Genomic DNA, 144,179 nt, shown 5'->3' with positions numbered 1-144,179 from the left:
ATATGATGTGTGAATCTGCTCGATCTCAGAGGCAATGACGTTATAAGTGTGCTTTCCCTTAACTCGCCTACAAGCAATGGCAGCTTTCTTGCGCTCCAAAGTAGAGGGATGGATCCAGTGGGCTGTCATTCGCATAAAACTCTTATTGTTTGCCGTCCACAGGTCTGCTGTGGTGGAAACATATTCTATGCTCTCAAACGTTGATTTCAGTTCTTTCTCCATATCACGGTAAGCCTTGTCGAGGTAGCTGGCAAAAGTTTTCCTGTCAGTTGTTCCATCCTTGTTCCCAGCCATAGGGATTTTCTTAATGATCTTGTGTAAAGACTTAGATTCTACAGTTGAGATGGGAAGCATCTCCTCCACCACATAACCAGCTACGAGCTTGTTGAGTTCTTTTTTAGTGACAGTAGCGAGAGCTAAATCTATTTTTGGTTGTTTGGGGGCAGAAGGCCCGGCTTCATTGTTGTTTACCTCCGTGTCCTCCTCGTCAACACTCCTCCCACCAGTTTAGTGCTGCCGTGTTTAGCTTCCAAGTGCTTCTTTAAATTAGCCGTAGATATCTTGGAAGCAGACAGGCACTTGTTACCTGGACACAGCTTGCATTTGAGAGTAATGTTTTTGTCTTTTTCTCCGATATAATCAAAATAGTGCCTGTATTTCCATCTCCAAAAGGCCGACACAGGTCTCTCGCTCTCAGCCATTTTGCTTGTCTGTACAGACCGCGCTGCTGCAGAGGGCTCTTCTGCACATGTGCAGGGAGGGAGGCAGACAGACAGGCAGACAGACAGCTACACACACCCCTTTCACACGTGTATTTGTTGACAGAATAAGACAGGAGGAGGAAATGTGACTCGGGGCTTCTTTTTTAATCGTTGGCAACAAAATGAACAGTGAAAATGGAACACTTTTTAAAAAAAATAACGAGATTACTTTTTTGAAAATGTAACTAAGTAACTAATCGTTATATTGTAAAATGTAACTCGTTAGGTTACTCCGTTACCGCCAAACTAACGCTGTTACGTAACGCCGTTAGTTATAACGCCGTTACACCCAACACTGTTAACAAACCAGGCCAAAAACACTTCCTGCCAAAACACTAGTCTTTGTGTTTTCTCTCTCCATCCATCTACTCTTCCTGTCCTGTCCTCCTAACATCGTCCCAGAACTCTGCTACAATGGCGTTGGCAGTGACTATCGGGGGAAGGTTGCCAAGACCGAATCTGGGAGAACCTGCCAGAGCTGGTCGGCCCAGACACCTCACAGACACAGCTGGATACCTGAAAGTTACCCAGACAAGTAAGAAGACAGAGAAAAACATCCATTGATCGATAAGTCTGTCTGTCTATCTGTCTGTCTGTCTGTATGTCTGTCTGTGTACTACCTACCTACTGTACCTACCTTTATATTTTTGTCAGACACCTGGAGGAAAACTACTGCCGTAATCCACGCGGCGGAAATGTGAAGCCATGGTGCTTCACCACTGACTCAGAGAAACAGGCAGAGTACTGCCCAGTCCCCAGATGTGAAGGTAACTCTGACCAAACATTGTTAATATTCATGACAATGATTTTAGTAGAAAAAAATATATATTAAATGTTTATTTTTTTGGACTGTATATGGGCCAGTGGTAACCAATCCGTTTTGCCCTCCCGGCCGTTCACCAATTATTATTTGCTGTCCGTTCGCCTGGCATTTTTTCTCCAACCTGACTGACTTTCACCATGGAATTCCTGTTCATTCACCAGTCTTTTCACCCACCCACCCGGCCGTGCCGTTCGGTGTGTGTGTGTGTGTGTGTGTGTGTGTGTGTGTGTGTGTGTGTGTGTGTGTGTGTGTGTGTGTGTGTGTGTGTGTGTGTGTGTGTGTGTGTGTGTGTGTGTGTGTGTGTGTGTGTGTGTGTGGCGCACAAGAGAGAGAGACTAATAATTATTATTATGGTCATAATAAACCATAGCACTACATCTGTCAGGAAGCTTGTTACAAGTGGGCTGGCCTTAGACCAGTAGTGGAAATAGACCAGTAGTGGAAAAAGTACCTAAAGGGCCAGTTCACCCCTGAGACAAACAAATCTTATTTTAATGTTGTTTGTTTGTGAGACAATAAACACACATATTCGGACGTGAGACATAACGTCCGAATATTAGCGACCTCTACAGGTGTTATGATTTATGGCTAGCACAGTAGCCTATTATTTGATCATGTTGACTCGATTACACTGCAGCTGTTGATTCATTTTCTGTATACAAACGCCGTTGTCTGAAAAAGAATGAAACAACAAGTAACATTAGTTTAATAGATTGGTGGTCACATGTAGACAACTATTTTAGCACGAAACGATTAGGCTAAATGTAAAGACACTACGCTACACCAACCGTGAAATTCAACACAATCTTCTGTTGAGTAGTTTAACCAATTTGCTACGTACGTCTACACAAACATTCAGATTTCAAACATAAATTGCTTGCTGAAGGCTCACGGATGTCACAATATGGTACGCTCCACCAGAATGTCCCGTAATGACCATATTATTTAATAAGGAGCATTTTAATCCGATCGGTCATCATTTCCTTAAAAAAGTTTTAATGTATTGTCTAAGTGCAGTAGGCCTACGCCTCGCAACCGATGGGGTCGCATGGCTGAAAGTATATTGAGAAAAATCTGAAAATGGCCGCTGATCGGATTAAAATGCTTTTTATTAAACAATACGGACAATACGGATAATTCTGCTTGATCGTACCATATTGTGACATCTGTGAGACTTCAGTAAGCACTTTATCTTTGAACTCTGAACGTTTGTGTACGGAGCAAATAGGTTAAACTGCTCAACACCAGGTTGACGTGAATTAGGGCATTGACCGAATATTCGAATACCAAATCACTATTCGAGTACTGTACAATACATCATATTCGAATATTTGCCGAAATAAAATGTATTATTATTATTTATTTTTTATTATTATATGTTTTTTAAGCCGTGAAAATATTTCTACAGCATACATGCAGCTGTGAGCTCTGTTGTTAGTATTTCTCCTAATCCATTCATGTTTGATTGTTGTCAAACTTAAATCCTACCACACTGTAACGGCTAGCCTATGTGATCGATGTGCTGACATATACACACCATAGATGGCACACTCAGTGTAGGAGGGTAGGGGCACTCCAGAACAAGCAATGCTCATTGCTGACAAAAATGTGTAATACTTTAGGCTACTTGACTTTCTATTGCTGCTGAGTTTCGTTCCTCTAGTCTTTACAGTAGCTCTTTCAGACCGCGCTTCACCGCAACTTGCTTTGATGTCATGCTTCATATTCAACTTTATCTTATCTTATCCAATAAAGGTAAAAGCGTCCATCGTTTTATTTATGATAATGGGCTGAGAGTTTCGCGGCACGGATTGGAGTGGAATTGATGATCTTGTAAAGCTTGTGTGTTACTGTATAGCCTACTGTAGCATGTAATCATAACGCATCTTAGCCTTGACTGTTGTATTGGTCGAAACTCAAGTCACACCAGCCTTCATTAACATTGGAATGGGTCTCGGGCTCGGTATCAGTGGTGCTTTGGGATTTTCTTTTCCGGGCGGACGGTCATTTATTGACGTCGCGTGCATGCGCCTCTAGAGGCTATTTAGATAGAAAGGATGTCAGCAGATCTAATGGTGGGAAAACAATAGTTTTCTTGTCTTACATTTGCATTGTTACTTAAGATTTTATGTTCTACTTTCTTTTAATTCATTTAGAAAATACAGCGCTGCAGTAGGCTAGAGAAACAAAGTTTGCCTTGAACGAATCTCAAACACTAAATACCACAGTAATGGAGCCATGTATGAGGTCACACACATCGACACATGCAGTCACAGCTGGAAACCTAGGTGTTAAAGTAGGCTATATCATGAATAGAGGGGGCTTGAGGACGCTCACACATTCACCACTAGAAACCTGTTATGCAAAGTAGTAGTAGCCACTGATTAAAGTATTGCTTGTAGTTATCGCGGATTCGCGGGGTGGGGGGTTGTCGCGGCTCTCGCGGGGGGTATGCACGCGTTTACACGGTTGTGCACCGTTCGGTGCCGTCCGTGTGGGAATTTTTCGACCACACAGCGTCCGGTCACGTCCGGCCTCCAAAGCGCTACTGCTCGGTACATATTAATGGACTGCTAAGTAGCGGAGGTGTTAACGACATGCGTGAAGACATTAACATAACGTGCATCCCATCAAACAATCACTATAATGCCTGGATCCCGAGGCTAAACAATCAACAATACAACACTGCTTGTAACGAACGAAGGATGGACAGTAAATGTGGTTGTTGTTGAACATAGATAGGATAGGCTTGAACAGACATTTTCGGAGTTTTCCTAGTAAAATGAACTTGTTTCTCCTCGCAATCAGAATGCTTATGCTATGTTCAGTCGTAAGACAGTGCAGCATGTCAAAAATAGCAGATCTACAAGCTCACAACACGTCTATCCCCGACGCATTGTGTATTTGTAGGTCTGCTCCGCAGCTTGAGTTCCGCATCCACCATGCAGTGGAAACCTCTCACAGCCAATCGATGACTGTTATTTCACGCACCCTGCATTTTGTCCTGCCTACAAAAGTTAACCTGTTAATTGCTGGTTGTTTTCAAGGCTTGCAAAGGAGCGTTTTAATGAGTTATTACATATAGTCGATTACTTGACTATTCGAATACTTTGAGGACGAATAATTGGAATGTCCTAAAGTGAATCTATTACGGTCACCAGCGACCAGTGTTGGGCAGTAACGAATTACTAATAATATATTACTGTAATATTATTACTTTTTCCAGTAACGAGTAATGTAAGGTATTACTCTAAAAAAATGGTAATATATAACGCTTTACTCCGCAAAAAAAAAGCCTCGCTACTCCGTTACTAGCCATTTTAGCCGATTGCAGAAAAAGAACAGATCTACAAGACATCAACATACATCTACACTTCTACAGAGATGCGATGTAGCTTGTAGATCAGTCATTTGCGCAGTGCGCACAGTTATGACATTGCTTATGTCATGAGACCAGTGCATGGCATGGACCAGTGTCAGCGCTGCGCTGCCTGTCACAGTCACAGAGAGAGCATCAGCGTGCGACGCGCTTACATGGATGGGACATTTACAATCTACAAGCACTCCTCTCGGCCGCAGAGGGGTCCGCGGGGGTTCGCCGCGGAGGGGTCCGTCGCGGGGGTCCGCCGCGGACCGTCCGCAGAGCTCAGCGGGACCACCGTGGACCACTGCGGACTGAGTTGCTGCTGTTAGCCACTAATAGCCAGTTAGCGTAGCCTCCACTGTCTGAGCCCAATAAGCCTCATGTCTGTTGTAAAATGTAAAACTACTCACCGAAATAGACGGTTTTAGGGAGTTGAAAGCCTACTTTCCTTAGTGGGAACACCCAGAGCCCCTGCACCTCACGTCTAAAATAGCCTACACTTTTTAGGCAGAAAAGAAAATAATGTAGCCTATTATTTAAGGATAATATAGGCAGGAGTCTTCAACAGAGCTGAGAGTTTTAAATGTAATAAAAAATAAGCAATGTTTTGTTGGGTTATATATTATATGTCTTAATAATTATTAATTGATAAAATCCATTAAAAAAGTTTCTAACTGTTCCCAGGTCAAATATTGATGTGTGATTAAAATGTGATTAATTGAGATTAATTAATTACAAAGCCTGCAATTATTTCTTTAATCGCATCCCAGAGACTCTTATTGTTCCAATAAATTGGATTCAGTTCTAAAAGGAGCTGGCTAAACAGATTTTGCAGGTTAAAAAAAGAAGGAAAAAAAAGTAATATAACTTAATATAATACATATTACTCTTGATTCCAAGTAATAAGTAATATAATATTATTACTTTTTCCAAGGAGTAATAAGTAATAAGTAACGATTACTCTCCTAAATAATATTGCCCAACACTGCCAGCGACGGACACATTCATGGCTATTGTTTGTTCACAGCAAAGTAGTTTACTTACTCGAGTCGAGGTTCCGACGCCGTCCATCTACCAATTCTTCTGCGCTGGAATTATTCCTGTGTATTGGGGCTGTGTCTCTGACTCTGACAGTCTGACTGAACTATATAACTCGGAAATACTCATGTTCCTCCAGTCGAGTGTGCCCTGCAGCCACCATGATAACAGAGAGAGGCAGGCAGCAGTGGAGTGGGGGTGGTTCAGATAATGTTCTGGGTGGCACGAAATCTTTGGGGACACCCCGTGGGCTGTCTGTGGGATTGGTGACGTTGGTTTTACTGAGAAAACTGTGTAGTTTTCCCGGGAATTAATGATGACACGTTTTTCATCATCCTTCACCGCGTTATGACTAAATTTCTTAAAACACACATTATAGTCCAGTTCCATTTGTAATTTCGTAAAAATGTTCTGGATATTAGGAAAACTATACATTTTTGTAAACTTCAGAGTATAACAAATCAGAAAATCCATGATTCCATTTGCGCTGAAGCCAATAATATGGTGGCCATCTTGGACTTGGGCGACCTTTGAATATTAATTTTTCAATATCTCGACCTCTTGATTATGTAGGATCATGATTCTAGTGGCTAAATCAACATCTTTAGGGTCAGGAAATCCAATGGTGCTAATTAGAAATATTCACAAATGATCAATAGCACAGATTTGGGTCATCATCCTTAATTTCGGGGGCAAAAGGTAACATTTTAATATTAGTTTTTTTTCCACTATTTTGAACTACAGTAAATAGGATCATGATTCCAGTGGTTAATCTCAATTTTTAAGGAAATCAATATATGATCTGAAGAGACAGAGACAGATCATTTCTCTCATTGACACAAAATTGTGTCATTTATTTACACCCAACATTAACTTGTTAACTGCCAGGGGCCACAAGAGGCCGCTAAAGTGCCAGCCATTTCTCCATAGGGCTTCGCAATAACATCCAGGTACCCAGGCAGAAGTGCCTTGGGTTTTCACTGCAAACAGTGTTATGAACGTGAACCGGAGACAGAGAGCTGACCTTTTCGCTGACCTAGGAACACAGTTCAGAGAAAAAGGTCTCTAAAGATGTGTGGATCCAATGAAGATATTATTTAGTCATATGATCTTGTTTTTTTTTTTTTCTCTCTGAATTTTTATCCCACAATTTTTGTAACCCATTTTTTTAACCCGGTGCCAATTGCCTAAGCTGTAATCCTGGGCTCTACTCTCCCTCTGCCAACCTGGGTAGGGCCCCGAACTGAGCTCATGCTTCCTTCAGTGCATGAGGAGTGAGCAGGCCGCTTCTTGTCACCTGACAAGGGGAGCTTCCCCGGTTGGACATAGCGCGTGGAAGGAACACGTTATTCCAACCAGTTCCATTCCCCTCCATCAGGCGCCCTGGCTGGCCAGGGGGAGGCATTATAGAGACCAGGATTACTGCATGTTTTTGTGAGGGTATCTACCCTAGGAGACACAGGGAGAACATGCAAACTCCACACAGAAATATGATCTTGTTAATACTTTTTGTTCTTTCAATATTCATAAAACCCACAGACAAACACTTTCAGTGAGGGGGAAGCAAAGGGACCAGGTGGAGATCGACGTAGTCAAAGGGGCAGCATGGGTCAGAGTTCTGAGTGGGCAGTCCGTGTGGCGCCTGGTTCAAGAGGGGTAAGGCTAGTCATAGTCTGTGGGTCCGGTCCTGATCCAAACACTGGGGATCTGGTTCAGGTTCGGGTTCAGGTTCGGTTTATTAGTCAAATGCGTATCCATACAAGTACAGACAAACAATGAAATGCTTGTGCCAAGAGCACTCTCAGCCTTATTGCACACAAAACAATACGACAACAACAGGTCACCCAGGACAACCCAAAAAACAACAAAACAACCATACAGTGTGACAGTGTACAGTTTAAAAACTGCGTATATTGCACATGACTACCTACGTCTCGCTTCCATCTCTTCGTTAAGCAACCTGATTGCTTGAGCATAAAAACTATTACTGAAACGGGTGGTGTGAGATTTGATGCTCTGGTAACGTTTTTTTGATGGGAGGAGATAGAACAGGGAATGGGCGGGATGACAGCTGTCCTTTAAGATGTTCTCTGTCTTTTTCTTACAGCGTGTGTTATAGATTGTGTGTAGCTGTGGTAATTCTGTGCCAATGATTTTGGCAGCTCTCTTCACAATTCTCTGTAACTGTTTACTGTCTTGAGCAGTCACGTTACCAAACCACACTGTTATGCATCCTGTCAATACACTTTCTATGGTACAGCGATAGAAAAATCTGTCCAAACAGGCTGGAATACAAGGGCGTTAGGCAAGGGTCAAATCCAGATACAGACAGGGGTAAAAAAATTGCATAAATACAGGTTATAGCAAGCTAGAATAGATCAGCACAGCACGCAGAGAATAGCGGCATAAGTGAGGCAATAAATACACTCAGTGGAAACAGTCATGCTTACCTGTAGCAATATAGCAAGAACATGGTTGTCTATACATCATCCTCAATATTATCATTGCTGTCACTAGCCAATTTATCTTGTCAGCCTTCATCGTTTTGGAAGTCAGTACTACACTGACATAATTCCATAGAGGGTAGCTCCACTGATCTGCAAGAACATTTAGGTGACAGTCTGCTTTTTGCAGTGACATCTGACCATCTCAATGATTGCTGAGAGACTCATTTGTTTCAACCGGCCATCCTCATCCTTGTAATAGCCATTGTTGAGTGGGTTAAGGAACTCCTGCTGAGCTGTGTGCCTGATCCACACTCTGGCCTCGATATGGACTCTTAGGACATACTGCTTAAAAGCAAACATTTGTAACTCAAATATTTGCTTCTGGGGGGTCCCTGGAACAACATATTTTGAGATGGTGGTCCACGGCCAAATACATGTAATTTTAGGCATCCTTGAGATTAAAAAGTTTGAGAACCACGGATTAGAAGAAGGATTTAGAAGACATTTATAGAAAAGGGTCAAAAATATTCAAAGACTTGCACAAATGTTCACGATAAAAAAAGCAGATCTACAAGCTCACATAGAGCATAGTTAAAGCATACAATAATGGTTAAAGTGGTTCAAATCTAAAGTGACAGATTTGCGTTCAGGTCTAAATGGATGAAACCCTCATGCAGCTCATACTTGTCCATTATTTATTGTGCATTTGAGACACGGACCACCATTTCATGACATTTAGCCTCCAAACATTACACTAGCAGATAATCGGGCGCGATTATGGATGCATTTATTGGGGTAAAATATAAACCTTGCCATATTGTTAGCCTTATAGTTTGAGAAAAGTAACCAATTAATGGCCCAGTGCTGGCCAGTGCCAAAATAAATAAAAGCCTGTTACCAATAGCCGCCTGGTCTCTTTTAAGCGCCCGGGGTCCGACCCCATTTTGCAAAATAAACGCCCGGGCTACTAATTGGTGATTTACGGTATATCATTATTATCTGCACTATTGGTCAATTTCTTAAATATTTATTTACATTTTCTTTAAGGATTATTTTGCCATCTAACTCTCCCCCTAGGTGGGCAAAGCCTCATGTAGCCTAGAAAAGTGGTTCTCAACCTGTGGGTCGCGACCCCCCAAAAATGGCAGGGGGTCGCCAGATTTCTTGGTAAAAAAAAAAGTACAAAAAAAGAAAACGCCTGGAAAACATTTTTATAGAAACATTTTCATAGCGGAAAAATCGACAAAGTGTGAGTGTGGAATGGATGTGTGTGTGTGACAGTGTGTCCTGACTCCTGGGCCTGGCTATGTGCATTGTGTGCACACGTGATCACCTCCTCCATTAACCCAGAAACTCACTTATCTCAATTTAACTGGACAGCTGCCACGCATGTGAGCGAAACGCACCCAGGTAGAAAATAAATAAATAAAACATTGTTTGACCACGATATAAAAGTCATGGACAAGTGGGTTATCAGAAAACGTCAGCATCCTGAAACAGGCCAAGAACAAGCGTCTCAGAAGGAGCCACCAACAACAGGTGATGATAAAGATGAAGATGAGCCGGCATGTTGTTCTGCAAACATCGCTGCAAAACAAAAACATGTGTCAAAGTCGGCAAATCCCACGTCCACGTCCAAGCGCCGAAAATATCAAGCAGAGTTTTTGCAGTATGGGTTTACGTGCCATGTGAAGGATAACATTGATTACCCACTGTGTGTTCTTTGTAATGAGTTACTTGCTAACGAGAGCTTGAAACCCTTCCAACTTAAAAAGACATTTGCAAACGAGACATGAGGATGATATCAACCAACCATTGGAATATTTTCGTGAAAAGGAGAGTGGCCTGGGCGGACTACAGACAAGAATAACCGAATATGTGTCAATCCCTTCCAAAGCACTGGCAGCTTCTTTTGAAGTGGCACCTATTGTGGCCAAACAAAAAAAAAACATACACAATCGCAGAAGAGCTCATCCGCCCAGCAGCCCAGGCAATGGCAAGGCAAATGCATGGCGACGCAATAGCAAAATCATTTGAGACCATCCCGTTGTCAGATGACACTATGTGCAGGCGTATTGGTGATATGGCAAATGACATTAAATGTCAGGTCACTGAGCGAATGAAGAAAAGTGGGTCGTTTTCACTGCAGATGTACGAATCGACGGACGTTGCCAACTGCACCAAATTTGCTTGTCTTTGCAAGGTACAGCCATGAAGGAAAAATAAATGAAGAGCTGCTGTTTTGCATGCCCCTGGAGGGGACGTGCACTGGACAGGACATCTTTAATGCAGTGTAGAGGTCTTCACGGGTCCAATTTTAACTACCCGAACCCAAAAGGACCCGGGGGAAATGGAGCCGTACCCATATGGCCCCGTCTATCATTTGGAATTTGAGAACCGTTACCCAAGCAGCCCCGAGACATGATGGATCCGATCCAAACGGCCCCGCCTGTTATTAGAAAAATTTGATCCGATACCCGAGCAGAACGAGAGATCCGAGACCCGAACCTGTGGCCCCGAAATGAAAGAATGCCAACGCTATAGTCGGGGATCCACAAGCCCAAAAGCTCAAGGAATAGGGTTGAACCTGTGATTTTCTGCCGCACTTTTTATTTCTGTTTTATCTATTAGTTTGGTCATTAAGGTCCACAGAATGAGAGGCCTGCTCTGCCGGAAACATCGCGAAAAAAAGTTATGGCCATTTGTATATTCACTGTCCCATTGACTCCACTAGAAATATTTAAAAAAGAAAATAAATCTGCTTTAAGTAGCATGTGAGGGGTCAAACTAGGGGTTCTTCATCATTCTGAATCCACTACAAGCATTTGTTTTGCATGAAAAACATTCCTTGTGCAAAATATTGGCCCCCAAACACTGTGAAAACACTGTGAAAACACTGTGAAAAGTGATGAGTCATCACTTTTTTTCCACTTTTCACAGTTTTGGATGGCCAAAATTTTGCCCAAGGAATGTTTTTCATGCAAAACAAATGCTTGCAATGGATTCAGAATGATGAAGAACCCCTAGTTTGACCCCTCACATGCTATTTAAAGCAGATTTATTTTCTTTTTTTAAATATTTCTAGTGGAGTCAATGGGACAGTGAATATACAAATGGCCATAACCTTTTTTTGCGAAGTTTCCGGCAGAGCAGGCCTCTCATTCTCTGTGGACCTTAATGACCAAACTAATAGATAAAACAGAAATAAAAAGTGCGGCAGAACATCACAGGTCCTCTCCCATTATGAGGGACTGGATCCCCGGCTACTATTATATTAACTCATTTAACGCTGAGTTAATACTCGAGTATTTAGAGTGCCGATCCCGAGTATACTCGCTTAAAATACTGTATATAGATTAACGCCGGCACCCTTACCCTACAGTCCTGGCACGATTGGACTCGCCGATTCATCATCATCACGGATCCACGTGCACAAAATAGTAATCCCTTAACATGGAGGCCTATGGTGGATCTCATCTTTAATGTCCATTTTCTCCAAACAACACTTTTAAAGCCAAGGATGGCATTAGATTCTCACTACAATAACGTAATAACAAAGGCAACGATCGGCCATTTTAGCAACGGCATGGGGTGACGATCGCTTCCGTTGAATGACGTCATGACGTCAACCCGGAAGTGTTTACGCAATGGACTTCTGGCCTTCAAAATAAGAGAATGGCTGCGTATGGAGCCTGCGAGAGGCACGCTGGACATTTAACCCGTTCATGTCTGGAGCACTAAATGGGTTGTATGAGACGTCTTTCTTACCTAACGACGTCGCCATGGTTGCAGCTGCTGCTATTGCTGTCAGCGGCGCTGTGCCTCTCGTCAAAAAAATATCTTTTCCCAGACCAGTAAGTCAATGCGGACAGTTTGTAAATACAAATAAATCCATGTTTTCTTTATTCCTTCTTCTTTGGCAAGGCAATGCTAATGCTATCGTTTTCTGTCGCATGTGTTGTTCATTGTATCTTTCTGCTTTAAGTTTTCATTTTGCTTTGCAGAGCATGACAAAACGCAATGACAATTCCATTGTAAACCATTAACCAAAACGTTACGTTAATATCAACAATCTTTGATAATAATAACAATCCAACTGATACAGTGTTGTGACTGTGAGTGAGTTCTAAACAGCTCACAACCAATGCATCAGATTACATGCTGTATCGTTTAGTGCCATCTTGTGGCATGATCTTATTGGTGCAGTTGGTGCGTTCTCTTTCATTCAAGCCGGCTGACTCGGCTCCACTCGGGTAACAGGAACCGACGATTTCACTATCAGATACCCGGGAACCGGGGCAGACGCCCGCGGTAAATGCTCGGAAATGGCCCCGTTAGGGGGCGGCATAGCTCAGGGGTAGAGAAACTGGTATTAGAGCACGAAGGGTATAAATCCCGTAGGGTTCCCAGTTCGAATCCGGGCTCCCCCTGAGTTAATGTCGAAGGGTCCTTGGGCAAGACTCTGAACCCCTAATTGCCTCCGGTGAGTAGGTTGGTGCCTTGCATGGTTTCCTCCGCCACCGGTGTATGAATGTGTGTGTGAATGGGTGAATGTAATGCACAATCTATGTAAAGCGCTTTGGATTAAAAGCGCTATATAAATGCACCATTTCTTTTTTTTTTTTTTTTTACCCGGCTCGGGGCGGTTCGGATCCCGGGTAATTTCGGATCTCTGGCAGGTCCGAAGACCTCTAATGCAGTGGACAGTAAACTGCGCGAAGAGGGACTAAGTTGGAAACATTGCAAATCTGTGTGCACATATGGAGCTGACGCTATGCAGGGATCAAGAAAGGGATTAAAAGCCAAAGTTAGGGAGTTAGAGCCCCATATTAAATTCACACATTGCATGATTCACCGTGAATCACTGGCGAATAAGCCCCTACCACCAGAGCTGCAGGATGTGCTACTAACGGCAATTAAAATAGTAAATTATATCAAATCCCGCCCTCTACAATCCAGATTATTTGCAACACTTTGCCAAGAAATGGGATCTGAGCATGAAACCCTACTTTTCCACCCAGAGGTGAGGTGGCTTTCACGGGGCAGAGTACTGACCAGACTGTTTGAACTGCGTGAGGAGGTGCGGGTGTTTTTAACAGAGCATCATTCTCCCCTTGCTGCCCACTTGAGTGACCCTCGCTGGGTTTGTGCCCTGGCATAATTGGCAGGAATATTTGATAAACTCAACACACTAAACCTGTCGCTCCAAGGCTCAAGAAATAACATTCTCAATATTTCTGATAAGATCGCTGGGTTTCAGAGGAAGCTAGAACACTGGACAACGCGAGTCAATGAGGGTAATATTGACATGTTTCCAGAGCTTGAGGATTTCATGGATAATTATGACATAAATAGAGACATCATAAACGGAGATATCATCTCTCATCTGAGAGGTTTTACTGACTGTTTCCGCAAGTACTTCCCAAAAGATGACGCCCCAGAAAGATATGATTGGATACGTTATCCTTTTACTGAGTCCACGGGCGCACACTTGTCATCAGAACTGCAGGACTCGCTGTTGGACCTTTCAGCCGATAGGACATTACAGATCAAGTTCAAATCATCCACACTGGAGGAATTCTGGCTATCTAAATACGCAATACAAGGAACTGTCAAAAGCACCAATGGATGTTCTTATTAATTTCCTGTCCACTTACCTATGTGAAAAGACGTTTTCTGTGCTCACATATATAAAATCAAAATACAGATCACGACTCACCAGAGTTGAAGATGATCTCTGTGTTGCAGTGAGCAATATTGAGCCTAGATTATTAGCACTTCTCTGTTCAAAGAAACAAGCACAGCCATCCCACTAACCTCAAAAGGTAGGCCTACGCCAAAACAATTCATAAACTGTTCATAAAAAAGTGCTGTCAGATGTTATGCCGGTTACATTTTATTGTGTGAATGGAAACGAAAACCAACAGTGTATAGTTTCACATAGAGATGGTGTAGGCCTATTTGTTTCCCTTTTTGTTTTTCTTTTTTGCTGGACAGTTTAATGTAAAAAATGTTAAGAAGAGCATATGAATGCAGCTTTCATAAGTGCTCAGTGCTGTGGGGGGTGTCCGTAAGGGCCGGGGGATCGCGAGTCAAAATGTGATTATTTTGGGGGTCGCGGCCAGAAAAGGTTGAGGACCCCCTGGCCTAGAATACATGATGTGATTTGTTTACTCTGTTTTAAGTCGAATAAATAAACATTCATGTAATATATGAATCAATAGGCCTATATAGTGCTCATATGAAGAATAACTCTGAGTCTGAGCATACAATACCAGTAAGACTCCCTAATCGGGAGATAAGCGACCGTCAGGTGGCATACACAAACTTTAGAAGGCAATGGTATCCAATCAGGAGGGAATATGGGAAATGGGACAGATCCATGTTGATGACATGACTTTAGAGGTACTGGGGCAAAAATGTGTTTTGCAAGAATCGGCCTCATGGTGGTGCTAGAAGAGGGCCTTGTGAGAAATGGGGGGTTGTGGTTTGGCAACTGTGTGCAAAACGGTGGCGGAGATATGAGTAGGGGAAAAGTGTGACGTGTGACTGACAGCCGGTGGAGGTTTTGATCGTAACTGCGAGCTGACGGTCGCAACTAGTAAGACTCCCTAATCGGGAGATAAGGGACCGTCACATCGCATACAAAAAGTTTAGAAGGCAATCGTAGCCAATCAGGATGGAATATAGAAAATGGCACAGATGACACTGATACTGTATTTTAGGCCACAATCTGTAGAAGCTGTGTCCAAAAATGTGTTTTGCAAAAATCGGCCTGATGGTGCCGCTAGAAGAGAGCCATGTGATAAATATTTTTGGAGGTTGCGATGTGCCATCCAAGGAGTGTGTGCGCAAAGTTTGGCATCAATAGGGCCAACGGTGGCAGAGATAGGAGTAGGGGCAAAAGTGTGACATAACAGATGGACGGACGGACAGACAGCCGGTGGAGCTTTTCATAGTAACTTGTGACCTGACGGTCGCAATAATTACATTAATTATTATTTATGAAAAGAAAAATTTAACATTTAACTAAACTACTAACCACTACCGGCTATCTTTTCAAGTTTTCACAGGATATTTTTATATTTTTAGAACGATCCCCGATTGGTCACAGACACGGACATACTTTCCGTGAGTTGTGGGAGGCAGCAACACGCTGGCCGTTCATGACTCGGCTTCCGAGGACTCAGGGAGTTTGTTTGTGCCGAGTGGGCGAGAGGAGCAAGAGAAGCTAAATAATGTCTCCCCAAACCCCCCGCCCACACCATTATTCAATAAATATTGATTAAATTAAATCATTTTAACAGTTATTCATCAATACAGCTACAGTAGTTTGCTTACAGCTAGTTTGCCCTAGAACCATAGACAGTAAAGAATATGGACAGTGGGAACCGTCACGTGACCCATTGGTTTCTATCAGAGCAAAAATTAAGCTTTTTATTTTGCCCTTGTATGGGTGTCGCCATCATTGTAGAGGCCTTTTCGGGTCCAATTTTAACTATCCAAACCCAAATGGATCCGGGGAAAATTGAGCCGGACCCAAATGGTCCCGTCTATTATTTGGAATTTGAGAACCGTTACCCGACTAGCCCGAGACGTGATGATCCGATCCGGACGGCCCCGTGTGTTATTATAAAAATTAGATCCGATATAGCCGGGCAGAGATGTGGGAACCGGAGTCGAGATCTGAAATGACCGAATGTCAAACGTTATTATGAAGAGGTGTAAATAACAGTTAAAATAATTCGGGCCGCATCGCAGTAAAAAAAAAATACATTTAGAAAGTCCACAGACACCACCATTGTTCATGAGTGAAGGTATCATACTTTACCCTATGTTAAAGGAGTCATCCAGACCAAAACACATATAGGGTTAAATCTGTCTTTTATCATATCCCTTTCTACCTGCTTTAGTCGATTCTTTTCATAGCTGCCCCTGTTGCTAGATTTCGGCTGCCCCTGTTGCTAGATTTTGCGGGCCCTCATAACTAACAGAGTAGATAGACTTTATACTAGTGCGGTTATTTTGTCAGCTTCAAAGTTAATATTTTTTTATTGGATTGTGTTTACACAACGTCCTGAGACCAACCAAACCGCTGTTTTGACCTCACAGGCACCCTTACTTGTCAAACGGCTTCTGCTCTGCACCAGAGCAGGGAGAGGAGAGGCTAGAAAGGGAGGGGAGGGAGGGGTCGGTTATTGCTCTCTGTGCTGAAAAAAAGGAGATTTTAAAAGTATATCCTGTATCATATCGAAAATTGAATTGAATTGTGACCTTAGAATCTAAAGTTGAATTGAATCGTGGATTAAGCATATCGTGACAGCCCTAGTATAGAGCCCTGAGGGACTCTGGTCATCCATATGGGGTTTAAGTGGTTAATGACAGTATATAACTCATTGTAACTCATTGGCTACCGACATTGAACTTCGTCTTTGAGGCTAAACTGCTACGCTATTTTATAATTTCCTTACCTTTTAAAGGTAATATTACAGTAATGTGTTACCTTTATTCAGTGTGACTTATTGTAACATGTAGGATCCTTGTCGGTCAATGGAGACCAGGCAGGAATCAAACCTGTGATCTTTGGAACACAGGACAGTGGATGGAAACATTTTAACACCACCGTTGATTTGATTGATTTCATTTAATAATGTTAACAACAGTTGTGTTTTGACTCACTGTGTTTCAGAGAAAAAGAAGCCCAGCCCATCAGAGAAAAAGAAGCCCAGCCCATCTCCCTCTCCTTCCTCCCAGGAGGAGGGAGGACCAACAGCAGGAGCGGTTGCAGGGATTGGGATTACAGTGATCATCATCTTCGTGGCAACAGTAATACTGGGATATTTCTACTGGAAAAAGCAGACGCAAACTGGTAAGTATTGAACTGGTTTAAGAATTGGTTATCTATATTTTGTGTTATCCTTTTAGCACATCATTTACTGTACTATCTGTATTGTTAAAACTCTTGTTAATAAAGTATTCAATCAATCAAACCATCCCATTCCATTACAGAGCCCTCAGGATACATTGGGATGCAGATTGTAAACACTAATTCACCAAAACCACGAAAATGGAGCCCAGTCAGTAAAAAATGGAGGCCACAATTAGAGAAGCTTGCAAACGCTGATGACTGTAACGTTAGCAGAGTTGGGAGTCTTGTGTTTATTAAAGAGGAGGAATTCCGTATCGCAAATGGATGTGATGGGACCGAGGTCTTCTTGGGGTTAAGAGATGATGGCACCGAAGTCGCAGTGAAGAGAGTGAATAAATTCAACACTGTCATGCTGAGGAAAGAACAAGACTTTCTACTTCTTCCAGGCCTTGATCATCCTTTGATTGTACGATATGTTGACTTTCACGAGGATGAGAACTTTGTTTACCTTGTCCTTCAGTTATGTGAATACACCCTGGAAGAATACATAAAAACTAACAGCCTTACTGAATCCAGAAGAAAAGATCTTGCAAATCAGTTTCTCAAGGGTTTAAGTATTCTTCACTCTCATAATCCTCCAATTCTCCACCGGGATATCAAACCCCAGAATGTCTTGATTGGTAAGTGATGGAAGAAAAAGACAAGGAGCAGATAATATCAGAAATCTAATCAATGCTGAATTATTCTTTGCTCGATCTAAACCCCTTTGGTTATATTGTTATACCCCTTGCAGATATTGAAGGGAAGGCAAGATTGGCAGATTTTGGAATAAGCCGACGTTTACCAGACGGACAATCAACCCTGCTCACAATGGGAGCAGGAACAAGATGCTGGATGGCAAGAGAGACTTTGGTTAACGACGGTGTTATCCCATTTAAAAGAAGTGCTGATATACAGGTTATATTCTTTTTATTATTCTGGATGAGAACAATTTAATTTATGAATAAATGTAGTAACAAAAAAGAATCTTCACTCATGTTCATGCTTACTGTTAAGGTGTCTGGGATGTTGCTATATTACCTTCTTTCTGGAGGCAAGCATCCATTTGGAGAATACCCTAGATGTGAAGGCAACATTGTGGATGGAAAGTACAGTCTGACCCATGTTCATGATGTGGTCGCCAAGGATCTCATTGAGTGGATGATCAATGAAGACCCCACAAAAAGACCAACAGTGAAGGAATGCCTGGATCATCCCTTCTTTTTGCCAAACCAGAGGTAAGAAGAACCATGCAAACAAGGAATTGTTTATTTTGACAATACATTTTGATATCATTTTAGTCATAGTCTTTGTCATATTTTAGTCATCTAAAACCTTTAGGTTTAGTTGACTAAATGTCATAAGATTTTAGTAGTCTAAATCTACAGTCCTACAGATTTTGTTAAATCTAAAATGTTAGGCTATGATGAAAATAGCCGATCTACAAGCTCGCAACGCATCGTGCAAAGACGCGGTGTGAGCTTGTAGATCGGCCATTTTCAGCGTGGAATACCTGAGCGCAACCACAAATAAAACTAGAAATTATTGTTCCTTCGAAACAATTGTGGGCTCACTTCAAGCCAATAAACAATGGCTATAATAGTACAAAATGTCAAGATTCCAGGCAGTGCTTTCTTTGATGTTACTGACGTAAAATGGTAATCGAACTACAATGCAGACAAGCAGTGTTATTACATGAACTTAACGGTATGATTTGAGGCATTTTGTTCCAAAAATGTGTTATGCAAAAGTTGACCCGCTGGTGGCATCTGTTTCTTGACCTAGTGGGAATGTGTGTGCAAAATTGCATGCACATTGCAGGCTGTGTTCATGATTTGAGGCATTTTTGGCCACTTTACCGCTGCTTGCAGCTATATTTATTATTATTATTATTATAAAAAGAATTGTGCACTTCATAGGCATGTTAGATAAAGGTCCTTAGATTGTGTGTAGATTTTTTCCTGCAAATTGCAAAAAAAAATCCCAGGATAAAAACGGGTTTAAAGCCCTTTGCACACAGGGCAGTTGCGTTTCTTTCGTTTGCGGCATGAATAAAACGCATTGGATTTGGTGTGCAAGGCTGTGCGGAATCGGCGCTGCGGATCCAAAAAGGAGTCATAAAAGGAGTGATGAGTTTTTTACCGCATGCGACAAGACGCACGAATCGAACTGGGTTCGATCGAGAAAAAAACGCACGGCGGCAGCCACTCGTCGCACGGCTAATTCGGAGCCGGTGTGCATGAGGTCGTAGAGAGTCATTGTTTTCTTTTCAAAAAATAATATTGTCCGTTTTATCCGTGCGGTTAAACGCGCCTGTGTGCAAAGGGCTTAAGCGTTTCACAAACTGCATGTAGCTTGAGTTTTTATTTTGGTTCATTTAGTTTTCACTCAGTGAAAAACGATAGTTGCCAAACAATTGTTTCATAGTTTTAGTCGACAAATTCAACACTACTAAGGAATGCATGCCCCACCTCGTTATCGTTGACAACCTTTTTTCACTGACTAAAACTAAATACGGACGAAATTAAAATAAAGGCAAAACCTTTATTTTAAAATTATTGGTATACATATTGAGATCATTTATTTCAAATATTATTAATAATATTATTGAATAAATATTTTTTAACAAGCAAAACGATTGTCTTAAAAGCTAAAATAAATAAGGTTGCATTCATTGTCTTCAAGGTGAGAAATTTACCTTGTGTCACAGTAGTCTGACTCTAGTCTATTCCTTCCTTTCAAATATTTAAGGGCAAAATATTACCTCATGACCCTGGCTGTTCCTGTTGTTTTGGGTTGTAAAACCTCTGTAAGGGACTTAAAATGTTACATAATACATTTCTGTTGCTTAATGTACTTTGTGAAACTATCGGAGGATACTATAACGACCTTTAACAGGCTTCACCTGGACATGCATTGATTAATCCAGCGTGTGGACAGACACACATGACAGTGACACCACGCAAAGTGAACTGACTTTTTTTTTTTCCAACAACAGAGAAACGGGAGGTGGTTTTCCTTTGAAACTGGCTAAAATAAAGGGACATTTATAGGATGGCTTTTTCTGTCGCTTGCAACAGCTTTTGCAATGCTGTTGCTTTCTGTTAAATGAAAGTGAAAGTAAACTCATTCTGCATGGACCGTCTGGACTGGAGGCAGGAAAGCCTTGCGATGCTTTTTTTTTTCCTTCTTCTTTGAGACTACATTGACACAGGATTATGGAATATATCCCATTGCAAAGGTAATCAGCATCATCTGTATTCTGTTGTACTGTAGGCTGCCACTAAGTAGACTGGCTGCTATTTGCTAATGTTTAAATTAGTCCAGAGCATGTCAGTGACCGTCCGGTCACCGATGCGGCCGGTTTGATATCATACCGGCCGATTTTTGATTTTTGCATGCCATCATGTTTGGTGGGGCAGACAGGGCATTTAGGGGGGCATTGCCCCCCCTTGCCTATGCCTAGATCCGGCCCCGGACGAAATGAAAACTAAACTGCGCTGCACTTTAGCCGGCTCTGCAGATAGAGATGCAGATCAGCCCAGATGTTTAAAAAAAGAAAAAGTGTGTGTGTGTGTGTGTGTGTGTGTGTGTATATATATATATATATATATATATATATATTCCTTTTTCTTCTTTTTTTGATTGTGTGCCGTCATGCTCGTTTGAGCACGGGAGATTTTGTCTAAAACTCATGTATTCGAATATTGTATTAAAACATATTCAGTAGTCATTTGATCAAGATGAATATGCACAGTCTTTCATAATCCATTCCGATTGGCTGCGAGTGGCTTTCAAAGTTTGCTGGAGGGGCCCATTTTTCACAGTGTCAAAAATCAATGAAGTGCACAATAGAGGGTATGTGCATCATCATCATACCCGGAGCTTATGCGGGAACGCCCACTGAGTGGCAAAAAAACCTACTTTCTGGCCTTGACAGCCCATACATCCAAACAGAAAAGTCCTGACTGATTGCATTACACGTTAAACGATGTTAAACTCACTTTGCTACTCGATTTCCCACTCAATTTGCCATTCACTTTATGAATGGGCTATCTATTAGCATGAAACCTTGTACACACTCTCCCAGTAGGGCCAGGAAGAGCTGTCCCCCAAATGTTTCTAATTGGCCTCATGGTTGCGCTATAACAGGTCACAACATAGCCCTGGGTTGGCAACCTGGCCTGGTGCATTCTCTGATATCTAAATATTATTTCAGATCATCTTCAGACCAGCATGCTGAGCTGGGACACTTCAACACCTGGAAACACAAGGTGAATTTATTACTGTATTACTGATAGTGTGAGGAAACACAAGGTGAATTTATTACTGTATTACTGATAGTGTGAGGAACAACTCATGAGTTAGAGGCAAGCTAGAGGCAGTCTTCCATAGGGAATTAATTGGACGCTGCTCTTCCCCACACCGGGAGCCTTTCGCTGTTACTACGTGTCATCTGTTCGACACCCAACTCTAACCCTTACCCTAAACCTAACCTCCGTGGAGTGAGTCGCTAACCCTCCCGACACTCCTTTGTCGAAATGATGGTCGTTCGAAAGAGCGAGACTATAGGATCATAGAATGCAGAGAGACAGCATAGTGTCTCAGTAAACTATAGGATCATAGAATGCAGAGAGACAGCGTAGTGTCTCAGTAAACTATAGGATCATAGAATGCAGAGAGACAGCGTAGCGTCTCAGTAAACTATAGGATCATAGAATGCAGAGAGACACTGTAGTGTCTCAGTAAACTATAGGATCATAGAATGCAGAGAGACAGCGTAGCGTCTCAGTAAACTATAGGATCATAGAATGCAGAGAGACAGCGTAGCGTCTCAGTAAACTATAGGATCATAGAATGCAGAGAGACAGCGTAGCGTCTCAGTAAACTATAGGATCATAGAATGCAGAGAGACAGTGTAGTGTCTCAGTAAACTATAGGATCATAGAATGCAGAGAGACAGCGTAGTGTCTCAGTAAACTATAGGATCATAGAATGCAGAGAGACAGCGTAGCGTCTCAGTAAACTATAGGATCATAGAATGCAGAGAGACAGCGTAGCGTCTCAGTAAACTATAGGATCATAGAATGCAGAGAGAGTAGCATCTCAATAAACTATAGGATCATAGAATGCAGAGAGACAGCGTAGTGTCTCAGTAAACTATAGGATCATAGAATGCAGAGAGACAGCGTAGCGTCTCAGTAAACTATAGGATCATAGAATGCAGAGAGGCAGCGTAGCGTCTCAGTAAACGATAGGATTCATAGAATGCAGAGAGACAGTGTAGTGTCTCAGTAAACTATAGGATCATAGAATGCAGAGAGACAGCGTAGCGTCTCAGTAAACTATAGGATCATAGAATGCAGAGAGACAGCGTAGTGTCTCGGTAAACTATAGGATCATAGAATGCAGAGAGGCAGCGTAGCGTCTCAGTAAACGATAGGATTCATAGAATGCAGAGAGACAGTGTAGTGTCTCAGTAAACTATAGGATCATAGAATGCAGAGAGACAGCGTAGCGTCTCAGTAAACTATAGGATCATAGAATGCAGAGAGACAGCGTAGTGTCTCGGTAAACTATAGGATCATAGAATGCAGAGAGGCAGCGTAGCGTCTCAGTAAACGATAGGATTCATAGAATGCAGAGAGACAGTGTAGTGTCTCAGTAAACTATAGGATCTTAGAATGCAGAGAGAAAGTGGTGTGTCTCAGTAAACTAGGCCTATGTTGGACACCAGGTAAACAATAAACCTTAGCATCTGTCTAAATAACATTTTAAATAATTACAATTACACTTGCTTTGTCAAGGTAACTAGGGCCTAAGCTCACTTTCATCCCAGTGAGTAATAGTCGTCTATTAGACGCCTGTCTAAAAGTGGTCTAAAATGTGTCTAAAAGTGAGCATCTTTTTGAAGTCTAAGCTTAGACTAGACGTTGATTAGACGTTATTTCAACAGCTATATATAGACGGTCTTCTTTCACTGTTAGACCAATTTTAGACCACTTTAGACTAGCGTTTAGATGCATATTGGATGTCTGATAGCCCGAAAAATTTTAAGTTGTTTGTTTTTCCAGTTCCCACAGGAGTTCCGGAAGATGGATGACGACCCTCAGAGAAACACCAGTCTCAGTCAACCAGTCCAGGAGTCAGCACCCAGTTACTCACTGTGACTTGATAGACTCTTGATCCATGAGTCCGATTAACTTTGACTTAATTGACTTGTAACTGTGAATTGTGATCCATCAGACAACATGAGTCCAATAGACTCATAACTATGAATCAAAGACTCAGATCACCTTAATTATATGAATCTGCGCTGCCTGATTTTTTTTCCCTTATCCAACATGGCAGCCATGTAAACAAACGCACAGTGTAATTTACAGCAATTTACAATAATTTTTATTAAAACATTTGAAGCGATAAAAAGGCGATTCAGTAACCAATAATTGTTTCTATTTTATCAACACTTCGTTGTTTTCCGAGGCGATGTGTTGCACTGGGAACACCTGGCATAAAAGAATGGACTACTTTCATTACAATCCTTTGTTTTGTTAATTCAGTAGTAATTGTAAAAGTATAAATACCGCAATGTAAATATACTCTGTTATTCTGTTAAGTCCAGAATTCAAAATGTACTTGAGTAAAAGTGCGTTGTCCCATTTCAAGTTCTCTAACGTATACAAATCTTTTGAAAATAGCAGATCTACAAGCTCACAAAGTCTCATATAGTATTCCAGGGTGATAAAAAAAGACCCTTCCTCAATTGCATCAGGGTCTAAATAATCACCCTTTATTTCACAATAATCCCCATTGATTATCCCTGTGCATTAATTAATGCTTGTTAATATAGGACAGTTTGTTTCGAGTACACGCATGACACATGGGGCGCAATTTGGAATCGCACATGAGTTCTGGGCGGGAGCGTTTGTCTTCTATTGACCATGACGAAGGTGCGCCGTCTCAGGCGACCTTGAGCCACGTGAGACGCCGCCAAGCGCATCACCGCGTCGAGCGTTGTGAAGGTCGCAAGACCTTAACTGTAATGAATATAAAACTACTCCCCCCCCCCTATATATTGATTGATTGATTGAAGACTATTAGAAGTTTGCATAGGAAAAGGTACAGTTTCATGACGGTACAGTTCACTGGTACAAGGTCTACTAAAAGGAGATCCATGAAAAGACTAAGCTTATTTCCACTGGAAACCATTGAAGTATCTCATATAACATTGAATGACAGACAAATAGAACACAGTACTATGCAGTAGATATGTAAAACAAAAAAGAAGACAGTAAGTCTAAAACAAACGGTATATACAAAGAAGGGCAGGGGAGGGTAGGGTTGGGCTAGGTTCTTTTTTTTTTACCAGTTGCGAACGGCTGCTGCCTGTAAGTGGTTTTTCAGGGCAATTTTAAAGGATGCTAGTGATCCACACTCCTTTATGGCCTTCGGTAAGGCTTTCCACATTTTGGTGGTATAGCAGATATGTATATATCTGCTATACCACCATACCATATATGTATATACATTATGGGCATTTTTTTTAAATTGTCATTATTTTATATTGAGATTATAGAATGTTTTGTATTGAGATTATGTAATGTTTTACCTTGATAATAGGGGATTTTTTGTGTGCATATTATACAGGTAAGAAAAAACGGGGGGAAAAAGCTCTGCTTTAAAGTACAGTGAAACAGGGCCCTGGTTGTAAAGTGCAGTGAAACTGTATTTCCTGATTTTAATAATCTTACTTCTACTCCACCACTGGCTGTGGTTTGCAGTGCAGGAAATGACAGCGGCGCTCAAGGGAGCACTCAGGAAATGGGTCTATATTGTCATGACAGAACCCCTGAACTGAGTTTGTGCCCAATCTAGCTGCTCATGTAATCATAGATGTTTTTTTCTTTTTCACCCACTGTCTTACACCTGTAAAACTGATAAAACAATAAAGATGATTTGATCATGGAAGCAGCCTACAGTGTACTTCTATGTGTGATTTGTTTCCCCCATCAATGGAAATCTGTGATACCATTCATTTTTTTGATCTGGGTTTAATTTCCATTAACCTAGAATTGTAGTGGCTGTATTTAAACTCTGGTGAGAAAATGTCAGTCTTGTAAGTTGTGATAGATGTCTTGTGATAGATACTAGATAGAGCAGTGGTTCTCAAACTTTTCTGGCTGCGACCCCCAAAAGAATCATATTTTAACCACCCCCTACCCTGGCAAGCACTAACAGTTGAGTAGGCTAATTACATTATGTGTAACATGGTTTTATTGTTAAAATAGCAGATCTACATGATCTGCTATTTTCACAATTTCTGCCTCTAGTCCAGAGGTATTAAAAAGTCGCTAAATTATCACTTTAGAAATGTGCACTTACATTTTAATGTCGGTTTGTTTACTGTTGAGTGAGAAAACAATGTTTCACATTCACTTAAAGGTGCACTCCACCACTTTTCAACCTATGTTCATATAATTGGTCCTCACTCAAAAATAGCTTTTCCTTTTTTTTTTTTTTTCAGAGGAGGGCTGTGGGCAGGTCAGAAACCCATAGTCTTGTGACATCATCGATTGCCAATCCAGCTTATAGAAACTGCAGGCTTTCTATTCCTGAAAAGTTGCAATTTTAAAGTGGAAGCCATTGTTCTCACGATAATAAAAATCTAAATATTTTTTTCAAAAATATTGATTAAATTCTTTTTTTGGAAAATGATGATGTCACAAGACGATGGATTCTGAACTTCCCACAGCTCTCCTAGGAGACTTGGACTGAGTAGAAAAAAATTGTGATATTTTATCATGAACATTAGTGAGGACCTATTATATGAAGACAGGTTGAAAAGTGGTGAACTACTCCTTTAACACATCGGGTGCCCGGATGTATGACGTGTGTGTGTTTGCTGGTGCCCATGGCAACGCGTCATTTTACCTACCGGCGAGAGTACTGGCGAGAAAAGTAATCCGAGTAAATGTAATCGGAGTATGTCCTGTTTATTTCACGAAAATCTTCTCTTTCAGTCAGGACCGTTTTTTATCAATTCTGAGCCACATTGTTTGTGTGACGGCCGGTAGAAGAGGCTGCCGTTTTGAGAAAAAATGAAAAAAGGAAGAGAATCCGTAGAAAACAGCACTTTTGTGCAGCCGCTAGACAGGAAGTCAACGAGGCCGACGGCGCGTCCGGGTGACGTAATTGCGCGCTGCATGTTGGGAAATGGAGTTTGTTTCATCACCGCGGTAGCCAAGTACAGTAGCACAGTACAGTATAGTTTACTGTACAACGCGTCAAACGCGTCGTTGGGCACTCGTAAAGATCAAAGAGATTGACGCGTTAACACCTCGTGGGCACCCGGTGTGTTAATCATCTGGGGACCCCCCAAACATAATGTGAGGACCCCCCTGGGGGTCCCGACCCACAGGTTGAGAACCAGTGAGCTAGGTGGATAGAACTAATGATGTAGTTTTCAATTCAATGGATGGTTCCACCGCCAGCCACCAGGTGGAGCAAATGACTAACTTGTGAGTAGGCTACAGCACTGTTTCCCATTATGGACAGCTCTTCTCTGCTGGTTGTCATACAGTATGATGAAGTCTTCGCCAAGAGACACACTCAAACAATCACCTCCCTTGCTCTCCTCTCTGCAATTGTTATGGTGTCGAGCCTGTGCTGAGTAAACACAACAAGAGAGGACATTCCAGATGACGATGATGATGAATAGACCACCAATAGATCACCCAATGCATTACTGAAATTACTTCATCAACACCTGTTTACCAAAACTCGTCTTTAACAAAGAAATGCTCTAAATCAACTGAGAATACTAATAAACCTTCAATAATTACACTTTAGGATTATACTATTATTGGCATACATAGCTATAGTGTGTCTACAAGGGATCCAATAGTTACTTTAAATGGCTGAACTTTCTTTTGAATATTTAATAATAAAAAATAAACTCTCACCCTTGATGCCAGTGATCACCCTTGGGCTAATGTTAGCAACCGTGCCTAAGGGTGCCTACCCCTGCTATAGAGTTTGTTCAGTAACGGTGTTAAATACCGGTAGTTCTATATTGTGACAGTAATCATTGCTATAGCAGTGATGTTACTAGGTTTTCAATGTAATGGGTCCCGGGACCCACAGGTGGTCATTCAAATGGGTCCCAGAAAAGTTTTATGAGTCCTCAATATAAAGTTTACGCGCGCAAAATGGCGTCGGACGTCGGTGGAATCAAAACATTGACGTTTCTATCGCCTGTTTAAGACTTTCTACGTGGATTTTATTTGTGTTAACGTAGGGTAAAGTAGGATGCTTTCACCCATGAACAATGGTGGTGTCTGTGGAATTTCTTTTTTCTTCTTTTACCGCGACGCGGTAAATTATTTTAACATGGACTCCAATGGAGGCGCATCCCCGGGACCCCAGGACCATGACATGAATGAGTCCCTGGGTGACTTGAATGAGTTTTTGATGCGGGATGCGCACGTAATGACATCACTGCTATAGTGTTCAGTAACATTGTTAAATAGCTCTATATTGTGACAGTAATCATTGCTATAGTGTTCAGTAACATTGTTAAATAGCTCTATATTGTGACAGTAATCATTGCTATAGTGTTCAGTAACAGTGTAAATCAAAACGGACTGTTTTCTATGGACCATAAACTTACACACGGTTCATCATGGTTGTATTTTTTCTTCTCTGCGTGAAAGAAAAGATGTTCGTCTCCTCTTGACCGGAACCTCCTGTGTACACAATGGACATCACATGCTGTGTACATAACAGACATCACATGCTGTACATGGAGCCCTCAAAGATCAGGTAAAAACAATACGAAAAAGCCGTGGCAGTAAACTACATTAGTTATGGCAAAATTATGACAGTCGTTAAACAGAAAATAAATCATGTCTAGATACAAAATAATAACCAGTAAGGAGATAAGCGCATACACAAACTTTAGAAGGCAATCATAGCCAATCAGGGGGGAATATGGGAAATGCGACAGATCCATGTTGATGACATGACTGTAGAGATACTGTGTACCGGTTTGCGTGATTTTCGTGCAGGTTGCGACCAAAGTTGACTGACGCCCCCTTAGATTTTCGTGACAGTAAACTTCACTGGCAGTGTCACGGTCAACTAAAAGGATACCTCAAAAAACCTTTGTCAACCAATTTGGGGCCTTTTTTAAACTTGTAACATAGAATGACAGACAAATCACAGTACTAGGCCTAGAATGACAGTACTATGCAGAAAAAGAAGAAAAACACAATGCAAATGTCAAAATAATGGTATTTGGTAAGGATAGGCTTTGTTATGTGTTCATTGATAGCGAAAATTGAGTTTTCATAAAATACCAAAGAAGTGTTTATTTGTATTTATTTATGCGTCGGCCGCTACTACTGCGGTTTGCAGAGATGTGCTTCACACAAGAGGTCTCCCTTTGCCTCCCTTCTGCATCGCGACTCGCAAGCATTAACCTCACCCACCAGGCTTTCTGAGGGAAACTTCCCTAACTTTGGTCGCAACCTGCACGGATTTCACTCCTCGCCATACAGTACATACTGGACATACCCAGCTGATTACAGTATTTGCGTGCTCTGCTTGGACAAGTAATAATAATAATAACTAAAGCCAAGTAACTGTGTGTAGAAAGCATACGAGTCACAGTTCAAGTCCCAGAAGTCAGGAACAAAGGTAGTTTAATTGAAATAAAAGGTAGTTTAATAATTGAAATAAAAGGTAGTTTAATAATTGAAATAAAAGGTAGTTTAATTGAAATAAAAGGTAGTTTAATAATTGAAATAAAAGGCAGTTTAATTGAAATAAAAGGTAGTTTAATTGAAATAAAAAAGGGACAAACAACATAATGAAGGTCATAGGACGACCTCGGCTGGACCAATGACCTTGATGTCCACAGACAAACTAGGGTTGGGAAATCAACCACAAATATATTTATCAAATCATATTTAGAACCAATAACTTAATCTTTCTCATGTAGGTTAATCGAATAACAGTGTTTTCTTTCCCCCCACTTTTTATGTATTTATTAGATACTCAAAATAATAGTTTTTATTTTATTATAATTGACTAAATAGAAATTAGCATGATTATGTCTACTTTTTTCATGATTATTATAATTTTTCTCGCTTAGTCGAGGCAAACGTTCAAAATAAAGGGGATACTGATATCAGGGTTCCCACAAATTTTTACAAATTCATTTCCAAAACTTTTCCAGAATATTTAACCCAATTTCCAGGACTATATAACAATAATTCAGCTCAATAACAAGTCGCTTACTCCTATGCGCAATGCCCAAAGACAGGTAGTGTATGCCAGTGGTTCTCAACCTTTTCAGGCTTTTTAACTGGGGACCCCCCTACCCTGACGAGCACTAAGAGTTGAGGAATTTTGTATAACACGTTTCTATTGTGAAAATAGCAGATCTACATGCTCACAACGCCTCGCAACACGAGGCGCTGTGAGCATGTAGATCGGCTATTTTCACAATTTCTGCCGGCTATTTTCACAATTTCTGCCTCTAATATTTGACAATTTGGCCAATGTTTAATTTGTCATTTAATTTGAGGTATCAACAAAATCAGTAACCAAAGAAATGCATAGCTAATTTTTCCAGGACCTTCCAGGACCCTTGATCAATTCCAAAACTTTTCCAGTACTGGAAAGATTTTTCCAGGAATTTCATGACCGTGGGAACCCTGTGATATAACCCAGCCCTAGCCAGGGCTTAGTGACCCCCCCCCCCCCCCTCCTCCCAAAAAAAGAGAATTACATACATTCTGTTCTGTCTCGTATCAACACAATGTCTCACAATCAAGAGCAAAAACATACAAATACAAAGTAAAAACATAAACAATAGTTCCAGAAGACGGCAGCTTGCGGATCATGATTCTTAGGCTTTCTGATAAATGTGATCTTTAGGACCGACTGTGCACACCGTTATTAAAGGGATAGTTCACCCCCAAAATAACATTTTTTTTTTTATCAATTAATCACCCCACTGAGACTTGAATTAATGGATTTGTTTTTGTTCTTTCTCCCGCCTATGGGATGAACCAGAGGTGAGCTTTTCCACCGAGAAGCGGAGTTGGTTCCGAACCGTAAAAGTTGGTTCGGAACCAGAACCACAAAATCCTTGGTTTTTCCAGTGAACCACCATCTGAACTGGGGGACAAATATGGCTCTGGTTCAGTCTGGTGGAAACGCTAGCCGGTCTGCAAGAACGAACCAAGGTTCCCAAGAAAGTTGAACCGGCACTGGTTCTGGAACCAAGGCTCTTTTGGTGGAAAAGGCCCCAAAGAGTCTACGTTGTTCCCTATGGAGACACAGTTTTGGGGCCTTTTTCACCGGCAAAGAACCGGTTCCAGAACCAGTGCCGGTTCAACTTTCTTGGAACCTTGGTTTGTTCTTGTGAACCGGCTTGCGTTTCCACCAGATTGAACCATGATTGAACCAGAGGAACCAAGGATTTTGTGGTTCCTGTTCAGAACCAACTTTTACGGTTCAGAACCAACTCGGTTCTCGGTAGAAAAGCTCACCTCTGGTTCATCCCATAGGCGGGAGAAAGAACCAGAACCGCTTCTTTGCCGGTGGAAAAGGACCCTTTCTTATTAGTCAAAAAGTCAAAAACAAACAAAAGAATAATAATAATATCCATGAATTCAGGTCTCCATGCAGGTGAGTGATCGACAGGAAAAAGTCATATTGAGGGTGAAATATCCCCTTTTAAGACCGACTGTCCACAGTATAAGTATTGAAAAAGAATTCAAATCAATCCGATTCCAAACTGAATATGTGAACATAGCCTGAGCGTAAAAAAAAAAAACAGCTATAATTAACAGTAGTACTATTATATACAGTGATGTCAGAGCACCAGTTAAATCACAAGTCCATTTATTCACATTAAGCACTGCTACCAGTTTAACGTTCAAATTGTGCTTTCACATCTCCACCACTGTTTTTATAACGACTGGGTGACTTGATCCAGGGCTGCTTGATCCGATTGTTACGTCAAAACGGGTGACCCGGCAAATTCTGTGACTCCCGATTATATACGGTAAAATCCTGAGTCTTTATTTTTAAGTCTTGAGTGTGCAAATGAAACCAAGTGGAAGCATTAAGCATCCCATTTGGTTCCATGTGCATTGTGCACTCACATAGTTATAAATGCATACTAGGATTCCTTAGTCCCCTGCAGTGACACATAATTCAACGAGTCACCACTTTCGGTGCATCCGATTAAAACATTTCAAGACCAATAACTCAGTCATCGGGGCTGCTCGGTCGAAACAGGTGACCTGGTGAATTCTGTGACTCCCATTACACAGTATAATCCTTACTGTTAAATTTAACTCTAGCTGTGTAATTGGAACCAAATGGACCCATAAGGGGCCAAACATTCCTTGGTGCGAATATGGAATTTCCTTCTGTTGTCCGATATTTGTACTTAAATTAGGTCCAAGTTTATCTATTAGAGCAGGGTTAGGTGGCGCTCATAATAAGGCGGTGTTGTTTAAGTGTAGCGAAATTAAAATACCAAAGAAATATCTAACTTAATTTATTCCCGATAATAAATGGCCGATATTTTGTACTTTAGTAGGCAGTGTTGTTTAAGTGTGGACAATTCTTTGATTATTTTAATTTCACAACACCAAAATGAAAGTATTTAGTACAATATCGGAAAACATATAAAAGAATCTAACACATTTTGGCCAGAGCTCGTCAAGCTCCCAAGCTGAGTGGGCGCTGCATCACCATTCTACTCAGACCAGAAGGATATTCCGCACTGGCATCTCTTAAGCCCCTATCAGAGTCGGTACCGCGGTGAAGAGCTATCCACCGCGGTGTAGTCTTTTTGAGTCATACAACTACAACGTTACGCCATTACTCGCTGTTTTTACTTTCAGACAGATAGGCTCTTCACCCTGTTCACTGATTGGTCGATCTAGACCAGTCAGTCACGGTGAATAGGACTTCACCGTGACTGACTATGATGGCCTTCACTTATTTTCTGACTTGAGGTGAAAAGCTTTCCACCTAAAATTTGCAGTGGATAGCTCTTCACCTTGGACTCTGATAGAGGCTTTAGCCTCACATGATTCAACAAGTCACCATTTTCGGCATGTCTGGGTAAAAGCCCAGTGAGCAACATTCGGCTATTAGTCTTAAATCGGTGTAATCAACGTCTAGAAATCAAAGGTTTTTTAGACGTCTAAGCTTAGACTAGATGTTCGTTATTTTAACGGCTATATACGGTAAGTCTATCCCCAGTGATGCATGATTCAACAAGTCACCAATTTCAGCGTGTCCGGGTTAACCCGTTTAGGCCTAGAATTATTTAATGCTTTAACCATTGAAAAATAGCAGATCTACAGTAGATCTGCTATTTTTGAAAAATCTAGATTTTTCTTTTTTGCAAGTCTTTGAATATATATCTTTTTAGAAGCGAACATTTGCAAGTCAAATATTTGCATCTGGATAGTCCCTGGAATAACATTTTGAGATGGGGGTCTGCGGCCAAATAAATGTAATTGTGGGGGTCCTTGACATGACAAAGTTTGAGAACCACTGATTTAGAAGAAGGATTTAGAAGACATTTATAGAATCGGGGTCAGTCAAAAATATTCAAAGACGATGTCTGACGATTTTTCAAAAATAGCAGATATACAAGCTCACAGCGTGGCACTGTGAGCTTGTAGATCTGCTATTTGTCAATAGTTAAAGCATAAAATAATTATAAGCCTAAATGGGACAAAGAAATTAAATACCAAGACCTATAACTCGACCAAGGGGAGCGACCCGACCGAACCAACCCAGCACAGCGCAGCGCGTAGCGCTGGCTAAGACTACCTGGACCTGCGCTCCTTGCGGCTCTTGTCCAGGCCCTTGTCCATGGTCTTCTCGTTGTCGCCGCGGCACTTGGGGCAGAACCACTTTCCCTTGGGCTTGTAGGTGAGCGCCACGCAGGAGAAGTGGAACCACTCGATGGGACACTGCTCGTTGTCGCAGCCGATCATCTCGCCGTAGGACACCTGCTGGCAGAGGCAGTAGGTGGGCTCGTTGGGGTCCACGGCCAGGTCGGCGGGCGGCGAGGCGGCGTCGTCACGCTCCTGCTTGGCAGACTTGCGCTTCTTCTTCTTGGCCGACCGGGATTTCTTCTGCTGCTCGCTGCGGGGCTGCGAGGAGGAGGAGGAGCCACCGGCCGCGGCGACGGAGGAGGAGGACGCTAGGGCTGTTAACGAGATAAAATGTTTAAGTTGATGATTTAATTGTGGGGATGGCGCTCGAAACAAGAGCCTGTTACACACTCGATAACAAATTAGGGGTGGGCGATATGGAAAAATACGATGTCGCGATATTTTCCCAAGCTGTATCACAATACATGATCTTATCGCGATTCTTTTTCATGTTGTTTTTTATGGTTATTTTTCAAGTTACTTAACATTACAACCACCTACAAGGTAACAAAAACTAAAAGAAAAAATTGTAACAGACCATTTAGACCAGTGGTCCTCAATGTGGGGTCCAGTCCAGGGACTCTCTGGGTTCCTTTTGGGAGGTCTAAATTTGACCCTTACAAGTATGTAACTCTGACAGTATACAAATGAAACCAAATGTTTCAATTGTATACTGTCAGGGTTAAGGGGATACCTTGACATTTTAGAGTTTGAAAACCACTGATTTAGACCAAAATGCAGGTTTAAATGAATTCTGCTATGAATCTCTGTATTATCAATGCAACAGGATTTTTTTTATAAGGCTCCCTCATTGTATCACGATACATACGATATCTCTGAAAAGGCATATCGTGGAGACATTGTATCGTCTCAACGATATTTATCACCATATCGTCCACCACTATAACAAATGTATCTTGAGTACCCGGTATCAATAAGCGTTGGGCTTATCAAGCCTATTGAGCACATATAGCGTCCCATGACATCATGTTTAAACAATCAAGAGACGATCGAGAAATTATTACAGAACTACTCCTAATACAAATCCATTTAACACTCATTGCACATTAATGAATGGTTGTTTTCATGATAGGCAAAATATGTTTTACTTTTGTCAATTGTGATCTAAATAGATGGTGGTCAGCCACAAACTCACAGTCACAACAACTGGACAATTAAAAAGATTCTGTTCAGATTTTGTCGTCTCATGTCTTTCCACGAAATATTAGAAAGCGCTCAATAGTGGGCTGGATAAAAGCCTGGCTCAATAAGCAGGATTGATAAGGTGATCATTATCAATAAAAAATAACAAGCTCCTTCCCCATAGTTTAATTGTCATGCTAAATCATTGCGATTAATGATTTATTTGTGTTTTTTACATTTAAAAGCTTTGATTACGGACAATGTTTTATCATTTTATACTAGAATAGCAAAAATGGCAGATCTACAATCTTACAAGTAACTTTAGTCAACAAGAAACTGCCATTTCTGTGGCAGATGGCAGCTCTACAATGGGAGATCTACAAGCTCACAGCGCATCACAAAGTGACCGTAAGCTTGAATATCTGCCATATTCTGCTTTTGAAAATTAAAGATAGAAAATCTATGAAACTAAAACAATTACCCGTAATTGCCGGACTATAAGCCGCGTCTTTTTTCCTATGTTTTGAACCCTGCGGCTTATACAACGGTGCGGCTTATATAAAGACTTTTACAGCTAACAGCCAGGTAGTTAGTTTTACAATGGTCTTTAACAAGGATTTATATATAGATTTATACAGCTAACGGCCACCAGGGGCGCTCTAGCGGGAAGCAGGAGGGACACCTGCGGCTTATAGTCAGGTGCGGCTTATATATGTAAACATTTGTTTTTTGTTCTAAATTTAGCTGGTGCGGCTTATATTCAGGTGCGGCTTATAGTCCAGCAATTACGGTATGCAAAACGAATATTTCAAACGATTGCCATTATTTCAAACAATTGCGCTCAGCAATAAGTGATCTACAAGCTTACAAGCTTGTATATCTGCCATTTCTGCTATTTAAAATGTTTAGCTTTTTCTGCAAAATGTATTTTTGGGGATATTTGTGGTGCTTTTAAGCTTGTAGATCCGCTATTTCTGCAATTCTTTTAATATCTGAAAATCTATGAACATTTTTCAGAGTTGAGGCATTACATTTTGCATAACACGATTCTATTGTGAAAATAGCCGATCTACATGCTCACAACGCTTCACGTTGCTTTTTGAATTTGAATCCTTGCGTTGCGTTGTAAGCATGTAGATCGATCGGCTATTTTCACAATTTCTGTCTCTAATATGTGACAATTTGGCCAATGATTAATTTGTCATTTTAGAGGTATTAAAAAACTTCCTTAAATTGTCACTTTAGAAATGTGCAGATACCCTCTATACACTTAAACTTTATGTTGGTTTGTTTACTGTAGAGTGAGAAAACACTGCACATTAAGTTAATCATCTGGGGACGCCCCAAAATAATTTGGGGACCCTGACCCACGGTTTGAGAAGCACTGCTTTTAATATCTGAAAATCTAGGAACATTTCTCAACATGGAAACGACTGTGACGATCAAGCAAAAAGATAATTGCGATCAGGGCGATTACGTAACCATTTCTGACAGTCTTACCGGACGTGCCCAGCAGGTGGTCCCCTCCGGAGCCTCCGGGGTCGTCGGCCGCCAGCGAGCCGCCGCTGGGCGGAGCCAGGGCGAGGGAAGAGGAGGAGGCGGAGTCTCTGCTGTCGCTGGCGCGCTGCTGGCGCCGCGGACGGCGGGCCGAGGAGCGCTGCGTCTCATTGGACCCCGGGGTCTCCGGGAGCAGGAGGGAGGAGCTGGAGGCGGAGCGGCGATCCGTGGCCGTGGAGGTGGGGCGGTCCGGGGTGTCACCACCCGCCAGGCCGGGCTCCTGGAGGTACAGGGACACAAATCGTTATTATACAACAGCTAACCTCGCCTACCAGGCTTTCTGGGGGAAAGCCTGGTGTTCGTTCACAACAGGCCGTTTGGTTTCCGCCCAACACGGAAACCACTAGAAGAAGCGGCGTCGCTTTGATTTGGTTCCCTCCGTTTGTTTCCCCAATCCCTATTAAAATGCTCCAGTAGCCTAGTGTAGTCTTTCCAGTCGCTACGAGTTGGACTAAAAGATGCATATACCAAACTTTTTTTTTCAAAAGCAAAACTACTACGCATCAAGGAGTTTATTAGGTAGGCCCTAAAAGTATGTCCTTGAGCGCACAGGAATTATTTTGGGTTAAAACTGTTTCCGGTGGATAGTTCCGGCCAAATTGTAGTCTTTGAGGACTACAATATGACGTGTTATGGTTTCCGCTCCAGACCGGTAACTAGCCCAAAAAGTGAAGTGATCCCAGACTATACAACAGCTACACTACACTAGCTCAGTGGTTCTCAACCTTTTCAGCCACCCCCCCAAATAATCATATTTGAACTGGGGACCCCCACACCCTGACGAGCAATAAGAGTTGAGGCATTACATTTTGTATAGCACGTTTATATCGTGAAAATAGCAGATCTACATGCTCACAACGCCTTGCAAATCGGCTATTTTCACAATTTCTGCCTCTAATATTTCACAATTTAACCAATTATTTAAGTTGTCATTTAAGAGGATGTTACATCATGTTAGTCATTTTAGAGGAATCGTTACTTTAGGGTGCATAAACCCTCTAATTCATTTTAACTATCATTTGATAATGGACAGTTTACTTTTTGCATGAACTTTGGGCAAGTGAGCAACTTTGGACAACTTTTATTTTTTTACAACAAGGATTCATATTTTAGATAGTCATTAGAGAAAAGAAAAGATGAGTGTTAAAATGCTTTCATTTACTGCTTTCTATTGTTTTAGCGATTTTAACCATTTTGATTTGCATGCAAGTGGCTAAATATGTCTAAGCCCATTCCCAAGGTGCACCACAATCTTTTATGGGCAGATGTGACTTATGGGGGCTGGTGTAAATAGTAACAAATACATCACCAGCTTGTTGTGTCTAGAAAGACATATTTAGCCAGTTGTACGCATGCCCCCACCCACTGAAATCAAAATACTAAAACGGCTAAAACAATAGAAAGCAGTAAATGAAAATATTTTAACACTCATCTCTTCTTTTCTCTAATTACAATCTAAAATATTCAATTCAATTCAATCTTTATTAGCAGACTCAGGTCCAAAATACAAGAAAGAAACACAACAGACATTAAAAATCAATATAAGAAATGTAAAATTAACCCACAGGCAACACACACAAGCACTTTAGCCAGTGCACCCTTAGTCTGGATGCATATCTTGAACTGCTCATTATGGGGCTGTAGAGCTACACAATGATGCTGTTAGCAGAGGCATCCAGCCATTGCATGAACTTGAACATGCAAAGTGCTTTAAAAGTCCTCACTCGAGCAGTGACAAAAATCAGACCAGCACTGCCCCCTCTGGGTTTTCTAAGGAGTATTCTCATTGCATCATTATATGCAACTTGCAACCTTTGCATACTAGATTTCTTATAAGAAGACCACAGATGAGCAGTATAAAGTGTCTTAAACAATGACACTTTCACATTAGTAGAACAATGACTGAACTTCCGAGCAATAGTGTTAGCCTGAGCATACAACTTTCAACACAGTCTGTAAATATGATTCATCATCAGTCATTTGATCAGTAATTAAGTGACCACCAGGCACCAAGATATTTAATTCTATTCCAGACCTCAAGACTGTTGTCCGATAATCTGAACGTAGGAACATTAAGGTGCAGGGTTAAGCCGACATCATAGTCGCCTGGGCGGTGGAAGGCTTTACACCGCGGTGTAGTCTTTTCGAGTCTTTTTGAGTCATGAAACTACAACGTTACATCATTCCTCGCGGTGGAGAGCTTTCCACCGCGAGTTCCAACGCATCTCTCTGTTTTTACTATCAGTCAGACAGGCTCTACACCTCGTTCACTGATTGGTCAATCTAGACTAGTCAGTCACGGTGAATAGGACTCGACCGTGGCGTACTATGATGTCCTGCACTTATTTTCTGACTTGAGGTGGAGAGCTTTCCACCGGTGGATAGCTCTCCACCGTACACTCTGATACGGGCTTTAGGGTGCAGGGTTAGGTGAGTTACCAGGGCCCCAGGTGGAGGGGGCCTTAATTATTTTACAATTTGAAAGTGTAAAAAAGTGTGAAAATGTGTACAAATGAATCTTTGCGGGCACAAGCCCGCAGCGGCAACGCAGGAGGTCCAATAATCACGTAAAATTCATATCATGAGTATTGTGACAAAAGAAATCGCGATTTACAATATTGTCGTGATAATCAAAATCCAATCATCGTGGAGCGGAACATTTTTGTCAAAAAATAGCAGATCTACAAGGTCACAACGTGTTGCAATGCGACGCGTTGTGACCTTGTAGATCGGCAGTTTTTGGGCAAAGCCATTTGATAGTGTTAAAAAAGACTGTATCAAGTATGTATATTATAAGTAACTTTGGCCAATTATAGAGGGTTTAAGTGGTACCGGATCTGCAGCTCAGCAAATAAAAGCTGAATTGATCCCAGTGCATGACGGAGGACGATATGACGAATAAATTAAATCTCCACGATACAATTATTGTGAGTGTTTTTTGATCACGATAAACGATTATATCGCTTATCGTCCCATCCCTAACCCACACCCTCTCGTGCAATATTGCTTAACGGTGACGACGGGTCTTACCTGGAGGCCCAGTGAGTGGGAGTCCATCTGGCGCGAGCGGTTCTCCACCAGCTCCGTCATGTGCGTCACCACGCCAATCTTCTCGTCTCCCAGCTCCTGGCTGGCGATGAGAGCCCGCTGCAGCTGCAGCTGCAGACGCTTCCTCTGAGACGCATCCTGCTCTGCCTGGTAGCGGACAAACACCTCATCCACCTCCTTCAGGACCTCTGGAAGAGACAGACTGTTCAGTACCACACAAACACCTCATCCACCTCCTTCAGGACCTCTGGAAGAGACACACACACACTGTTTAACCTGGTAGCGGACAAACACCTCATCTACCTCCTTCAGAACCTCTGGAAGAAACACACACACACTGTTCAGCCTGGTACCACAAACACCTCATCTACCTCCTTCAGGACCTCTGGAAGAGACACACACACACACACACACACTGTTTAACCTGGTACCACAAACACCTCATCCACCTCCTTCAGGACCTCTGGAAGAGACACACACACACACTGTTTAACCTGGTACCACAAACACCTCATCTACCTCCTTCAGGACCTCTGGAAGAGACACACACACACACACACACACACACACACTGTTTAACCTGGTACCACAAACACCTCATCCACCTCCTTCAGTACCTCTGGAAGAGACACACACACACACACACACACAGTGTTCAACCTGGTAGCGCACAAACACCTCATCCACCTCCTTCAGAACCTCTAGATCAGGGGTGGGCAACTGTGATGATTGAGAGGGCCACTATATTTCCACTTTCACTCCAGAGGGCCACATTGCATATACTATCGGGCAGTTATCTCGTATTTGAACTTTTTTACTTTCTACATTCATGTTCTACAAAAGTAGCAAAAATAGCCGATCTACAAGTTCAAAACACGTCGCACTGCGACACGTTTTGAGCTTGTAGATCTGCTATTTTTGCAATTTTGAATTAGAATCCTGAAAAACGTTTTGCTATTGGAATTGGAATCTGAAAAAGTTACATTTTCATTTCAAATGCATTTAGTCATACTTATGTTAACTTTATGAACTTAAATATGAATACATTCGACATAAAAAATACTATATTTTAATACTTGTCATTAAGCTACTAATACAGACTGAAGTAATTAAATCGGTCATGTTTGCACGTTTGGAATTGGAACAGCTGAAATCGATAATATATCACTATTCTGATATCAGCCTGTGGGCCGCATTCAGTGAAGGTGGGGGACGCATGTGGCCCCCGGGCCGCCAGTTGCCCATGTATGCTCTAGAACACGACCCCCCAATTATTTGGGGGGGTCCCCAGATGATTAACTTAATGTGAAACATTGTTTTCTCACTCAACTGTAAACAAACCAACATAAGGTTTAAGTAGATATAGAGGGTATCTTCACACTTCTAAAGTGCCAATTTAAGGACTTTTTAATACCCCTAAAATGACAAATTAAACATTGTCCAAATTGTCAAATATATAGAAGCAGAAATTGTGAAAATAGCCGATCTACATGCTCACAACGCCTCGCATGTAGATCTGCTATATTCACAATAGAACAGTTTATTTTTCTTAACTTCGACTTTCGACTAACTCAGATCTACCAAACACAGCTAGAATACTGAGCAAAAGAGAACAAAATGTAAAATGGTTAATGGTGCATTTATATAGCGCTTTCATCCAAGGCGCTTTACATAGATTGCGCATTACATTCACCCATTCACACACACATTCATACACCGGTGGCGGAGGAAACCATGCAAGGCACCAACCTACTCACCGGGAGCAACTAGGGATTCAGAGTCTTGCTCAAGGACTCTTCGACATTACTCAGGGGGAGCCCGGATTCGAACTAGGAACCCTTCGGGAACCCTTTGTGCTCTAATAACGGTTTCTCTACCCCTGAGCTATGCCGCCCCATAAATGTGCCACAGAGGCACATAAATCCAGGTCCAGGTCCTACTATTCTACACATGCATGCATGTGTGCTTTACATTACATAGAATGAATTAACTCTAATGACGTTGTTTACCTTGATATTTAGAGTCAATCTCTCAGCATGGACATATTTCTTTGTAAGGGACAGGATAGCCTAGGCTACTATTCTATCAAGTGCATGTAAATAGAATGAATCAACTCTAATCATGTTGTTTACCTTGGTATTTATATCTCCCTCAGTAGAGACATTTCCTCTGTATGTCCACACACAGAGACACCAAACACAGCTAGGCTACTATTCTACACATGCATGTGTACTTATATTCATTAAATATAATTAATTCACTTGTTTACCTTGGTATTTAGAGTCTATATCTCTCATAAGGGACACATTCTTTGTATGAGACAGGATAGACTACACTAGAGACTAAACCACTAACTACTACAACAGCTAAGCTACTATATTCAACACATGCATGTGGGCTAAATAGAATGAATTAACCCTAATGACATTCGTTGTTTACCTTGGTATTTAGAGTCTCTCTCTCTCAGCAGGGAAACATTTCATGGTGTGTCCACACACAGAGATACCAAACACAGAATACTATTCTACACATGCATATTATACATATTAAACAATATAATGTTTAATATCTTGGTATTTGGAGTCTTATCTCCCTCAGAAGGGACACATGTCTTTGTATGTCCACACACAGAGCTACCAAACACAGCTCGGCTACTATTCTACACTGTACATGCATATTAAACATAACTCTATAATGTTTAATACCGTGGTATTTGGAGTCATTCTCCCTCAGTAGAGACACATTTATTTGTATGTCCAGATACAGAAACTACACTTCACACACACACACACACACACACACACACACACACACACACACACACACACACACACACACACACACACACACACACACACACACACACACACACACACACACACACACACACAGAGAGAGAGAGAGAGATACCAAACACAGCTAGGCTACTATATTCTACACATGCATAGTAAACAAATTAAACTATATATAATGTTTAATACCTTGGTATTTAGAGTCCATCTCCCTCAGTAAAGACACATGTCTCTGTATGTCCAGAGACAGAGACCCACATACACTGACACAGCTACCAAACACAGCTAGGCTACTATTCTACACATGCATATTAAACATATTAAACATATTAGACATGAATACCTTGGTATTTAGAGCCTATCTCCCTCAGAAGGGACACATTTCTCTGTATAGTAGACCGGGTCTACTATATTCTTGTATGCATATTAAACATAGTAAACATATTAAACATGAATACCTTGGTATTTAGAGTCTATCTCCCTCAGAAGGGACACATTTCTCTGTATGTCCAGAGGCAGACTCTCCTACTATTAGACCTATATTCTACACTAGCCCCTCTCAGGACCCCAAAATCACCTCTTTTTATATTTTGACGTCGGAATATAAAATATAAAAATATAAAAAAAGGTAAATACAGGAACGAAAGGAGCTAATTCTACACATGCATAGTAAACATATTAAACTATAATAATGTTGTTTACCTTGGTATTTAGAGTCTATCTCCCTCAGTAAAGACACATTTCTCTGTATGTCCAGAGGCAGACTCTCCTACTATTAGACCTATATTCTACACATGCACATTAAACATATTGAACATGAATACCTTGGTATTTAGAGTCTATCTCCCTCAGAAGGGACACATTTCTCTGTATGTCCAGAGACAGACTACTAACACTACTATATGCTACTAATACATGCATATTAACATAGTAAACATATTAAACAGAAATACCTTGGTATTTAGAGTCTATCTCCCTCAGTAAAGACAAATTTCTCTGTATGTCCAGAGGCAGACTCTCCTACACATGCATATTAAACATATTGAACATGTTAAGACATATTAAACAGTAATACCTTGGTATTTAGAGTCTATCTCCCTCAGTAAAGAGACATTTCTCTGTATGTCCAGAGGCAGGCTCTCCACGCACTCCAGGTAGTCGTGCACGTAGCTCAGCAGCTGCTGCTGCGTCCTGTTGTCATGGTGATGGTGGTGGTGACCCAGCATGGAGAGAGGAGCTTAATTACAGTCTAATTAACAAAGTGTTTTAATTAAAACCCTGCTATAAAGTGGAAGACGCTGAGTTTCTGTGTTTCTGCTGCTCGCTGCTTTGCTTCACTTCAAACAAAAACCTAGGCCCGCGCGCATGCGCGGCGTTGACCCTATATGGCAACGCGTCCGTTTCCTCTTCCCGTTGGGGGCGGGGCGGGCCTGGCGCGTCACGGCGGAACGGGTGACCTGGAGAATTCCGGGACTTGACTTGTGATAAATTACACCGTTATTAATATGCTACGTGTTAATTTGACTCTGGGTGTGCAACGGGACCGAATGGACCAGAAAGGATCAATTTGGTTCCATTTGTACACTCAGGGCTTTACATGGATTATTCGGCCACTGACACATAATTCAATAGGTCAACGGCTTTCAGTGTAGCCTCTGCGCCCGGATTGGTGCAGAAGGCGCTAGCAGAACATAATAAAGGGACACTGCACTGCACTGTGATAAATAAAGAACCGAAGAGGAAATAATAAACACAATAAATTAACACAACTAAAACTAAACTAAACTTGATCCATATAACTAATACAATGTTGTAGACTATATGTGCTATAAAATATTACATTGGATATAATGTGTATCAGTGTGTTTGAGACAATCATGCATATGCATTCATTCATTCATTCATTCATTCAATTCACAGGGCAAAACAATTTTGCCAAAAATAAATATGTAGGCTACAGTTGAAAGGGGTGAAACCGTTTTCATGTAGGCCTATTTACATATCTTTACATATCTACTGCATAGTACTGTGTTCTATTTGTCTGTCATTCAATGTTATATGAGATACTTCAATGGTTTCCAGTGGAAATAAGCTTAGTCTTTTCATGGATCTCCTTTTAGTAGACCTTGTACCAGTGAACTGTACCGTCATGAAACTGTACCTTTTCCTATGCAAACTTCTAATAAAGTCTTCAATCAATCAAACATGCAGACAGTGCAGCAATAGCCTATATTAGGCTATACACAACAATGATTAGTAGTCTTTAAGGTGGTTGTGTTCCATTTGATATCCTTCTCCTTTTCTTTTTTCTTTTGTTGTTTTCATTTTATTTTCTTTATCTACTGCATAGTACTGTGTTCTATTCGTCTGTCATTCAATGTTATATGAGATACTTTAATGGTTTCCTGTGGAAATAAGCTTAGTCTTTTCATGGATCTCCTTTTAGTAGACCTTGTACCAGTGAACTGTACCGTCATGAAACTGTACCTTTTCCTATGCAAACTTCTAATAAAGTCTTCAATCTTCTTCAATCTTATCAATCAATCCTCCTATAACAGCAGCTCACACATCTTGCTGCTGACCATAGCAGATATGGGAGTTTTTTTTATTTTATATTTTAATCATTGGTCATGTTTTCAAACTCGATTGTGGTGGGAAAGTACTAAAGTAGCTAATGTGTCTCTGATGTCTTGGTACAGTGAGTGGACCTCAGTTCAGTTCAGACAACAGGGGGCGCAAGTGAGTCAGATATAGGACACATTATTGTTTATTTCTCACAAACCACAACTATTCTTCTTGTCATTCCACCCTGACCCAGGTCTCGTGACAGCGATGGGGATGTGAGCTTACAGGTTCCTCCACTGGTTACCATCATCACGTCACGTGTGTGTGCGTGCGTGCGTGCGTGCGCGCGCGCGTGTGTGTGTGTGTGTGTGTGTGTGTGTGTGTGTGTGTGTGTGTGTGTGTGTGTGTGTGTTTGTGCGTGTGCGTGTGCGTGTGTTTGTGTGACTGACTGATTGTATATATGCCCTCATATCTCTTCTCTCAACTGTAGCTTGCTCAGATTGTTATAATACCACACTTTAGGCCTATAAATAGGCCTACTAGTTTCAAGTAAAAGGTCCCGTATATAAAATGTAACTTGAGTAAAAGTATCGGTGCATCAAAATAAACTAAGTAGACTACTCATTATATTATGCAGAATGCCCCATTTCCTCTCACAGTCACAGTGTTCACATTGTGTAAGCTCATAGATTTACAAGTATGTTTTGCAAAAGAAAATAAAAATAAACCTAACATTATTTGTAGATTTGTGGAGTAGAAGTGTAAAGTATCAAGAAGTGGAAATACTCCAGTAAACTAAAAGCACCACAAATAATCTGATTATAATAAATCTCGCCCAATCGTTTCCGGACAGAAACACAAATGCATTGCTGTTTTTCATTTGATGATGGGTTCCTGCGGATTGCTTTAAAAGTATGTGACATACCACTGTCTATATACACGACCATTATACAAATGTTTTCTGATTCAGTAATGGTCCTCAAACTGTTTTCATGCCATTTAGGATCCCCGAAAAGGTCAAAATGATATAGATTTGGCCTGCGGGCCCCCACCCAAAATGATTTGTTATAGGGACACAACTACCAGCAACACAAGTTCACAACTGGTACATGCATAGTTGTCCCCAAAATCCCCCCCAAAAATATATAAAATGTGAAAGACATGTGAGAACAGCACATGATGATTGCACATGAAAAGATGGTGACTTGTCATTCAGTTGAATGAAAACGCACGTGAAGAAAATGCACGTGATCAAAAGTGGTGTCTTGTCATCGAGTTGAATGACTCATCATCAAGCATCAAGTTAATATTAAGATGACACCAAGGCAGAGTGACATGGCATTGAGTTTATTAAACACACACACACACGCACGCACGCACGCACGCATGCACACACACACACACACACACACACACACACACACACACACACACACACACACACACATCCAAGGTCCCTTAGTCCGAGTAGGGTTAGGGTTAGGCAGGTTAGCATTCACCAGCCTCGGACTAATGGGAACTCGAACTTATGACACTTCAGAACATAATATTTCTAAAACCAAAGTAGCAAAGATTTGCCGATCTACAAGCACACGACGCGTTGCATCGCGACACGTTGTGAGTTGTGTAGATCGTCTATTTTCCCCACTTTAATTAGTGCGACAGTCAGTGTTGCATAACAAAAACAGAGATTCGAAAGCAGAGATTTAATTTATAAGGTTAGACATCGCACAACCTAACCTTAACCCATTTAGGCCTAACCTATTTTAGGCCTAAATCAGAAATTAGCCTACAAAAACAAATATGTTGCTACATACTGTACATGTACTGTAAGCCCCTCCCATACACTAAAATGTGTTCCCGGCCTAAACCTAACCCTGACCTCAGTAAAACTAATGCTACTGGTGAATGCTAACCGGGTGGAGTGCTAACCTGCCGGTGCTGGTGAATGCTAACCTGGTTTCGGAATGGGGATGTTTTGAAATGTAAACCCGCCATCAATTTGGTTAAAACTAAGAAATAACATAAAAATTTGAAACGTGGAGATACAAGATTTCTGCCCAACCGCAGCTTTATTATGTAGCTTTGAACAAGCCATGTCACGTGATCTTATGATATATGAGTTAAGTCATATAGCGGTAAGCAAGACCGGACATGTTTAGGAACATTATCTGGTTGGGCCTGCTCATGTTGTTCATAAAGGAACAGTAGCAGTGGCTCAGGGGTAGAGTTGCCGTCTTATAGAACACAGAGCATTCCCGAAGGTTCGATCCCGGGCTCCCCCAGAGTTAGTGTGGAAGAGTCCTTGAGCAAGACTCTGAACCCCTAACTGCTCCCGGTGAGCAGGTTGGTGCCTTGCATGCTTTCCTCTGCCATCGGTGAATGGGTGAATGTAATGAATGTGTGTGAATGGGTGAATGTATAACGCCATAAAGTGCCTTGGATAAAGGTGCTATACAAATTTACCATTTAACACAGTTTATGAGTGATTAAGTACAGTTGTTAAGAAGGAATTTTGTAATTTGTAATTATTTGGATACAGAGTGCTCTATGGAGCAGGGGTCCGCGACACTATGGCACATTAGGAGTCCACTATAGTAAAAGAGAGGTTCTCAAGCATTTTATTTGCCAGGACCACCTTAAAGGCCCTTCCATACTTCGACCGAAACCGCCGTTTTCGGTCAAAAGGTCCTTTTCTACCATAAAATTATATCCCTCGGGACTTCTGAAAAGCATTGGACCGAACGAGAGTTCGGAAATTTGCACGTCGGAAAACACAACTCACCGAACATTTCGGTCGAAGTATGGAGAGGCCTTAACTCTGACCTCTGACCAACCAAATGGACCTGTAAGGGTGTGGTTCCATTTGTACACTCTCAGAGTTACAGACCTATGGTCATTCAGGGCTATCTCTTTATGTGTTTCTGGTCATATTATTGTCCAGTCATTTTGTTTGTCTGTGGTAAACACATAACATGGCTTGTTGTGGCCAGTCGAACCAGTTTCAGAGTCCTGAAAGTTTGTCCCATTTTTGTGGAGAATAATGAAATACCTCAACGTTGGTGTGAAGTTTCTGACTGTGCACTCCCTCTCTCCAGATTCTGCACAGATATACCAGGGTGAGCATTACAACAGCTATAGAGCCGGTCCCTCCCAGGCAAGGAAAAGTGTGCATTCTGTTTTAGAAACGTGGAGGATTCACAACTTCAGAATGTTAAACACTTAAACAAGTCTATCGAAAGAAGCATATTTTCACACTTCTAGAGGCGTGACTTGCGTGGTGTCCTAAAGAGCTAGACTTCACAGTTCACACCCGTATGTCTCAGAATAAGCTCACATCCGTTTCCTGCTACTGCTTTCTCTGCGCTTAAATGTTTCATACATTAATAGCTTTTTTAGTGTGTCTTCCCTGTCAGTCAGGGACGTGCAGAGAATGTTAGAGAGGCAGGGGGCTGAAATTACTGAAAAGGCCCTTTGGTAAAAATATTGAAAATAGCCGACCTCCAAGCTCACAACACGTCGCACTGCAATGTGTTGTGAGGACAGCTTGATACTGTACTTGAGCACTTGATACCACACTGAACTAAGCATAATTTGCGTTTCTTCCACCATAGTAAAAATCACACCCGTGTGAACTGAGCGGTGGTTTCCCCCCCCCCCCCCTGTGTGTGTGTGTGTGTGTGTGTGTGTGTGTGTGTGTGTGTGTGTGCGTGTGTGTGTGTGCCTGGTCTGGCCTGGCCTGAACAACAGCGCCCCTCCCTTAACATGTGTGGTCAGAAAAGGTTACTGCAGGCTACAGACAGACTGACAGACACGGACGGAGACAGACATACCCACACACACGGCCACGTATAGGAGCGTTGTGACCACCGCTCAAAAACTGCATTCACAGACTGAAGAGGGCACTTTTTACAGACTGATAAAAGGGCAGGGGCTCAAGCCCCCTCTGATGTAGATAGATACCTTTATTATCCCAAGGGGGAAATTCAGTTGTCCAGTTGTAGCATAGCAGTATACAGTATTTACAAAGTTACAGAGAAGTAAGACAAAAGATAGATAAGAGTAAAAGAAAAAAAAAGAGCAGTACAGTACCAATAAAGAAAGGTGCATCAATAGAGGGGGCGAATAATATATAAGTATATATACATAAAGTAACTTACAAAAAGAGACCGTAACGTGTGTGCTCATGCCTGCTGTCAGTTATCAACCATCACTGAAGACATTTTGCATGCAACTGAACATGCAACGGACGTTTAATCAGAAGGGGAAAACAAAAGCCAGTCTAGTGACGGTGACCTTTGACCAGAGTAATGCTCCTCCTCCATAGAATGTAAAGTCATCAGGGTTCAATTTAACCCACAAATGTGTTCACTCTGGGAGTTACAGACCTGTAAGGGTCCATTTGGTTCCATTTGTACACTCAGAGTTACAGACCTGTATTGATTGATTTTGATTGAAGACTTTATTAGAAGTTTGCATAGGAAAAGGTACAGTTTCATGACGGTACAGTTCACTGGTACAAGGTCTACTAAAAGGAGATCCATGAAAAGACTAAGCTTATTTCCACAGGAAACCATTAAAGTATCTCATATAACATTGAATGACAGACGAATAGAACACAGTACTATGCAGTAGATATGTAAATAAAATAAAATGAGAGAACAAAAAAAAAAGAAAATAGTAAGTCTAAACAAACAGTAAGTATATACAAAGAAGGGGCAGGGGAGGGTAGGGTTGGGCTAGGTTAGTTTTTTTTTTTACCAGTTGCGAACGGCTGCTTCCTGTAAGTGGTCTTTCAGGGCAATTTTAAAGCATGCTAGTGATCCACACTCCTTTATGTAAGGGTCCATTTAGTATATGTGGCGAGGTTAAAAAGTATAAAATGCCCAGTTCCGACAACGCCACCTGGAGGCTATGAGCCCAGGAACTCACTTAAAAACTCAATAATTTACAAAGGCAAACAGGTTCTTTAAAACCAGGGTTGAGCAGAGTTAAAATAACACACCAAGGGTTAAAAAATACAACAGATTTATTACATAAGAAATGCACAAATTTGGAATACAATAATCAGCCCAAACAGTCCCATATCCCATCCATAGTCCCCAGGGTCCTTTAGGGGCACTTCAGTCCATCAGTCCATGTTTCACAGTAAATTCCTCCTTTTCCTCCAAAACGAGGTCCATAGTCTCCTTGGGGCCAGAAACAATAAAATCAATGACACCGCCCACAAAATGGCCAACAGTCTAAAACATGCATAAAAGTCACTGCACACAAAACAAGAACTGAAGTGGTAAATTTAAAATACAAATCATGCACTGCTAATAAGGCCAAATGAGAGCTGGTGGTCAATTAAATCATCTATTGGCTTAACTCAAGGTAGGTGTAAAATGTCAGTTCTCAGAAAGTGGGGCTGTGCATCTAGTCATATAAAAACGAATAAAAGGCTAAAAACATCCAATAAGACACCACACGCATCAGGTGACAAAGAGGGATACTTAGCTCGGAGAGGGGCAAGTCGTGACTTGGCCCCTCTGTTGCATTGAGTGGCTTCCCCTCTTTCACCCTGGTCACGGGGAGACGGCACCACCACTGCCGTCTGTCCAGCGCGGCTGCTGTCTTCCTCCGCACCGCTGTTCGGCTGGACATTTCAGGACGTTTTTCAGTGTTTCAACTTGGTTCTGGCTCTGGTCTCTCCGGTTGCATGGCGTGTGGCGTTCGGTCGTTCTCCTCCTCACTGGCGTCCTGCCTCAGCCCCCCCACGGACGGATCCTGTCATGAGCGGACAGAGCACACCCCCCCAGGGAGCCTAGCAGCCGTTTGCCCTGGGTGTCCCTTCCTTTCGGCCCAGAGCTTCAGTCCCCGCCTGTGGTGGCTCTCCTTCCCCCAGCCAGGTCTTCCTCCTCTGTCTCCCTACTCCATTCTGTCCCCTCTCTGCTCTGCACTGCAGCCTGCCTTTTAAAGGCCACACCCAATTTCCCCAGGTGCAGGCCAATTTCCCCATCAGCTGTTGATTACTGCAAAACCAACCTTGTTACATCTACACTCTGGAGTTACAGACCCGTAAGGGTCCGTTTGGTTCCATGTGTAGGCCTCCGCTCTCAGACCGTAAGTGTCCATTTGCTTACAGAGTTGTACCATTTGGTTTCACTCAGAGTTAAATGAAGAACTGGGGATTTTACAGTGCACTATTTATGAATATTTTATACTAGTTTTATAACTCTAAAGTTTATCCTATAAAGTTTATAGGATCATAACAGTTCAATCGAGGCGTTATGAGCTTGTACATCGGCTTTGGGAAAGACGATTGGTATGGGAAAAAGAGCAGACTTACTAAGTAAAGGGTGAAAGGTCAAGTTATGTATTGACAATTCAAGTATTCTGGGGGTAAGATTTACCAAAAATAACGTGGCACGTTGTGAGCTTGTAGATCTGCTATTTTTGATGAAGAGAGTTGGTCGTAAATGGAAAAAGAACTCATCAAGTACAGTGCAAATCAGGTGTGTTTTACTATAAGCATAGTGTGAAGTGATATTGCTGAATTAAAATGTTATAAATGTATTCTTTGGCACCCCTGGACTGGCATCAAGGCACCCTTGGGTGCCACGGCACCCACTTTGGGAAAACCCTGCGTTAGAGCAGTGGTTCTCAACCTTTTCAGGCTGCGACCCCCAAAATAATCACATTTTAAGAGTTGAGGCATAACATTTTGTATTGCGTTGCGAGGCGTTGTGAGCATGTAGATCTGCTATTTTCACAATTTCTGCCCCTAATATTTGACAATTTGGCCAATGTTTGACCAGAGGTACAAAAAAGGTCTTAAAGGAGTAGTTCAATCCCAAAATGACCTTTTCTATTGATTACTCATGCCTTATTGACTTGATTTGAATAATATTTATTTAGTTTTGTGTCGCAATCCTAAGACAATACTTTGATTTCAATACATTTACCCCCATTGATTCTGGATGGAGACCCAAATACATTTGAGTCCCCATCTGGAATAAATGGGGGTAAATTTACCATTAGCACATTTTTCTCTTAGGAGTTAGGAATGAGACAAATACTAAAAATATTAATGAACTCAAGTCAATATATTGGCATAAGTAATCAATAGAAAAAAAGTCATTTTGGTGGTGAACTATTCCAATTTAAAAGTCCTTAATGTGTAACTTTAGAAATGTGCAGAATACCATGTTGGTCTGTTTACTGTTGAGTGAGAAAACAAGGCTAAACATCATGGGGGACCCCCCCTGGGGGTCCCGACCCACAGGTTGAGAACCAATGTGAGATATAGATGACTGGACATTCATTCTTTGTTCCTCCTCCTCAAACACTTTTTAGTTTCGTTTCCCCTGCACTGATACTTAACTCAGTCTGTGACACAGGTCAGTCTGACTCTGTTGATAAGAGAGAGAGAGAGAGAGAGAGCAGCTCACACTCACACACTGCAGGAGCACGCACTGTACGCACACACACACGGCCTCTCAAACTGATCGATAATAATCATTCATAGTGATCGATCCGGGCACCATGAAGACTGGACTACTGCTGTTCTGTGCTGTCTGCGCGGCGGTGGCAGGTATATGACTTGTTTTATTTTGTGCAACTCGCTTTTATAACCAAGCTGTTTTGACAGGTTTTGCGAGTTCTGGGTTATTTTGCCGTTCGTGGAACAAAATGTTCCGATTTCGGTGCATTTTTTTTACCTTGTTTCTATTAGTGTTTCTCTAATGTTTCGGTGGAGAAAGTTATCGACTGTCATGATTTATGTTGTTGTGTTTTGAATTCTTCGATGATTCTATTGCGTGCATGTGTGCGTGCGTGCGTGCGTTCTTTGGTGCCGAGGGTGATCTGAAACATGACAGTCACGGATGAGGTTGAACCTGGTGTGGAGCAGTTTAGCCAATTAGCAACGTATGGCCAGAAAAAGGGTCAGATTCTAAAACTAACGTGCTTACTGAAGGCTCACGGATGTCACAATATGGTACGCTTAAGCAGAATTACTGTTATCTTTCTTATTGTTTAATAAGAAGCAGTTTAATCCGATCGGTGGCCATTTTCTAAAAAGGTTTGAACGTAGATCAGAGCGCAGTACACCTCACAACCGATGGGGTCGCATCCAAGAAAATGGCCGTCGATCGGATTAAAATGCTTTTTATTAAACAATACGGAAGATAAGGGTAATTCTGCTTAAGCGTACCATATCGTGACATCCGTGAGCCTTCAGTACGCACGTTATTATTGAAATCTTAACGTTTGTGTAAATGTACCTGGCAAATTGGTCAGACTGCGCACCAGCAGGTTGAGGTTGATCCATGACGGTCGTGAGAAACGACCGTCAAGTTTCAAACATGTAGCCTACATTTCATTAATATTGTGTAATAATAGCATAATAGGCCTAATAATAATAACGTTATTAATAATACTAATAATAGGCTAAATGATTTTCATCTTTTATGAAAAGTAGGTTATTCCCATAAACTTTATGAACACTCATATGTTGTGGTGTGGAAGGGGAACAGAAAAAAAAACAGCCACATGAGAGTTGTTTGGGAACTTTTTGAAGTAAAGTTGAAAGAAACACACTTTCCCCCCCTAGGATTGTTTCTATAAGGCTGTGTTGTGAAATATGTATTACATTACATATATAAATGTACCAGGGGTTGTTATTAATATTTATGATTGTTTTTACAGTGTTAAACTTCCTCATGCATGTTTTTAGATGACACAGCTTCCTGGATCTGCAGCCGTGGTCACATGATTGTGCTCTCATAAAGGCTCACTCCGCAAGTTTTCACACGCGGTGGAAAACACTGGTGTAAACTTACAGTGGTTCTCAACCTGTGGGTCGGGACCTCCAGCGGGGTCCCCAGATTATTATTTTTTGCCAGATGATTAACTTATAAACTTAATGTGCAACATTGTTTTCTCCCTCAACAGTAAACAAACCAACATACAGGGTATACTGCAGAATTTTAAGGACTTTTTAATACCTATAAATAATACCACAATAGAACTGTGTTATACAAAATGTAATGCCTCAACTCTTAGTGCTCGTCAGGGTGGGGGGTCCACACTCCCCAGTTAAAATATAATTATTTTGGGGGGTCACGGCCTGAAAAGGTTGAGAACCACTGGTGTAAAGTAACTAAGTACATTTACTTAAATACTGTACATTTTTGAGGTAGTTGCACTTTACTCGAGTATTTCCAATTGCCTTATACTTCTACTCCAATAATATTAATATTATTATAAATATTATAAAACATCCATAAACCAACCAACTCTTGTACTTTTATTCAATTACATTTAGCTGGGATTTTCATGTTTCTCATTGGATGGTGGACTGCCTCTTTCCTCCAGTGTGTTGTGTTCACAGTGTTGTCTGTCTTGTTGGAGGAGTTTCCAAGTTAATATTAACCGGTGGTGGGGAAAGTACTCGGATGTTTTACTTGAGTAAAAGTATCGATATGGCATTATAGAAATACTCGGTTAGGGTGCCATCACACCAAAATACCTAGAGTGGAATCCGCCAATGCATTTCAATGAGAATGGAGCGTTTTTTTGCAGAAATCCACTGGCAAAAAAAAAGCACTCCATTCTCATTGAAATGCATTGGTGAATTCCACTCTAGGTATTTTGGTGTGTGAGTAAAAGTCTGGACTTCTAAATATACTTGAGTATGAAAGTGTTGGCATCAAAATGTACTAAAAGTACAAAAAGTAAAAGGATAACATGTTTGAAAATAGCAGATCTACAAGCTCATGACGCGTTGTGAGCTTGTAGATCGGCTATTTTCAAATAGCCTAGGTATAAAATAGGGCTGAAGTGGTTAATTTGTGTTTTATAACATTATAATTTATATCTACAAAGTAACTCGTAACTAAAGGCTTCAAATAATTGTAGTGGAGTAAAAGTACAACATTTGGATCCAAGATATAGTGGAGACTGGAGTAGAAGAAAAACTATTGGAAATTGGAAATACTAAAGTAAAGTAAAAACAAATACCTCAAAAGTGTTCTGAAGTAAATGCACTAAGTTACTTTGCAGCGCTGGTTAATATTAACGAGGCTATAAACTGTGTGGCCATAACCTCAACCATCATAAACCAGCCTATCCTCACTGTGGGGCAGAAACCTTGTATCTCCAAGTTTCAAACTTGTACATTCTTTTTGTAAAGTAAAGAAAGCCATGCTTCATCATACAAGACTAGGGAAACAAAACTAGGGAAAATAGCAGATCGGCTCGCGATGCGAGGCGTTGTGTGCTTGTAGATCGGCTGTTTTCACCGGTTTAGATCATTTTTAAAATGATAAATAGAAAACGGAACGGTTTTGGACATACATCCACCCGACAACAGCGGTTACACTTTGAACCCTGCTGTCAGCAGTGGGTCTCAACCTGTGGGTGGGGACCCCCAGGGGGGTCCCTGCATGATTTGTTTCATTTATTTATTGGGGATGACAGTGAAGTGACAATTTAATGACTTTTAAGACTTTTAATACCTAAAAGAAAATGGAAGAAAAGAAAAAAAAATACTGCATCAAAATACTGATCAAACAGTGGCCAACTTGTCGAATAATATAAGAAAGAGGCAGAAATTGTGAAAATAACAGAAATTAGCCTTGCAAGGTGTTGTGAGCTTGTAGATCTGCTATTTTCACAATATTTCAACAAACAAGTCAAACAAAATGTAATACCTCAACTCCTTACATTTCCAAGTGCTTGTCAGGGTGGGGGGGGGGGTCTCCCCAGTTCAGATATGATGGCCTGAAAAGGCTGAGACCCACTGAGCTATTCAGACAAAGGCCTCACGTAGGAATATTTAGATCTGCTATTTTCCTAGCTAAAGTATAAAATAACCTAGTTGTAACGGAGCGGACCTTCTCTCTGTGTCTTGTTTTTGTGTTTTGTGTGTGTGTGTGTGTGTGTGTGTGTGTGTGTGGGTGTGTGTGTGTGTGTGTGTGTGTGTGTGTGTGTGTGTGTGTTTGTGTGCGTGTGTGTGTGTAGCTCTGTCTCCCGCTGAAGAGAGGAGGTCAGAGGACAAACCGTCTGCTACTGTGATTCCTGCAGAGGAGTTCAATAAGAAAAATGCCACAACACCTGTTCCTACGACCACCGAGACCCCAGCCACACCAGCCCCAACCACCCCACCCAAAACCACCGCACCCCCAACGACCGCACCTCCAACCACCGCACCACCCAAGCCTACAACCACCGCACCACCCAAGCCTACAACCACCGCACCACCCAAGCCTACAACCACTGCACCACCCAAGCCTACAACCACCGCACCACCCAAGCCTACAACCACCGCACCACCCAAGCCTACAACCACCGCACCACCCAAGCCTACAACCACTGCACCACCCAAGCCTACAACCACCGCACCACCCAAGCCTACAACCACCGCACCACCCAAGCCTACAACCACCGCACCACCAACCACTGCACCACCCAAGCCTACAACCACCGCACCACCCAAGCCCACAACCACAGCACCCCCAACCACCGCACCACCCAAGACCACCGCGCCCCCAACGACCGCACCTCCGACCACCGCGCCACCCAAGCCGACCACCCCGGCCCCCACCCCGCCCGTGCCCACCCCCCGCACCAACCTGACGCTGCAGGGGAACTACAGCGTGAAGGCCTTGGACGGCACCACCTGCATCATGGCTGACATGACGGTGCAGATCCGCCTGCAGGTCGACGGCAAGGTAGCGTAGCGTAACTTAATATAAATATAGGACGATATCAGTCACCAGAAGCAGAGACGTGTGTTTTCAATGAGCCTATCGTGGTTAAAATGTAGTTTTACAATGTGTCATATCTCGATATTTATGTCAGATATTTCAATATCTATACCATATACAATATTACCGTACACATTTCATATTCAGTATTTTAAGTGTTGCAACAGGGAAAACTAAGCATTATTCAAAAAACGGCGTTATAATAAGTCAACGTCACTCTTGACGTTAAGTGCTATTGGGTTCCCACACTTGTTATTGTGATATTTGAAGTGTAGCAAAAGGTAACGATATGGGCAAAGATATAGGCGATATGGGCAACGATATGGATGATATATTGCCCAGGGCGATATATTGCGATATTGTTGCCTTTCGCGATACTGATATTGGTGGTCATAGCTCGATGGCGATATATTGTGCAGCCCTATTTCAGATAAGTCATTGTAAAACATAACACATAATATCAAGTGTGAAATTGAATCAAGCAACTTGAAAACTGTCTGAGGGAGTGTACAGTACAGTGGTGTGTTTTGAGGGCATACTATAATCTACGATCCGTGGAAGGCACGTGCACACATAGACATCAAAGGGGGCTTCAGCCCCTGTCCTTTTATCAGTCTTTAAAAAGTACCCTCTCCAGGCCATGAATGTAGTTTTTACTATGGTGAAAGAAATGCAAATGCCCCCTCTTTCCATGCCATACCTGAAGGCAGCATTCAAGAGAATTACCTTGTCCAAACTCTCCTGAACTTGAATGCAGCATCTTATGTTGAAAGACTTGCCCTCTCTGTGTAGAAATCCATGCCGTTACACCACATCTCCAGTATTGAACTGTCTAGTTCAGTGTGGTATCAAGCACCGAAAATAGCCGACCTACAAGCTCACAACGTGTGAGCTTGGAGGTCTGCTATTTTCGATATTTTCACCAAAAGGCCCTTTTACAAGTTTCAGCCCCTGCCTCTCTAACATTCTCTGCTTGTCCCCGATCCGCGGCCATTCATACGCCAGTGCATAATGGCTAGCAGATACGTTACTTTGAAAGGTTCTCAAGGGCAGAAGCTCTTTCTAATTCTTTTCTTCACAGTATACGGTGTAGGCCCCCGCATCACGTAGAACAGGGGTTTTCAAAGTGGGTGACGGGGCACCCTGGGGTGCCGTGACGGCAGTCCAGGTGTGCAGCGAGATCATTTGATAATATTTGGAATTTATTTGGACACTATTATCATTTTAAACTTGTAGTACAAAGTTATTTTCAGTCTGTTCTAACCAAAATGGGTATTATCTCAACGTTTCCCTCGCAACATAATGACTTAAATATCGTCACTGTCAGGCAGAAACCTCGTATCTCCAAGTTTCAAATGTGTACATCTTTTGGTGAAGCAAAGCCCTGCTTCATCATACAAGACTGTCGCACAAAACTAGTGAAAACAGCCGATCTACAAGCACACAACGCCTCGCGATGCGAGCCGTTGTGTGCTTATAGATCTGCTGTTTTCACTAGTTTAGTACATTTTATAAATGATAAATACAAAACGAATGGTTTTGGACATACAAGGTTTCCACCCGACAACGACGATATGCTATAAATATAAGGTGCTGGGAGTGAAAATTATAATGTAGGGGTGCCTCGGATTAAAAAAATATTCATGGGGTGCCCTGAGACAAAAAGGTTTGGGAACCCCTGACGTAGAACACAGCACTGGGTTTGTAACTGCGCACAAAAACATGAGTAGACGTTGAAATGCATTGAAGTGTTTTTTTTTTTTAAGATAAACATCTCTTTAAGGCATTCCATGCAGTGCAGCCGTTCACCTGACATGCTATCATTGCTATGGATGTGACCCAGTTTGACAACAACACCGGTGGCTTATCCTTATCAGAGCCATTAGCAACAGCACGTCATCATGGGAGTGACTGACACCTGTCATCATGGGAGTGACTGACACCTGTCATCATGGGAGTGACTGACACCTGGACGTTGATCAGTTGACTGATGACTGCCTGTCAGGTCATGTGGTCCGCTGTCCCACTTTGACTGATAGCCAGTGTTGGGGAAGTTACTTTGAAAGGGTAACTTGTACAGTTACAAGTAGTCTCGCGTAGCCAGACAACTATTCCACAATCTCCGAATGCTATATAGAGTCTGGAACGGCAGCTCCCGAACGGCGAGTATCGGAAGTAGCCAGTGCTGTACTGAACTGTAGTCCCATTGGAAACATAACAGAAACACAATAGCTCAGACAAAGTAATTTGAGCGGCCTATTCTTGTTGCGACCGTAGGTCGCATTTACTATCAAACCCTGCACAAAGTGTAAGTCAGTCCGTCAGTCCGTCCGTCCCTCCGTCTGTCTGTCACACCTCACACGTCACACTCTTGCCCTGCTCATATCTCCGCAACCGTTGCCCCGATCCATGCCAAATTTTGCACACACGTTCCTTGCCTGCCAAACTACAACCTCCAAGGACCCCCGGAGCTCCCCCCCAGATGTAAAAAATGACCAAATGTGCTAAACTGACCAAATGACCACCCCAACGGGGCTGCTCACGGGGAATTCCCGGGGACCACCCACTCCTGGTGCTCCAGAACGGATGCAAAAGTGGTGGCGCCCCCAGTGGAGGACCCCCTACACTGCAGCTCACATAAAATGCCGTAACTCCGGCTAGGAGCGACCGGGACAGCCGGGGCCGGTACCTATTCGTCCGCCTTGCCGGCACGGAGACCCCACCCCTCATTTCTCACATGGCCCTCTTCTAGCGCCACCATGAGGCCGATTCTTGCAAAACACATTTTTGGACACTGCCCCTACAATTTTTGCCCTAAAATCACGCAAATCGGTACACAGTATGTCTACACTCATCCCATCAACATGAATCTCTCCCATATAGCGCCACCACCAGGCCGAATTTTAAAAACACATTTTTGGACACTGCTCCTACAGATTTTGCCCTAAAATCACGAAAATCACTGCACAGTATGTCTACACTCATGTCATCAACATGGATCAGGAAGATTTTGGCAAAACACATTTTTGCCTTATTTGTGGAGATAAGTGACCTACGGTCGCTTATCTCCCGATTAGGGAGCCTTACTGGTTATGGGTGTATAGTTTAAGAAAATGTTTGAAAACATCACGGAGGTAACACCAATAACACGACAGAAATAAGAAATAACGCCCCCAGAAATATTGAAAGGAGACATAACGCTTCCAGTAGGACATGTTATTGCTACTGCACCAAGGGAGCGGTTGCGTCACATCCGCTTTATCTCGCACTCATCGTTTCTATTTCCGTGCCCCAGACTGTTGACGGGAGCATTTCCCAAATCGCGGCCATGCGAGACTAAGTTACAAGTAACTCACCATGGTAGTAACTTGATCAAGTTACAGTTATACCCCTGGAGAAATGTAACTTTTAAAGCTTTCAAGTTACATAGAAAAAGTAACTGAGTTACTTCAAGTTACTTTTTTTTCAGCGTTAAATTGAGAATGTACATTTGGTGTACATGAAACAAAATATAATATCCTACAGGATATATATATATAATATCCTTGAGGACATGAGTCATGACATTTCATTTGTCAATCTTCACAAAACGTAAATGTAAAATTATAACTTCGCTGAATGTAACTCAGTTACCAGCAAGTTACAACAAAGTGTAACTCAGTTAGGTAACTCAGTTACATGTAACTTTAACTTCCCGAACACTGCTGATAGCATACTGTACATTTATTACATTACAGTTATTTGTGATGTGTGGAAGCGGGGATTGAACCACGGGGTTTCCACTCGCCACACCAACGCAGAAACCATCACGCCAATAGGGCTGAGCCCGATTGGCAGGGCTGTACTAACTATTGGGGCTACACTTGCTTGTTGTAAGACTTAGTCACTCTGGATAAAGAGTGTCTGCTAAATACTTAAATTGTAAAATGTACATGTGACTAATTGAACAACAACGTGTCTCTTGTCTTTTTGTGTTCCCCAGACCAAGGAGGTGTTTTCAGTTGTTCCCAAAGAGGTGGCAGCGAGTGGCGGGTGTACTGGGGACAAGGCTAACCTCACCCTGGGCTTCAAGCAGGGACACATCACCTTCCTGTTCAATAAGGTAACTTAATGTTCACATCACCTTCCTGTTCAATAAGGTACCTTCATGTTCACATCACCTTCCTGTTCAATAAGGTACCTTAATGTTCACATTACCTTCCTTTTCAATAAGGTAACTTAATGTTCACATCACCTTCCTGTTCAATAAGGTACCTTAATGTTCACATTACCTTCCTGTTCAATAAGGTAACTTAATGTTCACATCACCTTCCTGTTCAATAAGGTACCTTAATGTTCACATCACCTTCCTGTTCAATAAGGTACCTTAATGTTCACATCACCTTCCTGTTCAATAAGGTAACTTAACCTCCACATCACCTTCCTGTTCAATAAGGTAACTTAATGTTCACATCCTATCTAATACACATCACATAACCTTCCTGTTCAACAGGGTACATTCATAACAAATGATGCTTCTTCACTGATTCTTTGGGGTGGTCAAATAGAATGCAATGCACGTGTTTGTCAAATAGAACTACTGCATCATCTATTCCTCGCTTCAAATCGCTTCAAAAGACATTCTTCAGAGCAACGTTTAGTTGTAAATGACGCTGTGTGTTTGTTTACATGGCTGTCGTGTTGGATACGGCTCAAAATCCACACAGCGCAGCCTGAGTGCAGCAGGTGTTCTGATCCTTTCATTAGTATGTTTTCTCATGCCAATAAAGCTCCTTTGAATTGAATTGATTAGGCATCTGTCTGTTATTGAAGCAATAAGCCACAAGAGGCATGTGGTTACCTGGTATATTATAACGGCTGAGAGGTGTGGTGAGACACAAGACGCAGCCGAGTGTCTCCAACCCTCTCAGCCGGTGTAAAATACAGGTAACCACATGCCTCGCATGGCTTATTGCTTTTCTAAAACGGTTACAATATGAAAAATCATAGACATGTACCAATTAAAACTGTTCTATTTCACTAATAATTCACTACAAGGTCTGCCAGAAACTTCCCAGCTACAAGAAAGTAGTTCCCAGTTTTTTTTGCCAACAACACAGGTGCAGATAATTGGTGCACTGTGGAACACTGTGGAAAGAAATAACACACCTGGGTTTGATATAAACTGATTCAAGGTGTGGATTATAGTCTCCTATACCACAGCAATTAAAGGGACACCAGCCAATCAGAATTAAGGAATGGAACTAGCCGTTTTAGAACCACAAGTTTCCTATGTCTCATGAGCCTGCTTTGCGTGAAAGCTGGGGATCACCTAAACTGAAACTAGATTCCCCCACCCATACCATACAGTATACATTATACACAGTACAATCCACAGCGCTAACTCAACTCTCACAGAGTTACATGCATACACTCTCAGAGTTACAAGAACAACAAAAAGAAAAGAAAAAAATCCTATCACACAAAGATTTTGGCGGCCCCCCCTGTAGTAACTCTGAGGACTCCCTATAGGGGTCCCGGACCCCCTGTTGAAGACCCCTGCTTTAAAACGTTTCTGGAGTGCCTGCACGAATCACAGGTGTTCAGATCACAAGCTCATAGTGGAAGTGAGGCAGTGTGTGTGTGTGTGTGTGTGTGTGTGCGTGTGCGTGTGCGTGTGCGTGTGTGTGTGTGTGTGTGTGTGGTTTAGAGTAAAGAGGAAGGTCCTCAGATTCTGGTGACAGGAGGGGAACTCTGCAGAGCGTGATGAGTCAGAGGCCACCGCAACGCCGCTGCTGGAAACTAACTGAAGTAGAGCTTTTATAGAGCAGTGACGTCATTTACCCATCCTACCTGGTTCTAGGGCTGTCACCATTATGAGATTTTACGTGACGATTAATTGTCACTCTCACTCAAATAATTGAGATTTGCTGCGCAACTGAGTGTCTTTATTAAGACATAGAGACACATGCACACACACACACACACGCGCACACACAGTCACTCACTGTCACTCACTTCTCACAAGAAGTTTGTGAAAAGGCTTGGGATGAAATCTTAAAGCTCTAAACCAGCGCTACTCAACCCGCGGCCCGCAGGCCGCATGCGGCCCTTTCCGCATGTCTGTGCGGCCCGTCATGATCATGCCAATAAAAATATGATTTTTCTAAGCCTGTCAAAGTTAACGCGCAACGCAAAATGCGGTGATGTTTGAGCCTCGGTGGACTCCGTAGTCAGGAAGCGAATGCAGTCGAGTCAATGCATTATGCACAGAGCACAGACAGCTGTGCGGAGATGCAGGTGGCTACACTAGATCTATTGTACAACGAGACGGTCAGACAGACAAATCTGCAGAGATTTTGCAGCAGGCTGCAGACAACCACAGTCGGGCTCACTGGAGTGGAGACGCATGACGGTCGTGCGATATGAACGCTCGCGACCCGGACCGTCATGTTTTAGGCTAGTGAAGACGTACTTGTCTCTGCCTCCGTGACTCCGCCAGTCAGCACCGACAGACAGACAGTGCACACATTCCAACAGATCGTAGCAGCCAGGGAACTATGCTTGTACCCCAAATGGGGAAGTTTTCTCATGCCAATAACGCTCCTTTTCATTAATAGGACGGATTTAAAATAAATGGACGTTTATACTTATTATTCAATCACTCAAACGCCAGCATCCCTATTCTTGGGGGACATTCACCAAAAATAGCCGATCTACAAGCTCACCACAGGATGCATTTTGAGCTTGTAGATCGGCTATTTTTGGTTAAGAGTTGTTGTTGTATGGAGAAATAACTCAAGTACAGTTCAACTCAGCCAGTAGTTTGTAAAACAGTTAATGCTTTGAGCTTAAACACAACTAACTGCTCATTGAAGGAGAACTCAAAGCATCAAACTGTTTTACAAGCACAGAAGCCCACAACTGGCTGAGTTGAACAGTACTTGAGTTATTTTTATTTTTAACAACTCTTAACCAAAAATAGCCGATCTACAAGCTCACAATGCATCTTGTGGTGAGCTTGTAGATCGGCTATTTTTGGTCAATGTCCCCCAAGAATAGGGATGCTGGGGTTTGAGTGATTGAATATAAACGTCTATTTATTTTAAATCCATCCTATTAATGAAAAGGAGCGTTATTGGCATGAGAAAACAAACCTTTACATTGCCAAAGTTTGTGAATAAAGCCTAATTTGATAACATTTGATCATTTCTTCATTCCATCCATGACAATCTTTTGGTTCAATGAGGTTTGGCCTGGCTTATATAGATGGAAATGTGGCTGTTTGTTTTCTGGGTGTTTCCTTAATTATTAGACTTGCCATAAGTGTGTTACAAAATCATTGTAAATGTCCAAAATGGGACCGTCATTTTTAGCTTGCGGCCCTTTGGACTTTTGGTATTTTGCTGAGTGGCCCCTGAGCCATCTTAAGTTGAGTAGCCCTGCTCTAAACTAAAGTACTTTTTTTAGTTTTTCACTTTACCAGAGTATTTCAAATTTCCATCATTTTACTTCTACTCCTCCACATCTCAGAGACACATATTGTGCTTTTTTACTGCATTACAATTATTTGAGAACTTTAGTTAAACTAAACTTAAAGTTGTACCATGTAACTTTTTTTATAAAACAAATCTTAAAATTGTCCTAACTGTTAAATCGCTAAAGTTTTAGAACACCCACTCCGTTATTTCAGCTTCTGAAGCCTTCTCTTTATATGTTTTCTATGATCCTGGCCGTGGACCGGATTTCGCGCAAAATTGACGTAATCTGCATCATCTGTATACGTTGTGTATACGTTGCCCAATCACATCGCCGATCATGCACACATGGTACACTACCGGCCAATCACAGCGCATCTTGAAGTGGGGTCGCCATATTTGTAGTCGCCCGTGTGTCTCTTTACTCAAAAGGTAATCTCGCCTACCAGGCAGGGTGAAGTAGTCCGTTTCTCCGGAATGCCTGAACGCACAGGAACCAGGGACCCCTCCAAAGATAGCTCTCGGCGTTGTGGAGGCAGACGCGGGGGTGTGAAGGTACGAAAAACGGGCGAAAGACGCGAACGCGACCGCGGTTTGCTATATGGCTACTGACCACTAGTTGAGAATCTTACACAGTATAGCTTTAACCATACAGTACATTAACCAGCCCTCTCTATACTTTAGCTATTTTCAAAAGATTTGTATACATATTTAGCTTGTGAAATGAGACATTCTGCATATTAATACCGGACCTTTACTTCATTTTAGTACTAATCCAACCACTGCTGATCATGCCGGACATAATGGTTTTTCAGCCTGTGTGTGTGTGTGTGTGTGTGTGCGCGTGTCTGTGCGTGTGTGCCCTCTTTTTTTTAATATTTCTTATGGATGTGTGGGTGTTCTTTTTGTATGTGTTATCAATGTGTGTTTGCTGCGTTCTCAGCAAACACAAACCAAACTGATAAGCGGCTGCAGATCATCAGCGCAGTGTTTTTCGCCCGTTGTCAGCAGCATGAGTTGAGTTTGTACAGAACGGGGCAGAGAGAGCAACCTTCACCCCACTGCATACGGTGGATTCTTTTCTGCTTGTTTTTCCAGGCTGTGAACAAGAGAAAACTAGGTGCTCAAAGGAGGCAGCGGCAAAGTTAAAAGCGTGTAGTGGGTGCTTCTAGGATCAGTGGGATAAAACTTGAACAAAAGAGGAGAGATCCGAGCACTCAAAAGAGTTTAAAAAAGGAGGAGAGCGGACTTTATTTCGTAATAATAAAAGCCTTTTGGCTTTTATTATTACGAAATAAAGTACCCAGTTTTTACGCCCACTCTCCTCCTTTTTTAAACTCTTTTGAGTGCTCGGATCTCTCCTCTTTTGTTCATTTTTTTTCCATGCTATTTATTTATTTATTTTGTTGACTATATGCCTCTGAGGTGGGGTATGAAATTTGGTGTATAGTTTTTTTGGCCTAAAATATTATAAATACAGTCAAGAGTCCACCTGCTGACCACCTTTTCTTTTTATATAGGGTAAAAGTTTGGGTCCCATTCACTTACTATACTATACACTATTTATACATGAACAAATACCCCCCAAAAAATCTGCTTTAAGTAGCATGTGAGGGGTCAAACTAAGGTTTTTTCATGATTCTGAATCCCTTTGCAAGCTTTTGTTTTGCACGGAAAACATTCCTTCGACTAAAAACAGCCCCACAGCCCCACAAAACTATGGTTTAGTGATCAATCAAGGGACTATGCACATCAGTGAAAATGGGCCAGTTAGTCAGAAGCTAGATCATTTGATAATATATATTTGGAATTTATTTGGACACCTATTTAATATCATTTTAAACTTGAAGTACAAAGTTATTTTCAGTCAGTTCTAACCAAAATGGCTGTTCTCTCAACGTTTTCTTCGCAACATAATCAGTAAAATATCATCACTGTCAGGCAGAAACCTTGTATCTCCAAGCCCTGCAAAGCCCTGCTTCATCATACAAGACTGTCGAACATAACTAGTGAAAACAGCCGATCTACAAGCAGATCTGCTGATTTCACTAGTTAAACGGTTTTGGACATACAAGGTTTCCACCCGACAACGACGATATGCTATGAATATAAGGTGCTGGGAGTGAAAATTATAATGTAAGGGTGCCTCAGATTAAAAAAATATATATTTATGGGGTGCCCTGAGACAAAAAAGTTTGGGAACCCCTGATCGATCTACTAATGAATGTGAAACAGCTGAGCACTGCCATCGCTCCCTATGGGGAAGTTTGAAGTGAGAATTAAGAAGCCTCCTCTTGTGACAGCCGGGAAACTCTGATGATAAAACCATGAATCAGTGAAGACCTGACGTGAACCTTCTGTACTCTCCAACGCTCACATGTGTGAAACCACCAAACCTCCAGTCAGCAGCCTGAACGTTACCACAGCTCACATCACAAGGCCTGTCTTCCTGTGACTAACCTGACGTTATGTCATTGTCACTAGTGGCGTTTCCATAAAGCCACTTTTTTGCGCATTGACGGCTTATTCGCAAAATGTTTTTATGGAAACATAACACTTCCCCCTGCCGCTTAAACGTCCATTGTATAGCGTTTATAGCCCACAAAACAAACCGGTTGTTTGTTAGACACAGAGTGACACGGACCTTGAAAATCCTCCCTTTTTCACTCCCGGAGTCAATAAGCCATCCGTGGCTAACCCTTCCTCATCACAGCAGTGTTGCGCTACCAAAAGTGCCCGATCTAGAAGCTCATAGCAGCTCGCATCAGCGTCTCCGCGCCGTGCTGTGAGCTTGCAGATCGGCCACCTTCCAGAGGACGCTGAAACTTGCAGGATGAGCACTCTGTCAACCCATGCGAGCGTCGCTAATTCGAATGACACCCGCAAATGGAAACGGGCTAAATTTGCTTTGTCTTATTACGCAATTCTGATAATTCGCTTCCCTAATTCGAATACGTTTATGGAAACATGGCTACAGAGGTCGTCACCATGCTGGATAGTGGTGGAAATTTTTTGTCAAAAGTCCATTTGTGTCACTGACTTACTTACTGTATGTCACTGTCACAGAGGTACATTTTTGCCACTGGCATGCAAAATGACCAGTTAATAATATTACCAGTAAGACTCCCTAATCGGGAGATAAGCGACTGTCACATCGGATACACAAACTTTAGAAGGCAATGGTAGCCAATCAGGAGGGAATACGGGAAATGGGACAGATGCATGTTGATGATTTTAGAGCAAAATCTGTAGGAGCAGTGTTCAAAAATGTGTTTTGCAAAAATCGGCCTGATGGTGGCGCTAGAAGAGGGCCATGTGAGAAATGATGGCAGTGGTGGCAGAGGTAACAGTAGGGCAAAAGTGTGACGTGATGATGCGTGATGGACAGTCTGACTGACGGACGGACGGACAGCCGGTGGAGCTTTTCACAGTAATTTGTGACCTGACGGTATCAACCAGAAACAGAAAAAGAGCTAGCCCTGAATGACCATAACATCTCTGTAACATCTCTGTAACCGGTCCTTTTGATTCCATTTATACAGAGTTATGGAGGTCCTTGCAAATAAAACATGTGAGAACAACTAGTACTAGTTGGACTCCTAATGTGCCATAGTGTCGTAAATCATTGTCATACATATTCTGAAGAAAACCTGAAGTCTGACATTCAGTAATTATAATGTTTATGTTACCATTTTTTTCTTTTTCTTTTTTTTTGAGCGGTGGTCACACCGTCTCCATAGCGTGGCCGTGTGTGTATCCGTGTATGTATGTATGTATGTGTGTCTGTATGTAGCCTCTGGTGTAGCCTCAGTACCCCTGGGTGACCAGAGAGGTGCTGTTGAGTCTAGCCTGCCCTGAGCATCAACTGCAATAGCAGTGGTGGCACGCACACACACACACACACACACACACACACACACACACACACACACACACACACACACACACACACACACACACACACACACACACACACACCACCGCTCACTTCAAACTTGGGTTTGATTTTTTACAAATACCAGGCCTTCCTCCGAGGCGGAAAGTCTAGTGATGCACGGTTCTTTCAGAGTAAAGTTCATAATGTGTTCCTGTTCTTTCAGAGTAAAGCTGATGTGTTCCTGTTCTTTCGGAATAAAACTGATGATGTGTTCCTGTTCTTTCAGAGTAAAGCTGATGATGTTTTTCCTGTTCTTTCAGAATAAAACTGATGATGTTTTTCCTGTTCTTTCAGAATAAAACTGATAAGGCGGTGTATGTGGACTCCGTGGCGTTCCACCTGGCCTACCCTCTGTCTGACAGTGAGTGACCCACACACTGCTCAACCTGTGGCCCAGTAGCTTAACCCTTTAAAACCTGGGACCACTTTAGCCATTATTTTATGCTTCAACTAGTACAAAATAGCAGATCTACAGCAAATCTTAAAAAAAAAAAAAAAAAAACGTAGAAAAACTATGCATTTTGGCACAGTTATGCCTATAACTCACACAACAGGTCTTACACCTGCATCACACGGCATGAGTGCTAACATTGGCACAAGGATGATCAACAGACCTATTTCTTTATTTTTATCACCAACACAGTTAAATGTTCAGTGTTAAAGTGTATCTATTTATAACTCAGGCACGATCGCTGCTCAAACTGGCAAATATTTACATAAGTTAACGAGCAGCATTCAGGGCCGCTGGTTCAACTTCCTTGTTTGTGTGCCTTTTGTTAAAGACACAATGTATCAGATTACTATCACAGTGGAGGAAAACATATCAATACCACAATGTAGAAATACTCCGTTAGTGCAGTTAGTATTTGGTATCGAAATATCCAAAAGTAGAAAGCAACGCAACGCATTGTGAGCTTGTATATCGTCTATTTTCAAATGGCCGAAATGTATATACGAACGAAATGTATGTAGGGTTGAAGTGATTTGTAAAATCTACAAAGTGACGAGTAACTAAAATGAGCCAGTCTTTTGAACCATGCAGAATGTCCCGTTTGAAGTTTTCAAAAATAATCGTTTGAAAATAGCAGATCTACAAGCTCACAACAACGTACGGAGTGATCTTGTAGACTGGCTGAATAGCTGAAATAGCTGAATTGCTTAATGTATGTTAAGTAACTAGTAATTAAAGTTATTTTTTTGTGATAATAATGAAGTAAAAAGTAAAATAATTTCCTCTGTGATGTTAGTGGAGTAAAGTAAAACTACTGAACATTGGAAATACTTCTCTGAAGCAAAGAATACTTGAGTAAATGTACTTGGTTACTTTACACCACTAATTATAGACACAATAAGGCGTGGTATTACTGTCAGTGTGACAGTGTATCTGCTGGGAACAGGGTTAGGGATGAGTAAAAGTACTTAGTCACTTTAGACACCATTGTGTGGTATTACTGTCAGTGTGTGTGTGTGTGTGTGTGTGTGCGTGCGTGCGTGCGTCCGTGCGTGCGGCTATGCAGCCTGGCTTGTTTGGCTGCTGCTCTGATGTGTGGCAGAAGGGATCAGTTTTTTTTTTTTTTTTTTTCTATTGATAAACATCTGCATTACTTCATTTACAGGAAGTGCACACAATTAAGGGCTTTGCATGCACGAAAAAAACAAAAAAAAAACAGACAATTGAATTTTTTAAGAATACAATGATTCTGTATGACCTCATGCACACCGGTTAATTCTTATTTTGATCAACGTTTAGTGAGTCTGATCATTCTGTTAGCTGTTAAATCAGCTAACCAAGTAGTAGTAACCAAGCTAGAGCAGACCAAGTACAGAGTGAAAGGTCAAGTTTATTATGTATCTATAATTTAAGTGGCTAAATGTTTGAAACACTAATCCAACATAGGCTAGACCAGTGGTTCTCAACCTGTGGGTCGGGACCCCCAAGGGGGTTCCCAAATTATTTTGGGGGGTCCCCAGATGATTAACTTAATGTGCAATATTGTTTTCTCACTCAACTGTAAACAAACCAACATAAAGTTTAAGTGTATGGAGGGTATCTGCACATTTCTAAAGTGACAATTTAAGGACCTCTAAAATGACAAATTAAACCTTGGCGTTGTGAGCATGTAGATCTGCTATTTTCACAATATATACAAAATGTAATGCCTCAACTCTTAGTGCTCTTAGGGTGGGGGGTCCCCAGTTCAACTATGATTATTTTGGGGGTCGCTGCCTGAAAACGTTGAGAACCACTGGGCTAGACTGATGACAGTGCTGTCAAACAATTCGATGAAAACCTGCCTAAAGCATTCATACAACATGTAGAGGGGGTCCCTGCTTCATCTCTCTCAGCATTCATACAACATGTAGAGGGGGTCCCTGCTTCATCTCTCTCAGCTAAGGGGTTCTTGGCCTGAAAACGTGGTAGACCCCTGCTCTAATATGTTTTGACCATACTTGAAGCTAGTTAGCATTGTTTTTTTTTTAGGTTTTTAGAACTTTACTGATTATATTGTGTTTTTTCTAGATAGATATCCATTTGCATTTGTTATATTGCTGTTGATGTACTGACATGTTATCTTGTTTATTATTGTGATGTTTTATCTGCTTATTGTAAGTCGCTTTGGATTAAAAGCGTCTGCTAAATGCCTAAACTGTAAAGCCTCGAACAGAGTCGGGGCGGTGTAGTGCGGTGTAGTCTTTTTGAGCGTTAACGTTGTAGTTTTATGACTCAAAAAGACTACACCGCACTACACCCGACTCTGTTCGAGGCTTAAACTGTAAACTTTTGTTGTGTTTTTCCAGAGAGTGACTTCACGGCGTCCAACAGCTCTGTGCGTCTGTTCAGCGCGGCCATCGGTCACTCCTACTCCTGTAGGAACGTTACGGTGGACATGGGGAACAAGCTGAGTCTGGACATCACTAACAGCCGCATGCAGGCCTTCGACCTCACCAAGACCAAGGGATACGAGTTTGGAACACGTAAGTTCTTCTTTCTTTTGGTTCTGATCCGACTCCTTTTATTTGGAGACGCACGCACACTGCACTCAATTGGTGGAAGCCGCCGTTTCCAATCTGCTCAGGTTAAAGCTTGTTGTAATGCGTGACTTTGAGGACATTATGGTTAAGCGCATAATGACATGCGTTTTCCGGCCTAAAAGTATGGTAATTGTTCGGGCCGAGCCGAGCCGAGGCTTTGGCCCGGCCCAGCAGGGCCCAGTTTGTCCGGGCCTTAATTTTCAGGCCCGTTGAGAACCAATTATACACAAAGTCATGGTAGACTACAAATGGGTGAAGTGTTCCGTTAAGGGTTAAAAGAAAGTTGTATTCAAGGATCCACATGAGTGGAAAAAGCAGCACACCAGAGTGAAAGTACAAGACAGGCTCAGATATTAAGTTCCATTTTATTCTGAACGCTGACGCGTTTCGGCGTGAAGCCTTCTTCAGAGCAAGTTTAAAAAGAAAGTTGTGTTTGTTTATTAGGATGTCAGCCGCCACACAACCTGTCAGACTGGCCTGATTAATAATTCATAATATGCTAATGAGGTCTGGTGAAATCCCTCCCCCTCCATCCTCATTTGTCTGTGGACAAATACATCTTAATTTCATTTAGTGAGTCCTTGACATGAAAATGTTTCGGGGTCACCTGTTTAAACAACATTTAAGAAGGAAGCCCAAATAAGCAACTACACTTTAGCAACACTAGAGTAAACGTTTGAGTACATTTTGATAGCAATACTTTTGTACTTTTACTCAAGTAGATTTTGAATTCCGGACTAGGCCTATTACTTGTAACAAACAGAGTATTTCTACATTGCAGTATTAAAACATTTGAGTACTTTTTCCACCAGTGAGAGACAGACTGTGGTTGAGGTAGCAGAAAGTACACCAGGATTCTCATCTCTCTGTCGACTCCATTTCAGGAAGTCTACTTCTGCTGACTCACTTCCATACATTCCAGCTGCTGCTTCTAAGTGGTGGGGGAAAAAAAAGTACTCAAATGTTTTACTGTGAGTAAAAGTATCAATACAGCAATGTAGAAATACTCTGTAAGGGTGCCCTCACACCAAAATACCTATGAGAGTGGAATCCGCGTTCCGACAATGCATTTCAATGAGAGTCGGGCAGTTTCATGCCAGTAGAGGATTTCTGCAAAAAACGCTAAATTCTCAATGATATTTTGGTGTGTGTGCACCCTTACAAGTAAAATCCAGCATTCAAAATGTACTTGCGTAAAGTATTGCCATCAAAATGTACCAAAAGTAAAAGTATCCTACTCATTATGCAGAATGTCACATTTCAAGTCTTCAAATGTAAATAGCAGATCTACAAGCTCACAATGTGCTGCATTGTGAGCTTGTAGATCGGCTATTTTCAAATGGCCGAAATGTATCCACATTTTCCAACATCCCATTGTGCATTGCGCAGAAGTTGGACGGAGCTTCCGGCGCCGCAGCCGAGTGTGATCTACAAGCTCACAACGGGCTGCATCTGCGACGCGACGTGAGCTTGTATGTCTGCTGTTAACCGGAAGTGTGGTGCAAAAGAATCTCCAGTAAATTACCGCGGAAAAAGGTGGATAGGGTTTAAGTGGTTAATAAACAATCTACAAAGTAACTAGTAATTAAAGTTTTCAAATAAATGTAGTGGAGTAAAAGTAAAATATTTGGGTCCGAGATGTGGTGGAGTAAAAGTAAAAGTAGCCTATTGGAAATACTCAAGTAAAGTACAAATACCTCAAAATTGTACTTACTGTAAGTACAGTACTTAACTAAACCTACTGAATTATTTTCCACCGTTGGTAGCTGTCATCAGCAGTCACATGATGTCAGTCACCTGACAAAGAGGTCTGTCTTGTGATTGGCTGTCCTCACATGACATCAGAGGTGGTACGTGAGGACAGACAGAAGGGAAACTCTTGGTGCGTGCGTTCCATCACCGTCCGCAAAAACCCAACATTTCACATCCTATAATAATGTATGTACTGGAGTCTTTACCATGGAGATGTGAAATACAGAAGCAGTAGTCACTTCTGTCCACTTCAGTCCCTATCGTAAGGTCATCAACCTGTGGGTCTAGTGATGTTTGGGAGGCTTCCCTATAGGTGACAGTGAAGTGACAATTGTAGGACTTTTAACCCATTTAGGCCTAGAATTATTGAATGCTTTAACCAGTGAAAAATAGCAGATATACAAGCTCACAGCGCGGCACCGAGTGCCGCGCTGCGAGCTTGTAGATCTGCTATTTTTGGAAAAAGACGTGAGAATGTGTGCAAATCTTTGAATATATGTATTTTTAAAGCGATGGTTTGTAACTCAAATTTTGCTTCTGGGGGGTCCCGGGAACTAAATATTTTGAGATGGGGGTCCGTGGCCAAATAAATATCATTTTGGGGGTCCTTGACATGAAAAGGTTTGAGAACCACTGACATAGTAGTCTCTCAAGAACAGACTAACTGAGCTCCAGTTAAGTGAAAAGGACCTTTTCTTTGACGATGGCTGGCCAGATTGCTGACATAGAAACATAGTTTTCTCAAAAAACCTTAGAAGGATTCAAAAGACACTTATAGAATCGGGTCCTCAAGTGAGTTTGAGTGGTCCCCAGATGACAATGAAATGTCTTTTTAAGACCTCAAAAAAGGAAAATAAAAAAAGGAAATAAGACCATCAGTGCATCAAAGGTCACCAACAAACTATACTACAAAAACTGGTAAAAAAAACATCGTACAAAGGGGGAAATAAATATATAAACGAATAGCATCAGTTTCGGCTATCGGCTAAATTGTTATTTTAACAATTTTTCGGTCCAAGCCAGAGTTATTCCCGATGTCTTTGTGTGTATCAACAGAAATATTTATTTCAGCGGAGTTGTGCATTTTTATATGTATTTAACATGTATTTAACATGTATTAACATGTATTTAACATGTATTTAACATGTATTAACATGTATTTAACGTGTATTTAAAGTGTATTTAACATGTATTTAACATGTGTTTCAGAGGACCGCTGCCAGGCAGACAAACAGGACTACATGTTAATGTGTATTAACATGTATTTAACATGTATTAACATGTACTAACATGTATTTAACATGTATTTAACGTGTATTTAACATGTATTTAACGTGTATTTAACATGTATTTAACATGTATTTAACGTGTATTTAACATGTATTTAATGTGTATTTCATGTGTATTTAACATGTATTTAACATGTATTTCAGAGGACCGCTGCCAGGCAGACAAACAGGACTACCGGGTGGCCATAGCAGTGGGCGTCACCCTCCTGGTCCTCATCATCATCGTTGTCATCGTCTACCTGATTGGTCGCAGGAGGAGGTCCAGCGGATACCAGTCCCTGTGAGGGCCCAGGGCCCTATGTTTCACCCCCCCAACACACACACACACACACGCACACACACACACACACACACACACACACACACACACACACACACACACACACACACACACACAGTGCCAGTCCCTGTGAGGGGTATCAATACTTTAACCATTATTATATGCTTTAGCTATCTGCAATAGCAGATATACAAGCTCACTGTGTGGCACTCAGTGCCGCGCTGTGAGCTTGTAGATCAGCTATATTTGAAAAATAATTGAACATCTGTGCAAGTTTTTGAATATTTTTGACCCGATTCTACAAATGTCTCCTAAATCCTAAGGTTTTTGAAAAACTATGTATTTTGGCGGCTGTCCCACATCCCAAAATAATGTTCGCTTTAAAAGAATAATATATTCAGAGATTTGCAAAGAATTGCATGATTTTTCAATAAATAAATAAATAAAATAGCAGATATACAAGCTCCGCGAGTGCCGCGCTGCGAGCTTGTAGATCTGCTGTTGTTTTGATAGTTAAAACATAAAATAACGTTTGAAGCAGAACAGATGCGTTATCGATTCCATTACATAGATATTGTGATACGAGACTATATTATGGTCTGGGAGTTCGGATATTGTAATAACGGGAAGTGGCTCAAGTGTCAACTTTTACCACTTAAAGGGATTAGTTCACCCCAAAAATTACTTTTTTCCCCTATTGATTACCCACCCAAAGCAGGCTCTTTGTGTCTCCATAGGGAACCACTGCTGAACTGGTCATCAAAATATTGTCCCTTTAAAAAAAAAACTATCCCTTTAAGCCTTATTTTATACTCAGAGTTAACCAAAATTAGCCGACCTACAAGTTCTGAGGCGTGACGCGACGTTTTAGTGGTGCAAACTTAGGTATATCGGCTATTTTCCCTTTATTATGGACAATCTTTGGGGTTTTATCCTCACAATATCGGGGTATTCGGTCAAAAATATCACTATATTTGGTTTTCACTCATTTAGAAATTGTAAAAAATAAAGAGATTAAGAATTTGTCGCCACAATTGAGTAGAATGTCTTGGTAATAGACATATTGAGGTATTTGGTTAAAGAATATATATATATTTGATTTTAGCTATTTTTGAAAAGGGGAAGAATATCGATATTTGGACAACAATAATGGCCCTACTAGGCTCAGGGGCTAAACTGCACGTCACTGTTTTTATTTCATTTTATTTTATTGCTTTACTGTTTAATGTTTACAATCAATGTCACTTATGTTTAGTTTAGAAACCTTTGGCACAAAAACAAGGACATTAAAGGGAATTTATGAGGGAGTTTTATTGTTTTTACATGATTTACATTGAATGTTACAATCTGTCTGTTTGCTCCCCCTACTGGTGTAGCATGGTAGTATCCCCATGGTAAACCCCCACACACAACTAACTAAAGGGAAAGCATCTGATGATTTTAAATGGTAGAGTTGCATCATAATCACATGTGTATCAGACCAGTGGTTCTCAACCTCTGGGTCAGGACCCCCCCGGGGGGTCCACACATGATTTTGAGGGGTCCCCAGATGACAGTAAATTTAAGTTGTAAAATGTAAGTATTTTTAAGACCTCAAAAAGGAAAAGAAAAGAAAGGGAATAAGACCATCACTGCATCAAAGTTCAACAACAAACTATACTATAAAAACTGGTCAAAACCATTGTCCAAATAGAGTAGTGAAGTGTGACGTAATTTACACAGTTTCCCTATCCTGTCTAAGGCCCAATCATAGCTCCACTCCCATAGTCATTTCCCCCAATCTGAATTCCCACAGACCTTTTTCATATCGCGTCATATAAGAACTGTGTTCCAAATATAAACAAATTATCTCAGTGGTTTGACTCATGGATATGAAGAATCAACTGATGATGAGAAAACGCTAATGTTACTGTCGCCGAATTAGTTACATTTTAGCTAGAAACAGGCTTTATCAAATATGAGTGACTGACTATCATAAACCATACAGAGCCACCTCGCCGACAATATCGCAAAGACTGTTTGTTTATTTTTGGACCGCAATGCTTATATGAGACGATTTTAAGATGACTCAATGTTATTCTCCATAGAGAAATTACTTCATTGGATCCAGGGGATGAGCGAGTCACATCATGATTTTGTTACTCTATTGTCAAATAATATAAGGAAATATCTACATTTGTGGAAAATAGCCAATCTACAAGCTCACAGGTCTGCTATTTTCACAAATGAAATCCAATGCCGTCCTCCCAACTCCTACAAGTGCTTGTCAGGGTGAGGGTGGGGGGTCCCCAGTTCAAATGTGATATTCTTTGGGGGGTAATAAAGTATAATGCATATTGTGCACTGACTAATTGGACTTTTTTCACTGGCATCGTAGGACTAATTCTCAGCCTGAAGGTTATTATGGGATGTTTGTTAAAGGGAAGACAGTGCGGGCGAGGAACTGTAAAGGTTTGCTGAAATGTTATTGTCTCTCTTGGTGTTTTGAAAAGGCAAGACGTGATGATTGTTTGTCTCTTGATGCGTTTTTTAAATGATTATTCGTGCCGTTCGGTTCCGCAGTAGCAGTATATTATTCTGGAGTTTGTTTTGTGAAATTGATATTGAGATAAATTGAGGGATTTTTTAATGTACAGTTCTTATCTGTCACCGTTTTAATAAGAGCAATTCTTTACTGTACAAACTTTTCTTTCTTTTTTTGCTAATAAAGGTTGAGTTTATTAGTAGATCTCTGTCCTTTTATTGATATCATCAATATGTATGTTTTAATCTCACTTTGCCAAGTTTCAAATTTGTATGTTTTTTTTTCCCGTAAAGACCCGCTTCATCTCACAAGACTGTCGCACAAAACTAGTGAAAATAGCCGATCTACAAAAATGGTAAAAAAAATAAAACAAGCACACGCCTCGCTCTGCGAGGCGTTGTGTGCTTGTAGATCGGTTATTTTCACTATTGTAAATAATTAAAAAAAAATACAAAATGAACGGTTTTGATATATTTCTATTTACTAGAAGGAAGAACAACAACAAAACTATTATAGTTTATACCAGGTGTCTTCAACGTTTTCAGGCCAAGGACCCCTTAGTTGAGAGAGATGAAGCAGGGACCCCCACAACTTTTTTCATAGATTCCATATAGTTTCATCGTTTGACAGCACAATCATCAGTGTATTTTGGATTCATGACGATTTGTGTTTTCAGATATTTAACCACTAGAACTGTCAAAACATTAACATTTCACTCTGTACTTGGACTGCTCTTTTTCCCCTATACACCAAACCTCTTTGCCTAAAATAGCTGATCTACAAGCTTGTAGATCTGCTATTTTTGGCTAGGGTTAGGGTTAGGTTCTCTATTTGTTGGAAAGACGACAAATTCTGAACAGAACTGCTATCTTTTTTTATTGGCCAGTTTTGTGACGGTGACTTTGTGGCTGACCACCTGACTATTAATTTACTGAAGGTCTGTCCGACGTCTGTCTGCATGCTGACATCACTGATACTACACAGTGTCGTCGCCATGGTAACAATGCCAGACTGACATCACTGACGGACATCACTACAGTGCCCACATTTGACATCACAGACTGGCCTGGACACGGAACACCATATATGGTCATAAAAAGAGTGCCAGCCAGACAGACGGATACAACGGGTATTGCTGGGCATGGATGGTGACTGTTCTGCCAACATTACTTCTGAGACTCCTACATTCAATCCCACATCGCACACACCTGGGAACAGGACTAGTCATTTAGAATGAAATGAACATGACAAAAGTAAAAAGATATCATTAAAACGATTGATTAATGTGCAATAAGTGTTAAATGGCTTTATATCATGAACGGTACTGTATAATTGCTATAAACTTAGCTCGTCTCCCAGGCCAGCTCGATAACAGGCTCGATAAGCCCAAAGCTTATTGATAACCAAGCTTCACTACATTTCTTATGGAGTTTGTAATTGGCTCAGGTTTCCAGCTAATATCTATAGAATGTATAGATACAAATATTCAATATATTAATCAATGCATGGAACTGAATAAACAGTGAATTATATTTATTGACATCGAATTTATACAAATGTAGACATAGATATAAAAAAAAACACATATCTGATTTCATGTAGCATTAATCCATGACCACACACACACACTCACACACTCACACACACACACACACACACACACACACACACACACACACACACACACACACACAGAGGTGTTTCTGGTTCAGATCTGCAGCTGGTCTGTCCAGTGACTCTGTAGAAGAAAGCATCACAACAGGAGTAAATAACAGAGCTGTAACGGTATCTGAACTGAAGAGATTTTAATTGTCAAGATCTACTATAGAGGGTATGCACTATGCGACTGCGCATGCATAAAGTGAATGGCAAATCAAGTTGCAAAGTGAGTTCAACGTGGTTTAATTTCGTTTATGCAATCAGATATGACTTTTCTGTTTGGATGTATAGGCTGTCAAGGCCAGAAAGTATTTATTTTGCCACTCAGTAGGTGTTCCCGCATAACGTCTGGGTATGACGATGATGTCACGCGCATACCCTCTATATCGATATGCAAACAGCAAATATTGTATTGTTTGACTTTGTATTGTATTGAATCTTTTTTTTTTTTTCATGACGTCTGCCAGAGAATCAGTGTGTTTACTTATTTACAGAATAGCCCAGGGTTCCCACACATCTTTACCAATTAATTTCCAAAACCTTTCCAAAACTTTTCCAGAATATTTAACCCGATTTCCAGGACTATATAACAATAATTCAGCTCATAAATGTAAATGTTTCCCTTAACATCTCACCCCCCCCCCCCCCACACACATTTCACACAGATAAGATTCATTTGCTAATTTTTAAATAATTAAATCGTATCGCCATGAATGAACCAATATTGTCCATGTATCACATTGTCAACCATGTATCGTGATGCGTATCGTATTGCTGTTAAAATGTATCCTTCCACTAAACACATTCTGACCAAAGTTGACTAAAGGTTTGAGTGACAAGTGTCAATTGACATTGACACCATGTTATGTTTCATGACATTGGGACAAAATGTAAACATTAAAGGCTCAGTTCACCTCTGGGACAACCAGATCTTATTTTATTGTTGTTTGGGACAAGATCGACACAATCCTGAATTCTTTTCTTTTAGTTCAATCTGTGTTTTTAGATATTTTAGTATTTCAGCATGGATGATGATGCATTTTGCATCATCACTGCATCATATGATGCAAAATGCATCATCATTCATGCTGAAAAACTAAAATGCAAGAGGCGAAAATTGGGAAAATAGACGATCTACATGCTCACAACGCGGTGTGAGCATGTAGATCTGCTATTTTCACAATATTTATCTGTGGAACCGAGTCACATTAAACATAATACCTACAATTCCAAGTGCTTGTCAGGGTGGGGGGTCCCCAGTTCAAATATGTTTATTTTGGGGGATACGGCCTAAAAAGGTTTGAGAACCCCTGGTATAGAGCATTAACAAATTCATCCACCAGGAGCATTACAACTCATTCTTATGACTTCCTATCTAGCCAAACTTTATAAAATATAGATTTTTTTTAAAGAGAAAACAATAAAGAAAGGCAAGCGAATATTCGACTTCGGTGAACAACGTCGAATAGTGACTTTAATATTCGAATATTCGAATATTTGACCCTAGTACTTGACAATATTCAAATATAGCAGACATACAAAACCATAGCCTGTCAGTTTACCAAGGCACAACAGGGCTGCCCAAATGGTAGATCCTGATCCACCAGTAGATCACAAAGGCTGTGCAGGTAGACCACATGACATGCCATATCATTTAAATATAAAGGAAGACATTTATAAACAAAAATCACAAAACCCCTCTTTATTGCATCTGTCACTTGAATAAAAGTGACTTGATTGATTTACATCAATTAGGGCCTGTCGGCTTCCTTCACTGCTTCTAAAGTAGGCAAACCCCACAAAGCAATGCTTTGTTTTCAAGAGTCAGTAGCATTACAACAAAGAACCCAAAAACCTACCACTAACATACAGATTGGGACTTTCCCCCCCCTCTATTTCCCATTTCAAGTGCGTTTGTCTTTTATGTAACTCCAGTGTTGCTACTATTCCAAAGCTCCCTCACGTAACTTGTTTTTTGGGAGGTGGGGGTAGATCATGTTGAGCTGGTAATTTTAAAGTAGCTCTCAAGTCAAAAGAGTGTGGGCAGCCCTGCACTACACTGTCTCTCTGCATTAGGTGTGGGCGATATGGTGATAATTATCGTGGAGACAATACAATGTCTCCACAATATGCCTTTTCAGAGGTATCGTATTTATCGTGATACAATTGAGGGAGCCTTATAAAAAATCCTGTTTAATCATTAATACAGAGATTCATTGCAGAATTCAATTTAAACCTGCATTGTGGTCTAAATCAGTAGTTCACAAACTTTATAATGTCAAGGTCTCCACTCAACTCTGACAGTATCCAAACGAAACCAAATGGACCCTTACGGGTCCATTTGGTTTCATTTGTACACTGTCAGAGTTACACACTTGTAAAGTTCAATTTAGACCTCCCAAAAGGAACCCAGAGAGTCAGTCTAGTTTTTGTCAAGTAACTTGAAAAATAACCATAAAAACCAACGTGAAAAAGAATCGTGATAAAATCGTGTATCGTGATACAGCTTGGGAAAATATCGAGATATTGTATTTTTCCATATCGCCCACCCCTACTCTGCATTCTATGTGTTCGCCTTGCTAGTTCACTCTGGATAAGCGTCTGCTAAAAGCCTACACTGTAAAAAATGTCTGTACTGACCTGTTGTTGCGAGGCTGTGAGGTCATCCTCCAGGTCGCCGTAGCAACCCTTCTTGTGTCGTACGAGGTTCCCCCAGAGCAGCGGGCGGCGGCAGCTTGGACACGCCCCCTCCACCGGGAGCAGGTGACCCGGCTCCGCCCGCAGGAAGTGGCGGGCCAGGCACGCCATGTGACTGGTCATGTGACAGGAAGTGTGGAAGCAGCTCAGCTGGTCTGCGGGCTGGAGGGGGGAGGATGATGGAAAATGATTGTTTCCTGTTGAAATGTGTTAGCAACTTTTCAACATGAGATTAACGGTGGATTCATGCAAACACGTACGCACACACACTAGGCCTAGGGCATTCACAAATAGTGATTTTTTTTAGTATTCATTCAATTATTCGACCTCAAAGTGTTCGAATAGTTGAATATTTGACAGGATATATATATATATATATATATATATATATATATTATTTTTTTATGAGAAAAAAATAAATAAATAAGTGAATTGTCGACTTCGGTGAACGTCAAATAGTGACTTTGATATTCGAATATTCTGTGAATGCCCTAACACACATATGCACACACACTGACAAACTTTTCAAAAACGCAAAACTGCCTTTCTTTTGGTGAGCAGCGAAGTAGTTTTGTTTATTTTGACTGAAGTGGGGCAGTGGAAGTCCTGGTGCAGTCTGAGTCTGTGGCCAGACAGAGCGTTAGCGAGGTCTCTCTAACGCAGGGACGAACTGGGACTAAAATTCAGCCCTGGCATCTTGGCCAGACCAGCCCCCACAACCAGCGCGCGCGAAGGGCGGCACATATAAATACACAATTGTTTAATACCACAACCTTTACAGACAACAAATGATAACTACACAACTACACAATCCATAAATTGTATAAGTTAGCATACAGTTCTCACCACCAACAAGCGGAGTATGAACATGATTAGTGACAAAATATGTCAGAACTTTGGCTATTTTCTTTCTTCTTTTTTTTTTACACCAGCCCCCCCAGCCCCCTAGCCTACCAGCCCACCGGGCAAATGCCCTGTATGCCAGATGGCCAGCCCGCCCCTGCTCTAACGCTCTGGACCAGAGCTAATATGAGCCTAGTTCTAACAGGTCCCACGTTGTTGATTGATGACCATATTCACACGGTGGCCATCTTGCCATTAAGTTAATGAAATGCCACCCCAGTTGCCACCAGGTTTCAATGCAAATTTCAAACATAGCTGCCTGGTGACTACCTTTTTAAAGATTTAATTCATGGGTTATCGATTATTGTTTGGACCCAATGTTTTATAGGATTGTGACATTAAAGTAAACTACCAGACTGAACTAACCTGGACAGGTTTCCTACAGATGGAGCATAAGGATGTCACTTCCTCTCCCTGGCCAGAGGGTGGCGCTGCAGCCTGCTGCTTCTTGGCGCGGACGCTGCCGAACACGATGGGGATGTGGAGCGGAGGCTGGAGGAGAGGCTCAAAGTCCATCCTGTAGTAAACACCACCATCACGTTTTACTGGGCGTTCACTGAACAATAGGCTCTATATGCCATTGGTGGAAAAAGTACTCGCATTGCTTTAACGCAGGGGGTCTTCAACAGGGGCTCCGGGACCCCTAGGCGGTCCTCAGAGTCACTACAGGGGGTCCTCCAAATATTTGTGTGATATGAACTTTTTTACTTTAACCGAAAGCTTTTTTCCCCCATCCATATTCTGAGAACTTTAACCAAAAATGGCTGATCTACAAGCTCACAACGCCTCACGCTGCGAGGCGTTGTGAGCTTGTAGATCTGCTATTTTCTGCACAGAGGTTTGGTGTAGAGGGGGAAAAGAGCAGACTAAGTACAGAGTGAAAGGTCAAGTTTATTAAGTATTGACGGTTCAAGTGGTTAAATATCTGAAAACACAAATTGACATGAATCCAAAATACACAGATGATTATGTTGTCAAACAATGAATAGATATGGAATCTATGAAAAGGTTGTGGTGGTCCCTGCTTCATCTCTCTCTCAACTAAGGGGTCCTTGGCCTGAAAACATTGAAGACCCCTGCTGTAACGTACAACGTCATGACATTACAATTTACAATTTATGCATTTAGCAGAAGCTTTTAACCCATTTGGAAAACATTTTTCCAAAAACCTTAGAAGGATTCAAAAGACACTTATAGAATCGTGTCAAAATTCTAATTTTCTAGATTTTTCAAAAAATAGCAGATCTACAAGCTTGCGGCGCGGCACTCGGTGCCGCGCTGTGAGCTTGTATATCTGCTATTTTTTAATATTTAAAGCATAAAATATTGCGTAATAATGTGTTCAGGCCTAAATGGGTTAATCCAAACTGCATACATTTATTCAGATAACGGTAACGATTCTGAAGCTTATATAAAACTATTTGCCATTTTCTCCAATAACTACTGTCCTCACCTGTACTCCTGCTTGAGCCAGCGGGTGGTGAGGGGCAGGCGGCTCCACGGCGCCACCCGCAGCATGTTGGAGACAACGCGCCAGTGGAACTGCAGGCTGGACTCCTTCTTGGAGCGCCGCGTCACATGGGCCAGCCGCCGCGAGGAGTGGGGGTGCTGCCACGCCCACTCAAACTACCAACCAATAGAACGACACGAGACATGTCACATGGGCAACTCAAACTACCTGGGATTGCTTCCAATTTCAGGTTTTTGATCCGTTCGGGAGTGGAAACAGCCTACGTCATTTTGTAGTCAAAACGGACTACACTTTTGGCCGGAAACTACCAAACCGAAAACCATTTTAACCCCAAACAATTCCCAGCATAATTTTAGGACCAATACCAGGCTTTCCTCCGATGTGGAAAGACTGGTGACCAATAGAATGATACCAGACATTTGATTTCTAGAAAGGAATGTATTTAATTCAGTGTGACCAGAAGCAGTGTTAGACTGAGCAGAGATGGGATATCAAAAGCAGAGGCTTTGACATTTCTATGCATGTATAATGAGATTCTTCTTATAGTGTATAAACAAGAGCAGAATGACAAAGCCTCCAGAAAACTCACCCTCAAGGCAGCGATGTCTGATGGAAAGCCATGGATGATGAGAACCATTTCCCTGAACAGAACACACACACACATGGAGAGATCATGAGTATTACGGAGGCCTTAGGGTTTGTTCGTGCTAATCAGTCTAAAAGCGCCAGATTTTGCACAGATGTAGCTCAGGGCTTGCTCTAATGATTTAGCTAGGGTGACCGCGAGTTTGTGACCTTCGGGGTCGCCACAGCGGCCAAATCAATTGGGGCTCCCATCGACTTTCTATACAGGAGGAAAATACCCAGAAAAGAATCCTTTTTTTTACAATTTTTCTGATGATATTAGTACTGTGCTCTGTCTGCAATTCAATGTTATATGAGTTAAATATCTATCATAGTACTGTGTTCTATCTGTCTATCATTCAATGTTATACGAGTTAAATATCTATCATAGTACTGTGTTATGTTCTGTCTGTCATTCAATATTATATGAAATTAAAAAAAGGATCTTAATGTAAATAAGCCTATGCTTTCCTGAGTTTTCTTTTAGTTGACCTTGTACCAGTGAACTGTACTGTCATGAAACTGTACCTTTTCCTAAGCAAACTTCTAATAAATACTCAATCAATCAAACCACCACTGTACTTGAGTAAATGTACTCAGTCAGATCCATCACATTACCAGGGTCCCCGCCCACTGGTCCTCTTGGCCCCGCCCCTGTGACGTCCCGCGTTGTGCTGGCCGATGCGCCGCTCGGGGTTGACCGTAAAGCCGATGTAGATGCGCCCCTTGAACTTAGGGTTGGTGCAGAACAGCATGTAGACCCCGAAGAACCCCTCCACCTCCACCACCATGACGGCGTATTAATTAGTATAATTAATTAAAAACAATAGCAGAGCGGGTTCATTTTATACCCTCTTATATACCCGCTATTTTTAACCTGGCCGAATATCGGCTGCGCATTCTCTACCAACAGTACGGTAATGTGTAAACAAACGGTAGAGATGAGCCGTTTAAACACTAAATACATTTAAATGAATAAAAACACATTTTCTCATCGTGTCGCTGTGTTCTTACCCTTCCCAAATACTGATAATGTTATACAAAAACACCAATAAAATCTACATTTAATAAAGAGACCCTCTCTGCTGCGTTTTGATGTGCAGCTGCTGCTAAATGCTAATAAACGTTAGCATAGCTGCTGCTGCTGTTTCAAAAGACCCAATAGGTGTCCGCCGCTTTGCCTGAATAAAACTCTGCAAAAACAAACAGACAGACTCACAGAAACCACGTATGACATGTCAGTTAACCACGGTTACTTTAGTGTGTATAGTTATATGTCCTGGTAAAAGCGTCGGATATATTTGAGTTTGTTTTGATATTATTTTGTGTCAGGCAAAAATATCCGCCTCCACCTCGCAGCGAGGACCCCCAAGAATCGGCTCCTCGCGATGCGATTGGCCACATCGCCGACGCACGTCCCGCCCCCAGGCTCCGATGGAACGAATCCCATTGGTCACGCTGGCCGCCGTCGCGATGCGATTGGACGCTTGATTATTCCCCCACAAGCAACTTACATCCGCGTGTGCGGAGTTTTCCCAATGGGTCTCAGCAGCGTGTATCTATTCTGCACCTAGCTTAAGGCAAGACCCACTTTTAGAGTGACAATTTTTTAACTTCTGGGGGTCCCTGGAACAACATATTTTGAGACGGGGGTCCGCGGCCAAATGCACATCATTTTGGGGGTCCTTGACATGACAAAGTTTGAGAACCACTGATATAGCAACAGCATTCTTTTCAGAAAACTGTAAAGACATGTAGGCCTATAGGCTCTACAGTGGTTCTCAAACTTTGTCATGTCAAGGACTCAAGGACCCCCGAAATGACACGGACCCCCATCTCAAATTATGTTTTCCAGGGACCCCCTGAAGAAGCAGATTTGAGTTAAACATTTTCAGTCTGCCTAAATTTGGGTCTTTCTTGTCTTAAGCTAGATGCACAATAGATAAACGCTGCTGAGACCCGTTGGGAAACGAAAGGTCGCCTTCCATTCATACTCACCCCACCTCACTCAGACCACCACCATCTGACACAAATGTTTCCATGAAATCAACTGATTGTAACACTGTAACAATAGATTCACTGATAGATTGAAGGGTAACATTGTAGCAGTAGGTTTTAAAGTGTAACATCGTTGTTAATTAATAGTCGTCATGGCAGTGACAGCTGATCTCCTCCGTGATAAACTGATCAAGGAACTGCAGGCTGTGCATGTGGTACTGTATTGACTTCACTTATTGATTATATTCATAGAAGCACATGTTGTTTCTGTATTGTACAATACATTATATGCAGGTTGTCATCTAACATGTCATGTCAATGAACCCCAAATGAAATGTATTTGGCCATGGACCCCCTCTCTAAAAATATGTTGTGCCAGGGACCCCCAGATTAGGGAAAAAAAGCACCACTCATCTGGCTGTAGACTTGGGTGAGGTGTTATGGCCAATAACAGATATAAACCCATGTCAATATGATCTCATTCTGTTTAATATGTGTGTCCATTCTGAAACAGGCATTGGCATACACTGTATTTGATAAAGTAATGCCCCTATTCAAGAACAGGGATGCACCGTTGGCCCCATATTATCCCCAACATAAACAACTTGAATGTAGCATTTTTTATTTATTTTTTAAGTGCTTCTCCAGAAAACACAGATAGAATCCGTCAATCCGAGGCCTTCACCATCTTAAAAGGCTTTTTCAGCTTCACATTCAAACATAATTATTGCAACATAAAATATAGGCTACAACCGATGTTTTTTCAAAAAATATTAGCTCGATACCGATAATGCAAGGCCGATCCATCGTCCGATACCAATATGATAAGGACTAATTGTGCGTCAGTGGCCCAGTGCAGCACTTCAGTAAATGTACTTGAGTTATTTTGTTTCCACCACTACCAATGTTACAGTGATAATGGTTCTTATCAACAGTGTTTGTCATGTGTATATACTTCACAGGAAGTCGAAGACACCTCGCCCAACAGATGTGCTGCTAGCTTCAAGGTTCTGATCGTGTCCTCACAGTTTGAGGGGAAACCTCTTTTACAGAGACACAGGTAACAGTGTAACACCTCTTTTACAGAGACACAGGTAACAGTGTAACACCTCTTTTATAGAGACACAGGTAACAGTGTAACACCTCTTTTACAGAGACACAGGTAACAGTGTAACACCTCTTTTACAGAGACACAGGTAACAGTGTAACACCTCTTTTACAGAGACACAGGTAACAGTGTAACACCTCTTTTACAGAGACACAGGTAACAGTGTAACACCTCTTTTACAGAGACACAGGTAACAGTGTAACACCTCTTTTACAGAGACACAGGTAACAGTGTAACACCTCTTTTACAGAGACACAGGTAACAGTGTAACACCTCTTTTACAGAGACACAGGTAACATTGTACCAATGAACACACAGTCACGGAAACAGTCAAACAGTTTGTAAGTCTGAGATTGTACAAATAGAACCACTCTCATTGTTACACAAACATTCACAAGATTTTGCTGTGTACTGTGGATACATGGATACATACGCAAGCTTCAGTACATTTATCCTGTTGTCCGTGTGAATTAGTTCTCGTATTCTAGCATTAATTTGACTGGAAAAAAATCAGAAAAATAATTATACTCACACTTGACATACTCTAAAATGCAGTTACGGTGGTCAGCCTTCGGATGGCAGTACAGCCCATTAAAAAAGACCCATCCCTAGTACCTGTCCTGTAGTCACCTTTTCAGAACATTTCTTATCATCCATATAATTACTGTATATAAAAGAGCAACTGACATTGTTGTAGATATTCTGAAGTTGCCCGTTATCTGTTGCTGTACCTTTAATAATCTGATACTAGGCTCTCCCTCCCTTTCCCCTATATCCATACTGTATGTCCTCACCAGGAATAGCAGATCTACAAGCTTGTATTTGTGTTGTTGCTGTGTTGCTGTGTTGTAGTTTCAGTGTCCTACAGTCTGTAACTCAGAGGATGGTACACAAATGGAAACAAATGTAGCATTAGGTTCCATTTGTACTCTTCTCTTCTCTCAAATGAAATGATTTCAGTTAACACTGAGGATTTTAACAGTACGTGGAGGTGTAATGTGTACCTGATGTTTAACCCTTTATGTGCCAGGCTGGTGAACACGTGTCTAGCAGAAGAACTGAAGGAGATCCACGCCTTTGAACAGAAGACCCTCACCCCCGAGCAATGGGAAAAACAGAAGGCCCAGTGACACACACGCACACGCACACTGAACAGAAGACCCTCACTCCCCAACAATGGGACGAACACGTCACCGTGGCAACAACACAACACTAGGGTTGGGATCCAGGAGGAACCATGTGTACGCTCCCAAAGGTACAGACATTTAAAGGTCCTTTTGGAACCCTCTATCGTTAAAGGGAAGCTTTAAGTAATCAGAACCGTTAAGCGAGATTCGTTAAGGAACCAGAATCATTTAAATCTAATCGATCCCAACCCTACACAACACACCAAACACAACAAACAGGAAAACACACACTCCCTTGCAGTTGAATAGTGTGTATGTATGCCATTAAGGCATGCATAACCACATTAACCCTCATATCAAGATGACTATTCCACATATCTGTATATAAAGCTAAAGCCAGGCCAAATAGATCATTTGCAGTGCTTGGGAGGAGAACCACAGCTGTCTTTATCTGTATATCAGAGACATAAAAGTTAAATGACATGAAAACAATAAACCAAATTAAAGTCATTGTTGTCTGTGTACTGGTGTTTGTAAGCATCTTTTTTACTGCATGGTTTGGCAGCCTTCTCAGGCACATGATCAATATAAACCCTGTGTTTCTCATGTCACATGATCAATATAAACCCTGTGTTTCTCATGTCACATGATCAATATAAACCCTGTGTTTCTCATGTCACATGATCAATATAAACCCTGTGTTTCTCATGTCACATGATCAATATAAACCCTGTGTTTCTCATGTCACATGATCAATATAAACCCTGTGTTTCTCATGTCACATGATCAATATAAACCCTGTGTTTCTCATGTCACATGATCAATATAAACCCTGTGTTTCTCATGTCACATGATCAATATAAACCCTGTGTTTCTCATGTCACATGATCAATATAAACCCTGTGTTTCTCATGTCACATGATCAATATAAACCCTGTGTTTCTCATGTCACATGATCAATATAAACCCTGTGTTTCTCATGTCACATGATCAATATAAACCCTGTGTTTCTCATGTCACATGATCAATATAAACCCTGTGTTTCTCAAGTCACATAATCAATATAAACCCTGTGTTTCTCAAGTCACATGATCAATATAAACCCTGTGTTTCTCATGTCACATGATCAATATAAACCCTGTGTTTCTCATGTCACATGATCAATATAAACCCTGTGTTTCTCATGTCACATGATCAATATAAACCCTGTGTTTCTCATGTCACATGATCAATATAAACCCTGTGTTTCTCATGTCACATGATCAATATAAACCCTGTGTTTCTCAAGTCACATGATCAATATAAACCCTGTGTTTCTCATGTCACATGATCAATATAAACCCTGTGTTTCTCAAGTCACATGATCAATATAAACCCTGTGTTTCTCAAGTCACATGATCAATATAAACCCTGTGTTTCTCATGTCAAGGATCCTCAAATTGATTGATTGAATGCTTTATTAACAGTTACAGAGACAGGCCAGATGGAAAGGAGTAGAAGTAACAGTTTTTATATACCTGTATACAGATATAGTACATCTAAAGAAAAAAGAATATTGTGTAAAAAATAATTGCATGCAGATGCCATAGCAGCCCAAATCATAACTGACCACAGAAACTTCCCACTGGACTTCAAGCTACTCTGACTTCAGAAGGTTGACATTTCTCTGTTATAAATCCTTGTTTTGAGTGGTCTCGTGTGATATTGTAATATTTTTGAAATATGGACTTTTGATATTCATGAGCAACACGCCATACGAATTAAAACTCTTAACAAAAAAAGGTTTGGAATAATTCACTGCATGAATGCTTCAAACAAGATATTAAAGTTTCAAGTAACGTTACTTTTACACAATATTCTATTTGTTTTAGATGGATCTGTATTTACTGTAAACCCACTTGAGCAGAACTTAAACGACTCCTACAGGTACGATTCATTCAAAAAGTTACTCAAGTAAACGTAACGATCACTGCCCACCTGCGTGCACGTGACAGTGGGCGTGCACGTGACAGTGGCGTGCACGTGACAGTGTATCAAGTGTGTGTTCATGTGTGACACACTTTGTATTGAATATACATGAACATGACTAACTCATTATACACATTTCTAAGAACACACACACACACACATGCGTTCACAGAGCGAGCGTGTGTGTGTGTGTGTGTGTGTGTGTGTGTGTGTGTGTGTGTGTGTGTGTGTGTGTGTGTGTCAAATGTCCCCATGTAGAAGAAATATACACATTAGTGAGGACAGTTTTCTTGGTTAATTAAGGGCAGGGGTCATCACCATGCTGGCTTGTGGAGGAAATGTTTTGTATTGTGTACACTGGGAGTTTAACGAATGGAACCAAATGGACGCTTACGGGTCCGAGACTTGACATTCAGTAATTGGGTCTTTTGATCAAAACAAGACCATCATAATGGCGTATAAAACAGAAAATCTATTGCCACAGACAACACATCTTTGCCACATTTGTGAACTGGAGGATTGATTTTGGGGTTTGTATTGTAAAGTACAACGGTGTGATGTCATCACATTGTGATTTGCAATACAAACCCCAAAATCAATCCTCCAGTTCTTGGCAACACAGAAGGTGGGGAACTTTTTTTTTTTTTCCCCACACAACTCCTCTAAGGTATATTAATGACATAGTTCAATATTGAAAATGGGTGGTCTTCCCCTTTAAACTGTGTGTCACTCCCTGGGCTCTATTTTCGTCCATGCCTTACCCATCTTATCCTTAGTATCCTTTGTTGCCTTTCTTTTTTTTACTATTTTGAAAAACATTTCAAAATAGGCCTACTTAAAATACCAATCTACATTGAAATATTGTGAGATCAGCTGTTTGAACTATTTAAAATAAAGGTTTTACAAAATAGTTTAAAAAAATGGCATAAAGGTCTAGGGATCAGACAGGATCAGGCCATGCTTCACTTGACACAACATATAATATAAACCAGGGGTCTTCAACAGGGGGTCCGGGACCCCTAGGGGGTCCTCACAGCTAGTACAGGGGGTCCTCCAAATCTTTGTGTGCTAGAAACTTTTTTATATTAACCACTTGTATCCAGCGTCCATATCCTATGAGAACCTTAGCCAAAAATAGCAGATCTACAAGCTCACAACGCCTTGCAGCGCGAGGCGTTGTGAGCTTGTAGAACGGCTATTTTCGGCAAAGACGTTTGGCGTAGAGAGGAAAAAAGAGCAGACTAAGTACAGAGTGAAAGGTCCAGTTTATTAAGTATTGATGGTTCGAGTGGTTAAATATCTGAAAACACAAATTGACATGAATCCAAAATACACTGATGATTGTGCTGTCAAACAATGAAACTATTGGAATCTATGAAAGGTTGTGGGGGTCCCTGCTTCATCTCTCTCTCAACTAAGGGGTCCTTGGCCTGAAAACGTTGAAGACCCCTGATATAAAGGGTTAGAATTCCCCCTTTCTAGTTTCTACTAGCTTGGAATCCCCTGGTAGACAGTGGCAGCGCGATTTCAGAATCTGCATGCAGGCAGTGAACAACACCAGAGGCAGCGCCACAGATCACTTTCAACCCAGAGTCAAAACCAACAAAGGGTCAAACTCTTTTTTTCTGCTATACCACCAAAATGTGGAAAGCCTTACCGAAGGCCATAAAGGAGTGTGGATCACTAGCATCCTTTAAAATTGCCCTGAAAAACCACTTACAGGCAGCAGCCGTTCGCAACTGGTAAAAAATGAACCTAGCCCAACCCTACCCTCCCCTGCCCCTTCTTTGTATACTTACTGTTTGTTTTAGACTTACTGTCTTCTTTTTTGTTTTTCTTTACATATCTACTGCATAGTACTGTGTTCTATTTGTCTGTCATTCAATGTTATATGAGATACTTCAATGGTTTCCAGTGGAAATAAGCTTAGTCTTTTCATGGTTCTCCTTTTAGTAGACCTTGTACCAGTGAACTGTACCGTCATGAAACTGTACCTTTTCCTATGCAAACTTCTAATAAAGTCTTCAATCAATCAATCAAACACACAGTCCTGAACCCAGCCTGTCTCTCTCTCTCTCTCTCCTGTCTCTGTGGAGAATACAAACACCTTAAAATAATCTGGGGAAGATAAACAAGTTTATCATCCTTCAGTGGATGAGAGAGAGAGAGAGAGGAGCATAGCGTTGAAACCTTGTATATCCATCCAGATATCAACTTTATTAGTTTTTACTAAATGATTGTCCTACTTTGTGGCACACAAGAGTATAGCAAATATAGCAGATGTAGGCCCCTAGTGAGCCATAGTCTGATAGTAGACATCTGTTTAAAACCAGGTTATAACTGGCCTACGTGAATTTTTTTGGCTAGGCTTAACCGGGAGTTAGACTTTGATTAGCAGTTTTTTTTTTAATGAATGAATGGTTTATTTTGGTACAAAGTAAAAAAATAAAAATAAATTGTTTAAATCTAATCTAAGTTTAGCCGTCTAAACATTTTTTCACTTTTAGACACTTTTAATCCAGTAACCGTGTTTTGCCTATAGCCGTTTAGACGTGTTTTCCAATAGCCGGAAAAATTCTCGGTGGGCTGCATCTACATTCTACAAGCTCACCTGTCATGACCTGTTGTCGTAAGCTTATAGATTTGCTATTTTGCATTTGCACTTTTTAAAGTAAAGTTTAAAGTGATTAAGTATGTCTGTAGCTTTTGACATTTGTATCAACACAAGCCTGTGACCATACCAAAAACTCTCAATCGTTTTCTGAAAAGTAACACTTCTGGACATACAAGGTTTCCATTTGACAGCGAGGATATTATGTAAAACACGTCAGTCCAGAATGTTGACTGTGTGTGTGTGTGTGTGTGTGTGTGTGTGTGTGTGTGTGTGTGTGTGTGTGTGTCAGGAGGATTAGTTCCACCACTTTGCCCCCCGTGGTGAGGGTCTTCCATGGCACTAATGGAGGCAGCAGGACAGCCCTCCACTCTGTACCGCGCCTCACCACACACCATGATGAGAGAGAGAGAGAGAGAGAGAGAGAGAGAGAGAGAGAAAGAGAGAGAGAGAGAGAGAGAGAGAAAGAGAGAGAAAGAGAGAGAGAAAGAGAGACCACACACATGATGCAGAGAGCAGGGACGTGCAGAGAATGTTAGAGAGGCAGGGGCTGACATTTCTAAAAGGGTCTTTTGGTGGAAATAACGAAAACCGCAGACCTCCAAGCTCACAACGCGTCGCACTGCGACACATTGTGAGCTTGGAGGTCATCCATTTTCCATGCGTTATACCACACTGAACTAAAGCATAATCAAGTGAATACTGGAGATGTGGCGTAACGGCATGGATTTCTACACAGAGAGGGCAATTCTTTCAACATAAGATGCTGCATATCAAGTTCAGGAGAGTTTGGACAAGGCAATTCTCTTGAATGCTGCCTTCAGGTATGGCATGGGAAGAGGGGCATTTGCATGTCTTTCACCATAGTAAAAACTGCATTCATGGTCTGGAGAGGGCACTTTTTACAGATGGGTAAAGGACAGGACCCTTTGATGTCTATGTGTGCACGTGCCTGGCAGAGAGAGAGAGAGAGAGAGAGAGGGAGAGAGAGGGAGAGAGAGAGGTGGTGGGAAGCATGTTCACCAGCCGTGGTGGAACAAGTTGGAATTAGTTTGAGTTTTTTACCACTTAAACCCTGACCTCCTCGCTCCACCAGGCTTTACCACTGTGGAGGAGGAGGAGGAGGAAAGCCTCTCTAATACAGGTGTGATCTGGTTTAGAGAAAAAGGAAGGAATAAATGTCGTGTTTGGGTAGTTGGTTCCGGTCGGTCGCATTGTTTTTGTTCTCCCACACGATGCAAATCAAGTTCATTCTCGCTAGTCTTGCCACAAGGTAGAATAAACAACCAAACCGTTATTGAACCAAAATAAACTATTGTACATTCACCCATTCACACACCGATGTCAGAGGAAAGCATGCAAGGCACCAACCTGCTCACCAGGAGCAACTAGGGGTTCAGAGTCTTGCTCAAGGACTCTTCCACACTAACTCTGGGGGAGCCCGGGATCGAACTGGGAACCCTTCGGGAACCCTCTGTGTTCTAAGACGGCAACTCTACCCCTGAGCCACTGCAACCACCTGGTATAGCATTATTTGACAATTGGTCAATGTTTGACCAGTTTCTATAGTATAGTTTGTTGATTACATTTGATCTAGTAATGGTCTATTTAGTTGTTCTGTCTAACTTTCTTTTTTGAGGTATTAAAAGGCCTTAAAAGCCCATGAATTGCCATCTAAGGACCCCCCCCCCCACCTGGGGGTCCAGACCCAGAGGTTGAACACCCACTGGAGTAGTAGGGGTCCTCCCCCAGCCAGGGTCCTTTTAACATCACCTATACAGGAGCACAGATGGATGGAGGATTATAGGGATCGCACGCCGTCAATAAATCAATGCTCGCTGTATCAGAGACGCTTCAATTAAGATCTCCACTGGACACAGACACACACACACACACACACACACACACACACACACACCACTTAGGAGAGCGGTGGCTGGGGTCCACCTGCCCACACACACATCACACATGAACACACACGGCGCACACTCTCTCTCCACTTCACCGTGGGTGGAAATAAACCAAGTGCATTTACTCAAGCTTATACTGTGAGCATTAGACTAGGATCAACATTTTGATCGAAAGGCATGACCAATATTAAAGGACCACCTCACCTCTGGGACAACCAGATCTTATTGTATTGTTATTTGGGACACGATCAACACAATCACAAAGTTATTTTGTGTGTTCAATCTGTGTTTTTAGATATCTTAGTATTTCAGCATGCAAAAACATGCAACAACTGGTCATATGATGCAAAATGGATCACGAGTACTTTGTCCTCCACTGACTTGTGTCTTACACTAGGCAAAGGCAGCACAAAGTAATACATCAAACGCATAGCAATACTAATCTAAAAAACTTCGGTAGACCAAAAAAAAAAAAAAAGCTTCCATAGGATGCCAGGTCGAGAATGGCCTGAAATCATCGTCTATATAAAATGCTATCTAATTTTGTCCTTTGCATGAGCCTGTATGGTCATTGAGGGTAGGCGAGTGCTGTGGTAAGTGCTATAGGCTAAAGGTGGTTGCACACTGCACTGCGTGTTTTCGTTGCGTTTTGGAAATCCGAAATCCAGAGGCCAGGGAGAGAGAGAGGAAAGAGAGAGAGAGCAAGGCAGTCCGTGGCGACACTGCGAAAATCGGATAAAATCAACCCTGGTCCGAAAATAAATACGAAACGGGCGGCAGTGTGCAAACGTGATTGACATAACGTGAGGTTGATTTCTTTATTCGCGCGCTCCAAAATGTACTCCGATATTCGGCCCGAAAAACGCAGCAGTGTGCAAAGACCTTAAGTCTGAAGAGGTGAGTCTTCAGGCCACGATGGAAGCTAGGGAGTGAGTCTGTTGTTCTAACTGCAACGGGTAGTTTATTCCACAGTTTGGGCTAAAGGCAGATGCATACAGTACTCCACTTTTAGAATTAATTTTTCGGTTCTGTTTGGGGAGTCACAAAATCTCGGCAGCACCAAACAGCCGAATTAATGCTTCTGGAGGGTCCCTGAAACAACATATTTTGAGATGGGGGTCTGCGATCAAATTCATATAATTTTGGGGGTCCTTGACATGACATTTGCTTTTAGAATCACTGATGATGGAAACATTAGTTTTTCTAAAAAAAGAAAAAAAAGGAAGAAGGATTTAGATGACAGTTATAGAATCGCCTCGAAGATATTCAAAGTCTTGCTCAAATGTTCACAATATTTTTTTTCTTCAAAAATAGCAAATATACAAGTTCGCAACACCACACTGTGAGCTTGTACATCTTCTATTTGTCAAAAGCTGAAGCATAAAATAATGGTTGAAGCGGTTCAAGTCTAACGCCACCACAGATGTGTTCCCGGGCCTTAAAGGGTTTTACAATAGAGATCAGAGGTTTCTGCCAGTGTTTGGACGCTGGGGTATTTCTACTCCTTCACACACATGAAGAGGCAGCAGCAGCAGCAGCATCATAGAGTGCATACAGTGTCCATATCATACAGGCTCCATTAGACTGAGCTCACAGCAGCTGAGATCTTCCTCCTCCTCCTCCACATGGTCTGTTTTTAAACACGGACTCTGCAACCTGCTGTGATGAGCATTGATGCTCTCACATCACCACACACCGCCTGCCACTGCTCACTTTAAGACACACGCACACACATATGCACGCACGCACACTCGCAGTTCCACAAAAGTTTTTTTTTAATTATTTTTACAAAACATGTGTATAATATGTACAATCTATATCATATCACAAACACAGGTCCACCCCAAAGAATTACTGTGAAGTATGTTTAGCTTATTTTTATTTCTATGATAATTTCTCAACTGCAGTCATCTCAGTATAATCAAGATTTACAACTAGTATCAAATACCTGATTTCAACACCTCCTCTCCTTAACACGCGCACACGCGCACGCGCGCGCACACGCACACACACACACACACACACACACACACACACACACACACACACACACACACACACACACACACACACACACACACACACAATCAAGTTGACAAGTGTTACATTGTAAACTGTGCTGTCAGACAGTTTGTTCCAGATTCCAGACTGATATCAGTGATATTAGGTCTGGCCAGGTGAGACTAGAGTTGCAGACGTGTCCATTATTTATCAGGCATTTGAACCAAGGACCACCAATTGATGACATTTAGCCTCTCAGACATAAAACTTAGAATATGTTGTTGTTGTTGGATAAGAGTTTGTCTGTATTGATTACGGAGATTAGGAGAGATAACAAGCAAATGTTGACCAAAATTGCAATTCTTCTACATTCTCTAATTCTATAATGCAGATGTTTAACAATGATTTAACTCTTAAAATGAAACCAAGTGGACCTTTAAGGGTCCATTTGGTTTCATTTTACACTCTCAAGAGTTACCAAGTCTCATTTAGCTGGGAATAACCTAGATCCCCCTCAAGGACCATTGGTGGTCCCGCAGGCCGCTTCTTATCACCTGACAAGGGGAATCTTTCCCGGTTGGATGCAGTGCGCAGAAGGAAAACGTTATTCCAACCAGTTCCTTTCCCCTCCATCAGGCGAGGATAGAGACCAGGATTACTGCATGTTTTTTGTGAGGGTACCTACCCTAGGAGACACGGGTAGAACATGCAAACTCCACACAGAAAGGCCCTTTCACCAACCCCACCTAGGGTATGGGCACTGATGACGCACGTCACCCTCAGCGACCCGGGACCTTCTAGCTGTGAGGCGACAGCGCTACCGACAATAATAGTTGAATTCAGTCAAGCCAAGTGGAGCCATTTCAAAACAGCATCGTCCCTTCAGCCTTTTACCCTCTGGCGCCCCCAAGGCCTTCGATGATGTCACTGCTGCCGATGAGGTCATCGCAGTCGATGACGTCATCGCGGTCGATGATGTCATTCCTGGGCAGGGAGGTGCAGAGAATGTTAGAGAGGCAGGAGCTAAAATGACTAAAACGGGACCTTTTGGTGAAAATATTGAAAATAGCAGACCTCCAAGCTCACAACGTGTTGCGTTGTGAGCTTGGAGGTCTTCTATTTTCGGTACTTCACACTGAACTAAACATAGGTCTACTCAAGTGAATACTGGAGATGTGGCGTACAGCATGGGTTTCTGATGAAATGATTACGGTACTATCCATAATATAAAGCCATTTAACACTTAATGCATACTATTGTTTTAATGATATTCAATGATATGTGTTACTTTTGTCAATTATCATCTTCATAGATGGTGGTCAGCCACAAACTCACAGTCACAACAACTGGCCAATAATAAAAGATTCAGAATTTGTCGTCTCACATCTTTCCACAAAATACCAGTAAGACTCCCTAAATCGGGAGATAAGCGACCGTCATGTCGCATGTAAAGATCGGCCTGATGTTGGCACTAAATGGGACAGATCCATGTTGATGACATGACTGTAGATATACTGTGTACCACTTTGCGTGATTTTAGCCAGGGCAAAATCTGTAGGAGCAGTGTCCAAAAATGTGTTTGGTGCAAGAATCGGCCTCATGGCTAGAAGAGGGCCATGTGAGAAATAAGGGGTCGAAGTAGTGGTTTGGCAGCCAAGGAGTGTGTGTGCAAAGTTTGGCATGGATCGGGGCAACGGTGGCGAAGATATGAGTAGGGCAAAAGTGTGACGTGTGACTGACAGACTGACAGACAGACCGACTGACAGCCAGTGGAGGTTTTTATAGTAACTGCGTCCTGACGGTCGCAATTAGAAAACGCTCAATAGTGGGCTGTATAAAAGCCTGGCTCAATAAACAGGATCAATAAGGTGCTCATTATCAATAACAATGTACGATCTCCGTCCCTAGTGTGTACGTACCTGTTCCTGTGTGGTCTGGGTGCGTACGTCCCTAGTGTGTACGTACCTGTTCCTGTGTGGTCTGGGTGCGTACATCCCTATAGTGTGTACGTACCTGTTCCTGTGTGGTCTCGGTGCGTACATCCCTATAGTGTGTACCTGTTCCTGTGTGGTCTCGGTGCGTACATCCCTATAGTGTGTACCTGTTCCTGTGTGGTCTCGGTGCGTACATCCCTATAGTGTGTACGTACCTGTTCCTGTGTGGTCTCGGTGCGTACGTCCCTAGTGTGTACGTACCTGTTCCTGTGCGGTCTCGGTGCGTACGTCCCTAGTGTGTATGTACCTGTTCCTGTGTGGTCTGGGTGCGTACATCCCTATAGTGTGTACGTACCTGTTCCTGTGCGGTCTCGGTGCGTACGTCCCTAGTGTGTATGTACCTGTTCCTGTGTGGTCTGGGTGCGTACATCCCTAGTGTGTATGTACCTGTTCCTGTGTGGTCTGGGTGCGTACATCCCTAGTGTGTACGTACCTGTTCCTGTGTGGTCTCGGTGCGTACGTCCCTAGTGTGTACGTACCTGTTCCTGTGCGGTCTCGGTGCGTACGTCCCTAGTGTGTACGTACCTGTTCCTGTGTGGTCTGGGTGCGTACATCCCTATAGTGTGTACGTACCTGTTCCTGTGTGGTCTGGGTGCGTACGTCCCTAGTGTGTACCTGTTCCTGTGTGGTCTGGGTGCGTACGTCCCTAGTGTGTACCTGTTCCTGTGTGGTCTGGGTGCGTACATCCCTATAGTGTGTACGTACCTGTTCCTGTGTGGTCTCGGTGCGTACATCCCTATAGTGTGTACGTACCTGTTCCTGTGCGGTCTCGGTGCGTACGTCCCTAGTGTGTACGTACCTGTTCCTGTGTGGTCTCGGTGCGTACATCCCTATAGTGTGTACGTACCTGTTCCTGTGCGGTCTCGGTGCGTACATCCCTATAGTGTGTACGTACCTGTTCCTGTGCGGTCTCGGTGCGTACATCCCTATAGTGTGTACGTACCTGTTCCTGTGCGGTCTCGGTGCGTACGTCCCTAGTGTGTACGTACCTGTTCCTGTGTGGTCTCGGTGCGTACATCCCTATAGTGTGTACGTACCTGTTCCTGTGCGGTCTCGGTGCGTACATCCCTATAGTGTGTACGTACCTGTTCCTGTGCGGTCTCGGTGCGTACATCCCTATAGTGTGTACGTACCTGTTCCTGTGCGGTCTCGGTGCGTACATCCCTATAGTGTGTACGTACCTGTTCCTGTGCGGTCTCGGTGCGTACATCCCTATAGTGTGTACGTACCTGTTCCTGTGCGGTCTCGGTGCGTACATCCCTATAGTGTGTACGTACCTGTTCCTGTGCGGTCTCGGTGCGTACATCCCTATAGTGTGTACGTACCTGTTCCTGTGCGGTCTCGGTGCGTACGTCCCTATAGTGTGTACGTACCTGTTCCTGTGCGGTCTCGGTGCGTACGTCCCTATAGTGTGTACGTATCTGTTCCTGTGTGGTCTCGGTGCGTACGTCCCTATAGTGTGTACGTACCTGTTCCTGTGTGGTCTCGGTGCGTACGTCCCTATAGTGTGTACGTACCTGTTCCTGTGTGGTCTCGGTGCGTACGTCCCTATAGTGTGTACGTACCTGTTCCTGTGTGGTCTCGGTGCGTACGTCCCTATAGTGTGTACGTACCTGTTCCTGTGCGGTCTCGGTGCGTACATCCCTATAGTGTGTACGTACCTGTTCCTGTGCGGTCTCGGTGCGTACATCCCTATAGTGTGTACGTACCTGTTCCTGTGCGGTCTCGGTGCGTACATCCCTATAGTGTGTACGTGCCTGTTCCTGTGTGGTCTCTGTGCGTACATCCCTATAGTGTGTACGTACCTGTTCCTGTGCGGTCTCGGTGCGTACATCCCTATAGTGTGTACGTACCTGTTCCTGTGCGGTCTCTGTGCGTACATCCCTATAGTGTGTACGTACCTGTTCCTGTGCGGTCTCTGTGCGTACATCCCTATAGTGTGTACGTACCTGTTCCTGTGCGGTCTCGGTGCGTACATCCCTATAGTGTGTACGTACCTGTTCCTGTGCGGTCTCGGTGCGTACATCCCTATAGTGTGTACGTACCTGTTCCTGTGTGGTCTCGGTGCGTACATCCCTATAGTGTGTACGTACCTGTTCCTGTGCGGTCTCTGTGCGTACATCCCTATAGTGTGTACGTACCTGTTCCTGTGCGGTCTCTGTGCGTACATCCCTATAGTGTGTACGTACCTGTTCCTGTGTGGTCTCGGTGCGTACATCCCTATAGTGTGTACGTACCTGTTCCTGTGCGGTCTCGGTGCGTACATCCCTATAGTGTGTACGTACCTGTTCCTGTGCGGTCTCGGTGCGTACATCCCTATAGTGTGTACGTACCTGTTCCTGTGCGGTCTCTGTGCGTACATCCCTATAGTGTGTACGTACCTGTTCCTGTGTGGTCTCGGTGCGTACATCCCTATAGTGTGTACGTACCTGTTCCTGTGCGGTCTCGGTGCGTACATCCCTATAGTGTGTACGTACCTGTTCCTGTGCGGTCTCTGTGCGTACATCCCTATAGTGTGTACGTACCTGTTCCTGTGCGGTCTCTGTGCGTACATCCCTATAGTGTGTACGTACCTGTTCCTGTGCGGTCTCGGTGCGTACATCCCTATAGTGTGTACGTACCTGTTCCTGTGCGGTCTCTGTGCGTACATCCCTATAGTGTGTACGTACCTGTTCCTGTGCGGTCTCTGTGCGTACATCCCTATAGTGTGTACGTACCTGTTCCTGTGCGGTCTCTGTGCGTACATCCCTATAGTGTGTACGTACCTGTTCCTGTGTGGTCTCGGTGCGTACATCCCTATAGTGTGTACGTACCTGTTCCTGTGTGGTCTCGGTGCGTACATCCCTATAGTGTGTACGTACCTGTTCCTGTGCGGTCTCGGTGCGTACATCCCTATAGTGTGTACGTACCTGTTCCTGTGCGGTCTCTGTGCGTACATCCCTATAGTGTGTACGTACCTGTTCCTGTGTGGTCTCGGTGCGTACATCCCTATAGTGTGTACGTACCTGTTCCTGTGCGGTCTCGGTGCGTACATCCCTATAGTGTGTACGTACCTGTTCCTGTGCGGTCTCTGTGCGTACATCCCTATAGTGTGTACGTACCTGTTCCTGTGCGGTCTCTGTGCGTACATCCCTATAGTGTGTACGTACCTGTTCCTGTGCGGTCTCGGTGCGTACATCCCTATAGTGTGTACGTACCTGTTCCTGTGTGGTCTCGGTGCGTACATCCCTATAGTGTGTACGTACCTGTTCCTGTGCGGTCTCTGTGCGTACATCCCTATAGTGTGTACGTACCTGTTCCTGTGTGGTCTCGGTGCGTACATCCCTATAGTGTGTACGTACCTGTTCCTGTGCGGTCTCGGTGCGTACATCCCTATAGTGTGTACGTACCTGTTCCTGTGCGGTCTCGGTGCGTACATCCCTATAGTGTGTACGTACCTGTTCCTGTGCGGTCTCTGTGCGTACATCCCTATAGTGTGTACGTACCTGTTCCTGTGCGGTCTCTGTGCGTACATCCCTATAGTGTGTACGTACCTGTTCCTGTGTGGTCTCTGTGCGTACATCCCTATAGTGTGTACGTACCTGTTCCTGTGTGGTCTCGGTGCGTACATCCCTATAGTGTGTACGTACCTGTTCCTGTGTGGTCTCGGTGCGTACGTCCAGCATGGCGTGCAGCTCGCCGGGCTGGTATCCCAGCAGGCCTTGCAGGTTACAGACGAAGCGGTAGACGTAGCGCTTTCCCGCCGTCTTGTGGATGATGTTCTTGTCGTAGTAGTAGCGCAGGCCGCGAGACAGCTTCTCGTAGTTCATCTTGGGCTTGTTCTTCCTGCGGCCCCACAACAGCGCCACCTGCGGGGCAGTGGCGTCAGTTCATCAAGAGCTAAGGCAGTGGTTCTCAACCTTTTCAGGTCGCGACCCCCAAAACAATCATATTTTAACTGGGTACCCCCCACCCTGACGAGCACTAAGATTTGAGGAATTACATTTTGTATAACACGGTTCTATTGTGAAAATAGCAGATCTACATGCTCACATAGATCGGCTATTTTCAGAATTTCTGCCTCTAATATTTGACAATTTGGCCAATGTTTAATTTGTCATTTTAGAGGTACTAAAATCCTTAAATTGTCACTTTAGAAACATGCATATACTCTCTATACACTTATTTTTCTTTTCAGGTTTCTTACAGATTTTTCTGTATTGTTCTGAGTATATCTCTCTGTTTTTATCTATGAATTCAGTACAAAAGAACACCAAAGTAAACAAGCCATATTGTACTTTCTTGGGTTTAAATCCTCTTAGTAGACCAAGTATCTGAAGTGCACTGTCATGTACCTTTTCCTATGCAAACCTTGAATAGGTCAATCAATCTGTCAGCCTACTGCCCTATTGATAAAAGTCATAAGAGCCCCAAAAATATATGTAAACAGTAAGTACTACCAGTGGTACCTCGTCAGGGTTAGAACAGGTAAATATATTTAAACAGTAAGTACTAACAGTCGTACCTCATCAGGGTCGGTCAGTTTGAACTCCCAGCCGTCGCCCGTCCAGCTGATGCATGATTGACAGCTGCGGTCTGTCAGGAGCTCCAATAGGAACTGCCACAGTTGAATGGGACCACTTCCTGTTTGGACACACACAACCAAAGAGCAGTATTGTGAGACGGGGGTCCGCAGGGGGTCCAAATACATATCATTTAGGGGAGCTGACTTCTCACCAGTGTACTCTAAGGTAAGTATAAAGCTTCTCACCAATGTACCCTAAGGTAAGTATAAAGCTTCTCACCAATGTACCCTAAGGTAGGTAAGTAACCTGACTTGGCCAGATGGTGGCAGAATAGCTATTAGCTATGCTCCACATCCATCTGGAATCGCTCCCATCTAACGGCTGCAGGAGGCGTGTCCATATTTTCAAGTTATTTAGCAGGTTATACTGTGATTGGATGGGGCTGCCTGTCTATCACAGGCACAGGCCAGTCTCAGCGCTACAGTGCTGATAGAGCCCGCCTGTAGCTGCCACTGATTGGTCCGGACTGGGACTTAACGGGATATCAGCTCTCTTTAAGCGATTCCAGATGGTACAAGCAGGCATTCGCACTGCTGCCACCATCTGGCGGTGTCTCACCAGTGTACCCAGGAGAGCAGCAGGTAAGTATAAAGGGTCTCACCAGTGTACACTAGTTAAGGTAAGTATAAAGGGTCTCACCAGTGTACACTAGTTAAGGTAAGTATAAAGGGTCTCACCAGTGTACACTAGTTAAGGTAAGTATAAAGGTTCTCACCAGTGTACACTAGTTAAGGTAAGTATAAAGGTTCTCACCAGTGTACACTAGTTAAGGTAAGTATAAAGGTTCTCACCAGTGTACACTAGTTAAGGTAAGTATAAAGGGTCTCACCAGTGTACCCTAAGGTAAGGTAAGGTAAGTATAAAGGGTCTCACCAGTGTACACTAGTTAAGGTAAGTGTTAGGGGCCCCGGAGCACCTGCTCGTGACCCCAAGGGTGTGGCACCCAGGTCCTTCAAGCCATACTACAATGACCGTGACCACCGCGATGCCCGCCGCAAGGGAGACAACCGCCAGGAGAAGCGCAGAGGATCCGTGGGCTCAGATAGACAGCAGTCACCTGGACCCACTGCCACTGCGGATCGCCAGGCCATGCCCCCACCCCCAACACCCCAACAACAACCTCTGCAGCAGATGCAAGCTCCGGTGGCACAGCTCGGGCCTCACATGGCCTTTTTCCCCATGCAAAACCTACAACCACTCTACCCGGCACCAGCTCCAGCGCCGGCTCCAGCTCAGGCACCCACCACCCCTGTGACCTCTGCACACACGGAGAAGCAAGCAGGGAAGAGGAAGGAGAAACGAAACCACGTTTCTCGCCAGTGAGCTGATGAAGAAATAATGTTATGGCCCAATATATTCTCTGTATGTTAATCAATGAAAAGGGACATACATTTTGCATTTAGTGTGCTAGTACTGTAGATGCATATATACTGCATATATAGAAATGCCTCATTTAAACATAGGCTGTTGATTTCTGATATTCTGTATACTGTATTTCTGCTATACTGTATGTGCATGCAAAAGCTATATAAAAGCTATATACGTGTTTTTTCACTGACATGGGTAAAGGTTAAAAACTGAATGTACTCATAGTTCAGAACATGACATAATGCTTACACTAGCCGCTTCATTGCCTGCACCTGCGAGAAACAGCCTTGGTGTCAGGCTGTATCATAGACTCCCGGACATTCCTGGACCGCGCTAACGAACCGTTATCTCCTTACTGCCAACATGAGATACTGCTTCTTGAGGGAGTAAAGGACAACACGGTGACTTCTAACATGTGAACGGGATGACTCCCCAAATTCACGTGGCCTGGCCTTGGACTGTCTGGCCTTGGACCGTCTCCATTGCGAAACATCGTGCATGTTCGTGCATGTTAGTACATGTACGCGTGCCCATGTGTGTGTGCTAAACCAAAGCTCTGTGTGTGTAATCCTATTGAGATGACGCGACGGGACGGACTATAAAAGGTTGTGTCGCCGTGGCTCGCTTCAGTTCCTTTTTGTCTACTTAGAGAGAGTTTGACTCTGTTTAGTTGAGTACTTCTTTGTTAATTTTCATCGCCAATTTCTGTATTGGTGAGCTTATAATTTGTAACTGTTTTTATTTCACTAAAGCTTTTTTATTCACTTTTGCTTGGTGTCTGTCTGAATTCATTTTCAAGAGGTTACAACTCTTAAGGTTTAGACTTTTTAGCTCCCCTTCGGGGGAGTACACCGCGTCCATGGGAGAGAGGTGTTAGCACCTCAGGGCACTCGAACTTCTGGCTGTGTGGAGCTGAGTTAGACTTTTTGGTAAGAATCAACAAGTGTATTTTCTTAATTTAAAAAGTCTTTTCACCTTCTCAGAAGGCTGACACTGCGCGGGCAGGTGTCAGCTGGGTATGCTTGACAGACAATAAAGTACAAATCCCTAACCCTAACCGGACGGACGATATGTCCACAGTGGGCTCTTTGTACTGAATAAGTCAAGCTGCTTTTCTCCAGGCCCCTGGCAGGAAGCTACAAGGTTGATCAGTTTCACACTTTACATGTCTTTGTGGTTTGTATTCTCCATTCAGACCTATGGTCTACATTTCTACAGTTAAGGTGTTTATCTTGGTCTCTAAAATAAAGTCTGCTGTAGGAAGTAATATATTCAACAGGTTAAAGAGGGTCTCAAAGATAGTTAAATCTTTATACAGAGAAAGTTGTATTTGTACAGTAATAGGTGCATATACAGTAATAGTAGGTTTATACAAATGAGAAAGGTTATAACACCTGTTTGTGTTAACTTAAGGTATAGTGTAGTGTTAGTGACAGTGTTTATTAAAAAGAGATCTGGTAACTTTGTGGGCCTAGCAAACCTATGGAGGGTTCCGGGCGGCTTAGAGGAGTGCTTAAAAAGGTGAAAGGGCATTCAGTAGCTCCAAGCTCATTTACATGGCGTCCCTGGGTGGGCATTGATTGATTATTGATTATTGATTAGTAATTGATTAATTAAATTCGTGTCCACTGCCACATAAAGAATAGCCGAGAGACCCTTGGAGTATGGTTATTTACTACAGAAGTAAAGGATAGTTAATATTATCAAGGCTTAAGTGCTTTTATCCACAAAACTCCCCACAGCGTCGGAGATTTTGAACAGAGTGAAGTGGAGGTCGGTCCGTACAGCCGACGGCCAGTAAATCGGTAAAAACATCTCCATCAGGAACTAGATAAAATAGCAGTTGAGAACATCTAATAATATTATAACAACCTTTGCGACCAACCTAAAAAGTTTCAGGCATGGACTCTGCCTATCCCACCGCCACAGATAACGTTTTTTCGGAAGCGGTTGGCGGGGCAAGGTCTGCCTCACCCACTCCCTTGGCTGGCACCATGGCACCCCCATCGGTGGACTCTTGGGAGGGAGATGTCAACAGCGGTGACTACGACAGTAATGGCGTAATGACCTCAGTAGTCCTGCATAACGGAGGAGCCGCAGCCCGCTACGAATCCAGTGCGGGGGACGCATATCCTGATCACCAAGGGTTGCTGAATTGGAACCCTGGAGCAACGCGAGCTGGCCCTACAGCTCCCCTTCCCTGGCTTTCCAGCCCCACAGGGGCCGGAGGCCTAGAATGGGACCCCTTGACAAACGAAGGGAAACGAGCTAAACCTGAGCGAGAGGGGAGGTTTCCTCCACCGCCTCAGATGCTAGATGCTTTCTCCTGGCGGATCCCAGCCAGGACGCACACCATTACCCCCGAGCGAATGTTGAAGCTCAAGGTTTATACCGAGAGGTTCGAAAGACACATGCCCGAGGGAGAGAGACCTTTTGTGGTGAACCTCACAAATAGGGATCTAGACAATACTGCAGGCATGGCTGCAGCTGTAGCACACGGTGCAGGTCAAGGGTATGACACATGGTGCCGACGCACGGTGGAGGCCCGGCCAAACCGGAAACTAGAGAATGGGGAGATATTGGTATGTGCACCATACCAGCTTTCCCAGAGAAAATATCATGGTATTATCACCATGGTTATGCAAAAAATTACTAGAGGCACCAGTGAGGAACGCCAAAAGTCGATCCTGCTGGCATACTATGGCAAGCTATTTGCACAAGCCTATGACATGCAGATATATAACATAGTCATGACCCTGTTTGGAACGGGTACGTGGGACTATGACCAAGCCCTCAGCATCTGGTGCTTCATGGAGGTGTTTCAAGGCTTGCCTGATGATCGGCTAGAAATAACTCTGCTGATCACGATACCCCCATGGGTCCTGTACACCGACGGGAGCCAGCAAAAGCTCGATGGTAACCGAGCCAAATGGGCATTTATCCTTAAACATAAGGACAAGACCGTGAAATCATCTTCGGGATGGATAGACGGTTCAGCCCAAATGGCCGAGGTAACCGCCATATTGGAGGGAATTATCACAGCTAGGGGAAAGCATGTCCACAAGCTGTTGATAGTAACCGATAGAGACTACGGCTTCCAAGGCGGGGCTGAGAATCTGGAGTCCTGGCTAGCTAGGGACTATGAGACGAGCTCAGGCCGTCCCATGGCCCATGGTGAGCTCTGGGCTCTCATAGTGGAGCAATCCAAAAACATGAGGCTCTCATGGAAATGGATTAAGAGCCACACGGGTGGCGAAGGCATTCACTTCACCGGTAACAGGGAAGTGGATGCCATGGCTCAGCGCAGGCAGCTGGCCAATGCCGTGGGGCTAAAACGACTGCGCCTGGTCCTGCCAAAGGCAGGGGGTAAAGGCAAGGTGGTGGAAGTGCCCGGAGATGAGGCCGACCACATAATCCAGACGATTCATGTGGGCCTTGGTCATGTGGGCAGCCAAAGGTTACTCAGGTACCTACAGACACAGGATCTGCTGATCCCGAAGGCCCGGCAAAGAGCCATCGCAGTGCGTAAGGCCTGCGAGCGCTGTGCCCTGATCAGGGGTACAAAGCCGGAACCTGTACCTGCAGGGCAGGTCGCGGTGCCTATAGCAGGCACGCACTTCTCCGCAGAGGTGTTTGGGCCTATGTCCCAGACAACGCAGAGAGGACACAAACACGGGCTAGTTATCGCTGATAGCGGGCCCGGAACCGTAAGGGTGTACCCTATTAAGACACCCACCGCGGCGATCATTTGCCACTGTATATCCCAATTCCTAAGGGAAGAGAACGGGGTACAGTCCCTGCGAATGGACAATGCGACTTATTTTACGCACACTAGCGTTAAGTCTTTGCTGGAGGATGAGGGTATTCGGATGGAATACTCAGTTCCGTACCATGCTAAGACTAACGGAGTTGCGGAAAAGGCTGTTCACTAAGTGAAAGAACAGATATTTGAGGGAGGCGTGGAGAGCTCAGGGGATGGGCTTTCCTCTCTCCTGCATTTGCACCAGGCGACTTGCCCAGGGAAGGAGGGAAAGAGACGGGTATCTCTTGTCCTTTCTCCACCGGTGAAGCCGTCTGGGTGCTGCGAAAACCCCTGCCAGGAAATCCCAGCAAGAAGCGTGAATTCAAAGACACGGTTGTTGGGGTTCTTGGCCCACATAGGATTAGGTTGGAGAACTCGGGAATAGTGCATATAGACCAAGTTCGCAAGACCAGGTGAGCACTGAGAAATGGCCGAAGCTTCGGGTTGTAAACCCCTAGTTAGGAATGGAGAGGTTACGCCAGGCATGGGGCAGGTAACTGTTGGTTCTCGTAAGGAGATGCCCTTTGCCTTGGAGTGTGCCAGACATGAAGTGTTGATCTGTGTAGCGCCAGGACGGTCCCCGCCAATCGGGGACAGTGGAGTTGGAAAGAGTGCCAGCGCCGGTTAGGCGTATCCGATGGTGTGGTGAAGTTGGCCAGGGAAGGCTTCATGCAAGCCTCTCCTTCGCCCTGGTGGCGAGGCCTTCACCTTTGGGCCCAAGGAGGGGCCCAGGGGATGTTGAGCATTGGTTTGCCCGCGGTGCTACGTCCTGTATGGACTGTGCATCGTCCTGGCAGCCTATCCTGTTATGACCACTGAAGCTGTGGTCAGATGTTCTTGCTCATGGTTGGGCATTGCCCTAGCCGAATGCAAATGCCAGAGGGGGTGTTAGGGGTCCTGACTGTGACCCCAAGAATATGGCCCCCTGTCCTTTGAAATCATATGCACTATATGTACTGCATAGAAGGAGAATCATTGCAGGTGTGCTCAAATGGGCTATACCCTGTTTGATGTTACTGGGATGGCTTATCTTGTTCTCAGTACTGTACCGCCTGGGCCTCTTAGGGGGCGTGGGCAGAGCTCTCTAGGACATGCCGAAAATGGATGTGTACAAAGAGAGGAGGAGCTCAGAGGGAGGGGCGTCCCCTCCCATAGAGGAGGAGTTATGGCCTGAGGAGCTGCATTAAAGGAGCCCCTCAGGCTAGCTCTGGACATAACTCCCATTGGCTGTTATATGGACGTTGCTCAGGCACTTGATATTCTTCGTGAAGAATTTAAACCCATCTACGACCTAGCCATGGCCGGCGAGAGACAAGAGCAGATCATCAGCCTGGATGACATGGACGATGACACTCTTCTTGCTATGGATCCTGCGGAGAATGACTTACTTTCCGAGGGCCAACCGGAGGAGGACCGGAGTGGAGCAACCACTCCGGCTCCAATGGATGAACACTCTGAGCCCTCTGGATTCGAAGGAGGGGCAGTCTGGAGAGTAGTAATTCCTCCTCCTGCCGATACCAACTCAGACGACGAGGAGGCTGAGATGCCCAGAATGCAGCTGTATAATACTAAAGGTGCTAAAATCACCGATGACAGCCTGAAAATCCCCCAGGTTTGGGAAGACATCGTGGGCATCCGCAGAGGGCATATGTCCAACAAGGAGCCGTTCCTGACACCCACCTGGGAGACCTACGTGCTGCTGAAAACTGTTTCCATCAAGCGGTCGGTGATCTACAGCCGCTTGGTGGGAAACAACTGGCGCTCCATCGTTCCTGTGTGCATGACCACCTACAGGGTCATGCAAAACAACCTACGCTACCAGTCCGGCAAAGTGTGGGCTACTATCGAGACCCAGGCAGCAGGGCGAAACCGCTTCGGCATCCTGGAAGCCATCTTGGGCCCCAGGATGATCCGGGGAAAGTGGGAGAAGAATTCCCAGGGAATTCGAGATATTACTCGAGACTCCAAAGTGTGGCCATCCGATGATGCTGTGGCTGCACTTGAGAAGAACCATGGTGCCAGAGGGGGTGTTAGGGGCCCCGGAGCACCTGCTCGTGACCCCAAGGGTGTGGCACCCAGGTCCTTCAAGCCATACTACAATGACCGTGACCACCGCGATGCCCGCCGCAAGGGAGACAACCGCCAGGAGAAGCGCAGAGGATCCGTGGGCTCAGATAGACAGCAGTCACCTGGACCCACTGCCACTGCGGATCGCCAGGCCATGCCCCCACCCCCAACACCCCAACAACAACCTCTGCAGCAGATGCAAGCTCCGGTGGCACAGCTCGGGCCTCACATGGCCTTTTTCCCCATGCAAAACCTACAACCACTCTACCCGGCACCAGCTCCAGCGCCGGCTCCAGCTCAGGCACCCACCACCCCTGTGACCTCTGCACACACGGAGAAGCAAGCAGGGAAGAGGAAGGAGAAACGAAACCACGTTTCTCGCCAGTGAGCTGATGAAGAAATAATGTTATGGCCCAATATATTCTCTGTATGTTAATCAATGAAAAGGGTCATACATTTTGCATTTAGTGTGCTAGTACTGTAGATGCATATATACTGCATATATAGAAATGCCTCATTTAAACATAGGCTGTTGATTTCTGATATTCTGTATACTGTATTTCTGCTATACTGTATGTGCATGCAAAAGCTACGTATATACGTGTTTTTTCACTGACATGGGTAAAGGTTAAAAACTGAATGTACTCATAGTTCAGAACATGACATAATGCTTACACTAGCCGCTTCATTGCCTGCACCTGCGAGAAACAGCCTTGGTGTCAGGCTGTATCATAGACTCCCGGACATTCCTGGACCGCGCTAACGAACCGTTATCTCCTTACTGCCAACATGAGATACTGCTTCTTGAGGGAGTAAAGGACAACACGGTGACTTCTAACATGTGAACGGGATGACTCCCCAAATTCACGTGGCCTGGCCTTGGACTGTCTGGCCTTGGACCGTCTCCATTGCGAAACATCGTGCATGTTCGTGCATGTTAGTACATGTACGCGTGCCCATGTGTGTGTGCTAAACCAAAGCTCTGTGTGTGTAATCCTATTGAGATGACGCGACGGGACGGACTATAAAAGGTTGTGTCGCCGTGGCTCGCTTCAGTTCCTTTTTGTCTACTTAGAGAGAGTTTGACTCTGTTTAGTTGAGTACTTCTTTGTTAATTTTCATCGCCAATTTCTGTATTGGTGAGCTTATAATTTGTAACTGTTTTTATTTCACTAAAGCTTTTTTATTCACTTTTGCTTGGTGTCTGTCTGAATTCATTTTCAAGAGGTTACAACTCTTAAGGTTTAGACTTTTTAGCTCCCCTTTGGGGGAGTACACCGCGTCCATGGGAGAGAGGTGTTAGCACCTCAGGGCACTCGAACTTCTGGCTGTGTGGAGCTGAGTTAGACTTTTTGGTAAGAATCAACAAGTGTATTTTCTTAATTTAAAAAGTCTTTTCACCTTCTCAGAAGGCTGACACTGCGCGGGCAGGTGTCAGCTGGGTATGCTTGACAGACAATAAAGTACAAATCCCTAACCCTAACCGGACGGACGATATGTCCACAGTGGGCTCTTTGTACTGAATAAGTCAAGCTGCTTTTCTCCAGGCCCCTGGCAGGAAGCTACAAGGTTGATCAGTTTCACACTTTACATGTCTTTGTGGTTTGCATTCTCCATTCAGACCTATGGTCTACATTTCTACAGTTAAGGTGTTTATCTTGGTCTCTAAAATAAAGTCTGCTGTAGGAAGTAATATATTCAACAGGTTAAAGAGGGTCTCAAAGATAGTTAAATCTTTATACAGAGAAAGTTGTATTTGTACAGTAATAGGTGCATATACAGTAATAGTAGGTTTATACAAATGAGAAAGGTTATAACACCTGTTTGTGTTAACTTAAGGTATAGTGTAGTGTTAGTGACAGTGTTTATTAAAAAGAGATCTGGTAACTTTGTGGGCCTAGCAAACCTATGGAGGGTTCCGGGCGGCTTAGAGGAGTGCTTAAAAAGGTGAAAGGGCATTCAGTAGCTCCAAGCTCATTTACAGTAAGTATAAAGGTTCTCACCAGTGTACACTAGTTAAGGTAAGTATAAAGGGTTCTCACCAGTGTACACTAGTTAAGGTAAGTATAAAGGGTTCTCACCAGTGTACACTAGTTAAGGTAAGTCTAAAGGGTATCACCAGTGTACACTAGTTAAGGTAAGTATAAAGGTTCTCACCAGTGTACACTAGTTAAGGTAAGTATAAAGGTTCTCACCAGTGTACACTAGTTAAGGTAAGTATAAAGGGTCTCACCAGTGTACACTAGTTAAGGTAAGTATAAAGGTTCTCACCAGTGTACACTAGTTAAGGTAAGTATAAAGGGTCTCACCAGTGTACACTAGTTAAGGTAAGTATAAAGGGTCTCACCAGTGTACACTAGTTAAGGTAAGTATAAAGGTTCTCACCAGTGTACACTAGTTAAGGTAAGTATAAAGGGTCTCACCAGTATACACTAGTTAAGGTAAGTATAAAGGGTCTCACCAGTGTACACTAGTTAAGGTAAGTATAAAGGGTCTCACCAGTGTACACTAGTTAAGGTAAGTATAAAGGGTCTCACCAGTGTACACTAGTTAAGGTAAGTATAAAGGGTCTCACCAGTGTACACTAGTTAAGGTAAGTATAAAGGGTCTCACCAGTGTACACTAGTTAAGGTAAGTATAAAGGGGCTCACCAGTGTACACTAGTTAAGGTAAGTATAAGGGTTCTCACCAGTGTACCCTAAGGTAAGGTAAGGTAAGTATAAAGGTTCTCACCAGTGTACACTAGTTAAGGTAAGTATAAAGGGTCTCACCAGTGCACACTAGTTAAGGTAAGTATAAAGGGTTCTCACCAGTGTACACTAGTTAAGGTAAGTATAAAGGGTTCTCACCAGTGTACCCGGCCAGGATGGCAGCAGGTATGACGGCTCTGCTCATGTCCGTCTGGCTGCCCACAAACTCTTTGAAACTGCGGTGCTGCTGATGATGCTGAGGAGGGGGGAAGCGGAACGGACTCTCCTCCCCCAGCGCCGCCGCCCCGCCCGGCTCCGCCTCCTGCAGCGATCCGTTCCAGGATACTGAGTCGTCCTCGTAGTGCAGGGCCTCCTCTGAGTCTGTCTCTGCAGGTCAGAGGTCGACATCACACAAACAGGAAGCGCAACAGTTAACCCATTAAAACCCTGAGAAAGCATAATTTTAGACTGAGCTAAAAAGCACAATTTTTTACCTTACGCTGTAAAAGAATAGCGGATATACAAGCTTGTAGATCTACTATTTTTGAAAAAGAGCTGATCTACAAGCTCACAACGCAGCTCGCAACACAGCGCAAAGTGACACGTTGTGCGCTTGTAGAGCTGCTTATTTTCACTAGTTTGGTAGCCTGGGTAGCAGCCAGCTACGCTACGTTCTGTGGATTTGTTTTGTCTCTCCACATCTCAGTCTGGAAAGCTTCCTATCTCCAAGGGGAGGTGGGACATAGAAAGCGGCTGGAACTCATCCGCGGCTTCCGATTGGTCTGTGGTGCGGGGCGGGACAAATACACCAGTGTGTATTGGCTGGCTGATGACGTAGCTACCCTAACCCTACTCTGATTTGTTGGAACAACAACCAATCAGCAACGACATCGCCTACGTCACAAGTGACGTTCGGAAATACGAGTCAACCAGGGCCATAGTTCCGCCGATTTAAAATGATTCTAATACGGAACTAAAACTTCCTATAGTTGGCCGCTAGTTGCGCTGTTTTCCCCCCCAGCCGGTCGCAAAAAGAATTGTTCTCCATTGGACCCCATTCATTTTCCCCTTTCGTTTTCTAACCTTAATTAACATTTTCATAAATACTTTATGGTTCCTATCGCTAGTTAAAAATTGCCTTTCAATCACCATGATATGCGTTTTGTGAAAATACGGTCCCATTTATGTTAAAATTGATGATAAAGTTGCGGGGGGCGTGGCCAACTAAGCTGATACCAGCCGGCCGTGTTCTTCTTCGTGTGCTGTATTTCGGGAGGCTCTGACCACATTCTCCCATGTATCTCTGCGGTTGCACGTGCATTTCAATCTATGATGGCGACACCCATGCCAAGGACCCAAAATACTTCATTTGCACTGCATAGAAACCAATGGCTTCGCACTGTGCATATATTTTACGGTCTATGGAGTCATGTCCAGACTGAGAAGCGAAGTGACAAAACCAAATCACTGAACATAGCGTAGCAGGCTGGTACCCAGGCTACTAATTTGGGTCCCCGCGGGAAAATCATCTAATCTCTCTTACGGGTCTCGACCTGAAAAGTCTGGGAACCACTGGTGTGTATATGCTATACGAGTCATACCTCCAGCGGCCCCCAGGTGGTGCAGTAGAGTCACAGCGGGGTCTCCCTGCAGTCTGAGCAGATGGTAGTGCTGGTCAGGAGGACGCAGGGCGGACACGGGTTCCAGGCTGTGCAGCTGGACAGCGCCCCCCTCTGGCTGGAGGCTGTAGCTCTGTCTGTCTGGACTGTGCAGGCTGTATGTCTGTCGGTCTGGACAGGCATGGTGCTGCTGGTAGTCTGACTCACTGTCTGCAGGAGAATACACAGATTTTGTCAGTTATGCGGTGGAAGATGTACTCTAGAGTTTAACTCAAAGAGGTGGTGCCATATTTTAGTATGTTTTCTGTTTTGTATGTGTCTATGGAGTTAACATTACTCTAATAGACCCCCAGGTGTGACTATTAATGTGTAAATTTGCCTTCCCTGTGTATTTTTGGTTACTTCCTGAAAGCTGAAAGCCTCTGAGTCAAAAGGCCCAATTGAAAAACACAGATAAATGCGGGTGCAATCGGCCAAAATGGGTTTCCTCAGACGGGTGGCTGGTACCTCCCTTAGAGATAGGGTGAGAAGTTCAGTCACCCGAGAGAGACTTGGAGTAGAACCGCTGCTCCTACACTTGGAAAGGAGTCAGCTTAGGTGGTTGGGGCATCTAGTACGGATGCCCCCCGAGCGCCTTCTAGGAAGGGCCTCGATGCGCGTCCCACTGGGAGGAGACCCCGTGGCAGACCAAAGACCAGATGGAAGGATTATATCTCCAAACTGGCTTGGGAACGCCTCGGTATACTCCCTGAGGGAGTGGAGGAAGTTGCTCGGGATAAGGAAATCTGGAGGTCTCAGTTGGAACTGTTACCCCCGCGACACGATTCCGGATAAGCGGTTGAAGATGGATGGATGGATGGAAACTCATCCCCTCCCCTTTTACCATACAGCCAACAGTGTGGCTAACTTCAGCTGGGTCACCACCCACCTGACAACCAGGCATACTTAATGAATTGGTGGGTATGGCCACATATAAACATCATTTTTACATTTTCTGTACACTTTTTTGGAAAAAGATCTTTCCCCCCTATAAGATAATAGAGTAACGAAGTCATGACGTCACTCGCTCATCCCCCAGTTCACAGAAGTAATTTCTCTATGGAGAATAACATTGAATCATCTTAAAATCGTCTCATATAAGCATTGTGGTCCGAAAATAAACAAACGGTCTCCTCAATATTGTTGGGGAGATGTCTCTGCATGGTTTATGATAGTCAGTCACTCATATTTGATACAGTCTGTTTCTGGTGAAAACGTAACTAATTGGGCGACAGTAACATTAGTGTTTTCTCACCATCAGTTGATTCTTCATATCCATATGAGTCAAACCGCGGAGATCATTTTTTATGTTTGGAACACAGTTCTTATATGACGCGATATGAAAAAGGTCTGTGGGAATTCAGAATGGGGGGAAAAACAGGAACCAGGTAGGATGTTAAATGACCGTCAAATGTTGTTACTCTATACCTGATAATCATATTAAGGGGGAAAAAATCATGGCACCCCATCTTCAGACATTCTCAATCTTATCTTCATAAAATTGGTCCTCTCACATCTTACTGTGTGTTACCTTTGTTTATGTGAGTGTGGTGACAGTAGAATGCTTTACCTTTGTTTATGTGAGTGTGGTGACAGTAGAATGCTTTACCTTTGTTTATGTGAGTGTGGTGACAGTAGAATGTGTTACCTTTGTTTATGTGAGTGTGGTGACAGTACGTCGACAGTGAACACAGGGTCAGCGATGAACCAGTGTCATATTCACACTCTGAAGAAAAACACACACAAAGACAATATGCACGTCATTATTTCGAGTGCCGCACTGCAAACTTGTAGATCGTTTTGTGCAAGTATATATTTTTAAAGCAAACTTTTGTAAATCTTTGCTTCTGGTGGGGGGTCCCTGGAACATAAGATTTTGAGATGGGTGTCTGCGGCCAAATACATACGTATATAATTCTAGGTGTCCTCAACATTAACAACTTTGAGCACCACAGATAAAGAAACATACGTTTTCAGAAAACCATTAGGATTTAGAAGACATTTTTAGGTATTTTCCAATAGGAACCACTTTAGACATGAACGCAAATCTGTGTCACTTGAACAACTTTAACCATAACTACTAAAAAAATAGTTAAAGTAATAAGAATCACTTTAACGCGAGTGCCGCACTGCGAGCTTGTAGATCTGCTATTATTCTTCTAAACCAGTGGTTCTCAAACATTTTCATGTGAAGGTCCCCCAAAATGATGGCCACGGACCCCCAACTCAAAATAATTAGTTCCAGGGACCCCCCAGAAGCAAAATTTGAGTTGCACATGTTGGCTTAAAAAATACATTTTCATTTCATTTTCACAACTTTTAAAACATCTTCAAGCTCACAGCGCGGTGCCGCCCTGTGAGCCCCCCCCCCCCCCCCCCCCCTTGTGACGCCCCTGACCTCTCCTCATGGTGTCCAGGTGCTCCCAGAGGATCTCTCCGGCCGTGCAGTCGGAGGTGAGCTCCAGGAAGGCGGGTCGGTCCAGGGAGCACAGCTCGCTGCCCTGCAGGCCCCGCAGGTCCGGGCCCAGGCTCTGCAGGCCGAACTCCGCCTGGCACCAGTCCAGCCAGTGGCTCACCTCCCACTCTGACCACTGGATAGGGTCTGCAGAACAATAAGAACAAAGTTCTGACCACTGGTTAGGGTCTGCATGCAGGAGAACAACAAGAACAAAGTTCTGACCACTGTATTTATTAGAGGTTTTGCATAGGAAAAGGTACAGTTTCATGACAGTACAGTTCACTGGTACACGGTCAACTCAGTGCGATTTTCCGACCGGCAAAAGAACCGTTTCAGGTTCTTTCTCCCGCCTATAGGATGAACCAGAGGTGAGTTTTTCCACGAGAACCGGTGGAAGAGTATGTCAATTATGATTGACATAATGTGCACTTTATTATTGTTTTATGTGCTCCGAAATTCGCTCCAATATTCAACCGACAAAACGCAGCAGTGTGCTGTGTTTTAAGGTTAGGGCTGGTATTAGTTAGGTACAGTACCTTGCGGGAAGTGCTTTGTGCTTCTCTCCTGGGTTAGGGATTAGGGGTAGGGGTTAGGGATTAGGGGTAGGGGTTAGGGATTAGGGGTAGGGGTTAGGGATTAGGGGTAGGGGTTAGGGATTAGGGGTAGGGGTTAGGGACAATGGCCGGGTTTCCCAAAGCGATTTTAGCCCTTTGTAGGTCACGCATGGTCGTAGAGACCAAACCCTGACCGTCATGTTCCCGTGTTCACATGGGTTCGGGCAGAGCGACTTATTTAGCCCCCTACAACTACACCAACATTCAGATTTCACAAACAAAGTGCTTAATAAAGTCTCACTCCTGTCTAAATACGATACGGGATTCTATAATAATTACCTGTATCTTCTGTGTTCTTTAATATGACGCCTTTTTATTCGATCGTCCGATCGATCCATAGATGGGGGTTGGTGCACATGACGAACACCAGGAAATACAAGGAAACAGAAAACGATCGGATAAAAAGGCTTCTTATTTATGAACACAGAGTATACAGGTAATTATAGAATCCCGTATCGTATTTAGACAGGAGTGAGACTTTATTAAGCACTTTGTTTGTGAAATCTGAATGTTGGTGTAGTTGTAGGGGGCTAAATAAGTCGCTCTGCCCGAACCCATGTAAACACGGGAACATGACGGTCGGGGCTTGGTCTCTACGACCATGCGTGAGCTACGATGGGATAAAATCACTTTGGGAAACCCGGCTAATGTTAGGTACCTTGAGGGAAGTGTTTAGTGCTTATCTCCTGGGGTAGGGGTTAGGGTAGGGTTTAGGGGTTACCTTGAGGGAAGTGCTTGGTGCTTCTCTCCTGGGCGAAGCCTGCAAACGTAGCGCTGACCGCCTGACTCAATACCTCCTTACTGGTGGGGGTCAATGGGGGCACGTCCAGGGGGTCTGGAGACATGTGCACACACGCGCACGCACACACACGCATGAGTACTTTTATATTTGATACATACAATACCTTTGAGTATGCAGATATATGACAATGTAAACGTTATCATGAGGTTAACACCAACATGGTGAATATAAAACAGCTTTGTCCACCCCACATATACCATAACCATGAACTCATTTAAATTAACAATAACAACGTATCTGTGGTCACTTTACATTTCAACCACTTCAATGATTATTTTATACTTTGGCAGTTTAAAACAGCAGATAAGCTCACAGCGCGGCACCGAGTGCTGATCATCAATAAGTCCCGTCTACAATAGCCGATCTACAAGCTCACTAGTTGATCAACAACTGCAGTTTGGGAGCAATTTTAGATCTGCTATTTTGCAAAGAGTTTGACACATTTTGAGGACAATGTGAAACAGGATATTCTTATAATGATCACTTGTACTTTTGGTATTTTAGGTATAATTTGTTGCTGATACCTTTTACTCAAGTAAAAAAAAGAAAAAAAATACATTCTGAAAATCTCTGCAGATCTACAAGCTCATAACACGTTGCAATTGTGAGCTTGTAGATCGGCTGTTCTCAGCATGCAACCAAGTGTAAAATCAGCCATTGCGACGCCATCCAAAAATCGATAGTAGATGTAGATGTAGTCGACTAAAACCGTATGCCGTTTAGTCGACTAAAACTAAAACGTGACTGAAACAAAAAATACATTTATTAAAAGACTACAACTAAATATATACGGTTGTGCTCAAAATTATTCAACCCCCCTCAGCAAATCTGCATGGTTTATTGGCTAAATTCACAAACTGACAACTGAATGAAATAAATAAATCATAAAAGAACAATTAAATAGCTCAACAAAAGTAAAATGTGTTTTGCTAAATGCCACTTTCACTTTCAATTATTCAACTCTTAATTACACCTGAAAACATCTGTAATCAACTGCAATCGACTAATCAAGGGCTTAAATAATCAATCAATGCAATCTGGCCTGACTAGAAGTTTGTTGACTTGTTGACTGTGATTAGAGCAGTTAGAAACATGGCTAAGTTTAAGGAATGGTCAGAAAGGTTCAGAGAAGAGATTATTGCTTTGTACAAAAAAAGAAAACAATATAAAACAATTGAAAGACACTGAATGTTCCAAAAAGTACAGTTTTGAGCATAGTTCACACGTTCTAAGTCAAAGGAACAGTGGCTACACTAATGAACACATTTGTCAGAGGAGGTTGAATCATTTCGATCAAAGATCCGCTGTCAAAATCAACACTGGTGAAAACGAAAGCAGGCTCATTACCGTAGGTGTTCCACTCCATGACGGACGGGCTGTGCAGACGAGAGGGGATCAAAGCGGATAAGAAATGACCCCCACCACGGGGAGGGGAGACCCTTTAGTATGAGGGGAGGGGACAGGACAGTGATTGACAGGTGCCAATCATGTGGTGAAGGGGCTGGGCATGGGGGCATTAAAGAGCATAATTATGCGTGCGTTTTAGGAGAGGGAGGGGGTGCGATGGAGAGTGACACTCTGTCCATTAAGCCCTGGAAAGCACCTGTGTGTCATTTTAGATTTGAGCAAAGTAGCTGCCCTGAGAGCTTGTAGATCTGCTATTTTTGGACAAATCGTGAACATTATTTTGGGCAAATCTTTTAATGCTTTGAGTATTTCACTTTCAAAAGATTTAAAATTTTGTATTGTATTCAAAATAAAATAAAAATATAGCATGTGGGGGGGGCCTCGGGGGTAGAGAAACCGTCATTAGTCGACAAACATTTTTCATCACCAATAATCCTGTTGATTCGCTCCTCTTGAAAGCTGTCACACATTCACGTTTCATGACATAAATATGAAAAGTGAAGGAAAAAAAGTTTCAAAACAAGTTTCTTTAATATTCACATTGTAAATCAAATAAACAATGGAAAACACTTCAATAAATATGTTGAAATAAACCGGGGAATCGTCCAGAGTGAAGTACCGCTAGTCTCGTGTAGCCAGACAACAATTCCGCAATCTCTGAATTCTATATAGAGTCTGGAACTACAGCTCCTGAAATCTGAGTAATGGAAGCTGGCATTTTCCGATCTACAAGCTCACAGCGTGTGAGCTTGTATATCTGCTATTTTTCAATAGTTAAACCCCATTTAGGCCTAGAATTATTGAATGCTTTAACCAGTGAAAAATAGCAGATATACAAGCTCACAGTGCGGCACTCGGTGCCGCGCTGTGAGCTTGTATATCTGCTATTTTTGGAAAAAGTTGTGAAAATGTGTGCAAAGCTTTGAATATATGTATTTTCAAAGCGAACGTTTCTACGTTTGTAACTCAAATTTTGCTTCTGGGTGGTCCCTGGAACGAAATATTTTGAGATGCGGGTCCTTGGCCAAATAAATATAATTTTGGGGGTCCTTCACATGAAAAGGTTTGAGAACCACTGACATAGTAGTCTCTCAAGAACAGACTAACTGAGCTCCAGTTACGGTAAGTGAAAAGGACCTTTTCTTTGACGATGGCTGGCCAGATTGCTGACACAGAAACATAGGTTTCGCGCTGTGAGCTTGTATATCTGTTATTTTTTTATATTTAAAGCATAAAATATTGCGTAATAATAATCAGGCCTAAATGGGTTAAAGCATAAAATTAGGATGTATGCCAGTAGTGAAAAGTAACTGAGTTTTTGACCCCATGAGAACGCACAATGGAACAAATAAACCGTTATGAGTGTATTTGGTATACTGTAGGTCCCGATAATGTGAAATACATCAATGTTTATGATTTTTTAAGCCCACGTGGTTATGCTAAATAAAACAACAAGTGCAACCTGATATTTAACGACTGTTGTCATTTCGAGTTGAATTATATTAAAGAAGGAAATGTACTTTTACACACCATTCACATTGTTCGAGAGGGATCCATGTGTAAAGCCTCCACACTCGCTGCGGTCTCGGGGCATCTCCCATCTCAAGTCTCAACAAAAGGAAATATGTATACTGTATATTTAAATGCAGCAGTGGCTTAGGGGTAGAGTTGCCGTTTTAGAACACAGAGGGTTCCCAGTTCGATCCCTGGGCTCCCCCAGAGTTAGTGTTGAAGAGTCCTTGAGCAAGATCTGAACCCCTAACTGCTCCTGATGAGCAGGTTGGTGCCTTGCATGCTTTCCTCTGCCATCGGTGAATGAATGTGTGTGTGAATGGGTGAATGTAATGAATGTGTGTGTGAATGGGTGAATGTAATGCACAATCTCTGTAAATCGCCTTGGATAAAGGCGCTATATAAATATATAAAATAAAATAGAATACAGTTAATGACCAACTTAGTTTTCTTTTTTTTACAACAAGGGTTTATATTTTAGATTGTAATAAGAGAAAAGATAAGATGAGTGTTTCTATTGTTTTAGCGATTTTAATGACTTAGATTTCAGTGGGTGGGGGCATGCAGGCATGTGGCTAAATATGTCTTTTTAGACACAATAAGCTGGCGATTTCTTCATTACAATTTACAGAAACACTACTAGGCCCCATAAGTCACATGTGACCATGAAAGATTGCAATGCATCTTGGGAATGTTTAAAACCCTGCAAGGCCCAGCGTTGCTTTTTGGCAACATGTTTTAAATCATTTAAAAAAAAATGTTATAATTAGTTTTCCTGTTATTTTTTTACATTAACATCACCATTAAATCCTATTGTTTAGTATTACAATGCCATTGGCCACGATATTTGCATATAAATATAAATACCCCCCACAGAGACTGACATTCACACCTCCATGAGAAGTTGAAATTCCAGCGTCTGGACGAACAACATCTCACTTTTTAACTGAAGCTATTCCTCACTAAAACAGAAATGTCTGTAATAATTTTTTTCGTGATCATTAGAATGTCTAGAACACGTGCATATGTTAATATTGTGAAAAATATCCCCAAAATGCAAATTAGAGCATGATTTATGATTTATGGCTATAAAATCTTACAAAAACATTATTAATTTTTTAAAATGACATTTTCCTGTAATTAGGACTCCTACAACACCATTTGATTTTTTTTTATTTTATTTTGGCCAGTAGAAATTAATTCGGGCCTTGCAGGGTTAAAAAATACATATTTAGCCACTTGTACGCATGCTTGTAAGCTATGGGGCTCAGGGGTAGAGAAACCGTTATTAGAGCACGAAGGGTTACCGAAGGGTTCCCAGTTCGAATCCGGGCTCCCCCTGAGTTAATGTGGAAGAGTCCTTGAGCAAGACTCTGAATCCCTAGTTGCTCCCGGTGAGCAGGTTGGTGCCTTGCATGGTTTCCTCCGCCACCGGTGTATGAATGTGTGCGTGAATGGGTGAATGTAATGCACAATCTATGTAAAGCGCCTTGGATAAAAGCGCTATATAAATGCACAATTTACCATTTACAATAGAAAGCAGTAAATGAAAACATTTTAACACTCATCTTATATTTTCTCTAATTACAATCTAAAATATGAAACCTTGTTGTAAAAAAAGACAAAGTTGTCCTTTAACCCATTTAGGCCTAGAATTATTTCATGCTTTAGCTATTGAAAGAAATCAGATCTACAAGCTCTACAAGATTTCTCACAGCGTGGCACCGAGTGCCGCGCTGTGATGAAATCGTGATTTCTTTTTTGCAAGTCTTTTGAATAGATCTTTTTAAAAGCGAACATTTTGTAACTCAAATATTTGCTACTGGGGGGTCCCTGGAACAACATTTTGTGATGGGGGTCTGCAGCCAAATACATGTCATTTTGGGGGTCCTTGACATGAAAAAGTTTGAGAACCACTGATTTATAAGAAGGATTTAGAAGCCATTTATAGAATCAGGGTCAAAAATAATTCAAAGACTTGCACAAATATTTTAAAAAAATATTAAAAAAAATAGATCTACAAGCTCAAATGTCCAATAATTGTCAAAGCTCAAAAACTAATGTTTTTCAAAGCTCAAAATCAAATGTTCAATAATTTTCAAAGAAAATAGCAGATCTACAAGCTCGCAGCGCGGCACTCGGTGCCGCGCTGCAAGCTTGTATATCTGATAGTATTTTCCAACAGTTAAAGCATAAAATAATTCTAGGCCTAAATTTAAAGTAAAAAAATTAGAAGAATAAAATAATAAAAGTTAATACAAAAGTCAGTGAACGTTGCCGTACTCCCAGCTCTGCCTGGCGTGTGCCCTCTGGTGGAACTTGAGGCCGCCGCAGTTGCGGAAGGTCTTGCCGCACTGCGCGCAGGCATAGGGCTTCTCGCCCGTGTGGATGCGGAAGTGCCTCTTGAGCGCCCCCGAGTGGCGGAAGCGCTTGGTGCAGACGGAGCAGGTGTAGGGCCGCTCCCCGGTGTGGATGCGTAGGTGCGTCTTCAGGTTCTCCATGCGGTTGAAGTCGCGGTTGCACACGGTGCAGCGGAAGGGGCTGCAGCCCGGGGGGTACAGCGCCACCTTGCTGCGCTGCGGGGCCGCTGCAGCCTGCTGCAGGGGCCTGGGGGGGAGGGGGAGGGGGGGGGTGGGGGGCAACACACACAGCTAGGGCTGTCACAATTACTACATAATCGTCTAATCGTGATTCTTTTAAATAATCGTGATTATTTTTCATAATCGTCATAATCGTTTCCATGTTGACAAATGTTCATATAAAAAATGTAAAAAATAGTGGAAATAGCAGATCTACAAGCTCATCGTCTATTTCCACTATCAATGTTATTTTCTAAGTATAAAGTTGTCAAATAGGTCAGTAATTTTTTTTGTATATTTAGGTTATGTGTCATGATTGCCATGTACAACTTCAAAGCCTAAAAGCCAAACAGAAATGTAATTATCAACGTCAAAAACACAATTAAATCGTTAATCGCCAATTATTTGAGTGACGATTAATCGTCATGTAAAATGTCACATTGTGACAGCCCTACACACAGCTCTCTGTCAGCGGTCTGTCTGCTTGGACATGAGCTCCAGAAGTCCTGAACAATGTGATCTCTGCCTTCCTTGGGTCCATTCAGGACAATGGTTTCCAACACTTTTGGTCTAGATCAGGGGTCGGCAATAGGCAGCCCACAGGCCAAAACAGGCCCCTCAATACTGGACTGACAGTCCCACATAAACACTATCGTAGCTATAATGTCCAAATAGAGCTGGGGTTCCCAAACTTGTTTGGCTCAGGGCACCCCTATAAATAGCTTTTCATCCGAGGCATATTCATAATTCCAGCTCCTTAAATTTATAGCATATTTTAGCGATTATGTTGCGAGGAAAACGTTGAGATAATAGACATTTTTGATTAGAACTGACTGAAAATATGTTTGTACTTCTTGTAGTTTAAAATGATACTAAATATTTTTTTAAGTGTCCAAATATTATCAAATTATCTTGTGGCACCCCTGGACTTCCGTCGCGCACCCCAGGGTGACTTGTCACCCACTTTGAAAACCCCTGAAATAAGAGAACATATTCCCACCTAGAGGATCAGATGCTTATTCAACTTATTCATGCTGAGAGTGAGGCAGAGGCAACATTGCGCAGCTGTGCAGTGATCAAAGTGGTCAAAGTCCGTGGAAACTAACTTTGAAGGTGCCATTCCATGCTTCATCTTGTGGTGCTGTCTAAAAAGAGTTTCTTTGCAAGAGGCTAAACATGTCACGGTAAAGCCGTTGAGCTTCTAAATGGGCTTTGCATTGATGATACCACGTAGGATAAACACATTCACTCATTCACATTCATTCCTCTTCTTTATGCTTTTGGATAGTGGTCATGTGTCATTGCTCTTGCCGTTCTCTAGCGGTCTGTCTTTCTGCACAAGCACTCAATTCACTAACAACCAATTTGTGATCCGACGTGCAGCGGTGTTGCACACAGTATTCCATCTACAAACTCACAACGCGTCGTGCTGCACAGCGTTGTGAGATGTGCAAAGTGATTTATTATGAATCATGCTTATATGTATGTGATGTGATGAACACAAAAGTATGTTGGGTAATACTTAAAATGATTATAGGCTCCACTACATCAGTCCATCAATATTTGCAAATAGAAACGGGGGAAAACAGCTTGTTTTTCCACATAATATATATTTTTCTTTTTTTATCACAGATGCCTATGTCTTGTAAGGCAGTTTGTCTTGGAGTTCCAGTAACATTGTTTACCTATGAATTTCTTAAATTAGCCTTTCATTATATGTTCTGGCCCGCCATCTAATGCCTTAGAAAAGAATTTAAGAAATTGTCCCGAGGCCAAATCTAAAGTCCGACCCCTGGTTTATGTTTTAGCCTAGTTTTAGCCGATGGCATCGTAAAGACTGGTAATAATGCTTGATTTTGCAGGGCGCGTAGCCATAATTCGATGTCCCATTGTTTCGAGCAGCCAGTAGTTCAAGGCCAACCTGCCGACGCTGGTGAGCACTATCAGGTGAATGCTAACCCAAAGCCTAAACCTTAACCCTAAACCTTAACCCTAACCCTAACCCTAACCCTTACCGGAGTACTGGGAATTTGAAACAGCAGGACATCGAAATATCGAGAATTTGCAGATTTTGCATGCTGAAAAGAGAAGATCTACAAGCTCTGCAGTCTTGGCTCTGAGAGGACAAACCTCATCAAATGGTTCCGTGGCTCAAATGCAGATTAAATAATGGACCTTGATGTGAAAAATAATTGAAAACCACTGCAATACACCGTTTCTCAAACAGCGGGTCGGGACCCATTTGTGGGTTACGGTCACATTCTTATTGGTTACGACTCCAGCAAAAACCTTGTTTTCTTTTCCTACAAAAAAAATATATATTTCAAAAGATGGAAAATACTTTGAAATATATCATTTTATTGTTAGAAATAAAAATAGTTAGAAGAATTGTATACATTTTCAAAGAAACAAAGACAAAACACTAAGAAAACCCATGAATAAAATATACAATAATAATCAAGAAGTGAAAACAGCGGATCTACAAGCTCTTAACACGCGTGGGGCAAAGCAATGGGTGAGCTGTGAAATGTTAGATCTGCTAGTTTGGGTCCCGGGCAAATGTGTAATTACTTGCGCCAGCAGAGCAGCTTGTTGCGGCTTAGTTTTTGTAAAGTTTGTTTGGTATATTATCCATCTTTTAGTCAAACTCATAGAGACTTAAAAGGGATTGGGGAAACAAACGGAGGGAACCAAAACAAAGCGACGCCGCTTCTTCTGCTTGTGGTTTCCGCCTAGACCGGATCAAATGCCCCGTTTCCGCCTAGACCGGATCAAATGCCCCGTTGTAAACGAAGGTTACACATCTCCATTCAGAAACATTGCCATTCAGAAGATTGACTTCCATTATTCTAAATGGTGTCACCCTAACCCAAACCCTAACCCTAACCCTAACCTCAATGGGGGTATTTCTAAATGGGGATGTTTCTAAGTGGGGGCGTTTCTGAATGGAGGTCTGCCCCAGTAAAGGTTTACCAGGCTTTCCCCCGAGAGGCGAGGTTACGACAGAGTGCACTTCTAGTTTTCTCTTTTGGGTCACAGGCTAAAAGGTTTGGGAAGTTATTACTGCTGTAATAAATCAAATAAATCAGATTCAAACCTTGCAGGCACCGTTTGCTGTCGCCCGGCCTGGTGTTGGTGTTGTTGTTGTTGTTGTTGTTGTTGTTGCAGGGTGTGTTGACATTGACCATAGTGTCTCCTCAGCAGACTGGGGGTGTGGAACACCTGACCACACAGCTTACACACCTGGAGGCTGGGGGGAGGGGGAGGGGCCGCCACGGAGGAGGAGGAGGGGTCTCTGCTGCGCCCAGCGCTCGCCCTGACGTGAACACCGTACACCTGCACACACAGGGGGACAAAGTATACCTTAACCCAGGAGTGGAGCAACTTTGATGATGGAGAGTATTCAATACAATATTTGTACACTCACTCCAGAGGGCTACAATGCATATACAGTCAAGAATTGCATGTATTTTTTTTAATTTGTTTTTTTATGCATGTACATGTTACATATGTTAGTTCATTTTGAACTTAAATACAAATGCATTGGACATAAAAAAAAGCCTACTAGATCAAGATACTAATATACAGTAGACTGAAATAATTAAAGCTGGTCATGTTAGCACGTTTTGAATTATAAAAGCTGAAACCAATAATATATTAGTATTTCTGCGGGGCGCATTAAGTAAAGATGGGGGCCGCATGTGGCCCCCGGGCCACCCATGTTGCCCCAAATTATTATTACTCAATTGAATGTTGTCCCAAATGCGCACTTGAGTTTAAGTACTTATAGAGTACTCATTTTGTAAAATACTTAAGTATTTAAAAGTGCTTTCTTTTTCTTTTTAAATTATGAATTGAAAGTCTTATATGAGCTACAAAAGTAAAGTTGTAAAACCCGGCATCGCATTATGGGGAAAACGTTAAGCATAAAAGAGCAGAGCTAGTTTCAGTGAATATATTGAATGTGGAGTGAAAATAGAAAAGAGCCATGAGGTAAATCTACACGGCTGACCTGTGGAGAGGAGGAGGAGGAGGACTGGATGGAAGCCATGTCTGGAGGAGCAGGGAGGAGGTTGGAGGAGAACTCTCCTGACGAGGAGAAGTCTGCAGCACTGCTGCTGCCTCCACTGAGCTGAGGGAGGTCTGGAGGAGGAGACACACTCAGAGGTTAAAGACAGTCTGCAGCCTCCTCCACTGAGCTGAGGGAGGTCTGGAGGAGAGGAGACACACTCAGAGGTTAAAGACAGTCTGCAGCCTCCTCCACTGAGCTGAGGGAGGTCTGGAGGAGAGGAGACACACTCAGAGGTTAAAGACAGTCTGCAGCGCCTCCTCCACTGAGCTGAGGGAGGTCTGGAGGAGAGGAGACACACTCAGAGGTTAAAGACAGTCTGCTGCCTCCTCCACTGAGCTGAGGGAGGTCTGGAGGAGAGAGGAGACACACTCAGAGGTTAAAGACAGTCTGCTGCCTCCTCCTCCACTGAGCTGAGGGAGGTCTGGAGGAGAGGAGACACACTCAGAGTTTAAAGACAGTCTGCAGCACCTCCTCCACTGAGCTGAGGGAGGTCTGGAGGAGAGGAGACACACTCAGAGGTTAAAGACAGTCTGCTGCCTCCTCCACTGAGCTGAGGGAGGTCTGGAGGAGAGAGGAGACACACTCAGAGGTTAAAGACAGTCTGCTGCCTCCTCCTCCACTGAGCTGAGGGAGGTCTGGAGGAGAGGAGACACACTCAGAGGTTAAAGACAGTCTGCAGCCTCCTCCACTGAGCTGAGGGAGGTCTGGAGGAGAGGAGAGACACTCAGAGGTTAAAGACAGTCTGCTGCCTCCTCCTCCACTGAGCTGAGGGAGGTCTGGAGGAGAGGAGACACACTCAGAGGTTAAAGACAGTCTGCTGCCTCCTCCACTGAGCTGAGGGAGGTCTGGAGGAGAGAGGAGACAGACTGGTCAGTGAGGGAGCCCTGCGGACAATGACTTCGTCATCATTAGGGATGGGACGATATGGCAGAACAATCGGCAGATGACGTCACAATCGGCAGCAAATCTGGATAGCCTGTTTTGAGAACCTGTGGGATACTTTTAACCTTCGCCTTCTCAAAACCAGAGAAAGACACAACGGTCAGAAATGGGACTTTGTGAGGATAGAAGGTGCTAGTGGGACCCCAAAAAAAGGTTTTAAAATATGAAAAGTGAAATTTCATGGTGTATCACCTTTAACTTAATGTGCAACATTGTTTTCTCACTCAACAGTAAACAAACCAACATAAAGTGACAAATTAAGGACTTTTTAAACATTGGCCAAATTGTTAAATCTAAGCGGCAGAAATTGTGAAAACAGCCAGTCTACATGCTCACAACGCCTCGCAACTTACCCAGAGGAAGATTGTGGCTGCTGCTGCTGCTGCGTCCAGGAACCAGGGGGTCTTCTGGGTGATGGTGGTGGTGGTGGTGGTCCTCCACGAGGTCTTCTGGGTGGTGTTGGTGGTGGGGGTCCTCGTCCATCATCTCTGGCTTCCACTCCTCCAGCATCTTGGACTGGACCAGAGACAGGCTGTCAGGTCCCAGGTCCTGGAAGCAGCATTCTGCTGCCTCCATGGCTCCTCTGTCCTCCTTCAGGCTCTGCTCCTGCTTGACCCGGACCAGCTGGACGCTGCAGGACCGCTGCCCCTCTGTTCCCCTGGGACGGACACCGCTGTCCCCCTCTGTCCCCCTGGCATGGGCTGGCTGGACTGCACAGGACCTGCTGCCAAGTTACGGTTGTGCTCAAAATTATTCAACTCCCCTCTGCAAATCTGGTTTAGTGGCTAAATTCACAAACTGACAACTGAATGAAATAGATGAATCATACAAAAGAACAATGTAAATAGCTCAACAAAAGTAACATTTGTAGTTTTTTTTTAATTCAATGCTAAATGCCACGACTTTCACTTTCAATTATTCAACTCTTAATTACACCTGAAAACATCTGTAATCAACTGCAATCGACTAATCAAGGACTTAAATATATGCATCAGACGTGCAGCCTGGCCTGACTAGAAGTTTGTTGACTTGTTGATTGTGATTAGAGCAGTTAAGGAATTGTCAGAAAAGTTCAGAGAAGAGATCATCGCTTTGTACAAAAAAGGGAAAAGGATATAAAACAATTGCCAAGACACTGAATGTTCCAAAAAGTACAGTTTTGAGCATACTTTTAGTCGTAGTCGTTTTTTATTTATTTATTTTTAGATTTGTTTTGGGGCTTTTTATGCCTTTATTTGATAGGACAGTAGACTGACAGGAAATGGGGGGAGAGATGGGGAGTGACATGCAGCAAAGGTCGTCCGGATCGGGAATCGAACCAGCGACGCCGTCAGGCACCAATGCCTATGTGGCAATGGCTATGCGCCTGGACCAGTAGGCCAGCCGGCACCCCAGAGTAGTCTTTTTTTGAACAAAATGTAATTTAGTTTTTAGTCATCTGAAATGTTTAAGTCTTAGTCGACTAAATATCATGAGATTTTTGTCAACTAAATCTACAGTTGATTTTGCCTTGATGACGTCGTAATGGCTGATTTTACACTATTTTCAGAGCACAACGCCTGAACATAAAATGATATGTCTTTTAGTTCTGCTCTTCTGCACTAATATTTTCCTCCCTAACATTTTAGTCTAGTTTCTATTTGTTGGCGAAATTGTCAGTTCATTTAGCCTTAGCTTTAGTCATCATAGCTTTAGTCATCATAGCTTGAGTCATTGAAAAAAGGCAGTCGTCATCATAGTGTTAGTGGATGAAATGCTCACTGACCCGTTGTCCTCCGCTGCCCCCCGGAGGCGGGGCGGCTCGACGGCGTCGCCCAGCTGGAACGCTGCGTTTCGACACGACGGTTTGGAGCTCTCCGTCTTGCGGACGCCCGACGTCTCTTCCTGGGTTTCTGTGGAGGAGGGAGGGATGGGACCACAGAACAGAACAGGGTCAGGGCACTGGAGAAACATGCACTACAAATGGTGCATTTGCAGTATAGAGGGTATGCGCGTGACATCACTGTTGCTGGAGGTTATGTGGGAAGGCCTACAAAAAACTAATCAAAAATCCTGGAAAAAGTTATTCTCACCCAACTAATGCCATATCTTCACCAAAATAACATAATGGAAACATTTCAATCAGGCTTCAAAACCCAGCATAGCACAGAATCAGCCCTGTTGAAGGTTCAAAATGACCTACTCATGTCCGCTGACAGTGGGAACTGCTCTATCCTACTGCTGCTGGACCTGAGTGCGGCATTTGATACCGTGGACTACCCCATTCTACTTCACCGTCTCCAATCCCATGCTGGGATCCAAAACACAGCCCTGGACTGGTTTGAATCCTACCTTAAGGACAGAACCTTCTCAGTCAACATTGCTAATTTCTCCTCCTCCCTTGCTCATCTCTCCTGTGGTGTGCCTCAAGGTTCCATCCTAGGCCCCATCCTGTTCTCGCTCTATATGCTTCCCCTTGGCCAAATCATCAGACAACACAATATCTCATTTCACTGTTACGCAGACGACACGCAAATATACCTCCCCCTGAAACCCAATGACCATTCCGCATTAGTCAATCTCAATAACTGCCTTGCTGACATCAGATGTTGGATGGCACAGAACTTCCTCCAATTAAACGACAGTAAATTTGAAATGGTATTATTCGGTCCACCTCAGTCCATCACACAGATCAAGAGTGATCTTGGCAACCTCTCCGCCTTTGTCAAACCCCATGCCAAAAACCTGGGGTGTTATTTGACTCCGCTTTCAAATTAGATAAACAAGTCAATGCCATAGTTAAAACCAGTTTCTTCCATCTCCGCTCCATTTCTAAAATCAAGTCATTTCTCACTCCACATCACCTAGAAATAGTAATTCATGCACTTATATCCTCCCGGTTAGATTACTGCAACTCCCTCTATACCGGAATCAGCCAATCATCCCTTTCCCGTCTCCAACTGGTCCAAAATGCTGCTGCCAGACTCCTGACTGGCACCAGGAGGAGAGAGCACATTACACCCATATTGGCATCTCTCCACTGGCTACCTGTGCGGTACAGAATACGTTTCAAGATCCTACTGTTTGTATATAAAGGCTTAAATGGACTGGCACCCCCATACATCTCTGAACTCCTGTCTTATCCCCCCACCACCAGGACACTCAGGTCAGCAGATAGGGGGACACTTGAGGTCCCGTTCTCAAACAAGGTACACAGGGGGGACCGCGCCTTTGCAGTCGCTGGCCCCACCTTGTGGAACAGCATTCCCGCCTCTGTTAGGTTTGCCCCTTCTGTTGAAGTTTTTAAAACCAGGCTTAAAACACTTTTATTTTCACAAGCCTTTGAATCCCCATGATGAACTTTTTCGATTAGAGGCCTTTTCTTTTCTTTTTTTTCCCCTTACTATTTTTAATGTTTTTAATGTAAACTACTATGGTTACGTTGTCAATTCTATTTTTATTTACATTTTTTGATTGTTTGTAACGATGCATTTTTAACCTGTGAAGCACTTTGGTACAATGAGAATTGTTTTTAAATGTGCTATATAAATAAATTTGATTTGATTTGATACATCCAAACAGAAAAGTCCTATCTGATTGTATTAAACAAAGTTTAACTCACATTGCGGCTGTACTGAAAGCTTGAATTATCCTCTTTCTATCTGCAAAGTTTTTGTTTCATAAAAATCCACCATAGGCATGTTATGAGCTACTTTCTGTCAAGACATTCTGTGCTGGGGATTATATTATAAGTGTCAGAATTTGGAAGCGCTCGTTTTCTAACACACAACATCCTGCTGCCTCCCGCATTATGTGCAATTTAGAAACAGGTGGTATGAGTGATTTGCAAATAGCACTTCTAAACTCAAACGCTCCAAGCTGCTCAATATTGCTCAGGCTAATTGCGACCGTCAGGGAGCAGTTTACTATGAAAACCTCCACCGGCCGTCCGTCCGTCCGTCCGTCGGTCACACGTCACACCTTTGCCCTGCTCATATCTCCGCATCAGTATGACATCACACCACATGTGTACACAAACCTTTGTGTACGTTGCTGTGGCAACAGTCTGTTGTTGCTGGTCTGTTAGTGTACGTTAGCAACCACCTTAGCAACCATGGTTTTACCCTAGCAACCAACTGTTTACCCTAGCAACCAACTGTTTACCATAGCAACCATGTTTTTTTACCCTAGCAACCAACTGTTTACCATAGCAACCAGATACGCAGAGCAGGGATCTCCATATATGGGCATAAACAGGTGACATCACACTGATGTCAGATACTCAGAGCAGGGATTTCTCCATAATATATGGGCATAAAAGGGATTCTGTTAGGGATCTCCATATATGGGCATAAAAGGGATTCTGTTAGGGATCTCCATATATGGGCATACAAGGGATTCTGTTAGGGATCTCTATATATGGGCATAAAAGGGATTCTGTTAGGGATCTCCATATATAGGCATAAAAGGGATTCTGTTAGGGATCTCCATATATGGGCATAAAAGGGATTCTGTTAGGGATCTCCATATATGGGCATAAAAGGGATTCTGTTAGGGATCTCCATATATGGGCATAAAAGGGATGCTGTTAGGGATCTCCATATATGGGCATAAAAGGGATTCTGTTAGGGATCTCCATATATGGGCATGAAAGGGATTATGTTAGGGATCTCCATATATGGGCATAAAAGGGATTGTATCCCAGATGATGCCCTGTTAGGAGATCCACACTAACAGAATCCATATATGGTCCTACCGACAGCTGCTATAAGCCAACCCTGGCGATAAGGTCTGAGTCTAAGAAATGCTTCTTTCCTGGCAAGAATTGCCCCTTTATACTGTAGGGCTCGTTTGTGTATTGTATGACATCACGCCACATCATCGGCTGAGGACTGTGTGATGTCATCATATCTCCATATATGGAGACATAAGTTGCTCATGCCCAAATATGGGCTGGTGAGGTCAGACTTAATGTGATGCGTAGGTTATCTCCATATATGGAGATTCAACTTCAATGAGTAACCATGGCAAACTGTCAACTGCCCGTATGTCTTGATAATTGGTAAAACAAACTTTTGGCCTATTTGTGGAGATAAGCGACCAACGGTCGCTTATCTCCCGATTAGGGAGTCTTACTGGTGTTAAGTTTGTTTGTGATCGTGAGCGTGCCGATGTAATCCAGCACGAGCTGCCACGTTTTGTGGAAGGATTCCAAGGAACCTCTGAGGGAGAATCTAATGCCTCATTCACACTACCAAAAGCCAAGCTAATGGTTTGCTTGGTAATTCAATGTATTCTCTATGCAAACCAGCTTTTAAAATGTCCAAGCTGGAAAAAAAAAGCTGGGAAATGTTTAAAGCTGGTTTGCATAGAGAATACATTGAATTACCAAGCAAACCATTAGCTTGGCTTTTCGTAGTGTGAATGAGGCATAAGTCTTTCAAGTTTGATACAGTATAGAATTTCGAGAATCCATCTGTTGTGTGATGGGGGAGATGGATGTATCCAATTGAGGAGTATCAATCTCCTTGCTAACAGGGTAGTAAAAGCTATTACTCGTCGTAAATAGGAAGGTGAGTTAGGGAGAGAGATTCCGAAAAGGGCAATGATGGGGTCAGGAACAATTTGCATGTTTAATGCCCTTCCCAAGGTATTAAATATTGCTGTCCAAAACCCTGACAGTTTGGGGCAGGACCAAAACATATGCATGTAATCTGCAGGCGACTGTTTGCATCTATTACATGCATCCGACCTCTCAGGATATATCCTGGCTAGTTTTGCATTAGTGTAGTGGACTCTGTGTAGATAATGGGTGTTTTTAATGAATGTATCATGGTTAAAATGAAGTTTGAAGTTACAATGGGTGAGAAAAGCCCATAAGGTGTGTTCCCTGTTGAAAGTGGAATATCCCTTTAAGCATTAAGAGCAAGATAAACACATTATAAAACTGCATTTGACGACAATAGAATAAACAGACAACTAAGAGGCATACGTACGGAGCTCAGGCAGGTGGTCCTCCATGGAGGAGGTGTCTGTAAGAGGATATTGTTGAGACAGGACCCTCCCATCAGCACAGATCTCCCTGAAGGTCCCCCCGTCGTCCTCCTCCTCCTCCTCCTCCTCCTCCTCCTGCTCAGAGCCTGAGTGAAGCTCAGCCTGACCTTCTGTCTTCATGTCCTGGAGGAGCAGCATCTCCTCCTGACAGCTGGACCGGTTCAGACCTGGAGGCAAGTAGGGGTGGGCGATATGGAAAAATACAATATCACAATGTTTTCCCAAGCTGTATCACGATACACGATTTTATCACGACTCTTTTTCACGTTGTTTTTTATGGTTATTTTTCAAGTTACTTGACAAAAACTAGACTCTCTGGGTTCCTTTTGGGAGGTCTAAATTGAACTTTACAAGTATGTTTACAGTTTACAATTTACAGTTTAGGCATTTAGCAGACGCTTTTAATCCAAAGCAACTTACAATAAGCAGATAATACAATACATCACTATGATAAACAACATATACAAATGACAGTATACAAATGAAACCAAATGGACCCGTAAGTTAAGTGGAGACCTTGACATTTTGAGAACTGATGATTTTGACCAAAATGCAGGTTTAAATTGAATTCTGCAATGAATCTCTGTATTAACGATCAAACAGGATTTTTTATAAGGCTCCCTCAATTGTATCACGATATATACGATACCTCTGAAAAGGCATATCGTGGAGACATTGTATCGTCTCAACGATAATTATCACCATATCGCCCACCCCTAGAATCAAAAGAATCCCCATCTGTCAATATGAGGTGCAGCATGCGTATTGCGTAGCTATAGTTCATGCAGACAACTCAGGAGGCATGCAGTCATTGATCAGGGTTCAGTCATTGATCAGGGTTCAGTCATTGATCAGGGTTCCCACACATTTTTACCAATTCATTTCCAAAACTTTTCCAGAATATTTAACCCAATGTCCAGGACTATATAACAATAATTCAGCTCAATAACAAGTCGCTTACTCCTATGCGCAATGCCCAAAGACAGGTAGTGTATCCTAGTGGTTCTCAACCTTTTCAGGCCGTGACTCCCGAAATAATCACATTTGAACTGGGGACCCCGGCACCCTGACAAGCACTCAGAGTTGAGGAATTTTGTTTCTATTGTGAAAATAGCAGATCTACATGCTCACAACGCATCGCAACGCAAGGCGTTGTGAGCATGTAGATCGGCTATTTTCACAATTTCTGCCTCTAATATTTGACAATTTGGCCAATGTTTAATTTGTCTTTTCAAAGGTATTAACAAAAAAGACAATGCATAGCTATTTTTCCCAGGACCTTCCAGGACCCTTGATCAATTCCAAAACTTTTCCAGTACTGGAAAAATATTTTTCTAATTTCAAAATATTTCCAAGAATTTCATGACTGTGGGAACCCTGATTGATTGATTGATTGAGTATTTTATTAGAAAAAAAATGGTACAGTTAAACACCCTGCCTAAAAGGAGCATCCCAAATAAGTCCTTTTACGGTCTTTTTTATGTTGGAAGTCCTTGGTATTCAATTCATGGATATAACAAATAGCAAGCAAAGAAAAGAAACTCATTGCAGTTATAAAAACACTATATATTATGTACAGGGTAGGTGTTACGGGCCAAAGGGTCTAGGGGAGAATGGCCCGTGACATATCCATCCACAATTACAACCAGTTTGCAGAAATATGTACACCTCCCCAGCACCCACCTGTAGGCTCTGTTTCTAGATCCCCTGTGGGGGTCTTAACCCATTTAGGCCTGAACACATTATGACGCAATATTTTATGCTTTAACTATTGAAAAATAGCAGATATACAAGCTCACAGCGCGGCACCGAGTGCCGCGCTGCGAGCTTGTATATCTGCTATTTTTGAAAAATCGTGAAAATTCGATTTTTGACCCGATTCTATAAGTGTCTTTTGAATCCTTCTAAGATTTTTTGAAAAACCAATGTTTGTATGTCAACAATCTGGCCAGCCATCGTCAAAGAAAATGTCCTTTTCATTTAACTGGAGCTCAGTTAGTCTGTTCTTGAGAGACTACTATGTCAGTGGTTCTCAAACCTTTTCATGTGAAAGACCCCCAAAATGACATTTATTTGGCCACGGACCCGCATCTCAAAATATCTAGTTCCAGGGACCACCCAGAAGCAAAATTTGAGTTACAAACGTTCGCTTTGAAAATACATGTATTCAAAGATTTGCACACATTTTCACGACTTTTACAAAAATAGCAGATCTACAAGCTCGCAGCGCGGCACTCGGTGCCGCGCTGCGAGCTTGTATATCTGCTATTTTTCACTGGTTAAAGCAGTCAATAATTCTAGGCCTAAATGGGTTAATTCATTTGCTGTAATTGTAGGCTCGCCTGAAAGGCGAGAACACTATGTTATCCTCATTATTTATATAGTGAGTTCCGCCGCAGACAGTTCAAAGGCGAAAACACTATGGTTTTGTCATTATTTCCAACGCATATCGTGTTCCGTTAGCCAATGAGGCGCAATTGGTGGAAAAAGATGTGGGAGTGGTGTTAGCTGGAGTATTGGTTGAGCTTGACATGACAGTTAGCACACAGCAGAGTATAGTCACAAGGGAGCCCACACTGTTTCGTAGGAACAGTATTTCTAGTTCTAGTTGGTATATATATATCTATATATAATAACTTATCTAAAATGATTATACTTACAGTGAATGATTAGAGACAGAGTCCTGACACCAAACTATGCTTCATATATCATGCTCAGTAAATGCTAAAAATCTAATGAATCCAAGAGTTGTCTGCCTGAGATGTGTCTAAAGGAGCTGGGAGGTGTGCTGCACCTGTCCTGGACAGAATGAGATTTGTCCCCTCAAAGTTGTCAAACATGGAGCCTCTTCTCCAAAAACATCTGCTCACCTGTCATTGGTACAGGATGCTTGAGGAGTGGAAGTGAGTAGACAGTGATTTGCTGCCCCCTAGTGACATCTGTCAGTATCTGTTAAACATGTGTGGGTTGTGATTTCTCTTGATGCTGTTCCTCTAGCGTCTAGCCCTATATGGGCATGTGATGCTGTTCCTCTAGCCCTATATGGGCATGTGATGCTGTTCCTCTAGCCCTATATGGACATGTGATTCTGTTCCTCTAGCCCTATATGGGCATGTGATTCTGTTCCTCTAGCCCTATATGGGCATGTGCCACCAGAGCTACTACGGGAGGACTTACCTGGTTGTGCACCTCCTCCTCTAGAAGGAGTCCCGTCCCCCTCTCCTCCTCCGAATACCAATCCGTTCGCCCAGGGCGTCTATCCGGCGTAATGTTAAAACCTAACATTAAAACCTACGTTTTTAAATAAGTGTAGTGGAGTAAAAGTACAATATTTGGATCTGAGATTTAGTAAAGTCGAAGTGAAAGTATTGCAAATTGGAAATACTCAAGTAAAGTAAAATTTACAAACTCACAATAGTAATTTTGTACAGTTATGTACAATACAGGCCCACCGAGCGGTCAGCGCGAGACCGGCGGAACGGCCATGGGCGAACGGCCGAGTGGGCGAAAAAGGATCTGTTACCCTTCCTCCCATGTTCCCTCCAAAGAGAACTCACCCAAGGATGGGACAACTCCCGAACGGCCGGTTCATTCCAGGCCGGCCATTAGGAAAAAAATTAAAATAAAATGTCTGCCTTTGTTCCATTTTGGGGGCTGGGCAGCCAACAAAGTAAATCGTTGGCGTTGTGTGCTTGTAGATCTGCTGTTTTCAATAGTTTAAATCATTTTTAAAATGATAAATACAAAACAAACGGTTTTGGACATACAAGGTTTCAACCCGACAAGACGAAATATAACTCATGTACAGTAATTGGCCCACTGGCTTGTCACTTGTCATGATCTGAAATGGCAAGTAGCAGCAGTGCTATAGAGAGAGATCTCTCTCTATAGCGCGCAATGAGGTCCTCTATACAACTCTTTTTCCCGGGCTGAATCAGGGGCCCAGCATGACCCTGAACTCACCTGGTTCTAGACCTCCTCTAGAAGGAGTCCTGTCCCCCTCTGCTCCTCCTCCTCCTCCCATGTACCCTCCAAAGAGAACTCACCTGGTTCTAGACGTCTAGAAGGAGTCCTGTCCCCCTCTCCTCCTCCTCCTCCTCCTCCTCCTCCTCCCATGTACCCTCTGAGGATCTCCAGCTGCTCCTCGGCCTCCTGCAGCCTCTGCTTCAGGCTGTGGTTCTCCTTTTGTGATTGGTTGAAAAGGTCACATAGGAAAAGCACAGGATAGGACAGTTCAGATACAAGGTCTAACAATAGGATTTACAGTTTAAGCATTTAGCAGACGCTCTTGTGCCAATGACGCCTTTGACGTCTTTAGATCAAAGGGAACAATGTTTTTTTTTTTTTTCTTTCTTTTTGACACTGAATCACGACTGTGTCTGTTTCTGTGATCGATCAGCACCTAGTCAATAAAAAACTTGATATAAAACCTAAAAAAATGCTATCTAGCTTTCATGTACAGTATGGTAATTGGGGGGTAGGTGAGCTACAGTGCTATGGGTTTAATTAATCTAAAATCGATTAATTGCTGTTAAGAAAATTAATCCATTACATTTTTTTGAAAACTGTTTTAGTCAATGTTACAGCTATGGTGTGTGTCATATCAAATGTTGAGGTCATCATAATCCTTAATCATATTCCTTCACATTGGAGGGCTTTTGGAGAGAAATGAGACAGACTCCTTGGCTCAGAGTCTCATTCCCCTCCTGCAGAGGGGAGGCGTGTGTGTTTAGATTATTGTAACTCCGTTTGTTCCGGCCTCTGCAGGAACAACTACATCCCGTCTCCAACTACAGGGTTCCCACACATTTTTACCAATTAATTTCCAAAACTTTTCCAGAATATTTAACCCGATTTCCAGGACTATAGAACAATAATTCAGCTCAATAACAAGCCGCTTACTCCTATGTGCAATGCCCAAAGACAGGCAGTGTATGCCAGTGGTTCTCAACCTTTTCAGGCCGTGACCCTCGAAATAATCATATTTGAACTGGGGACCCCCAGCACGCTGATGAGCACTAAGAGTTAAGGTTCTATTGTGAAAATAGCAGATCTACATGTGTGACTGTGAGCATGTAGGTCTGCTATTTTCACAATTTCTGCCTCTAATATTTGACAATTTGGTTTAATTTGTTATTGACAAAATCAATAACCAAAGACAATGCATAGCTATTTCTTCCAGGACCTTCCAGGACCCTTGATCAATTCCAAAACGTTTCCAGTACTGGAATTCTTTTTTTCTAATTTCAAAATATTTCCAGGAATTTCATGACCGTGGGAACCCTGCAACTAGTACAGAACTCAGCTGCCAGACTGCTTACGAACTCCAGGAAACTCCCCCATCTCAGCTGCTCTCCACTGGCTACCTGTTAGTGCTTTTACCCATGACCTTTACAGCTGTAAATGGACCGGCTCCCAGTTATATCTCTGACATGGCAGAACCCTACAAGCCTCAGATCAGCAGATAAGGGCCTCCTAGAGTCTCCCACAGCTACAGTAGTCTCAAAGGGTGGCCGGGCTGTGGCAGTCAAAACCAACAAAGGGTCAAACTCGTTTTTCTGCTATACCACCAAAATGTGGAAAGCCTTACCGAAGGCCATAAAGGAGTGTGGATCACTAGCATCCTTTAAAATTGCCCTGAAAAACCACTTACAGGCAGCAGCCGTTCGCAAACTGGTAAAAAAACGAACCTAGCCCAACCCTACCCTCCCCCTTCTTTGTATATACTTACTGTTTGTTTAGACTTACGGTTTTCTTTTTTTGTTCTCTCATTTTTTTTTCTTTACATATCTACTGCATAGTACTGTGTTCTATTCGTCTGTCATTCAATGTTATATGAGATACTTAAATGGTTTCCTGTGGAAATAAGCTTAGTCTTTTCATGGATCTCCTTTTAGTAGACCTTGTACCAGTGAACTGTACCGTCATGAAACTGTACCTTTTCCTATGCAAACTTCTAATAAAGTCTTCAATCAATCAATCAATCAATCAATCAGTCCGGGCCTCCAAGCTGTGGAGCTATATAGTACTCTGCTAGCCTGGCGGGGCCTGACGTCATACTGCGTTCACTCACTCATTCCTTCCCCAGTATAACGTCTGGCCTTCGGTCTATTGGCAGCTTGAAAAGTGGGCGGGAGGACTTGCCTTGACAGACAGACTCCTCTAACCAATTAAGAGCGAGCCCACACTGTTTCGTAGGAACAGTATTTCTAGTTATCATGTGTTGTACCTGCTGGGTGTGGTGCACCTCCTCCTGTCCTCTCTAGTTATCATGTGTTGTACCTGCTGGGTGTGGTGCACCTCCTCCTGTCCTCTCTAGTTATCATGTGTTGTACCTGCTGCGTGTGGTGCACCTCCTCCTGTCCTCTCAGGTCCCCCATCTTATGGAGCAGCAGCTTGGTCACCTCCAGCACCGTGATCTCCACCGCCACCTACAGGACAATAGATGACATTACATTGGAACATGTTCATGTCAAGGAACATCCAAAATGATATATTATGTAGGCCTACCCATCTAAAAAAAAAAAGAAGAAGAAAAACCACAGATCTACAAGCTCATGGCACTATGAGTAGGGCTGGGGGCCACATGGAAATAATATCATATCACGATTGTTTTTCATGTTAAGTTTTCATGGTTTCAGGTTGTACTTATAGCATTACAACCACCTACAACAAGAGGCAACAACAACTAAAAGAAAAAGGAGTTACCAGAGCATGTAGGCCAAAATACCATTTCAAGCTGTTTTTAATGAATTCTGCAATGAATCTCTGTATTCACAATGCTGTCCCTCCCCCAACGTATCACAACCTATATGATATCCCTGAAAAGCTCCATGGATAGTGGAGAGTGGAGACACAATATAACAACATGATAAAGTGAAATGATAATATTATTAACCTGGAAGGCTCCATGGATAGTAGACACTCTATAGCAGGGGTTTTCAACGTGGGTGACGAGGCACCCTGGGGTGCCGTGACGGCAGTCCAGGGGTGCCGCGAGATGATTTGATAATATTTGGAATTCATTTGGACACTTGAAAAGTATATTTAGTATCATTTTAAACTTGAAGTACGAAGTTATTTCAGTCAGTTCTAATCAAAATGGCTATTATTTCAACGTTTTCCTTGCAAGATAATCACTAAAATATGGCATAATTATAGGGGTGACCTGAGTCAAAAAAGTTTGGTAGGCAGTAGGCACACTATATTAATAACAATAACAACATAATACAGTGATACATATGATAATATATCATGGGGCGGCATAGCTCAGGGGTAGAGAAACCATTATTAGAGCACAAAGGGTTCCCAGTTCGAATCCGGGCTCCCCCTGAGTTAATGTCGTAGAGTCCTCCACCACCGGTGTATGAATGTGTCAGTGAATGGGTGAATGTAATGCACGATCTATGTAAAGCACCTTGGATAAAAGCGTTATATAAATGCACCATTTACCATTAATATTAACATGGAACTTAGGCTCCATGGATAGTGGAAACACACTATATTAACAATAACACCATAATACAGTGATATTATATTATATTAACCTGGAACGCTCCATGGATAGCAGACACTCTATATTAATAACAATAACAACAACATAATACAGTGATACATACGATAATGTATTAATAATCAAATGGAACTTAGGCTCCATGGATAGTGGACACACTATATTTATTAACAACATAATAAAGTGATATATATCATATTAACCTGGAAGGATCCATGGATAGTGGACACTATATTAATAAGAATAACAACATAATAAAGTGATATTATATGATATTTATACCTGGAAGACTCCATGGATAGTAGATACTATATATTAATAACAATAACAACATAATAAAGTGATATTATATGATATTTATACCTGGAAGACTCCATGGATAGTGGACACACTATATTAATAAGAATAACAACATAATAAAGTGATATTATATGATATTTATACCTGGAAGGATCCATGGATAGTAGACACACTATATTAATAAGAATAACAACATAATAAAGTGATATTATATGATATTTATACCTGGAAGGATCCATGGATAGTAGACACTATATTAACATAATAATAAAGTGATATATCATATTAACCTGGAAGGCTCCATGGATTGTGGACACCAGCTCATCTTGGAAGGACAGAGCAGACACAGTGGGTTTACTGTTCACTTTCATGTCTCCTATCTATCTATCACACACACAGTCACACATACACACTGCTTGCTTCACTACAGCGCTGCTGTAATGCTACAGCTCTTATAAACACATAAAGATGTTTAGCAGACAGCTCTGGAACATCTCTGACGACGATGAGGAGGAGGGTGAGGATGATGATCCGCCATTGTTGTTCCTTCTGTGTACTGTTGTTGTGTTGCTGTTCTTCTACTGGCTCTGGCTCTGTCACGGTTTTTACGTGATGGTCGCCCCCTGCTGGCGTGGAGGATGGTTAACAGGAAGAATGGGCTGAATAAACCTGAACGTCATTGTGTATTAGCCTATGTATATTTGGCCACGGACCCCTCACCTGAACATATTTTAAACCAGGGACCCCCATAGTAGTAGTATTTGTGTAGTAGAAATGTAAAAAAAATAATAATACTAATTATATAGCACGGCACAGAGTGCCACGCTGTGAGATTATTTAATTTTTTTTGACAATGTGTGCAAGTCTTAGAATATTTCAAATCCTTCTATGTTTTTTTGAAAAACCTACATGTTTCCCATCTCACAATATTTACCCCCAGGAGCAAATTTGAGTTATAAATGTTTGCTTAAAAAATACATATATTCAAAGATTTGCACACATTTTCACAACTTCAAAGATAGCAGATCTACAAGCTCGAGTTTGTTAAGATACACACTGTGTTATACACAAAACATTTGATTATAGTACATTTACCCCTATTGATTCTGGGTGGGGACCCAAATGCATGGCCCCGGATGGGGTAAATTTACTATAATCAAATTATTGTAAAAACATGATTGAACTCAAGTCTCCATGGCGTGTCTAATCAAAAGAGAGAAAAAAAAACATTTTGGGGGTGAAATACTCCTTTAATGTGTAATGTAATTTATTCCGAAG

General features: G+C 42.6%; 6 protein-coding genes across 6 annotated transcripts; 2 read left to right on the top strand and 4 right to left on the bottom strand.

The window, feature by feature from the left end:
* Positions 1-33,157: 33,157 nt before the first annotated feature.
* ing2 (inhibitor of growth family, member 2) lies at positions 33,158-43,084 on the bottom strand (the record flags this gene model as incomplete). The annotated part of the gene is made up of 4 exons (XM_080742326.1): positions 33,158-33,593; positions 35,962-36,238; positions 39,049-39,254; positions 42,934-43,084. 4 exons carry the CDS (start codon positions 43,082-43,084, stop codon positions 33,208-33,210), a joined length of 1,020 nt encoding a protein of 339 aa, XP_080598452.1. The 3' UTR covers positions 33,158-33,207.
* An 8,721-nt stretch (positions 43,085-51,805) lies between these two features.
* Positions 51,806-76,650, top strand: LOC308298727 (uncharacterized protein). Its single transcript, XM_080742384.1, has 6 exons — positions 51,806-51,999; positions 55,431-56,140; positions 60,159-60,278; positions 67,865-67,931; positions 70,370-70,546; positions 73,789-76,650. The coding sequence occupies exons 1-6, from the start codon at positions 51,951-51,953 to the stop codon at positions 73,926-73,928; spliced, it is 1,263 nt and encodes a 420-aa protein (XP_080598510.1). The 5' UTR covers positions 51,806-51,950; the 3' UTR covers positions 73,929-76,650.
* Positions 76,651-78,156: 1,506 nt separating this feature from the next.
* Positions 78,157-84,593, bottom strand: slx1b (SLX1 homolog B, structure-specific endonuclease subunit; the record flags this gene model as incomplete). The annotated part of the gene is made up of 6 exons (XM_080742325.1): positions 78,157-78,186; positions 80,748-80,966; positions 82,074-82,224; positions 83,161-83,333; positions 83,768-83,819; positions 84,421-84,593. 6 exons carry the CDS (start codon positions 84,591-84,593, stop codon positions 78,157-78,159), a joined length of 798 nt encoding a protein of 265 aa, XP_080598451.1.
* Positions 84,594-85,815: 1,222 nt separating this feature from the next.
* On the top strand, positions 85,816-88,513 carry LOC308297707 (bolA-like protein 2). The gene is made up of 3 exons (XM_080741260.1): positions 85,816-86,015; positions 86,763-86,860; positions 87,939-88,513. Exons 1-3 carry the CDS (start codon positions 85,953-85,955, stop codon positions 88,036-88,038), a joined length of 261 nt encoding a protein of 86 aa, XP_080597386.1. The 5' UTR covers positions 85,816-85,952; the 3' UTR covers positions 88,039-88,513.
* A 13,474-nt stretch (positions 88,514-101,987) lies between these two features.
* Positions 101,988-119,909, bottom strand: LOC308298682 (protein C-ets-1-like; the record flags this gene model as incomplete). The annotated part of the gene is made up of 9 exons (XM_080742324.1): positions 101,988-102,035; positions 102,149-102,367; positions 103,024-103,142; positions 113,171-113,398; positions 114,613-114,840; positions 116,318-116,395; positions 117,068-117,271; positions 118,463-118,576; positions 119,891-119,909. 9 exons carry the CDS (start codon positions 119,907-119,909, stop codon positions 101,988-101,990), a joined length of 1,257 nt encoding a protein of 418 aa, XP_080598450.1.
* A 3,762-nt stretch (positions 119,910-123,671) lies between these two features.
* LOC308298681 (uncharacterized protein) lies at positions 123,672-143,321 on the bottom strand. Its single transcript, XM_080742323.1, has 9 exons — positions 143,192-143,321; positions 141,424-141,519; positions 139,135-139,270; positions 135,031-135,255; positions 130,821-130,947; positions 129,409-129,779; positions 128,054-128,184; positions 127,139-127,377; positions 123,672-124,069 (listed from the first exon to the last, which is right to left on the bottom strand). The coding sequence occupies exons 1-9, from the start codon at positions 143,270-143,272 to the stop codon at positions 123,727-123,729; spliced, it is 1,749 nt and encodes a 582-aa protein (XP_080598449.1). The 5' UTR covers positions 143,273-143,321; the 3' UTR covers positions 123,672-123,726.
* Positions 143,322-144,179: the final 858 nt, after the last annotated feature.

This window comes from Nannobrachium achirus (genome assembly GCF_963921795.1).
Source record: "Nannobrachium achirus genome assembly, chromosome: 14".
Lineage (NCBI taxonomy): Eukaryota > Metazoa > Chordata > Actinopteri > Myctophiformes > Myctophidae > Nannobrachium > Nannobrachium achirus.
This window is presented reverse-complemented; position numbering and strand designations above follow the sequence as displayed.

Excerpts from the sequence above, each read along its gene's own strand:
- LOC308298727 (XM_080742384.1), top strand. The coding sequence starts at position 51,951 with ATGAAGACTGGACTACTGCTGTTCTGTGCTGTCTGCGCGGCGGTGGCA. Across the intron at positions 56,141-60,158 it reads GCCTGCAGGTCGACGGCAAG|ACCAAGGAGGTGTTTTCAGT; the intron begins GTAGCGTAGCGT and ends TGTGTTCCCCAG. Across the intron at positions 67,932-70,369 it reads GGCCTACCCTCTGTCTGACA|AGAGTGACTTCACGGCGTCC; the intron begins GTGAGTGACCCA and ends GTGTTTTTCCAG.
- LOC308297707 (XM_080741260.1), top strand. The coding sequence starts at position 85,953 with ATGGCAGTGACAGCTGATCTCCTCCGTGATAAACTGATCAAGGAACTG. Across the intron at positions 86,016-86,762 it reads AACTGCAGGCTGTGCATGTG|GAAGTCGAAGACACCTCGCC; the intron begins GTACTGTATTGA and ends TATACTTCACAG. Across the intron at positions 86,861-87,938 it reads CCTCTTTTACAGAGACACAG|GCTGGTGAACACGTGTCTAG; the intron begins GTAACAGTGTAA and ends TTTATGTGCCAG.
- LOC308298681 (XM_080742323.1), bottom strand. The coding sequence starts at position 143,272 with ATGAAAGTGAACAGTAAACCCACTGTGTCTGCTCTGTCCTTCCAAGAT. Across the intron at positions 128,185-129,408 it reads CAGCCACAATCTTCCTCTGG|ACCTCCCTCAGCTCAGTGGA; the intron begins GTAAGTTGCGAG and ends CTCCTCCTCCAG. Across the intron at positions 124,070-127,138 it reads CAGCAAACGGTGCCTGCAAG|GCCCCTGCAGCAGGCTGCAG; the intron begins GTTTGAATCTGA and ends CCTCCCCCCCAG.